General features: G+C 36.9%; 1 protein-coding gene across 2 annotated transcripts; it reads right to left on the bottom strand.

Moving 5' to 3' along the window:
- Positions 1-49570: 49570 nt before the first annotated feature.
- On the bottom strand, positions 49571-106059 carry CWC22 (CWC22 spliceosome associated protein homolog). Of its 2 annotated transcripts, XM_058712510.1 has the most exons (21): positions 105923-105979; positions 93812-93951; positions 90299-90437; positions 85661-85728; positions 83607-83717; positions 80681-80926; positions 77221-77349; positions 75292-75460; positions 74861-74914; positions 72940-73075; positions 72640-72846; positions 72484-72546; positions 68236-68340; positions 66774-66855; positions 62991-63051; positions 59149-59226; positions 58329-58481; positions 56525-56652; positions 54902-55003; positions 54586-54806; positions 49571-50413 (listed from the first exon to the last, which is right to left on the bottom strand). In XM_058712510.1, the coding sequence occupies exons 3-21, from the start codon at positions 90323-90325 to the stop codon at positions 49827-49829; spliced, it is 2727 nt and encodes a 908-aa protein (XP_058568493.1). In that variant the 5' UTR covers positions 90326-90437; positions 93812-93951; positions 105923-105979; the 3' UTR covers positions 49571-49826. The 2 variants fall into 2 exon arrangements, with proteins under 2 accessions (XP_058568493.1, XP_058568484.1); XM_058712501.1 differs by lacking the exon at positions 93812-93951 and having other exon boundaries at positions 105923-106059.
- Between the last annotated feature and the right edge of the window lie 38120 nt (positions 106060-144179).

Raw genomic sequence — 144179 nt, 5'->3', positions numbered from 1 at the left:
AGCTTTATCCTAAAATCTCTTGAGGTTATTCACTCAAATAATATTTACTGAGTATCTATAATTAACCAGGCACTGTTCTATGTGCTGTAATTTTAGTACTGAATGGGACAGAGAACCATTCCTGCCCTCATGGAGCTTACAATCTGTGGGAGCCAAAACTCCACTAGATAACACATGAATAAACAAAATATAAGAATAGGGAAGATAGAAGGGTGTACTAAAGTGAAAAAATAAAGCAGGGAAGAAGGGTATGACATATAGAGGGAGGTCAATATATTAAGGGTGACTAGGGAAGAACCACCTGAGACAGTGACTTCTGCATAGTGATCCAAAGGATGTAATAGAGTGAATTGTGATGCTATCTGGGGAAAAGCATTCTAGAGCAAGGGAATAGCAGATGTAAAAGGCCCTGTGGTAGAAAAGTGCCTACTGTGTCTAAAAACAGTAAGAAGGCCATTGTGGTGTGAGATCAGGGAATGGGTTGGTGAGAAATCACTCTCCTTTTTTTTTCTTTAATTTTCATTTCTTTCTTTATTTTTGAGAGAGAAAGAGAGCGAGCTTGTGAGAGTGGGGAAGGAACAGAGGGAGAGAAAGAATCTTAAGCAGTTCCACACCCAGTGCGGAGCCCAAAGCACTACTAGATCTCACCCAAATCAAGGGATAGAAGCCTAACCAACAGAGTCACCCAGGGACCCTATCACACTACCTAAAAGGAGATGAACTAGCTTCCCAACCCTGTTTCAGGAGTTCATGAGAAGACATGGTGTTGGAGAAGAAGGTAGTGATGTTGTAAGAGCAGCAGTACAGGAGGGTAAAGCCCTGTTTCCCAGGTCTGGAGTCATCATTGTAGACTTCAATCCTCACTCCTTGCCCTTGGAATAAGATTTGACATAAACAGTTCTTCAAGGGAACATGAATGTCAGCAGTATCTTAACAGACAAGAAGGAACTTAATTACCTCAGGCATATTGAATTAAAGGTAAAAAAGTGATTGTGCATCCTCACTACCTAATATTCCCCTCCTTTTTTCCCCTCGATGTCCTTTCTCAATCTGACATTATCGTCACAGAAAGTCACCATTGAACTTCAATGACACAACTTTCTACAAGACCTAAACCAATTGTAGCTAAGAATTTAATCTCCAGAGATCTTACAACCTCAAATTGGCTCACCCTCTAGGAAAATATCTTATGGAGAAACACCAATGAAACTATCTGGTCTCAAAGAATTGAAAACCAGGGTGCTTGGGTGGCTCAATCGGTTAAGCGTCCAGCTCTTGATTTCAGCTCAGATCATGATCTCATGTGTCATGGGTGTGAACCCCCATTGGGCTCCATGCTGACAGCATGGAGCCTGCTTGGGATTCTCTCTCTCCCTCTGACCCTGCTCCTCCCCCACTTGTGTGTGTGCATGCACTCTCTGTGTCTCTCAAATATAAATAAACTTTAAAAAAAAACCACTAAAAACCAAATACACACTCACACATACATACTAAAAAACAAGTAAAAATTGTAGACAAGACAAAAAAAGGGCACTTTTGTAACCGCCTTTGAGACAGTGATTCTTAACCTTTCATCAATTACGGATCTAGAGAGTCTGATGAAAGATATGGAATCCATCTCAGGAAAATGCATAAGCATTCAGTTTCAAGGGATTTCTAAACCCCATGAAGCCCATCCATGGACGGCTCCATTGAGGTGGTATTCCAAATATCTGCTTAGAAAAAAAAGTCCTTTCTTCTTCAAAAAAGCTAAAAATTATTTGTATTTGGATTCATTAGATATAAATATGCTCCTGAAACTTCAGAGTTACAGCTCTACTATCTCCATTTACTATAAATGCCCTACAGTTTACAATTCAGTAATCAAAATCTAACCCTGCTCCCAACACTGGAATGGACACAAGGCTGATGCTGGGGAAAGGAGCTAGCAACAGAATTCAGTATCAGGCAGAGGGTTCATCCAGTTCAGACCAGCTGCCTTTGGAGATGCCATCATCAAACAGCGGCAAAAAGTACCCTCTGGGCCCTGGCTCTGTGTCCCTTCGGTGGCATCTCTGAGAGCCTGCTAGGAGCCCTGGTCCCAGGAGAAGTACTGAGTTATGCAAACAGATTTAGCTGTCTTAGAAAGAACCTTTTTTCCCTCTTAATATTAGTAGGTGTTCCTCTGTCCTACCACTTTTTCACTGCACTCACCTTGAATAGCTTCTAGAAAATCTTTGTTAAGCAAGACCAAGCTCTGTTCCATCACGTAAAGGAGGAAATTAAGGAGAGAGGAAGAGAAAGACTCTGCCTGCTGATATTTTCCTCATGTGTGTACCTGCCAACCTACCAACAGCCCTATGAATCTGAGTATAAACACTGAGGTTAAAAAAAAAGAAACACAAACCCTATAAAATGATACGTCTTACTGCTGGGAGATGGTCCAGAAGAAGGAAGCATTTAAACATGAATATATGCATTGCTTTTTGGGTTTTTTTTCCTTATCAAAAAGGAATGCTGATACTCTAATTTTAATAAAGTGCAAAATGCTTCTCCCACTCTTTTCCTGTTCCCACACACCTTCTCTAGCCTCACGGGTTTGTGAACTGGTTGTTCTTATCAAGGGAGTTAGCTAGGAAGGAAAGGGTAATTTGTTTATGATGGTTGAAATCAACACTTCTTTCACAAACCAATACCCATAATCCTTACCCATTGATATGTGACATATTCGCAATTCATGGTATTGAAGGAGGGGGTCACTTAGTATTTTTATAAACGTGTTGCCCACCACACTCCCCTCCCCTCCCATGCCTTCTAAGAGGGAACTGTATCACCATCAGGGAGGTTGGACATCCCCCTGAGAATCAGAAAGTAGGCGATTAGACAAAAAGAACTCTTCCTCACTTCAGATAGGGACTCTGGGTTCAGCCTGCTTGAGAAGTGCTGTCAATGGCAGAAGTGGGGGATGGGAGGTCCTTTAGGGAAGATGCCAGTGATCCAGTTCCTTCCATGGTGTCCAGCTTATTGAGATTCTTCTTGTCCTTAGTGAGGGCAATTTTTCTATTAGAGCTTCTTAGCATGATACAGGAAAACACAGCAGCCACAAAGACCAGAAAGGGAACTTACCAAGTTCCTTACTAGGCACACCTAGAAAGTCTGGAGTTGCTGCAGACCCCTGCAGCACAGGTACTGTCCCTGGGGACTGGGAAAAGGTGTGCAGACATTATGGATTATACAGTCAACCCCTCCCCATGGATGATCATACTAGAGCAGTAGTTCTCAAGTAGGGACAACGTCTGGAGACATTTTTGACTGTCGTGATTGAGAGAATGGGTGCTACTGGCATCTACTGGGTAGAGAGGCTAAAAATCCTGCCGAGTATCCTACAATGAACAGGACAGCCCCATTCCCCTTCCCCTCAAAGAACAATCTGGTTCCACAAGTCAATAGTGTCAAGGATGAGGTATCCTGTGCTGAAGGGAAGGAGGGCATGGAGATTTGAGGGATGGGAGAAGCAGAATGTGTGGGAGACAAGTACAGCAGAGGTCTGACCTCAACCAAATTCAGAGACTTTGGAGACCTCAAAATAAGGTGGAGCATTTTTTTTACTGAATATGTTACTTCAGAATCAGACAACCTATCACACTGCTGGTAAAAATTGGAGTATTCTATGGCTGCTTGAAGTTAATGACTTTACTCTCTAAGTGACTCTTTCATTTTCTGTGTGTATGCATGCATATGAAGAGAAGGGCAACACAATGCAAACACATGGACCATCTGGAAGGAGGCAGTGGGTAAGTTGTAAACCAAGAAAACCTGGGTTGACAACACTGATAAGAAAGACTACACATTCTTCTTTGCATACAACACATTATCGACAACTGTGGGCTTAAGATAAATGAGCTGTCTTTTGCCCTTGAAGACTGTAGCACTGGACCTGAAAAATTTCCTGTGAAGTATTTCTCATGAGTGACTTTTCAAAGGATCAGTCCAAGTCCATGTAAAGAGCTCCTTCCTTTGTCGACAGACATCTAGGTTGTTTCCATAGCCAAGCTACTGTGAATAGTACTGCAATGAACATAGGAGTGGCAACTATGTCTTCATTTGCATACATGCCAGAAATGGAGTTACTGGATTATATGATAGCTCCATTTTCAATTTTTTGAGGAACCTCCATTTACATTCTCACCCACAGTGTATAAAGGCTCCCTTTTGTCTACATCCTCACCAGCAATGTGATACATGTGTGCATGTGTATGTATATATATACCTACATACATATATACATATATGCACACTATAGAATATATAATATATACAATAGAATATTACTCACCATTAAAAAAAGAAGGAAATCATGCCATTTGTGACAACGTGGATGAACCTGAGGATATCATAGTAAGTGAAATAAGCCGGACACGGACAAATACTGCATGAACTCACTTATAGGTTGAATCTAAAAAAGTTGAACTCATAGAAACCAAGTCGAAGGGTAGTTACTAGGGGACTGGGGAAAATGGGGAGATGTTGGTCAAAGAGTACAAACTTGGTTATAAGATGAAGTTCTGGTGACCTGATGGGTAGCACAGTGACTATAGTTAATAATAGTGTATTGTGTACTTGAAATTCCCAAAGAGAGTACATGGTAAGCAGTGTGGCTGCCCAAAATAGTAACTTTGTGACTTGAGGGGTATGTTAATTAGCTTGATAGTAATAATCCCTGCACAATGTATATGTATATCAAAACACCCCAATGTACACCTGAAATATATACAGTTTCTATTTGTGAATCATACTTCAAGAAAAGTGGAAAAATAAAATGTAATGTTATTGAGAAAGAGCTCCCTCCTTTCCTCATAAGAACATCACCCTAGGAGAATTTACTGAGGACAGAAGGCCAGGGGCGCGTGAGCACGCGCATGTGAAGGAGTGAGAGACAGGGAGAGAGCGAGAGAGAGCGCATGCACGTGTGAGAGAGTATGTGTACATTCTCCTGCTTTTGTCTTAATGTACTTTGTAAATAGAGCATGCTCTGCCAGTAATGAACGCTCCACCTCCCCTTTGGACCTCGGCCTCCTCGTAAAGAGAGGGAGTTGGATCCAATGATCTCCAAGGTCCTTTTCCAGCTCTAACATTTCTGCATTCTGTGTACAGTTATTTTCATGCCTGCAGAAGACCGCCAAATGGCTGCCACCTTTGCTTGCTGTCTCCAGCGGCCTTGCGCCAACCTTGCTAGCGCGGCAGGCTGCTCTGTGGGCAACAGGCACAGAGGAGCACCCCTAGACGTCCATGTTTCACCTCCAGCTCCTGCTTTGAAGAAGTGCTTTATATTCCTCCTCAAGACTGTGTGAGAAGGACTTTAATGGGCTGATTTTTATGTGAGGATCCAATGATAGAAAAACAGATTCCAGTCAGGCCTTTACTCAGAGGATCATTCCACAGAAGCTGAGCTGTTTCTAAAATAGTCCCCAAAGTAGCTTAAAAAATAATGGAGATTCTAAAACCAGATCATTTCCTGATGAAAACTCTAGGCCTGTTCAATTTTTAATCCTTTCTGAAATCAGCATGGTTTTTCTTTTTCCCATAAAGGCATTTAGAATGAAGTCCTTGAATTTGCCCCTTGGACACATTTACAAGTTGTGTCTAATTTCCTAATTCATTTAATCAAGGCTTCCCTAGCTTTCAATTGTAGTTAACTGTCTTAGGGGGAATCAGGGTGCTTATTCCTATTTGTCTGACAAATACACAGCATCAAATATTCATCATTTAAATTCAATTAAAATATAGAATCACAAAAACATCACTGCAATGATTTAAATTGCTCCTGTTTTAATTAAGGGATTAGGACAACTGGGGATTAGGAATATAATATAATGCACAACCAAGAGGCCATATTTCCAGAGGTTTTCAATAATTTACAACTCTTATGACTTCCTTTAAAGAAAGCGTATTTGCCAACAATGAGTAAAGCACTGGAGAAAAAGAGGACATGGGTAAGAAGATACGAAAACTCAGATTTGCTGAGAAATTTAAAAATCTATCTGCCCGATGACATGTGTAACAGTCCTGAATTCTTTCAGGTTCAAAGCAGCAAATCAGAATAAAACCTCACATATGAGTATAATATGGTACTTAGTATAGTTGTTTGGAACCCTGTCTCCATTTTGGAAAAAATTTCCTACATATCATATTCCTATTTCCCTAGGCCCTTCTTCATTTCTTTATGACTCTGAGACTTGTGGGTCCCCCTTAATATGAATGTTTGGAATTGATCTAAAATGTGGCCTGGGGATGATAAAACCTAAACACATAGTCAAAAACTTAAAATTAATTGACACTTTATTATTCATCTGGCCTCCAAAATGACTTCATATAAATTATATTGCCCTATATAAATCGTTAGAACTTGCGCTGCCACATTTTCCATATAAACCAACAGCAGCTATAAACAGTGTTAAGTGAAGCGAAAAGTGGTTTCTCTACGAAGCCTGGAAATGTGAAGTCTCCTAGACTTTCATAATCAACGTCTCTTGTCACATTTTTAATTAAAGTGGTATCAGGGCTTAATGTATTCCCCAAGCCTGTTGCCTACCTGAAGGACACGTGCAGTGCTCACGTCCTGAGGCAGGTACGCACTGATTCTCACCTGGACCGACCTCAAACTGCTGAAGGAGCAATTGTATGCTTCTGGGATCTGGGCATCCATGTACTGGTTTTAAAGGGCACCAGGACCTTCAGAAAAACTTTTGAACAAGACAACAAAAACTTGGGAGATGATCTGGTCTAACATTCTGACTTACAGCAGAAGAATAAATGAGATAGTGATCTTGATGAGCACTATCCTATAAAAATACAATGAAAGTCACCTGTGCAGTTTTAAATGTTCTAGAAAAAAAAAACTGGTGACATTAATTCTAATAATATATTTCATTCAGCCTAAATTAGAATTATTTTAATAAGTAATCAATATAAATTGTTGAATTGAATTGAATCTATTGTTTTATATGATTTTTTTTCATGCCAAGTCTTTGAAATCCAATATGTATTTTATACATGCAGCACATCTTAACTCATGCTAGTCACATTTCAGATGCTCAGTAGTCATATCTGGCTAGGAGCTATCCTGGATTAACAGTGCAGCTCTGAGCTATCAAAGTGGACCAGAATGGCTTTCTGACACTGAAGAAAAGAAAAGTGTGGGAAAGGGTAGCCTCTTCCTCCAGATGGCATTGTTTGACCTCAGAGATTCAGACAAAACGTTCGAAGTTAGGTTTTGCATCTGGTCATAGGGGCAATGTTTCTAGAAGAAGAAATTATAAATAAGTGTAGAAGAAGGTATAAACTGTGATCTATTCATACAGTGGACTCCTATGCAATAAAAAATAAACGATATACAACTACTTGCAACAATAAGGATGACTCTTACCAACATAATAGCAATTGAAAGAAGTCAAAGTACATATAGACCTTCCTTGACTTATGAATTGAAAATACCATAAATCAAATTTGCATTTAATATACCCAATCTACTCATTCAGAACACTTCCATTACAGTAGGAAAAAGTTCTCTAACACAAAGCCTCCTTTAGGATAAAGTGCTGACTATCTCATGTAATCTACCAAATACTGTGCTGAAAGTGAAAACCAGAATAGTTGTGTGTCTGTCATCTACTCTTACGATCGCATGGCTGATTGGGAGCTGTGGCTGTCACTGCCCAGCATCATAGGAGAGTATCGCACTGCATATTGCCAGCCAGGGAAAAGATGGAAATTCATAATTGGGAGTATGGGTTCTACTGAATATGTATCCCTTATATACCATCGTAAAAATGAAAAATCTGAGGTTGAATCATCCTAAGTCAGGGACTGTCTATATTTTCTGTATCCAAGTACATGCAATACAAAAAACAAAAAACAGACAAAACTAAGCAAATAGTAAAAAGTCAAGACAGTGAATACCCTTGGCGGGGTCAGGGACTAGAAGGGAGCACAGGGAGAACTACTTACTGGCTGCTGGTCATGTTCTGTTTCTTGATTTGGATGTGTTTTGTTTATGAAAATTCATCGAGCTACACACCACTAAGATGTCTTTTTTTTTTCATCATATATGTTGTACTTCAGTATAAAGTGTTTTTCTTTTGAAGGTAAGATTCAAAGTACTAAATGTCTATATATTTCTGTTCTGGGACATAAACACATATCATGTATCAGATAACATTATAAAAAAATGTGCCAATAGTTCTGAGCTAATTTTTTTAATGTAGATTACAAAATAAATTATAAAATTAAACAAAGTCAAAGCTCATAGGTATTGATTGCTGATGATCACCTTCAAAGGTTGCCAGGAGCACTGGCACAGGACAGAAATGGCACTGGCTTCAGGACAGCCCAACAGCTTTCTGTGTTGGGCTGGACACAGAAGGGACATGGGCAACCCACCACACCCTAGCCTTTCCTCTGAAGGATGCTTAATCTTCTTGTTTTGGGTTTCCCCAATTAGTCTTTTATCCCTGGATTTAACAACTGAACTCAAGAACAGAGATCTTCAAGAGTAAAGCTTGTCTCTTAGGCCTTGAAAGTACACGTCTAAGGATGACAGGTTGGAGCATCTTGGTAGATTTGGAACATAACTGCCTCTAATTCCTAGATTGCTAACAGCTCATGATCACTACCAGCTATTGGAACTATACCCCGAAGAAAATATTGTGTTTGGAAAACTTGTCCTAAATGCATCATTAAAATACTTGTTTGTATTCTTAAGGCTTGTTCTTGGAAATTTTCTACCCTTAAGAAAAAGTGCTGGCAATTCTCAATAGAAAAAAGAAAGAAAATAGAAAATCCATCCTGTAACTCAGGATGCCGTGATTCACAAGCAACTCAAACAAGAGAGTCTAGTTAGGATGTAGTCCCAGGCTGAGAAGGCCTAACATGAGAGGGACCCCTTCTTGTCATCTCCACAGGTGCTCTTGCCTGGCCAGACTCCTCAGCGATGCCACTTATGTGCCAGTGGTATTGGGCATTAGAACAAAAATCGTAACTTAGAGAATCTAAAAGGCTTCTCACAGACTGTCTTCTGCACATACAATTCTGACAGACAGTTATACCATTAGGGTGTGCTGCCCTTTGTCCTTAGCTCCCACATGCACATAACTGACACGTGTAGATGTTTTGGAAGAATGTGTTAATAGTTAGTTGTTCATATGTCTCTCATAATAAAGGCTGAAACAATAGTTTAATTATTTTTCTATTGTTACAAACATTTTTGTTTAAAGCCCTGAAACCTATAATTCTATTTTTGTGGACTTAAATTCATAGCATTCAAAGAGTGTGGATTAGACATAGTAAAACTATGCCCCAACTTAAAGCACTCCTGAAACATACAGTTCTGCTGGCATCGCCACTGACATCTAAAGATGAGATTGCCTATATTCACAGGAAAAGCTTAAAAATTGTGACCACTGTCACCCAGGCCAAGTGGAATGGCAGTCCAGTCACAAAAATTAACTTCCCAACGATCCAAGCTCTGTGCTTCTTTTGCTTGAATGCCGTGAAAGGGTTGGGTTGAGCATAACGGTATTTCTTAAAATCCCCATTCAATCCCAGTTTCTTTATTTGCCACAGCTTCTCCCGCACCTCTTTGCCAGCACTCTAACCCTTGCCCCCACCACCTTTATCCTTCTGTCAAGACTCTGCCAAGCAGGATGCTACTTGGAGGAGGCCGGAGGCCAAGATAGGGAATAGGCAAAGCCTGACTCCTCTTTAGAGGAGTAGGAGAAAGGAAGGTGGGAACAAGCATGTGTTGATCATGTTTGTTCCACCATGTGGTGTTAGGATCAGATGGGTATGTCTTAGGTTGGTTTCCTGGGGAAAGGGATTGAGATGGAGATTTGCCTGCAAAAGGTTTACTGAGGGGACTGTTCAGGAACAATACTTGTTGGAGTAGGAGGGGAGCAGGATAAAAGGGCAGAGTGAGAGGGAACCTGAGGCAGATATAATAGAGGCCACCCACACACCTACAGGGAACCTATCTACTTGGGATGGCCCCTCAGGGTTTCTTAGAGACAAGGGAGACAGGCCTTTGTATCCCCTGATCAACAGCCCCAGGATGTGGGCTGTCCCAGGAAGGGGCATGATCTTGGGAAAGGCAGCTCTCTTCAGCAGGGGGTTAGGAAATGGGCTGTGAGCAGACAGCAGCCCCAGTACCAGGCAGCTGAGAGAAAGAACACCTCAGCCTTGAAAGGGGCATCTGGGTGGTTCACAACAGCATCCACTGCAAACATTGTATTGAAAGTTGTGTTTTTATACCAGAGAGCAGCAATTATCTGTCCCCATGTTGCTGCCTGTGATCATCACTCTTCACTTTATGATCTTGGGGAGATCTTTGTTCCTCACTGTTGTTTCAGAGGGCCTCATATGAAGTGAGTCTGCTAAGTCTGTTGTTTCAGGCCAGGTAATGGCTATCTTGTACACAGAAATCGTTCTGCTGAATGTCTTTGAGGAGTTCTTTATGCTGGAGGCTTCTCCTATGAATGTTTCCCTTTAGCTTTCCGCATAGCGGATCAGATGTCTTCTTGCCATTTACCCTCTGCACATATTCAGGCCAACAAAAGTTCATTTTCAGCAGTAAAACAGTAGTGTAGTTATGCAAGTTTGATGCTGGTGATGGTAAGTAGCTGGCACAAATGAAATCGCTCTAGAATTTAACAGCTCAGTACAACATGCCAAAGTCTCCCAGGCCTTTAGGAAATTTGGTTTTCAGCACATCTCGAATCTGGCTTGGATTTCCTTAGTTGTGTTGATGCCAATCCAGTTTCCAAGCCATAGATTTGTACGATGCTATTTTCTTCTTCTCAATCTATTTAGCATGTAGTTTGACTGGGATAGCAAAAGTATGTTTTTATTTCAGTCAAAATGCTTAGTTTACTTGTCCATGGTACATACCATGATATATACCCTTAATTTCCTTCAGCCTGATATTTATTTAACTTGATAGTCAAGGCTTGTCTTAATATGTAACTTCCAGCACATAGGTATGAGCATAAAGCTGTCTTAAATTGGTTCCCAGCTAATGACTGAAAGAACCAGTAATTAATTCTAACTTAGATCTTCCCACCCAATGTAACTGGAACATTATGTAACTGGAACAGCCCATGCCATCTTATCATGTTTTAAAGGGCCTGTTGGAACTTTCTGGTGAATCAACCTAAATAGTAGCTGCTAGAATTACCTGAATGTCATTGGGTAACCTCTGTATCAGCCACAACAATAGGCATTGCATGGTATGGGTCAATGGGTGTTGGGGCAAATTCTTTCCTTATTGTAGGGCCACATCCTCGTGGGAAGTATGTCAAAGTGTGAAACACCAGGCACGTTGATTGCAGTGGGATTGCAGTGAGTCAGACTGAGTAGCCAGAACTGAGAGAAGCAACACAGTTAGATCCTGGCCCAAAAATAAGTAGGATCAGGAGTTCAAAGCCAGCTATCAAACTAACCATGAATTTGAGGCTCAGAGAAGTGAGAGGTCAGGGAACAGGGAGCCCCTAGAAGTCAAGACAAGGTGAGGGGCCAGTGGAAGCAACTGGATTTTATTCAGTTGTAACATGGGTTTGTCATAAACTCCCTTTAGCATCGCAAAGTCATTGGATCATTCAGCTTTGGCTTTCCACAAGTATTCATATTCCAAACCCCTCCAGTAGTTTATCTTTCATATAAGGACCTATGAAAAGAGTCAAGTCATTGTATACCATTCAAGGGTACAAAACCAACTTTTTCTTTTTGCCATCACAGAGAGCTTTTAAAAATTGACTAATTAACCTTCACAGTATCTGTCAGTTAAGTAATAGATTGAAAGGAAGTACAGCCCCCTACTGAAATAAAGTCCCATTTGGAACAGCTTTTTTGAGCTGTAACTAGACAGCAGTTTAAGACAGAGTGCTGAGGACAACATATGGGACAAATATCCAAATGGATGGAAGTATGAAAATAGGACAGGAAGCTAAAATAGATGTGCACTCAATTTCTTTAGTATAAATAGCATTGTCTGTAATCTCAGGTATATGATTCAGCAATTGCTAATGGAAATCATTTCCAGTATTACAAATAGACAAGCAGCAGGTCCATGAATTCCTTTATAAAAGTGGGAAAGGTCTCAGAAAGACTTTGAAACACTTGAAGACTCAAGTTGGGTTACATTTTTTCCCATTTGTTTATGTACTTAGAGCCCGAATCTCCTAAACCAAATAGAATGACTGTTTACCCATCTACACAGTAAGTTTTGATCCCTGAAGGAAGCCAATCTCAGTAAGGGTGGGTGCAGAAAACTCATAGAGCTGTTGGCTTCATTACAAATTCATGGCCACAACACTCACCGGGGTTCTTACAGCCACTCTGCCCTTTACTTACTCCTCCTGGATGAACCCCTATTTCATGTATAATTGGACATATTTTTCCTCCTTCTTTAGCTTTCAGCTCCTTTATGCTATCCTCATTCTCAATACAGTGCTTCACTGTCCAGCTTGGTCTACTTTCCTTCCCATTCATCACTAACTTTAATTTTTATCCCTATTTCTCTCAATCCCATCTACCTCAAAAAAGGCAGCATCCTCACTTCCAAGTTTTTCCACTTGATCCTATCTCCCCTCATCTTCTTTGGAGCCTTATTCTATCCATCCAACCTTCCTAACATTGCTTCTTTCTTTTTTAATCACCTGCTCCAGGCACCCATTGCTGCATAACAAGCCTTCAAAAACTTCAGCAGCTTACAACAGCAATCATTTATTCACTCACAAGTCTGCAATTTGGGCAGAGCAGGGCTCTTCAGTGGTCCAAGTAACATCTTCCAGCCCACCCTGGTTTCTTCGTTCATGTCTGGTGCCACAGCTGGGATGCCTAAAACTTCTGGGAGCTAGCTGGCTGGACATCTGTCTCTCACTCCATGGGGCATTTCCATGTGGATAGCTTGGGCTTCCCCCACAGCAGGATGGTGTCAGGTTCAGAGCTCTTGTATGGTGTCTGGCTTCTCCAGAGTACAAAAGCAGACACTGTCGGCTCTTCTTAATGCCTTAACTTGGAAGCCTTTCCAAGAACATCACATTCTATATTGTTCACTGGGCCATCCCAGATTCAAGGAGACACAAGGGCATGAATATTGGGAGACACAGTTCCCTGGGGGTCATCAATGTAACAGACTACCACCTCACATCTTTGTTGTCTCTTTGGAATCAGTTTTCCTTGTCCTAATAAAACCTTCTTCCAACCTTATTATTTGTCAAAGAATTACGGTCCTCTCTCATTTACACTTCACCACCACTTCTCAAAAATAATCCTCTACTCTTGTTTTCTCCAAGGTAACATTTTCCATTTACTCCTCAACCCACTGCAACCTAGCTTCTGATCTCATCACATTATAAAAAATGAATAGCAACCTTCTCTTTGTTAAATCTTTGTATTTCTTCTTTGTCCTCATTTTTCTATATTTCTCTAAATCATTTGTTTTTAGTGACCCCCTTCTTGTAATCCTCTCGTTATTTGGTTTTGGAAGTCCTGGGTAGCCTTTCTCCTAACTTATGCCTTCTTCCTATTTTTCTCTTTCTCTTCCTCTCCATAAACATAGGGGCTCCTGCATCACTCCCACTCCCATGCTACCCAGTCTGTCACTAGATTATCACAACTCTGCCCCAGTAAAACCTAGAAACCACCCCCTCTTTCCATTCCTGTTGCTCCTACACTAATTCCCCATTAGGTAAGTGCCAAGTTTTCTATTTGATCTCCAACAATCCAGCTCCTACCCCTTTCAATCCTGCAAACTCACTTTCACTAAGCAGAATAATCTATGCTCAAAAACTTTCCCCAGCTACCTATTTCCAATTAGAAAAGCAGTCTTCTGGTCTTAGTTTACCAGAACCTGTAATTCTGGTCTTGAACTGTATTTCCAAATACCACAGCAAATGCCCACAGCCTAAGTTTTAGCCCCACAGGATATGTCACAGTTCTCTAAAGATGACTTGTGTTTTCCTGCCTCTGTACTCTTCTTTCAGAAAAGTACCTTCCACCATCTTGACCTATTGAAAACTTCCTTGTCCTTGAAGGCCAGCCTTAAAAGATGCACAAAGACTTTTCAAAACCAATCAGTCTGCTTGCTTTATACCCAAGGAATTTTGTTTAGACATTGCTTTTAGAGCATGTCATATCTTAAGTGAAAATGTGTTATTATTTTAGTGTTCTTCACTAGATCATAAACTCCATGAGACTACACACTCAGTAACCCTAGCATCTAGCTCAGTTGATTGGAACTCACTATTGTTGACTTGAATTGAATTAGCATTATGAGGTGTTTATTGACTTTCAAACTTTAGCTGGAGAGTCAAGTAAAATAAGAGAGGTTTCCTTCAATACGTGTGATTCAATTGCCAGCTTAGAACAAAGGCTTTCTATGGACAGGTTGCTAAAATTCTGCCCCACTCAAGTCACTCAGTGGTATAAATATTAAATTAAATGCCAGAAAAATATTTTTAAAAATCTAGAAGGGCCAACCAACATAACTCTGTGTTTCCCCAAATTACCTAGATAACTGCCTTACTTCACCATCTTGTTTTAAATTACCACTCTAGGATTTATTACTAACGGATGCTCATTAAATTTTAATAATTCTCTGGGATATATGTGGCAGTGACACTGTACTTCCTCTCACAAGTGGCATGTAGATATGTAAACATTTCAGTTAAATGTGTAATATAATATGCAGATAAATCTGTACAATGGAATAAGCAAATGTTGGTAAGTATTTCATGTTGTAAGAAGAAAATATTTGCTCACTCCTGGGAACAAACCCCAACAAAATTACAGTATGTGCCTGGTAAACAGCAATTAAGGCTCTACCTCATGTTCACAAATAGATTTATTTGTAAGATGTATAAATCAATAAATTAATTCTATTTTCCTATCTCCCTATAACACTTAAGATTCATTTTTTTCCATCTATCTTTGCCTAACAATTTCCAACTTTTATATATTAGGCTGCTTAACCCACCCATAGATTCTCTATCAAGTAGTTAATGGTCTGGAAACAAACACTAAAGAAGTTCCTGTTGTAAAAGAATCCTAGGGTGAATACTTCTGCAAGCTGAGTGATTAGATTCTAATTTGTACTTTGAAAATTCAGCTTTGCATAAACAGTTCATGTATGTATTTGCAATTTATGATTACGTTGGGCTCCAAAGATAGTTTGAAAACTGATTACTGAGAAATTGGAAGATTTTTCCATCCAAATAATTTTAGTCAAGTTCCCCAAAATGATACTTTTTAACTAATGCTGGTGACCTGTAGCACATTAGTATCATTAATAAGTAGATCAATTTTGGGGCGCTTGCGTGGCTCAGTTGATTAAGTGTCAGACTTCAGCTCAGGTCATGATCTCATGATCTGTGGTTTCAAGCCCCTCATAGCGCTCTATGCTGACAGCTCAGAGCCTGGAGCCTGCTTCAGATTCTGTGTCTACCTCTCTCTCTCTGTCCCTCCCCCCTCTCATACTCTCTCTTTCTCAAAAATAAATAAACATTAAAAAATTTTAAAAAAATCAGTAGATCAATTTTAGGATCCTGCGACCAGGGAGTCTTGATGTCACAGGAAGAAAGAAGAGAATGGAGAACAGTTTCCTTTCTCAGTCTTTGCTGGGTGATTCTAAGCAATATTTCAAAACTATAACATTTATCAATGTTTATCATTATTCTTCTACTCCTTACATTTCTCTTTTTCTTCCCTATCTAGTTCCATCCTCAGGGTCTTGATCTTAAGTTATCTTTTTGTAGTCTCTTTCTTGAATGGCATTGAAGGTGTATTTCAGGATTCAAGATGTCTTATACCCAACCTGTCTCTTCCAGATTGCGCTTCATCCAACTGGGTCCAAGAATCCGAGGGACAAGGGACTCTGGTGGGGAGAAGAGAAAGTGCCAATCTCATGTAGCACATCTATATTAGGCCTGAAGGCAAGAGAAGTGAGTTCATTTTTTTTTCCATATCTGGACATTCCTTGAAAGCATGAATAATGTAGAAACAAACATGAGAAGGAAATGAGGGGAAGAAATGATGTTACAGCCTCTGCAAAGAGAAGAATGGGATGGATCTATCAGCAGCGATGAGTATGAAGGAAGGGGGTGGGGATACTTCTTTAGCCAAGTCAGACAAGATGGGATAGTCATCGGTATGTCAGAGACATTCATTAGTTGGGAACTTTGTGACATACATTGAGACCCTCCTACTGTCATGATTCAAGCTGGTGAAAAGCAAATAAACCAAAAGATCAATATATTTCACTTTTTCAAATATATCAGGAGTAAATGAATACCCAGCTTGGAAATTAAAAGAAAAATCATTTAAAATGAACAATTTTTAAATCTGGAAAGTATTTTTATTTTGAGTTTGAAAGAATTCTTAACAATCCATGAAAAATCTCAAAAGTTTAGTGTATTGCTAGTCATCTATGTTGAGATTTTTTGATTGGGGAAGTTATTTATAGAAAAACAAAAGTGTTCAACATATCACTGATTGAGGAACTAACTAGGTGAGTTTTATACCCATAAGTGTAGAATTTGTAAGTGGGAAATGCAGCAACTTAACACAGAATCATATAGACAGTTATATTTTTTGGTTACTCATATGCCTCCTGTATTTCTAGAACATTTTGCTTTGCTCGGTGAGTGCACCACTTCAATGAATTAACTGTCTCCATTCCAATCTAAGGCCAACTTTTCCACCTATCCCATCCTCCCTTACCTACTTGAGGATTGTGGTCCTGTAGTTATCTCCTCTCATCTGGATTATCTCTATTAATGTACAAATATGCTTTAATATCTCACACTTAAAATAAAAATTATTTTCTTTGAAGAGATAGCTGGTTCCTATGTAAGATAGAAATTGTACTAGATGAGCCTAGGATACGAGATAGTAATGAATCTATAAACAACTATCAGGGTTTGTCAAAAATATTCTGAGGCCAAATCTAAGAGGCTCCTAGGGTGCACAAATGGGAGCGATTTGAGTATCAATAAGGATACTAACTATAATGTATTGAACACATTGAGTATATTTAAACCCATGAGTTCATATTATTTTTAAAAGCATTCATTTTTTGAAGATACTGTAGAATTTACTTATTATTTTTGAAAACTGTTAAAGAGAAAGAATCAAACATTTATTCTGTCTTTCCTAAAAACCATAACAGTAACTAAAAATTGATGAGGAAGTATTCCAGCTGATAAATAAAGAAGCAAGGATAGAATTAGAATGTCACCATTTTGCAATCCCTAATGAATTAATGTAACTAGAGAAGGAGCATCAATGGCTACTAACAACTTGAAAAGAGAGACAACTAGACATCATGTTCTCCTTGATGGAGAAACATACCATCATGTCTGAATTAATCTCGCCAAAAAATTTAAACCTGATTCTAATCAAGCTTTTAGATCCAAATATCAGTTTGGGGGAAATACAAAAGAAGAAAACTATGTTAAACAAAATCACAGAAGTTCAATCAGGAATACTCAGACTGCGGGAAACTCTACAAGACAAACTGGTTTCTTTGAAAATAAATTGCAAGGGGGACAAAAGATGGAGAATGTTTAGACTAGAAGGGATGTAAAAGACACAGCAAAACCAAACAAAACAAAAAAACAAGACAAAACACACACACACACACACACACACACACACACACATGCAGGAAAAAGACATAGCAATGTCAAACCAAAAGAAATTGCAATGTGTAGATCCTTTTTGGAAACTAATTCAAACTTACAACATTTATGAGATAATTAGAACTTTGAATACTATGGATATTAAGGGATTATTATCAGTTGTTTTTAGGTGTCATATGGGTCTTGTGATTATATTTCTTCACAAGGAGTCCTTGTCTTAGAGATATACTCTCAAATATTACAGATAAAACAGCATCCAGTATTTGCTTCAAAATAATACAGAACTTGGAGTGCCTGGGTGGCTCACTTGGTTGGTGAGTTCAAACTCCTCATTGGGCTCTGTGCTGACAGCTCAGAGCCTGGAGCCTGCTTCAGATTCTGTGTCTCCCTCTCTCTATGCCCTTCTCCCACTTGTTCGGTTTCTCTCTCTTAAAAATGAATAAACATTAAAAAAATAATACAGAACTAGGTAAGCATATAGCAGTACAGATGAACAAGATTGCTTAATTCTTGAAGCTATTGATGTATGCAAAGTCTATTTTACTATGGGATCTACTTTTTTATACATTTAAAATTTTCCATCACAAAAATATTTTTAAAAACCATCTCTTGATCCTGCATATTTTTTTACGTACAGACTCAGTCCTCTGCTTCCCACTGGAGCGCAATTCCACATGTGACTAGTTTCTACTTCACCTCCCATTATCACTGTCTTCAGTTAGGCTTTGGCTTTCCCTACTCTACTGAGACTCTGTCATCCAGATGCCCTACGATCTCTACTTGCCAAACCCAGCTTTCAATCTCTGCTTTCATCCCACTTAACCTTTTAGCAACACTTGACCATTCTTGGTTTCTGGTGCTCTCCCTGTGTTACAAGCTTCTTCTATTTTTACTGGTTTCTCTGTCTTCAATGCTCCTCAAACTGTTGGATGGCCACTAGGCTCCCTGTTGACACATCCTGGTAGGGTGACCCATCCAGTTCCAGAGCTCTAAATCCAATCTAAATGCTGATGACACTCCACTTGGCCCCAACTTACATGTCTGACTCCATGGCAATGTCTAGCAGGTGGAGATCTTAAAATTAATGAGCGTACAATGAAACTCCTGATTTTGTCTCTTCCCCTTCAAGAACTCCCCCACCCACTCCATCTTCCCATCATATTTAATGAATCTCCATTCCTTTGGTCACTCAGGCAAAAAGCCTCAATTTTACCTTTGATCTTGTTTTCCCTCTCTGCACTTTCAATCTGTCAGGAAGTCTTATAAGCTCTAACTTAAATATACCCTAAACCTGATGTCTTAGTCATCTTGGGCTGCAATAGCAAAATGACAGAAATTTATTTTTTGATAGTTCTGGAGGCTGGGAAATCCCAGATCAAGGTGCTGGTCAATTTCACTTCTGGTGAGGGCTCTCTTCCTGGCTTACAGAAGACCACCTTCTCACTGTGTTCTCACATAGCTGGGAGAGAAAGCTTTTATAAGGACACTATTCTTAGTGTATTAGGGCCCTATGACTTAATTTCCTCCTTATGGGCTTGATCTCCAAATACAGTTACTGAAAGTAACTGAAAGTTAGGGGCTTAATATATGAGTTTGGAGGACCACACTGACCACAACATCTGAGCACAACCATTTCAGGACTTTTTTTTTTTTTTTTTCAGTTTTTCTTCTGCCAAGAATATCATTCTCTCCAATCTTCTCAAGGCTACCACCTTTTCAATGTTCAAATCTCAGGGCAAACATCCCTTCCTGGAAAGTCCTCTCTGATCATTCTTTCAAAAGTAGTCACATAAATCCAGTTAACCACAGTCACTCCTGTCATTATCCTTGCTTTATTTTCTTCGTAACTCTTATCGCTACCTGAAGTACCAAGTTTATTCACTCATCAGATACTCCCACCAACTTTCCCAGGAGCAGCAGCCTTACCCATTCTCACCAGCACGCACAAGGTCAAGAGTAGGAGGCGCTCAGAAGGAATGAAAGGAACCTATCTCTTCCACAGCTCTTAGCAGCCAGACTCTTCCAGCTCTGGTCATCACTACGCCCCAGGAGAACAGTTCTAAGAACACTAGATACTGAATTTAAAACTGCTTCCTGACTGAATGAGTGAATGCATCTTTGAATTGTAATGTATTATCAGCCCCTCCATCTCAGCCCTAATTTTCTCCACATTCTTCATAATCTGTACAGCTCCTCCTAAAACATTCAGTTTTCTTCCCTTTCTTAATGACTGCATAACTTCCATACCCTGAATCTCCTCAGTGATTTTATATATGATTTAAAGAATAAGTGACTAAAACCATATTAAAAGTATAAGAAAATATATGATTTACTAATAGTCACTCTATCTAATTAGCTGTGTGCTCTGAGTTATTTCTATTTCCCTAACATTGAAATGGAAAGATGGGAAATACAGTATTTCTAATAAAACAAAGTTTGAAAGGAGTTATACTAGGCCAATCTTCCACTACTTTTCTTTTTTTTTTTTTTTTTTTTTTTTTTTAACATTTTATTTATTTTTGAGACAGGGAGAGACAGAGCATGAACAGGGGAGGGTCAGAGAGAGGGAGACACAGAATGTGAAACAGGCTCCAGGCTCTGAGCTGTCAGCACAGAGCCCGACGCGGGGCTCGAACTCACGGACCGCGAAATCATGACCTGAGCCAAAGTTGGCCGCTTAACCGACTGAGCCACCCAGGTGCCCCAACTACTTTTCTTATTTATACCTATATACACACACTTACACATATATAAGCACTCACTTTTTTCCTAATGAAAAACAGAATTGTTCTCTCTCTCTCTCTCTCTCTCTCTCTCTCTCTCTCTCTCTTCTATATGTCCATAACGCATGTAACAAAATACCCTGGTCATTTTTCTGGGCCATGTATATCAACCTTGTTCTGTATAAAGGTTGTGTTACATTCTATTGTGTGAACCCGTTTCTTTATTCCTGCTTCAAGAGATGGCACTGATCTCGTTTCATATGATTTGTTTTCACAAAGTCCTTTGTATGTGTGTGTTTACAGACTTGTGCAATTCTTTCTGTAGGCTAGATTCCTAATACTGAGATGGCTGTCTTAAGTGAAATGAACATTTTCGTTCTTGAACTCATGCACCTATTCACTTCTCAGCAACAATATGTAGCATTGCTCCCATCAGCTCAAAATGATCAAAATGTTATCAAACTTTTACATTTGTGTCAAACTGATAGATGTTATCTTGCAGTTTTAGTTTGCATGTATTTAATTATTAATCAGATAGAACATATTTACATATATCAGTTGGCTACTTTCACACTACAACTTTTATATATGATGTTGTATACACTAATTTCTGTATATATTAATATTTGAGAAGGCTTGTCATAGAACACGTGTAGAACTATTAAACATGGATAAAATGACATGTTGGGGGAGATTAAGCTTCTGTGTTGTATATAAGGCACGTGCCCACTTCACATATATATGCATTTCAATAAACAGCTATGGGATGCTTACTATGAACCAAGCACTCCTCTAAGCCTTTGGAGACAAAGATTAATATGATCCTGTCCCTAAACTTGCAGTATTTCCACATAATTAATTAAGCATACTAATAGGAGAAATTAAAATATAAAAATAACCAGCTCAATATTTCCATATAAAAAGTTGTAAATTTACAAAAACATTAGGATACAGACCAACAAATTACATCACCAATGGATATGCTAAGGCAAAATTTTTCTTGAGCAAAAAACATAGGACTAAGTTTACACCATAATAGGTAAATTGACTGCAGGTTAGCATTAAACACTTATTATGTTTATATAATAAGAATGTGTTGAAGTTTCAGTAGGTGAAAACAAATTTAATGTCCTTGGCAGTCAGGAGAATATGCATGAAGAGTTGGTGAATTGCCTCTCTCACTTCTTAAAACCTCTGCCTATAGATTTCTCTGAAGGTTTTACAAATGGCTAAATCCACTGGGACACTGCATTTGGTTTTCTCAGATGTATTCACTCCTTAAGGAGTCATAGTTTGTAATAAAATCATTCCAAATATTTTTTAAAAATGAGAGTGAGGACCACGTGCAATTCTCTGTAAAGCTGAGAAAAAAAAAATGCTCTCACTTTAGATAACTTATCAAACATTCTAAAACTGAAAATAATTTAGTTCAGGATTTTACACCCAACATCCCAGATGCCTGCACAGTTGGAAAAGTGAGGCTGGTCTGATTCTGGCACACAGTGGAGTTATTTATGAGACAAAATGCAATTTCCTTTCCCCTAAACTGCCCACAGATTATACAGGGTCTGGAGAGACTGCCCATTAGGGATGGGCCTTTGTCATCCAAACAGGACAGTAAAATTAGCTGAGGAGGGAGATAGCCTGGTCGGAGCCTTCCCATCTCTCCACAGGGCAGGCAGTCCTAGCCTTTCCATGAGAAGGTTTATTTTGTTGTTGTTTCCTTTCCAAGAAGACTTGAAATCATTGGGAGGCCGAGTGGATACCAAAGACTTCACGGGATGAGTTTGAACAAGGAGACGGGGAAAGAGGACACTGTGGAAGTGGAAGCATGTTCAGATCGGGGCTCAACCAGAGAGTCATTAAATGCTATTAGTGGGGTTTCTTCCCATGATTGGAGCTTTTTTGTTGCAGATACTTCCACCTTGGAGCAGCCTCAACATCCAGTACTCTAGCAGATCCGTTTAAGATGGGAGAAAAAGCAGGGTATGTGCTTTAGTCTGGGTATTTCTGTGGCATTTTGAGTTAGGGTCTTGGCACCACCTCACTGGCTCCAAGGGAGTCTCAAACTGTCTTAGGGACAAGACTCTGCTCCAGAGCCCCTTAGAAGAGGGCGAGAAAGTCAGACAGCCTCCCTGTGATGAGGCAAAGATTTATGCATCCTGGTTGGTATTCTGATTCCAGTGCAAGTGCTTTTGAAGGCTTGCTTCTAACAAATCAAGCTTTGGTGAATGCTGAACTCTTGACTCATAATGGAACTGATTACAGGTTGGAAGACCAATGGAAAACTCCCTGCAGTGGGTTGTATGTGTTTCCTGCCAAGAACGTCCAAGTCGTAACCTTAGGTACTTGTGAATGTGATTTTATTTGGAAAAAAAAAAGTTCTTTATAAATTTAAGGATCTCGAGACGACGTCATCTTAGATTCAGGGTAGGCCCTAAATTGAATGACTAATGTCCTTATAAGAAACAGACAATGACAAAACACAAAGACACAGGGGGAAAGGCCATGTGAAGATGGAGGCAGAGATTGGAATGGTGCATCTACAAGCCAAGGAACACCAAGGGTTGCTTGGCATCCGCCATCAGAAGCAAAGAGAGAGGCATGGAAGGGATTCTCAGAGCCTCCAGTTAGGGACCAACCCTGCAAATGCCTTGATTTCCGATATCTCAACTCTGGAAATGTGAAAGACTAAATTTCTATTGTTTGAAGCCATCCAGTGTATGGTGATTTGTTTTATCAGTCCTAGGAAAATAACACACATCACAATACAGATCCAAGGTGTAAGCGTGCTCTGTGTTGGGAGACTGCATTGGAACCCTATGGAAAGAGCCCTTTAGGAGCAAATTTGGGGAACGGCAGAGAGAACACAGGTTGGAGTCAGACAGAACTTGTTAGTTACTGCTGTGTGGACTTGGCAAGTCCTTCTAGGCTTTTGACTCTTTGTGTGAGACCAGGAAGGCAGCCTAGGAATACAGGATAGTCAGATAGCATAAGCCAGGAATATATTAGAGTTTACCAACACTGGCTGCATGTTAATAACACCTGGAAGGTTTTCAAAATATTGTTGACAAGGCCTCACCTACAAATAATTAAATCAGAGTCTCTGGGACTAAGCCATGGGCACTGATAATCTTTTAAACTCCCTAGGCACCACCTCCTACCCACTGGCATAGGTATTATCAAAAACCAGAAAGTAACAAGTGTTGGCAAGGATGTGGAAAAATTGGAACCCTTGTGAATTGCTGGTGCAAAATAGTATGCCACTTCTTAAAGCAACAAAACAACATAGAATTACCATATGATCCAGTGATCCCACTTCTAAGTATATACCCAAAAGAACTGAAAGCAAGAACTCAAACAGGTATCTGTACTCATGCTCATAGAATCATTACTCACAATAGCCGAAAAGTGGAAACAACCTTAATGTCCATCGTTGGATGAGTGGATAAACAAAATATGGTATATACACAGAATAAAATATTATTCAGCTTCAAAGAGGAAGGACATTGTGACACATGCCACAGCATGGATGAACCTTGAAGACACAATGCTAAGTAAAATAATACCAGACATAAAAGGACAAATATTGTATGATTCTACTTACATGAGGCACCTGCAATAATCAAATTTGTAGAAACAGTGGTGGTTTCCAAGGACTAAGGAAGAGAGGGAAGGAAAAAAGGGTATAAAATTTTAGTTTTAGAACATGAAAAAGTTCTGGAGATAGGTAGTGGCGATGGTTAAATACAACCATGTATTTAATGCCATTGAATTGTACACTTGGAAGTGGTTAAATGTTAAATTTTATGTTATGTATATTTTGACACAAATAAAAAAACAAAAAATGGATGTTAACACCTGTTGTGGTAATTATTTCACAACATATATAAATCAACCCATCATGCTGTATACCTTAAACTTACACAGTGATGTATATCAATAATTTCTTAATAAAACTAGGAGAAACACACACACACGCACACACACACATGCACACACACGCACAAACCCTTTTTGGGCAATGCTGATAGGCAGCATAATTGAGAAATAGGGATTAAACAGTGCCCAAGGTCTGAAGCAAAGGCAGGTCAGGCAAATTATGGAAGAGACCACCTTGGCAATGACCAGAGAGGATACTCTGGGAGACCCAGGACAGGGACTCGTGCCTGGGGCTGGGATGCTCAGTGTCAGTGGCAGGAACATAGTCACTGCAAGGGTGGGTCACCAAAGTCAAAGAAGGACGTCGTGCTAAATCAGAGTTCCTTCTCAGCACTCTGTATAGGGTAAAACTGGTCCCAACCAGGGGGCAAAACTGAGCTTGCAGGAGGGTGAAGGGGAAGGCACCAGACAGGTGACTCAGGAAATGGAGAGCCCAAAACCTGTCACAATCTCAAGTCTGCTTTGTTTTGTTACCATCTCAACTCCATAGATGTTCTTTGCATACAGAGAAACCCTGTGACATCTCAACTCTTAACCTCGTGGGTAGACCCTCACTCTGAACATCAGGCTGAGAGAGGTCTGGGAGCCTGTAAGCCTTGCATAAGTCTGACAGCTCGGTCTATCGATCTATTTCCAGCACAGAGTGGGTTGCAGGGAAGAGTTGAGCAAGGGTGCGTGGGTGCCGGGTGGGGGCGTACATGAATAGATGCTGATTCTGTTCACTTCAGTTTCAGAGGAAGCTGGTTCTGACCTTGTCCCCGGGTTTGGGCATGCACTCTCCTTGCAATATGTGTACTCCCGGCACTGTGTTTGGACTTTCTTCTTTTAAAAAGTGATAACAATACTGCCAAAAGCAAATGTCAGCCCTTTTGTGTGAAAAGATTTCATCAATTTTGTTAACAATGAAAGAAAATTTAGAATCTTCATTTTAGCTATTGTGCATATTTACTCTAACCTGGACCCATTTCTTCCCAGCATAACAGCTGCAGTCATGTTCGCTCTGGCCTTGCCTCTGCTCAGTTATGCTGTATCTGAGAGAGGATATAGCTCCTTAGCACACCTCATAAGGGAAACATGAGTGGGAAGCGGGGTGTCACCTGTCACATGCCATCCCTGTCACCTTCCCAGTAGCATTTCATGCATAGAAGGAAAGTATTTCACCTCTCCTGTTTTAATGCAGTTATCAAGAACAACTCTTACCACTTTCTTCAAATAAATGAAAATGGAGGTGGGGGAGGGGAAAGGATGATACATAGCTTTCTTTGTTTCTGGGAACTTTACAGTTCCGTTTGTACATAGATGGGGTTTAATTTAGTTAGTTCTGTCCTCAGGGGTAGAACAAGAACAGACCAAGGCTGGTCCAGGTTTGAGGACTGGGCAAGTGCTGACTCAGGTCCTGTGAGAGCTACCTTCTCCTTGTTTCAGTGTGGAACCAGACACCAGGATGTGCCAGATGAAGGGAACACAATGGTATAAGTAGATTTGGGTCCCAGGCCCCTTTGTTCTTCAGGAAGCATTCCCCAGATTTGGGGAATCTGTCCCCAGGTTTGGGCATGCACTCTCCTTGTAATATGTGCACTCCCAGCATTGCGTTTGGACTTTCTTCTTTTAAAAAGTGATAACAATACTGCCAAAAGCAAATGTCAGCCTTTGGTATGAAAAGATTTCACCAATTTTGTTAGCAATGAAAGACAATTTAGAGTCTTGCGGCCATGCAGAGAGAGGAATCCACCAGGTCAGAAGATCCCATATGTATGCTCACAGCCTTATACTTATACTTATAAAAGGGGATGGGTTGGGCGTGGGCTGCTGGGGTCTAGCAGCCTACATCACTCGGGCCTAATGTCCAGGTTCTAGATTTAGGATTTCTTTTCAACGTTTTTTTTTTTTTTTTTTTTTTTTATTTTTGGGACAGAGAGAGACAGAGCATGAACGGGGGAGGGGCAGAGAGAGAGGGAGACACAGAATCGGAAACAGGCTCCAGGCTCCGAGCCATCAGCCCAGAGCCTGACGCGGGGCTCAAACTCACGGACCGCGAGATCGTGACCTGGCTGAAGTCGGACGCTTAACCGACTGCGCCACCCAGGTGCCCCTAGATTTAGGATTTCTTGATGCATTGCAGCTATATTAAGGCCTGTGCTCCCCTTTGCTTCTTGTTGAGCCACAGGGTTTCCTTAGGACTTCAGTACTACTGGCTTGGCCATTGTCTATTGTGGTTGCAAAGAACAAATAATTCAACAAATAACTGACTCCAAATTCTTTGCCATTTCCACCAAAGGAATTTTTAGGTGAAGAGTAGCAATCTATTACAGTAAACATCTCTGTGCAATGACCCCTGTGACAACATTTAGAGGCAAGGCTTGTTTGATGGTTAATTCAGAGTGATTCACATGTGATTCAGAGATCTGTCTTGATAAACCCTTGCTTCTTATGAGGACTATTTCACCCAGCAAGTCTATACCCCATAACACAGACTTTTTGAGTGACTGAAATAATCATGTCTGCCAGATGAAGCCTTGGCTTATGCTAGATAACACCTACAATTCTTTCTATCCACTTTGTCTTCTTTTCTAGATTCCATGCAGACCTTGGCCCATTTATGTAGCTTCTCACATTCTCCTGAATCAAGACTTCACCCTGTGGTTTTGATATTTTTTACCTCTTGGGTCATACTCATTCATATATTTATTAATTCACTTCTTCAAGAAACATGTATAAAGTATCTATTATTTATCAAGGAATGTTCTGGGCACTGAGGAAACAACAGAGATAAACAACACCATTTTTACTTCAAGGTGTTCACATTCTGGTTGGGAGAGTAGACAGAGGTCTCCAGATATTTTCAAAACCAATTATGTCATATATCATTTTTAAATCACCTTCACTTTGAATGATGTTGTATCCAAGCTCTGAGATGACCTCCAATGTCCTCACCTCCTGATCTTTATCCTCTTATAAAGCCCCTTCCCATATTAAATCAGTGCAGGCTTGTGTGACCAGAATATAGCACAAATGGCTTCTGAGGACTTAAAAGGTATCATAGCTTCTACCTCAGTCTCTTGGATTGCTCATCAGCCAGCCACACACTGTGAGGACACTAACACGGCCCATGAAGAGCTTCCTTGAAGAGGAATTGAGATCCCTGGCCATAGCTAGCATCAGCTTATCACTCGTATTAGATGGCCACTTTGGAAACCAATGCTCTAGCCCTAGTCAGATCTTTAGATGAGTGCAGTCCTGGCCAGCATGTGACTATGACCTCCTAATAGATCTCAAGCCAGAACCAGCCAGCCAAGCCAATCCCAAATTCTCACCCACAGACACCATGAGAGAGAACAAATTATTGTAATTTTAAGTAAGTAAGTTTAGGGACAATTTGTTACACAGCATTAGATGACTAACACAGATAGGCTATGCTTTGTCTTCTGCATTTCCTGTGTGGAATCTTTCTGTATATGTTCTCCCATTACAGCTTCCTCATATTTTAAGGCACAACATAAATACCACCTATTCTAACAATGCTTTTCTTTGTTATAACAATCCCATATTTGTACCAGTTAACTTGGCACATTGCACATATTATAATTACTTGTCTATTTGTCACACCTATTTCTAGATCATGAGTAATTTAAGGGCAGTTTATAACATCATAGCACTAACCTAAGGTATTACACATCATATGTATACAACAAATATTTGCTAAATGAATGCTGTGCATTATCAGTTATAGATTAGTACATACACAAAATGTGCTATGTTAGCTTTTACATGTTTATCTGTTATTTCAAGGGCTCTTCTGTCTTTATTTTTCCCATGTCAAAATTAGAATGGGGTATGAACCTCATCTATTATATTTTTTATGCCTGCCTACAGCATCTAATATAGTGCTGGATACTCAATGTGTGCTCAATAAAGGTTGACTGACTAAGCATTTAATACCTTAAAACAGAAATTCAATAAATGTAGTCCCAGTGACCTGAAAGAGTAATGTTTCTCCTTGTGTGTCTAATGGATTACCAAAGAGTGTCTTAGAGCCAGGATTTTAGAAAAAATTGTCAATGTCAAACTCAAGGACACAGCTTCACTGGATAGGGCCTGCCTCAGAGAAAGAGAATTCCTGAAGGATGATAATGAGCTGAAGAAATTCATTTGTACCTAGTCCATAGGAATCTAGGCTCCTTAGATGAAAAGGACTCCCTCTGACCCCTCCACCTACCCCAAAATCGAAGATTTCCTTTTAGGGGAGTGACTATCCCATCTTAAGTCAGAGAACAGTCAGAGCCTAAAAGTCAATATTAGTGATGAGGCTACCTGAGGAAAAACTGCCACAGTGAACGGTACATTCCGCTGCTAATTCCTGTCAGAGCACTACCTACAATGTCCGGCTGCTTTCTGCTCAGTAGCCAGTGTGGACTCTGCCTGCGTAGAAAGTTGTGCATCCTGCTTGTGATGCTGGCCTCTGCACACGGTCCTGAAGAGTCAACTGTACCCTCAAGGATACAAAGCTCTTAGCTCCAGCCCTGTGCGTGACTGGCTTCTCTTCATTTTCCTTTATCCATGCTGGGTCTCAATCTCAACCCCTTGGTTTATGTCTTTTGGGTGAATTTCCTTTCATCTGCTCAACTACCACTTAGGAACTTGTGATTAATTAATTCCTTCTCAGTTTTCAAACTACGAGATTAATTTGGGGAGTAATTGCTGACATTACCCAAACTTTTAAAACAGGAATCAACTGATTTTTTTAAAAGAAAGCAGCCTGGGTTCTGATGATGAAATTACTCTTAAAAATACTTCTTTATGATATTTGGTATACTTAGTGTTATGGAAATGATGATAATACTTTGTCAAAGGACAGAAATACACAAAAGTGGAAGGAATAGAATGAACATGAAGCTTTATAATATATTAACATTTACCATTTAGATTTTCAATAATTTAATAGAGTACCAAAGCAAGTTTTATTATTCAACATATTTGCCTCTGGATTATCCATCACAGATATAAATGCTTCTAATTCAATCATGTTTATCTTGAAGGTATATTAATAACTTCACTGTTGATTGCTTTTGTGTTTTGTTTTCAGCTGTATGTTTGTTATTATGAGAGCAATAAATATAACTTTATGAAAGAAAGAGACAAAATTATATAAAGTGAAATTATATCTAAAGGGAATGGAATAAAGTAAAAATTATTAATAGAAACAGAGCTTTAGGAAATAAATTAATTTTAAAATTAACACTATGGTATGGAAGGTTTTAAAAAATTTGTATACCCTACAAAGAATTAAAATGATTCATGGATGTGTTTTGACTCTGAAACTTACTTAAATTTAATAATTTAGCCTGAAAAATCCTTGGTATTTTATTAAAAAGTTCAATAAGGAACAGCAAATAAACCCTGATAATCACAACCTTCAAGTGGTATTAAGCCAGTAGGTTTATGTCTAATATGTGTCATACTACTATCAAAAAAATAAAAGATAGCAAGTATGGGTAAGGATGGGGAGAAAAGAGAGTTTTGTTCACTGTTGGTGGGAATGTAAATGGGGACAGCTATTAAGGAAAACAGTATGATGATTCCTCAAAAAGCTAAAAATAGAACTGCCATATGATCCAACAATCCCTCTGAGTATATACCCAAAGAACTGAAACGAATGCCTTAAAGTGATATCTGCACTCCCATGTTGATTGCAGCATAGTCAAGATATGGAAACATTAAGCGTCCATTGATGGATGAATGGATAAAGAAACTATGATATATATACATACACACTTCACATACACGTACACACATATCCATATATACATGACATGTCATATATTTCATATATAGGTATGACTCATTTCATATCTATATGATGGAATATCATTCAGCCTTAAAAAAAGGAAGAGATCTTGCCATTTGAAGTGAACTGGAAGACATCATACTAATTGAAATAAGCCAGACACTCACTAATATGTAGAATCTACAGGGTGCCTGTGTGACTCAGTTGGTTAAGCCTCTGACTCTTGATTTCCATTCAGGTCATGATCTCATGGTTAGACTGAACGCCCTGTTGGTCTGTGCTGGATGGATCCTGCTTGAGATTCCTGCTCATGCTCTCCTTCTGCCCCTTCCCCACCTGAAAAAAATATTTTAAAAAATTTAGAATCTAAAAACGTTGAATACTTAGAAGCAGAGAGTAAGATAATAGTTACCAGGGGCAGGGAGGTGGGGGAAATGGGGAAATGCTGGTCCAAGGGTATAAAGTTGCAGTTACATAGGATAAGTAAATCTAGAGATCTAATGTACAGCATGATGACTATAATTAAAAATATTGTATTAAATAATGGAAATTTTCTAAGTAGATTTCAGGGGCTCTCATCTCACACACACACAAAAGGTAGTTATATGAGGAGATATGTTAATTAGCTTAATTGTAGTAATCATTTCACTATGTTATATACATTAAATCCTCATGTTATATACATTAAATCCTCATGTTGTATACCTTAAATATATACTTTTATTAAAAATAAATACATACAAAAATATGTGCCATGTAATCTTCCAACCTTCTCACATATAAGTACTCAATAAATACTAGATAAATTGAGTGTGACCATGTAAAATAGATGTTGATGGTTAATCAGATATGTGTCACATTTGGGGCACCTGGGTGGCTCAATTGGTTAAGCATCTGACTTCAGCTCAGGTCACGATCTCACTGTTATTGAGTTTGATCCTTACATCAGGCTCTGGCCTGACAGCTCAGAGCCTGGAGCCTGCTTTGGATTCTGTGTCTCCTTCTCTCTCTGCCCCTACGCCACTCGTGCTCTGTCTCTCTCTCTCTCTCTTAAAATAGTAAACATTAAAAAAAAAAAGATATGTAGCTCATTTAGTATAATCCTAATAGTGTACTAAGTAATTCACATGTATTATCCTTATTTAATCCTCATTTATTTCTTGTGAAGTAGGCTTCATCATGCCCATTTTACAATGAAGAAATGGAAGAAATATCAAATAATTTGGCCAAGGTCACAAGGATAACTAGTGGCAGTCTGGGATTCAAATTTAAATCATCTAAAAAAATCTATATTCTTATCATCTACTACACTGTTATATTACGACTTGGCTAGAGCAAGTAATAGTAACAAAATTGTTTTTGCTTCTGGGTAAAGGGTGAATAAGAATTCATCAAATAGAAAATATGTATCACAGTTACATACTATATATCTGAGTACCTGGAACTGACTATCAAGGATATGACTGACTAGTAATTTAATATTTTGGGGTAGGGGAGAAGGAGGAGAGTAGAAGAGAGTCTTCTAGATACTCACCCGAAGAAGAGAAAATTGAATTCAGTCAAAAATGTTATCTATAATCCTTCTAGAAAAAGCCTCATATTTAAAAAGCCTCTGATTTCATTGGAAATTGCCAATCATTTCTTTTAGAGAAGTGAAGTTACTTTCATTTTATTTCTGCAACTGGACTTTTTGATTTGAATTAGCTTTAACATCAGAGATATTCCATAGTCCATTGTTATTGCATTATTAAAAATAACAATCTCAAATGTTCTGTTTTTGATCACAAATCTCTAGGGAAACATCACCTATTCTTCCTACCTCAAGCTTGTATTATATTAAAGATTTTATTCTTTCCCCGGGGTCAACCTGGAATCATTCCGTCACCTTCTCTTGCTTTGTCCTTTCTTGATAGATGATTCACCCCAAAAGAGATTCAATCAAAACAAGTCACAGGGCAGCAGGACAGATGAGAAGTGTTCACTGAGCAAGGACTGACCTCCATTGTAATTTCTCATAAACTGATGACTCACTTCTGTTGCAAATACTGGCTTTACTGAGTGTTTCTGCTCTGCTGTCTCTATAGCTTTGCCAAAGATGGTCACAATGGACTGGCAATATCTTTATTTGCTGGGAAGCAATACTTTTGATTGTTTACAAATTGGTCATATCAGTAGTTAATAGAGTCATCGATATCTAGGAGCAAAATTGATTTCAGTGAATACAGAACTGGAGAAAGGACTTAGCAGATTTTCCTTTGGCCTTTTAAAAAACTGCATTTAACTATATATCCCTTCATGGCACCATTTTTTAAATGGTTAATATGTTTGGCTGACAAAGGAAAAATAGAGATCTATAAAGGATTATTAATGATGAGGAATTTAAGAAACAGTAGGAAAAAGTGAGTTGCTGCAGAATGAGATACAGCTGAGCAAGGCAGAAACAAGAGAAAAATGGTCTAACACCATGGAGGAAGATTGTTTCAATTCCAAACTGAAAGAAAAAAATTCATTGCCCCAGGGAACTGACCAGAAACACACCTTTTATGTTCATTTCAGCAGTATTTGTAATGGTTATGACTTAAAAACAATATAAACAATCAGTCATTATGGTTCACTCATGTGAGATAACATCATGCAGACATAAAAATAGTCCGTAGAGGAATATTTGATGACATGAGAAAAATTCATTCAATATTATAAATAAATTAAAAAGCAGATTACAAAATGGTAGATGCAACATGATGAAAATCAGGTAAAACACAGAGATACTCACATGCACATACCTAATATAAAGATGGGAGAAAAACCCACCAAAATGTTATTGGTAATTAGCTTCGGGTTATGAGCTTATGGATGACCTTTAAGATTCCTCTCTATATGTTTGAATATTTCTCAAATTTTCTATAATCAGCATGTAATATCTTTATAATTACAAAATAAAAACAATCTGCTGCATTTTTTAAAAGGACGAAGAAAACAAAGAGAGCTTCTATTTTTGACCAAAAGGCTGACTAGGGAACCTCAAGAGCCCTTTCACTAAAAAGAAATTCTGGGCTAAAATATAAATAAAACAAACATATAAAACTCTCTCTTTTAAAAAATATTGCCAAGCTGGTAGAGGTAGAGCCTTGAACAAAATCAAAGAGGAAATCCAAGGAGATAAGGAATAACTCAACTGTCTTTCACTCGGACGGATATGGCAAACTCGTGAATCAAGCTTTCATTTTCTGAGCCATGTGGAGTGTGAGCAGAGGAGTGTGGAGTTGCCTACCACCGGTCTGGAGCACTGACCTTGCATATTTCATCCCAACTTCGTGTTCAGTGTCTCAAACTAATAGTTTGAAATTGGCCATGTGAGTATTCACAACACAGAAACTGGCAAGTGGTACAGATCAGGACATTTTTTTCCCCAAGAGAGCCAGTCTTTAAGCATTTACCAACACACTTCTGAACACAAAGTTTAGGAAGCAAACCCTAGCATCTATGAAAGATAGAGGGTCTAATTGTAGACCATATGAAACTGAGACCCTAAAGAGCTCCATTAGTTAGTAGAAGAGAGAAGTAAGAATAAGCCTATTCCATAGAAGGAATCATCAAAGAAACAAACTTGATGTTAGCTGGGGAGGGGGGGCAAAATATCTTTCCTGAAAATTTCAATGTCGTGAAAGTTTTAGGACCTGAAACTCACACTACTTATGTGGCCCACAATATTTAAAGCCAAAATTCAAACATGGTCCCAGTTGGTAGAATCCCCAGGCTTCTAGCTGATTCAAATGCAAATCCTTTCTGTGGAAACATGCTTATAACTCAGCCTCAAAAATTAGCACAAGTGAAAAATATTAGCTCACATTAAAAAATGAAAATAACACCCAAGAAAATAAGATGGTAAGAAACAAGACAGTAAAATCAGACCTCCAAAAGTTTAATACATTTAAGCTGCACACAAATTAGAAACAAGTTTAATATAAACAAATAAAAGAGAGAACTACAAATATGAGACCAGAGAGTTATTAAAATAGAAAAAAAAATAGACTCGAAGGAAACAAATAACACTTCCAGAAATTAAAAAAAAAATCAAGTAATGAAAATTAAAAACAGTGGACAATTTAAACAGAATGTTAGACACAGCCGAAGGCATCATTCATTAGGAGAATCAGAAGGCAGATCTAAAGAAAGTATCCAGGATGCAGCAAAAAGTGTCAAAGAAGCGGCAAATATGTAGAAGGGGTTAGGAGATGTGACAGAATGATTAGGGGGACACCTGTGGGGTAAATCCATAAACAAAAGCATGGGGGGGGGTGATTAGTATTACACTTAAGACAATAGTTGCCTGTGGGATCAAGTGAAGCATTGGATCGTTTGCATATAGGGCTTTAAACACTGGTAATATATTCTATGTTGTAAGATTGGCCACGGGGACAGTGGTGTGGGTACTGGGGAGGCAGTGGCCTGGCCTGCCAGTGTGTGGGTAGCAGTAGCAGAGGCAAACAACAATCAAATAAACAAACAAAAAAACCCCCAAACAACAAAAAAGATGGGCAGTGGGTATATAGGTGTTCTTCTTTATTTTTATTCTTAAAATGTATAATAAATACTCTTTTTTATGTTGTCAGTATTTAACATTTACAAAGTAGCCTGAGAGGAAATACTCCATAGTGTTAATTGTATCTGCATTTGAGTCATGAGACTATGGGTATTTTTATTTTTCCATATTTTCTGGGACTTGCAAATTTTTCTATGAAACTGTATTAAATTTACAATAAAGATATAATGATAAACACACTTTTTAAAAAAGAAACATGTGGTTTCCCAACATGATAAATGTCTTTGCATAAAATAGCAAACTCAGGTGATCCAATTACCTAGGACTTTGTCTTTTATTTACAGATAAATAAAAATTTAAATGCTGCATACAGAAGAGGGAAAGCTCCTTTGGGCTGTTTTTTCTCTGGTGAGTAAAAACATAATATCAAGTTTTCCAGTGAATTAGGAACTCTTTGGAGTAAATTTCTCTTTGGAACTTATGCAGATCCTTAAACTGAATTACTTCAGTTTCTTAATTATATTTAGTGACAAATTAATTAGAGATCTGAGATCGGTAAAATTATAATAAGACTACTGAGATTTAAACTTGTTTCAAACAGAGTCGATGGCAAAGATAACATTGATTTAATTTTTGACATAATGTGTTTACAGAAAGAAAGAGTTAGAATGAGGTGCATTAGTAAGAGACACACTGACTCTGGTAAGTTTTTAGACAAAGAATTTGCTTAAGCTTCAAAGCATTTTTAATAACTAGCTGAATAATCAAATCCTAAAGAGAAAAGAAAAAAAAAGACTGTTTTGAAGCGCTGAATTCAACTTACTATAAAATTACAGTTTGGAAAATCATATAAGGGAAATAATGAGATAAAAACATTTCTTAAAATGTCATTGGAAGTTGCTTCAGTTTTTCTAACGTAAAAAAAAATAAGCTATATTGTTATATGCTCAAGGGTGAATACTGTTCCCCGTTAGAAAAGTATAGCTTAGCTTGCAATTTTTATTTTAAGTGACCTAAATTAAGTTGTCTTAAATATTCTTTTGGTTTCCAGCCACATTTATTGAGGTATAATCATAGACAGTGAAATGTACATATAGTATACACAGAGTTCAATCGAATTTAACAAGTACATATACCTGTGTGTAACCCCAGCACCTATAAAGACCACTGCCATCACCTCAGAACTTGCCCTGGTACCCTGTCAACTCATAATCCCATGCAACCAGTGTCCTGATTTTTATTATCAGTGATTGCATTTGAGTTTTCAAGAACCATGGAGTAATTCACTCTTCTGTGTCTGGCTTCTTTCCTGCAGCATGTTTTAGAAATTGTTTCATGCTTTTTTTCCTACTGTATCCCCTGATTTGTTTATTCATTTTCCTGTTGATGCCCACCTGGGCTGATTCCAATCTTGAGCAATTACAAATAAAACTGCTATGAATGTTTTTGTACAAGGCATTAGTGAACACTATGTTTTAATTTGTTTTAAATACTTAGGTGTGGAATTGCTGAATTATAGAGTAAATAAATATGTTTTTTAAAACAAACTGCCAAAGTGTTCTCCAAAGTGGTTGTACCATTTTACACTCCCACCATGAACGTATGAGAGGTTTGATTGATTCACTCCGTGACAACATTGTTATTGCTAGTTGTTTTCATTTTAGTCATTTTAGTGGGTGTATAGTGTGGTGTAATTATCTCTTCTTGAATATTCTTGTCTGGTCTTGATATCAGGGAAATCTGGCCTCATAAAACAGACTGGGCACTATTTCCTCTTCGTGTATTTTCTGAAACTGTGGGAAGTTTTATATTCGTGTTTCACATGAAGGGTTTTAGATCTTTGACAGATATAAACCTATCAAAGCTGTCTGTATATCCTCCTGTTAGTTTTTGTAATTTGTAATTGTTGTCTACCTTGAATTTGTTCTGTTTCATCCATATTGTTTAACTTACTGGCATAAAATTGTTCATAATATCCCTTTTTGCCCTATAACATCTGCAGAATTTATAATGATGTCCCCTGCCTTCTAAAATTCCTAATATTGGCTATTTGTGTTTTATCTTTTATTTATTTATTTATTTATTTTTGCGAGAGAGAGAGAGAGAGAGAGAGAGAGAGAGAGAACGTACATACAAGAGCACGAGCAGGGAGGGGTAGAGGGAGAGAGAATCTTAAGCAGGCTCCACGCCCAGCAATGAGGAGCCTGGCAGTGAGATCATGACCTAAGCCAAAATCAAGGGTCGGAGGCTTAAGCCACTGAGCCACCCAGGCTCCCTTTATCTCTTTTATTGATCAGTCCTGTTTTATACTTATCAATTTTATTAATCTTTTTTAAAAACCAATTTTTGTTATATTGTTCATTTTTCTGTTTTTGTCAATATTCTATTTCACTGATTTCAACTCCTATCTTATTAGATCGTTTCTTTTACTTATGTTGAGTTTAACTTACTCTAATTTTTCCAGCATCTTAAATTGGAAGCATAGGGTCATTTCATCTGCATCTTTCTAATATATTGAAGCTTATAAAAATAAAAACAAAAATATAGATAGCAAATAAATAATAAAAGCTCATAATATAACCTTCAACAATAATGAGTATATACATCCTAATATAGAAATTTATATTTGAAGTATAAGCCTACTTCTAAGCACAGCTTTTAGCTGCATGCCAAAAATTTTGAAATGTTGTTTTTCAATTGTTATTCCATTCTAAATATTTTTAATTTCTCTTGTGATTTCTTCTTTGGTCCATGAGTTACTTATAACTATGTGTTTAGGGGCACCTGGGTGGCTTAGTCAGTTAAGCGTCCAACTTCTGCTCAGGTCATGATCTCACGGCTTGTGGGTTAGAGCCCTGCATTGAACTCTATGCTGACAGCTCATAGCCTGGAGCCTGCTTCAAATTCTGTGCCTCCTTCTCTCTATGCCACACCTCCCCCCGCCCCCCCCCACCCCCATGCTCTGTCTCTCTCTCCCTCTCAAAAATAAACAAACTTAAAAAAAAATAAAATAAAGACATATGTTGTTTATTTTCCAAATATTTGGAGATTTTTAAAGCTATCTTCATGTTATTCATTTCTAACTTAGTACTGTTGTGGTCAGAAAACATATTCCAAAGATTCCAACCTTATTGAGACTTGTTTTATGGTCCAATGCAAGGACTATCTTGATAAATTTTCTATGTGCAATTGAGAAGAACTTGTATATTCTTCTTTTGGGCTATAGTGTTCTACAAATGACAATTAGATCAAGTTAGTTGATAGAATTTCTCCAGTCTTCTATATCTTTACTAGTTTTTTTTGTCTGCTCGCTCTATCACTTACTGAGGTGCTAAAATCTCTCACTAGCTTTGTCTCACTAGCTTTGTCTATTTCATACTAATTACTTCAAGCATTTAGGAGCTTTGTTATTAGGTGTATACATATTGTCTTCTGTTGTGTTATTATGAGATGTCTCTCTCTTATCTAGGAATACTTTTTGAAGCGTTTATATATCTGTGTTTAATTCTATCATGTTTGTGGTTTTTTTAATTCTTTTTTCTATTTGTCCTGTTTGTTCTTTTTATCTGTTTCTCCCTTATCACCTTTTGGGTGAATCAAATATTTCTTTTTTAATATTATATTTTAGCTTCTCTGTTGACTTTTTAGCTGAGTCTTTGTGGTTTCTTAGTGGTTGCTCTGGGGGTTACAATATGCATCATTAACTTTCATAGTATGTATCCCCCAAATATCTATTATTTCATCAATAATGTAAGCACTTTACAACAGTGGACTTGCTTCTCTTCCCTCCCATTGTGCTATTCTTATATGCCTAACTTTACACATGCTGTAAATCACACAATATATTGTTTTTTTAATTTAAGGAATCAGTAGTTTCTAAAATAAAATTTGAATATATATATTCAAATATATAATTTTATATCTGTTAACTTTTCTATCTGGCATATTTTTCCTTCAGTCTTAAGAAATTGTCTTAGCATGCCTTTTATTGCAGATCTGATGAAGAAGAATCTTTTCCTCACTTTTCTTCATGTACGATGTCTTCACTACACCTTCATTTTGAAGACAGTTTTTGCTAGATATAGCATATTAGATGGCAGTTTTTTCTTTCAGCCCCTGAAATTGTTCTATACTCTTCCAGCCTCCATTTTTCTTTAATGAGGAGTTAGTCGACTTTCTTATTGCTGCTCACCTGTATGCCACGTTTTTTATTCTCTAGATGCTTTCAAGTCTTTTAGCAGTTTGCTTATGATGTGCCTTCCTGTAGTTTACTTTGCATTTATCCTCCTTAGGGTTTGCTGAATTTCTCAGTATGCGGATTAATGATTTTCATCAGTTTAGGATTTTTTGGCCCCGTTTTCTCTCTGCCCTTTTTGTACAACTCCAATTACATGTATTATTGACCATTTTATACTGTCCCACTTATCTCAGATATGTGTTCCACTTTACTTTTTTCTTTCTCAGTTTTCTCTTTGTGTTTAAGTTCAGATAATTTCTATTGACTTACCCTTAAGTTCATTAGTTTGTTCCTATGGTATGTCCTCTGGGCATATAAGCCCATTAATAACTTTTCATCTTGGTCATCATAATTCTCATTTCTAGAACTACCGTGTGGCTCTTATTTATAGTTTGCATATAATATATGCCCCATTTTTTTCTGATATTCCCCATTTTTTCACATGTATTGTTCATTTTTTTCCCATGAGTTCTTTTAACACTTCCTATTGTGGCCACATAGTTGTGTTAATCATTCACCAGAGTCTCCCTCATCCTGCATCTCTGATTGGCAATATACTTCAGAAGGGCAGAGGTCAAGAGATAGGGGTATGGCCTATAATGGTACAGCCAACAGAATTGGTTACATAGCATTCTCCTAAAACTTAAAGTATTCTCCTAAACTCACAATCCCAAGTCTCTTAGCGTTAAGAACATTATAAAAATTACTGGCAGCCCTACTACATTGCAAAGGTGCATGCCAATGCGAATTTATGTTGCATTTGAGGCAGAAGCTTAAATCATTGGATCGGTAGGGATCAAAATATTACCTTTAGATGTGTCCAAAGAGGAGAGAAATCTTTCTTCCAAAGTAGATTCCACAACCTTCCACAGTAAACTTGTTCAATTTCTCTGACAGGAATATGTTTCTTCAAAAAAAAAATCATGAAGTGCTGAAGAACAGTTTTGACTATTGTTTTCCAAATAGACAGTTAACTAATCAGCATGGCTTGTGGGAGTAAAGCTGTAACTAACATATTTGAAGGTTATTCCTGAAGATTTCAAAGAAGCCGGTTTAGGAAAACAAAACAAAACAAACTCAACAGTGATAAAAAGAATGTAACAAACATTGAAAATATTTTAATAATTACGTTTATGTTGTGAAACTATTTAGGGGGAAAGGAAGAATGAGAAGAAATCTCCATAAATTATTAAGAACATCTGTTAAGTGCATATTAGTTTTATGTGGTAGGTATTATATTAATTGCTGTGCAAAAAGTTCAGGGGTCATTACTGTGCATATCAGTTAGCTTTTGTTGTGTAGCAAACTACTCTAAATCCAATGACTTAAGGAGGAAACATTTATTAATTCTTAAAGCTCTGAGGGTTGCCTCCTGGTCTGTGCCAGCCAGGTCAGGGCCCACTCCCATTTGGTGCTTGGCAACCAGTTTGGTCTGGAGGGGTGCGGGTGCTTTTTTTTTATATGTGGCAATTGGCTCGGTGTCAGCTAATGGCATGGCCACAGCCACTCATGATCCAGCAAGCTTAGCATGGGCTCATGCACTTGGTAAAGGAAAGATTTCTAGCATCAGAGAGGACAAGCCCCAATGCATAAGACTATTCAAGCGTCCCTGTGCATTATGTGTGCTAATGATCTGTTGGCCAAAGCAAGTCATATACCCACATGCAAACCTCTCACAGAGGTGTAAAAATAGATTCCTATTGTGAGCAGGCCAAAATTTGAACTAGGATTCAGATTAAAAACTCAGCTTCAGTGTTGGGTATCTCATTGGTTTCAACAGTGCAGTAATAAGAATATACCTCTTAATGATAAGTGGCACCAGGAAAGGGATTAGAGAAATGGCCATGGTGCAGTCTCCCACATCACACACCTTTGGTTACTGTTTACATGAGGCAATAATTCCAACTGCATTTGAATTGGAAAGAAGGTCAAAAGCACAGTTTACTATAGGAGATTTTACACATCTGTATCTTTTTTCTTTTAACTTGCTTTTGCTACTGAAAAGAAAATATGCAAATCCTAAGCATTTATCAGTCAATGCACTGGCACAAAATAAAGACATTGTGTAACTAACACCTATGTTTGGGATTAGAACAATACCAGCATCCCCATAGTCCCATTTATCCTTTCTCTCAACATATTCCACTCTCCTCCCCCAGAGTAACCACTATCCTCACTAGATTGTTTTGCCTGCTTTCCTACTTCATACTGTCCAGAACATACAACATGTGCTCCTTTGAATTGGACTTATTTTGTTCAACGTATGTGCCTTTTTTTTTTTTTTTTAAAGTAGGCTCTATGCTCAGCACAGAGCTTAACATGGGGCTTGAACTCATGACCCTGAGATCAAGACCTGAGCTGAGATCAAGAGTAGGTATTTAACCAACTGAGCCTCCCAGACATCCCAAAGTATATGCTCTCTTGTTTTCTTTATGATATTGGACATACCTATGGTTTTATTTTCATTTCTGTACAGTATCCCATTGCATGAATAAACTACTAATTTATTATCCATTCTACAGTTGTTGGACATTTGAGTTGTTTCCGATTTTTTTGCATTAAGAATAATGCTATTCTGAACATTCTTTTACACATCTTTTGGTGCACATATGTACATATTTCTGTTGGGAAGAAAAAAGATTTAAAAAGTTCACTGTTCTTACTGTTTGTGTAAGTAGGTACCCAACATGCAGTGCTTTTTTTTTCCCCAGCTTAATTGAAGTGTAATTGACAAATAAAATTGTAAGATATTTAAAGTACACAAAATGATGATTTGATGTATATACACATTGTGAGTTTTCTCCCATCTATCACTTCACTTCTCACTTTTTTGTGTGAGAACATTTATGTTCTGCTTTTTACAAATTTCAATGATAGAATACAGTGTTATCAACTATAGTCACCATGTTATATATTAGATCTTCCCCTTATTCATCTTATAATGGAAAGGTTGTACCCTTTTACCAACCTCCCCTCATTTAATGGGTAGTGTTCTACTATGCACTATTGAATGCCTAGTAGTGGAATTGCCGGCTGATAGGAAGCATGTACGTTCAAGTTTAGCGGATGCTGTCAAACAGTTTTCTAAAGTAATTTTTACTCATTTATACTCCCTCTGCCTCTGTGCATTTTTCCTTTAATTTGATGTTATGCATAAATTTTACCTTCATTTTGGTGTCCTAGGTTTTAAGCTAATATGTTCTTGTCTCCTACTTTCTCTTGCTCTACTCTAAAATAGTTATATTTGGACTCCAATTGGGCTAATAGTAGTTGATTCTTCATTTAAAACTTCACAAAATCGCAGGAATCCTAAAGTTTATCAAATTATTCTGCCTAGCAAATAAACCAAAATATTCTGTTTCCCTGTTTGTTAATCATTGAGCATCTGCAAGAGATTTTTAGATTTGAACCTGGGGCTACAAAGGAATGTATAATTGAACTTCTGACCTCTGAGAAGTATGTACAGTAGAGGACTTTTTTATTGGCAACTCCTGGCTCCTCCCCGGTGCCTCTCACCTCTCTTACCACTTTTCCAATACTTGCCACTAGCCTAGGTGAGCAATGCGGGATCTTTCATGAGCCACAAATACAATTTATCCTCTTCTCTTTTCTCTCTTCGGAAAACTACCCATAAGAATTTCGTTTTCTCCCTTTTTAGACAAAAAATACTGTTAAGGACACAAACAAAATTATCCTCAAAACTTGAGGAATGGTGGCAATATTTACTTTCGCATTTTGTATTTGAAGGAAGAGTCTGCAGGTATTTGTATATAATGGGATTTTCAGACTGCCATTATATTGTGTAAGAGGATTGCAAGTGTTTGCAGTGTCCTTACTGTTCAGTATTTCATACTGTAAATGATCAGAATACATTAGTTGTTAAGGTAAAGTATCTTTGTGGCTTAAAGGAGGTATTATAGCTCTCAAAATAGCTGCAGTTAGTCCTTTTCATTGGTAATATGAAACCAATTTTTGTTTGTGAATTGAATTGTTACATCTGTACAATACATTTCAGAGCCCACAAAGAGTGCTATGGGAAAACTGAGGTTCTGTTATCGACAAAAATAGATCATCAGTAATAAAATTAACCTCATTTAAAATTAACCTCATTTAAAATCACTAGTAATAAAATTAACCTAATTTAAATCGCTCACTTAGATGTTTCTATAAAGTACTAAGAGCCACCCAAAGGCACTTTGTTGTATTTTTTCCACAGGACATCTTTATTGGGTATATATTTATTTCCTTCTATCTTTCTTCGAGTAAAAGTAGGTAAGCACAAATATGGTGAGGTGGGAATAGCTGCCTTTACCATCCAAATGATTCCATCCTGTTCATCAACAGGAATCACCCTGAATTAATACAGATGTTTTTAGTGCAAGTGGTATAAATCCAGATCAAGTAGCTTAAATAGAAAAAGGATTCATTCATTGGCTCATAAAACTGAGAGTTTAGCTTCAGCCACATTTCAATTAATTAGGGACTCAAACAGAATTGTCTCCTCCTCCATCTGGGGGCTGCTTGCTTTTGAGATGCACTGCTCCTTTCTACTGCAGATTGGCTGTTTCCCCAGGACCATGGATGCTCCAGCTTCAATCAACAGCCTTCTTGCTCTGTGTGCCTTTAGACATGGCCCTGTGTTTCATGCCCCAAACTGCAGAACTACTGGGGAAGGATTCTGGGTAGATCGGCTCAGGTCACATGCTCATTCCTGAAACCATTACACTGCTCAGGGGATTGGGTCCTCTGTATGGCCAGGCAAAGGAGTGCTTTTATTGGCAGGTTCTCAGAATTATCTGATCAGAGAGAAGGAATAATCCTCAGACAAAAATTGCAAATGCTGAGTACAGCCTTCAAAGGGACTTCACATGTATTCGTCATAAAAACTGTTGGGGAAGGGACAATCTCTGGTTAAACAAAACAAGGTGTTATATAAAGTATGGGACTCATAAGGACTCTTAATTCATACCAGATACTTGTTTCAGGATCTTTTCCCGGAGGGACTCTAACTCGTAGGAGATTAAATCCCATTTTCCCAATCTTTTAGGTCTTATGATGCATGAAATTACTGATTAAATGACTAGTTAATTCACTTTAGCAACCATTTGATGGTCACTGAAGTGTTTGATCGAAGTGTTTGGTTATTGGATAATCTAATTCTCTATTATAGGATTAAAAATAATACAATGGTCACAGCTGGTTATTTTCCATTCCTAAAATGTATTGGTTATAAAAAACAGCTACAGTGAGAAACCAGAACCTATAGGAGACAATCTTATTAACAGGCTAAGAATCATGCATCCATTTGCAAAAAAAAAAATCCCTCTTAAAATGTCAACAAGAATGTCTTCCCTAAAATGATATGGTATTTTGCTCAAACAAAAACAATTGGAACATTGCTGTCCATTACTCTATTAAATGAGTATTAAATACTCATTTAAAACAAATCTTACCCTTACAAAAAGCAGAGGACAGAATAGTAAGACACAGCTTTATATGACTGGGCACAGTGATGTTCCCAGAACAAGCACTACTATTGTGATCCACTGAAGGGTAGTTCCTAAGTGCTAGGTCTATGGCTGTGGTGGTCAGCTAGGGACGACATTACCTTGGAGGGCATTTCGGCAGTGTCTGGAAACATTTTTGATTGTTATTGACTGGGAGATTGGTGTTACTGGCATCTAGCAGCTGAGGCCAGGGATACTGCTAAACATTGTACAATGTGCAGGACAGCCCCCACAATAATTAAGTGACCCCAAATGTCAATACTACTGAGGTTAAGAAGCTCTGGTCTATACAAGGTGCAGACAGAAAGGCAATATTTAACACAAAACTCATGGCTGATTAATGTATTATCTACCTAAGGGGGTAAGATAAAAAATAAAAGTGATCTCGCAGTACAATATACAGGTGCTAATCACACGCTCTTTACTGCATGTGCCTTGAATTGCATCAAACGATATAGAAGGAAAAGCCATTGTTGGGTTCTACATCAGAGCAACTTTCACGTCAATAGCAAGGTGGATGTGTGTTGAATCTTGGGTAGGTGAATAGAAGAAGGATAAATTTCAGGTGGAGGGTAGGAAGGAGACAAAAATTCAGAAATGAGAGAAACAGCAGTGTCTTTTCAGGACAGTAAATAAGCAGCCCAGCTATTGCAGGGTTTGTGTGGTAGGGTAGCCTTAAGAAAAAAATCTTTCACCAGTCATGTGAGATAAAGTGATGGGTGGAGTCCTGGCCTTGCCACACTTTAGCTGGGTAGACACCAGTGTGCAAGCTGTAAAACTGGGATATCTTCTTACCTTACAGTTGTTGATGTGAAACTTAGGAATTCTAAACTGCCTGCCCCAAAGTAGTGCTCAAAGGATGGCAGCTTCTAGAACAAACATTAAGAAAGACAGGTTGAACTTGAACTTTAAGGAAACCAGACAGAGTAACAGGCTGGGAATTTACTTTTATCCTCTAGGCTAGAGGAGTCATTGAAATTCAAAGCACAAAGAAGTGACAGGATGGAAATAATACTTTAGATTATTGAATTCAGAATTGAGGTAGATAGCACATAGGTGGTCACTGCACTATTCTTTTGGCATTTCTGAATAGCTAACATTTTTCAAAGTGTGAGTTTTTACTTTTTAAACTTTATTTTGTTTTCCCCTGCAAGGACTTAGGCTCAATTGAAAACAGGTCCTGTTTGCTATCTCCTTGGAGCAGTACTTGGAGCACAGTAGGATGATGAATAAACTAAGTCAGGCCACAACATACAAAGGGCCAGAACTATGGTGGTGGTGGCATTCTGGGTGGGAAGACAGTGACATATGCCAAAGATTTCCAAAAGCAATACTGATAGAATTTGGTGATCTGGGGAGAGGGGACCAGCTTTGAAAATTCAAAAATGATGGGAAATCTGTGGAATTGACTTCAGCTAAGTGAGAAAAGATGTGGCTCTGAGGAAAAATGAATTGTATTTTGGATCCATGAAACATGAGGAGTAGGCCAATGAAGTGCATAACTAAAACTCGGCTAAAGTTTTAGAGCAAGACGGGACTGCTGAGGTTAGCAAAGTAAATGAGTTTTCTCACGAAAGATGACAGAAGACTTCTGCCACTATTATGAGCAGAAAGTAAAAGAGTGATGAGGTTGGTGTAACAAATAGTGTCATTTCAAGATTAACTAATAGCTTTTGAGCATCTAGAGTTACAAACTAGCTACTCAAAAGCTAATTCACCCAAAGGGATCATAATGTGTGGAGTTTTAATAAAATAACTTTGGGCTGTTTTAAACTTAAAAATAAATCATTTTCAACATTTAAAAATCAGAAGCTATGTAAAAATCTTAATTCTTTAATTCTCTTGAGAATCTGGCAGATTTGTCAGTCTTTGGACTTCTTAAACAAATTTTTTTTAATGTTTATTTTTGAGAGAGAGACAGAGACAGTGCAAGTGGGAGAGGGGCAGAGAGATAAGGAGACACAGAATCCAAAGCTGGCTTCAGGCTGAGCTATCAGCACAGAGCTCGACAGGGGGCTTGAACTCACCAACTGTGAGATCATGACCTGAGTCGAAGTCCAACGCTTAACCAACTGAGCCACCCAGGCGCCCTGGACTTCTTTTTAAAAGATTATTTTTTCTTTCTACATTTATTTATTTTTGAAAGACAGAGAGAGACAGAACACTAGTCAGGGAGGGATAGAGAGAGAGGGAGACATAGAATTCGAAGCAGGCTCCAGGCTCTGAGCTGTTAGCATAGAGCCTGACATGGGGCTCGAACTCACAAACCATGAGATCACGACCTGAGCCGAAGTCAGACGCTTAACTGACTGAGCCACCCAGGTGTCCCTGGACTTCTTTTTTAAAAGCACAACTGGAACAGAGTAACCGTTGTTGCCTTTAAGGGGCTCCACTCCCCAATCTGACTGGTCTTGTTTGTGTTGAGTCGGCAATTCCTGGTCTAGTGGTACTATGTCAGCATTAGTGACAAAAATAATAAAGATAGTAACACCGAGCACTTAGGTCTATGCCCTGTTCATGTCACAGAGATCTTCATTACTTAAGGGAGGCACTATCATACTGTTGTACAAATGAGAAAATGGAGACACAAAGGTCAAAGGACCTGCACAAAAGTCAACAGCCAGCAGGTGGCATAGGTCAGATAAAAGCCTAGTGAGACTGAAATGTGCAGTTAGCCAGTTTTCAAGTGAAATGGTAATAAGTTACTCGATATGAACCTGAATCTTTTCCTACAAGCAAGTGAAAAACTGGAAGGGCAATGACAAATTTTCACAAAGTCAATACATCTGAAGTTTTGATGAAATGAAAAGATTCCTAGAAGAGCACTAGGAAAGCAGGTGAGTGGGATGGGCAGTGGTCAAAGTGTGATGCTTGAAGAAGAGATTGAGAGATGGTATGGATTCTGAAGTAACATAAAGGGGATGACCATGGGCGTAGGTCGTTAGGGACATACTAGCGACAGAGAAACCCTGGATGCAACAAGTTGAGAAACAGAAAAACAGTGAGTAATGCATGCAAAATATATAGGTCATAGCTGATCCTTAAAAAAAAAAAAAAAAAAAGAGCTAATCCTAAGAAGTAAAAAGTCAGAAACGGCAAACATAGTCAACATGTTTCCTGTCCACGTATTAAAAGGACAAGAGTGAATGGCAGAGTTTGCATGTAAGCATACCGTATTTGATGCTGTAGAAAGGCACTGTGCAGACAACAGTACCGTTCTGTCCCCTTGGCTCCCATTCACTGTGCCCTGATGGGACTCAGTTACACTCAAATACATCTGCTTAAAGATAGTTAGGTATTCTGTTCACTGCTTTTGTTAAAAGTAAATAAAATAGGGGTGTCTGGGTAGCTCAGTTAAGTGACCAACTTTGGCTCAGGTTATGATCTTGTGGTTCATGGGTTCAAGCCCTGCATTGGGCCCTGCCCTGAGATCCTATCTCCCTCTCTCTCTGTCCTTCCTTTGCTTGCGCACTCTCCCCCTCAAAAATAAATATTAAAAAAAAAAAAAAGTAAATAAAATAGTGAGAAGGAAAAAAAAAATCCAACTAGTTGAATAGGAAATGTTAACATAAATTTCCAGACAATATTTGTTATAAAGAAACATCTATACCCAAGCAGTTCTTTTTGCTTACGTTCCTCCCCATAGCAATCTACACATACCTTGTTCCTTTAACAATCTGGGCAAAGTCACCCTATCAGAGATCTATGACTTTCCTATGGAAAATTACCAACTACCCGCTAGTATCATGACCTCTTCTCCCTACCAACTATAGTCCGAACCTCAGTGAGAACTGAGACTTTGTTTTCCTCATGGCTTTATTTCTAGTTCCTAGAACAGGGCTGGGCACACAATAGAAGCCCAATAAATATTCATTATGTTTAAAAAATTATCTACTTCAATAACTCTTTAAGGTCCTTACTACTCAATAAAAAGAATGGTTTCCTATTTTTACATTTAGAAATTTTAAACTTAAAGTGAAGAAAAAAAAGCTAAAATTTTTAGTCCATTTTTTTTTTCCTTTTTACCATCCCCCAAGTTTAGCGTTCAGTTACAAAAATAAACCCTCATTTATTTCCTTTAGGGCTCACAGCGCTATGTGTTCCTTAAATCCAATTTGCTGAGCTTCAAAGTTCTGTAAAATGCACGGTGTCCATGACAGTACCTTCTAATGACAACTCAGCATCTTCTAACCACCACAGGAGGAGAAAGTGCTAAAAAGAATTTTTCCAGGCTGCCATAGTCAATTAATACTTTTTTTGTTTTGTTTTGTTTTTGCGGGGCAGGAGGATAGGAGGAGGAGAGGATAATATTTATTTATTTACATGGACTTTATTGTTACTTATACTCCAGTTTTTGAACAAAATAGAAAACATTTTGAATCAGAAAATGCCTGAAAGTCAAACATTAAAGATGGTGGTCCCATTACTCTTGAAACCAAACATCAGCTAAAATGGATTTTATGTACTTTAAAAGTGAACAAGCATAAGTTGTCTATTTGGTAAGTAGGGTTAAATGCAGGTAAATCTAAAATTTCAGAGGCAGTATTTTATTCCAAAAGTAATAAATAATATGGCCACATATTAATTGGTGAGAGTTACAATGATGGAAACCTTTAAAATTCTTATAAAAAAGTGGAATTATTTCAGTTAAGCTGTTCACATTTCTCATGACTATGTTTTCCAACAACCTGTTAATCTAAATTAAAAGTTAAATACACATTAACTCACCAACAACAATATAATGTCAAGGCTCAGAAAATGCACTAATCACAAAGAATTTCAATTAAATGTTAATCTAGCAGTCCAGAGAGAAGAAATGTTATTAAACAGAGAAGTCCTAATTATAAATAATATAACTGTGTATCTGTTTAAAAGACTAACATACCCATAGCTTCATGAAAACACCTGTTTAAAAAAAATTACACATACCTATTTTGTTCAAGATGTAATATGAGACTTGAAATAATTCGTTTTTAAAAAAGGGTGACTCCTAAAAGAGGTTCATAGCATCTCATAACAAAGCAAAAATGTTACATGGAAATGGTTCACCTATTTTGGTCTCTAGTTATATCTATTAAAAAAAGCCACTAATTCATATAATAGTTCTGTAAACAATTGGAAACATCAGGAAAAAAAAATTTTGTCAATGAAAAAAAATCACTGATTCAATGAGCATTTGATCATTTTATTAACAAAATATAAGCAAGATTACATCCCTCTCTGGTGAAACTTTTCAAATAATTTTATGTGGAGGGCCTTGAGATGTATCAATTATAAAACATGTTTAAAATGAAAAAATTTTAAATGTACAAATACAAACCAGTACTTTATACAAGAATTCTCTATAAAGTTCGTTAATGTAAAAAATAATTTGTTTCAACTGAATATAAGGCAAGTTCAGTTTCTGTAATTTTGTAGCATTACTTTTTTTGCTTTGTTGGAGACTTTTCTCTTCGCCGGTCCGGATGTTTCCTGGATTCTCTGGAGGGTTCAGAGCGTCTGCTCGATTTTTCCCATCGCTTCTCAGCACCATTCTGACATCTATCCTCATCACTTCTAGAACCCGAATGTTTTCTGTTCTTTTCTCTTGACTTTGACCTATCTTTTCTTGTAAAATGTTCACTGTCCTTATTTCGGTGCCTGTGCTCATTTTCGGAAAAAGAATTTCTTCTCTCTCCTCTCTTCTTTTTGGGATCACCATGCTTATTTTCCAAATCTGTGTGCATTTCTTGGTCTCTGTCATTCATGATTCTACTGTAACTATTTCGTTCAGCAGGGACACCTCTGTCTGCACTGTATTTTGTTACGGGATTTCTCCAGTTTGGCTCTCTTGAATTTTTATCTTTATGTTTTTCTGACCTCCTTTCTCTTTCAGTCCTTATTTCCTGATGCCTTTGTTCCAGTCTTCTTTCTTCTTGTTTCCTATCATGTGTGTGTTGTTTCCTGATCAATTTATCTACTTCTTTACTTCTGGTGTTCCCTTGTCCCTTTTTTCTTTTATCTTTAGCTGCACATGTAAAATGAAATAGTTAGCTTTTATTTTAATCTTTAATTTCATAATTTAACAATGACATTTATTGGTCCATTGCAGGCTTATTAATTCAGATAAACTGGATGCAAAAGTAAATTGATTGAACGGAAAGTCTAATGACAATATTTCACGAGATGCATAATTTTAAGAATATACGACATATCACCATTAGTTACCAAAGTACTGTTTTGATCCTTAGACTCAAAGCAGTAAACAGAAACTTTAAATGAACTACAGCAAATGTAAATTTTTTTTATAAAGTGACTAGCATGGTATATTTCCATTACAAATTTTATTCAAAAACAGAAATTTCAGCCCATGTGCATTATGTCATATAAAGTAAAGTACTGTGTCAGATCTGGTTATGTTAATAATCAAAATACATGCCAGCAATATCCCCCTTAAAGGGGAGAGGGATGACTAGTTTGCTTAACAGCATGAATATATATTTTTCAAATAAAAACCTCTTCCTACAAAAAACAACAGTTCTGCTATCAGAGAAGCACTACCTGCACCAGAAAGAGAAGTGATGTTATGACATAATCACAGGCTTTATGAGAGCCATGAAGGCTTGATTTCTGAGAAAACTCTTCTGAAAAGGCCTAGAACAATTTAATCTGATAGAATCATAAATATAAATGTTAAATAATCACAGTGAAATTTTAAGGTATAAAACAAATTTAATCACTTTATCTGTGTGATTTCTTTTGGGTACATATATCAAAGGTGCTGAGATGACCAAAATTTCTGTCAAATTCATATACATACAGAAAGAAGAAAATATGGAAGAGAAGTGTCCACCTTCGTCCTATCTCCACCCAAATCTCACCGTACCAACCTGTATTTCTTCTGCCAAATGCCTACCCTTCGCACAGTCCATTGGTTTGCCACTAAGGATTTATTTCTCTGGCTCCTATCAAGCAGCTCAGCTGAGCAGCAGCTCGCCAAGCAGAAACCATCTGGCTGTGTGCTCCATCAATGTCTCTCTGACCCTACTCTATGCTACTCTCAGGACTTTGCTGACATGAGAACCCGAGCCCCACCACAACGTGCAATCTCCCGTCTTTGGCGTTTGCTTTACAATTTTCTAATTTGGGGATAGCTCATACCGCTTTTATGCTGTTTAATATTTTACTAATAAAACTGAAAATTCTCTACTGAAATTGTATGATGAGGCAAATTAATTTTGAATCAGCAAGATCCCTTATTGCAGCAATTCATGCTGTGTTCTCATCTGTTCTCAAAACAGATAACCATGAAATAACAAATTCTTTAGAATTAAAAGAGGTGAATATTAAATGAACAATGTTAATATATTTTAATTCAAGAGTAAGACTTCCTGTGGACAAATGGAATCTTACTCTGATAATTTAAAACACCAAGAGTCCCACAATTCTGGCTGCCACACATTACGTGACACACTTTCAAGTGCAACAAGCCAGAGAACCAGAGTGTAAAGATCAACCTTCCAACCTACTAAGACTACGGGGAAAAGTGCTGCTTCTCTGAAATATGCATTAAGAAGTTAAGAAGAGATGACATGCATTTTGGACAATCAGACTACGTCTTATTCAGACTAAGATGCTACAATGGAAGAAAGCAGAGTTGACCCTGAGGAAAACAACAGAGACCTCCTCAGAAAATGGCACATTTGAAAATCCTTTACTACAGCATTTCCACTTCCAGGGAGAATGGAGAAAGCTGTGGAAGACCAGGGCTCCTGCTGAAAACAACTAGAAGTGCCAGATAAAAATGTAAAATCTTCTGTTTAGAGGCAATAAAGATCTTAAACAACTTGAGATGTTCTAAAGACGGGTGGTGCTCAAAAAAAAGGATGGGGGTATGGTGAAAGAACACAGGGGTTAACTTGAAGGAGCTCTTAACTGCCAAAGCTGAAATGATCTGAACAAAATAAATGATAGTACTGGATTTTAACTCATAGAATAAGATAAATATCCATGAGTCCAGACTGATGAAATATATACAGTTAATAGATAAATGGGGATTGAGGGACAACTCTTACTTACAGAAGAAATTCAATTACTAAGCATAGAAGAAAAAAGACAAACATAAACATCACATTCGGCAAACACCACGGCAGTTAAGCATTGCAGACAAGGTCCAAAGATAGATGCTAAAATTGAACAAATTATCTCTCTACAACACATTAATTTACAGAGAAAAGGAGTTTCCAGAAAGAAATCCAGCAGATATCAACTTAACCAAGTGACCAGTTAATGTCATGCCAGTATTATGAACTCCCAGATAACATGCATAAGAACATAACATTTCTATGACATTCTGTCCAAAAATGCATAACCTCAATCTAATCATGTAAAAACATCAGACAGATCTCCATATTGAAGGGCATTCTAAAAAATAAGTGACCAGAGGACTTCAAAAGTATCAAAGCCTTTAAAAACAAGGAAAGCCTGCGAAGAACTATCACAGGTTATAGAGGACTTAGGAGAAATACAGTTAAATGCATGTAGGATCCTGGAACAAGAAAAAGGACATTAATGGAAAAACTGGTGAAATTCAAATAAGATCTGTTGTTTGTTTAATGTGTTGTTTCAATGTTAATTACCTGGCTTTGATCACTGAACTATGATTATGTAAAATGCTAACACCAGGCGAAGTTGGGTGAAGGCTATATGGGAATTTTCTGTACTGTTTTTCAACTTTCTTTACTTGGTTGAATAAGGACCAAGATTCAAGAGAAGGCAGAACCATAGAGAGGTAAGCTGACATAATATAGCCACTTGCTCCCTGCAGGTTGTCTGCTGATTCAGGGCTGCTGCTGAGGGACAGAGAGACCAGCAGAGCTCTGGCAGCTGCACAGGGCTGGACATACAAGAATGGAACGGAACTATTTGCAATATATATGTGCAACCAAAGATACATGTCCAGAAAACCTAAAGAACTCCTACAAATCTATACAAAAAGATAACAATAAAACAAACAAAAAGAGTGGGTAGCAAAGGACTTGAATAGCCATTTAACAAAAGGAAACTACCCAAATGGCCAATAATAATATAAAATAGTGCTCAATTTCATTAGCGATCAAGAAAATGCAAATTAAAACCACAATGCAATACCATGACATATCTACCAGAATGGTTAAAATGAAAAAAGATAGCCAAGTGAAGTGTTGCAAGGCTGGGGTCAACTAGAGCTCTCATACACAGCTGATGGGGGCATAAACTGAAATAACCACTTGCAAAACTGGCCGTATCTACTGAAGCTAAATGTACACACAACCTACAACCCAGGAATTCGCAGTGAATCTCTAAGTACACACCCAACTGAAATGCATATGTGTATATATACATATACATATATACATATGTATATATACACATACCAAATGTAAATAAGAGTATTCACAGGAATATTTCTAAATCTAAATTGTTACTGAGTAAAAGAGATGTTAAACTAACTGTAGCATACTCATATAGTGGAAAACTATACAGCAAAAAGAATGAACTATAATTAAATGCAATATTACAGATGAAGCTCACAAAAGTGATTGTGAAAGATAAGCCAGACAAAGGAGTTCACAAAACATAGTGATAAAGTTAAAAATAGGCACAACTAATTTATGGAATCACAAATGAGAGTAGTGGCTAACATGAGGCAGTGGACAGGGGAGTGGCAGTAGCTATTAACTGTTGTTATGGGTAGCTAGCACATGGATATGTTCTTCTCATGAAAATTTCTAGAGCTGTACACTTGCGAAGTATGTATGCATTCGATGCATGGCACGTGCCAGTAACTAACACAAACCCTCTAATTAAAGTAAAAAACTATAATTTATTTAAAATATAAACACCAGGAAAGCTGTAAGCTGGACTGCAGGCATTATGAATGTATGGTATTTCAGTCATCATTCAAATAAACATTTACCAATGAAATATCTTCATTTCTATGAAAAAGATTCCAACAGCCAATCTTAGCATTATAAATGATGTAATTCACTACAGACTCCAGCAGTGACAGATGATCATTTATATTATTAATCGTGGCTTTTAAACAACTGAACTCTAAAATAATTAAGCAATCAACTTATTTTCTTCCCTCACTGTAAACATCACCAGCAATATACTTGTTAGAAAAGAGCCCCATCAATTATAAATGAGTTTCAGTACCTGAGGCAGAGCTCTGACTACTGCTGGATGAAGAATCGCTTTCCTCACTGGAAGACTCCGAACTGCTATCACTGCTGTCCGATTCAGAGGCAGAGGAGTCAGACTCTGAAGATGAGGATGCGGAAGAGGAAGAGGAAGGAGAGGATTTATTTGGCTCAACATCTGGTTTCTGTGCCACAATGACCTTTGGTGTATTTTTGAGATGCTCACGCAATTCATCCCTAATTAAAGATACAACCTCTGTTAGTTTTTGCTCCAAAGGCAACTGTGGGATAACTTTATAAGATGAAAAAAAAATCCTGAAAATTATCCTTACGTTAAACCTCCAAGTCCTATAGAAGTAAAGAAGTTGATGGCAAACCGAGTGTTTCTTGGATTATCTCGGGGTAATAACCCTTCAAAAAATGGCTGTAGGGTTCTAAAAGAAGAAAAAAATGAACAAAAGAGAACACACTGCTTGAAGATTAAAAGGCAAAGTTCATATACAGTCATTTTTCAGATTTTCTATGTATTAGGAAGTTAATAAATGAAATACAATCAAGGAGGTGATTTATATCATTTATTAGGTTAGACTACATGCTATCTAAATGAAATGAATAGGGTCAAGTCATAATTTACTATACTTGATTTCTATAAATGTACAACAGAGGATTTAAAAACATTTTCATACACCACACACATATTGTGCAACGTATACAAACACACGTGCACACACACACAGTATGTGAATGTATATAATGCAAAGTAAAAACAAATCTCTGTTGTATACATATATCCACATGGATGCATGCACAGCACTATGCATGGCATTGGGGGTTGGGGAAAAACCGTCAACAAAAGGAAGAAGTGATGGATGAAGACTGCATGTAATTACTATTTCTATGGAGGGGAACAAACAGAAAACATTAATAGTACAAGGTGGTTTAGACGTGTCCTTTGGAGTGCTACACCGAATGACTAACCAGCAGAGTCAGGACAAACTGTTTCATAGAAAAAACTGACAAATAAGAATGAGGAAGAGTCTGATGGATAGACCAAGAGTGTATATTTCTAGCTCTGGAGGTAAGGAAGTATGAACGAGTGGAGCAATGTTGGTGCAGGCTGTGGAGAGGGGGGAGATAAACCTGGTGAAATAGATGGAGAACAATAAGTAAGTCTCTGAAGCCAAGGGGAGTAGACAGAATAGCACGGAGAGGGCATGTTGAGCCCAGAATAGAAACTGTGGCGAAGAGGAGAGGGAGGCTGAAGAGCAGAGACCATGAAGAGTAAGGCAGAATGACAAGAAAGTGAGGAGCCACAGTGAGGAAGTGGTCAACTGTCTAAGGGAGGCTGGGAAGTGAGGGCTGTGAGGGCTGAGAAAAAGTACTTGATTTGGCAGATAGTCACTAAGAAATCTGAAAGGATGATTTCAGTAGTGTGAATGCAGTAGAAGCCGATGTGAGTGGCAGGAGGCAATGTGAATATACAGGAAATAAGAAAACTGGGATAGGGATTACACGATAGTCCTGGAATAAGGCCCTAATTCAGTGTAATAATGTGAACAATTACATGACTGAATCATCTGTATATATTCACAATTGTTCACTGATAACACAAAAATTAATATTCTAAGGTTCAAAATTAGCATTAAAAATGAAAATAAAACTGTAAGCACTCATTATTGGAAAACTCCAGTGGGCATGCAAAATAATCCTGTGTGTTATAACTAAATTCAAAGAGGCATTAATTCTGTGCTGTCTCTACTGGGACTAAAATCCATCACTAAAATTACATGTTGTCCTGTGCCACAGAACATGAGATTCAGAGTAGTAACTAACGGATGAAGAAAATCCTAGGGGCTTACCTCTTGTTTTTACGACTAAGGGTGGACTTATGTCGCTAAAATGGAGGAAAATTCCTGAGTACAGTAAGAATAAAAAGTGCATAACGATAAACTTACTCATCCTTTAATCTTGCATTAAGTTTAGGAAGACCCATATATTCACACAATTCTTGGAAAAATATTTTAACAAAAATTCTACTGGATGATGTAGTGGTTTCCTCACTCAGCTTTATACATTCAAGAACCTGAAAATTAAAATTAAAAAAGACAAGTTTATTTTGTTCAAAAGATAAAATGACCAACACTGATAACTTGAAGTGTCTCTGAAGAATTATCTGTGAATATCTTTCTTTGTCCTAGTAAGTATTACTTCTTGGCAAAGTTTAAGACTACCTCTCTATGCTAATTTTCATAATGCTAAGATGCTACAGAAATAGAGTTCTCTCTTTCTTGAGTAATGTGATTTTTATAGCAGAGATATATTCTGCCATGAGTATATAATGCTGGAGCAAAGATTACTAGCTCCTAAAACTCACTCATCAAAACATGGATGTATAAGGGTTTGGGGCAAACTTCCACTTAGAGCATTAGGCTATAGTTTTGTATAGGACATATACGACAAGGGTAAAGACAGAAAGAGTGATGGCTTGTTCTGAATATTAAGATCGAGGCTTAAAAATGGAAGTTCATGGAGAGAGGTTTTAGGGCAAATAAAAATAAAAGTAACCTCCAGTTTTTATGAGTTCTGTGTTCCAGAAACCCATTTGCTTCAATTGTTTAAAAACTTGATTTCATTTTCATTCCCAGAGGGAAAAGAAAGAAGTAAAAAAATTATTATGATCAGGCTCCTAGGTCTGCTCACAAAATGCCTATTAGTACAGCTAGACATGTTTAGTACCTACAGTATTACAACAGTCCATCCAATGTTTATGAGCTCACTTTGTTGCTTCATTCTATCATCAGGTTGTGGTATTCCACAGTGTGATCCTTTTCTTTCTTTCCTCTTGGATGTAATTTCCTTCTTTCAATTTCACTTTTCTCATAACCTATCACTTTTTATTTTATATTAGCACTATGGGCATACCTTACCTTATATATTTCTTATGAAAGCAGAGACCATAAATAATTCACTCTGGATGCCCACTATCTCTCTCAAGTGACTAGGCTCTTATCTAGTAACTAAATGAATGGTTGTTGGATGAACAGAGGTTGTACAATAAATGCCAGTTTCATGAATGCATTTCAAATTCCAATCCAGTGTACATTTCTGTATCAAGAATATCTTATCTTGTTCTAAATAACTATGGCTACATGATACATGACCACCAAAGTAAGATGTATGTGGTATATGAGTGTGCATGCATTTGTACACACACAGAGAAGACAAAAATCTATTGTTTTCCCTGAAAACACCACTAGCTATCACTTTTAAAAAGCACTGTGATGTTTGGACTGTTAATATCACCCCGGGTTGTATTTCTTAACACTCATGTTATTTACTTAGCTTCTCGATCTCATGTTATCTGAATATAGCCTCAAAGACTGCCATTACAGTAAAAGTTTGGTATATATTTCATTTTAAATCTTTTTTTTTTTAATGTTTATTTACTCTTGAGAGAGAGACAGAGCATGAGCAGGGGGAGGGGCAGAAAGAGAGAGGGAGACACAGAATCCGAAGCAGGCTCCAGGCTCCGAGCTGTCAGCACAGAGCCCGACGCAGGGCTTGAACTCACTAACCGTGAGATCACGATCTGAGCTGAAGTCGGATGCCTATCCGACTAAGCCACCCAGGCACCCCAACTATACATTTCATTTTAAAGTACATTTCCTACATAGGAAAAGTACGGCTATACTATACTTAATACCTACTTGAGAATAACAGGATTAGGAAGGAAGTATAAATATCGATCCATCTACTTACACTCCATGGAAGTGAATCAGTGTATAAAAGGTGAGCAAACATCTTAGCAACATTTCTCAATTTGTTTGTTTCCAAGCGATGGATGGTATCATATTGTTCTTTGAATATACTTTCAAAGGATTCCATGTATTCTTTTTTTAGCATGCAAAATCGCTAATAAATAAAAAAAATTGAATGTCAGTACTACTAAAAGTTGACTGTCAATACCATTATGAGTATATCAGATCCTCCTAAATTTATTGAATCAAAAATCAGTAAATCTTTTATACATCACATTACTCAATCTTTTTGTGCTGTATGACAGAATGCTCAAAAAAAAAAAGATAATATATATCATCCCTATTTACTTGGGATTTATATGCTAAAACAAAATTATACAAGTATCTTATCACAGACACATACATTTGCATAGTACACAAATATATTTCTCTGTGGGTAGAGTTTAGATTTAAAAACTTATTTTAACTCATGATCTATTTGTGCTGCCTGAACATGCACTTGACTTCAAAAACAGCTTTGAGATTTTGAAAAGGCAACATTTAATTGTCCTCTTTGGGAAATTGTTACAAAGCATATAGAATCTCAAAAAGTTCTGGAAAAGACCTATGCAATGTTAAGGCACCACAAAATGAAGTAGGAAAGGAGGAAACTACACAGGGTAGGAAACCTGAGGAAGGGAAGAGCAACGAGCTTTTATCAGAGATATGCTATTGTATTAGACCAGACCACAAAGAAGACACAGTAATTCACAATATTCATGTTAAGGATTCCCTTAGTGATGTTATTAAATTCCAACAAGAAAAATGAGGCTGGAACTCACCCCAGCTAATAAGCCAAAAAATTTTTCATAGGTCCTTTGTTGGGCACAACAATCAAGTATCATGTTGCAGAGTTCTTTCTATTTGGAAAAAAAATTCATTAATGATTCAAAATACAATGAATCCATGCTATAATTTATCAATATGATAGAGACAGCCTGAATTTTTAAATAAGATTTTAAACACACAAAATTTCCTAAGCTTTGTGAACTTAAGTTATTAAGACAAAATAAAAAATTCAATCTATGTCAGGCCTATAGTTTTTCAAAGCCTTCAGTCTGGCTGACAGTTTCCAAGGTCATCTATGCTAATTAGATTATAAAATTCTCAATTCAAATTAAGTATGAACCACCTCAATAAAATCTACTATATGAAAAAGATACACCAAGAAAAGATTGAATAGATTATATTCTAAAAAGATTCTACACAAAATTTTTTAAAATATAGATAATCAATATACCACCTGACAGTTTAGTTATATACCTTTAAACTCAATTCTTAAGAATATATTTAATTAGTATGGAAAAGGTAGAAGATGAGTCTTTATTTAGGCATAAATAAGTACAGCTACAACATTAACTTAAATGACATTCTGGTTAATAAAGAAAAAATGTATTTAATTTTTTTTTATGTTTATTTTTTTGAGAGAGAGGGAGAGACAGAGTGTGAGCAGAGGAGGGGCAACGAGAGAGGGAGACACAGAATCTGAAGCAGGCTCCAGGCTCTGAGCCGTCAGCACAGAGCTCGACGTGGGGCTCGAACTTGCAAGCTGTGAGATCATGACCTGAGCCGAAGTCGGACGCTTAACTGGCTGAGTCACCCAGGCGCCCCAACAAGAAATGTATTTAAAAGAATAAAGAAAAAGACACCTCTGTGGTTGGATTTGCTAGCCTCAAAATAAATGTTATACATATAGATCTATTGATAAATCTATACAAATAGATCAAATCATTCCATAACTGCTGGAATAATATATTGCCAATCAGCTATTTTTGTGCTTTGAAAATTCCTGTATACAAATTCTGTTGAACTATGGGTGCCTGGGTGGCTCAGACAGTTAAGCGTCCAACTTTGGTTCAGGTCATGATCTCTTGGTTCGTGGGTTCGGGATTTGCGTTGGGCTCTGTGCTGACAGCTAAGAGCCTGAAGCCTGCTTCAGATTCTGTGTCTCCCTCTCTCTCTGTCCCTCCCTCACTAGCACTCTTTCTCTCTCTAGCTCTCAAAAAATGAATAAACGTTAAAAAAAATTATTTGGGGGAAAAAAAAATTCTCTTGAACTAATAAATGCAAGAGTAAATCCAGGACAGGAAATACCATCATCACAAATGATTTATAATTTTAAAATACTCAAATGGAATATCTAAATATTCAAACTGTATCAATTTCACTGATGATGAAACTCAGACAACATGGACACATCACTGGAGACAAAATGAAAATAGGCATATATTCATTCTCTGACCACTGCTGTAGTAGTGATTAAGTATCTTTTTCTACAAGACATTTATCAAAAAGTTAAAAATTATTTTTTCCAAATATAGTAACCGTAACATATCTGCTTTCTATAAGTGGAAAGCCAGCCTACAAAATATAACATATACCCATTCAGTTCATTTTTACTTCTATTTAATTTTACCTTTATATTTTCAACTAGCATGGTAGCCCCTAGCTATATGTAGCTAATTAGTTACATTACTTAACATTACATAAAATTTCCATTCTTCGGTCACACTAGTCACATTTTCAAGTACTCAAAATCCGTATGTGACTAGTGGCTACTGTACTAGACAGTGTAGAATATAAATATTTTCATCATTGCAGAAAGTTCTATTGGACCATGCTGCTCTAGAAGTTGATAGTCTATTTATAAAACACTCTACTCAAAGTCCTTAATTCACAATATGAGGGTATTTTTAGATGTCATTACATTGCTAAATTATTATTTTTTATGATTACTCAGAAGTTACCTCAATTAAATAAAATGCTTCTCAATGTGTAAGTTCTGAAAAGATGTACTTTGTCAAAATTTTAATATAGTAGTAAAAAGTTAAAATAAGGCTTTTCTGAGTTCTGCCATATTATGTTAATTTGATATTAAAATGCATTTTCAACTCTTTCTACCAACATTGTATTTTACAATAACATAACAGTTAATCAGGTTTTAAACAATATAACATAGTAATATACTGATAGCATTGCTAATAAAGCCAGTGCTACTTGCAAAACAAATTACTTTCTTCCCTAGACTAAATGCAATTATAAGAGTTATTCCCTGTGGCTTAGAATAATTAAATATTTTAACATTTTAATTAAATATTATAGCAATTTCAGGAGCGTCTTCAGAGTGCATGAAAATAGATGTACTAAGACATTCTTCCAAATGCTATCAAAATATGTTGAGGTTAGTTCTAGAACAACTATCCTCTGAATTAGTATTAATAAAACGTATAAAGACTTAATTATACTCCTCAAATAATGTGACAAGATCATATAGTAATTTCAGTTTCAATTATAATTTTAAAGGTTAATTCCCTAATTTATTTCCTTTCAATGGTGACACATCAGGTACACCCAGGGTACAAATAGGTATACTGTTATTAATATACCAAAAAATAAACTTTAAGAGGGAAAAAAGAACTTTTTAAATTTGAAAAAATTATTTCATCTCAAAATTACGTACCATGGCATTTCAAGAAGAAATCTATAATCTAGAACAAAGGTTGGTAAACTTTTTCTATCATAGGCCAAATAGTAAATATTTTAGGCTTTAGAGGCCGTACGGTCTCTGTTGCAACTAGTGAATTCTGCTGCTATAGGGTGAAAACAACTATACACGATCCACCAACCAATGGGCATGGATGTATTCCACTAAAATTTTATTTACAAAAATGGGCAGTGGGCCTGGGCTACAGTCTGCCAATCCCCATAACAGATCATATTTAAAGCCTTAAGACAAAGCACTCACACCTAATGGTAACAGCTCAGATAGACAAGATCTTTTAGAACTAGAAACGTAACTGCCTACAGTTGATATATTCACTCTGGAATCTCTGCTGGGTCTACCACATGTAAAGCAAGATGTGAAGAACAAAACCCTAAAAGCCTTGGCTCAGGTTCCAAGGATTTAAAATGCAGATGGGCAGGGAGCAACATACACAAGAATGCAACTAGCAAAAAAACCCAAGATAATCTACTCAATCCAGTCTTTACTATCTTTGGCATTAGGGTTCCATGATACTTTGAACAGTGAAGTATAGGGAGTTATAAGACTATGAGTCCCATGGATTAAGAGGGGGCTAATATGTACTTTATGGACCACTGAATCCCTGACACCTTGTAGAGTGTCTGACATGTAGTATATGGTAAACATAGACTGCTGAATTAATGAATGAAAAAAAATGACACAGATTCTTCCATATACAATTAAAGTAATGTAATAACATGTATGGTGACCTTTATAATTTCTACCACAAAAGAATGCTTGAGCACATTAAGTAGATGGGCTAAGCAATTCACTAAGGAACAAATTTCTTATTGTATTTAGGCCACCTATTTGATTTACAGGCAACCACTCAGAAACTCATGTAATGTGTAGTGGTTCTGACAGACTTCTTCCTTTTTCCCCCACATCCCATTTAAGCAGCCCATTTAATTCATTGCAATGAGTAAACACTTATGAAACACCCTAGGACTAAGTTTCAAGTTACTTTAAAATTTTAGAATAACTACATTAAAAACAGAATATCTAATACTGAGTTATTTCAATTCATAAAACCTATGAACTCCTTTAAACATTTTTATAAACTATATTATTTCCTAATAGAAGAAAAAAACATCAACTTACTGTTTGGCTTTCAGGAAACTCCATTTTCAGCAATTTGTGAGCACATTCTTCAAAATCTAAGCTGTAGAGATAAAACAGACACAATAGGTTAAAAACTTGCAGCATAGTTGAACTATGTTTTATAAAAAAGGATCTTACTTTAATAATTGTTTTAAACAAGTTTTTTACAGTAACTTCACAGTACTCTATTGTGTATAAACAAAAGACATAGCTCTTAATTCTACAAAGAATGAAGTATTGAGACATACAACATGGATGAACTCTGAATTATGCTAAGTGGAAAAAGTCAGATATAAAAGACCACATACAGTATGATTCCATTTATATAAAATGCCCAGAACAGGCAAACATATAGATACAAAGTGGACAAATTTTATTACACTGCTAACTACTTGCACTTATCTCTGACCCAAGTCAGGAAGAGATAAAGACGCTCCAGAGCCCATCATGACATCTAGGGCTTAATCACCACATTTACAAGTTATCTTGATTCATACTCAAACACAGTGCTTTTGTGTTACATTTTCAAAAACTAAGTATAAAAATAGTAAATAACCAAAATCACTTACAAGGAAAAAAACTGCTTTTATGCCATATAAGTTGCAGTAAAAATAATTCTAATATGCTTAAGAGAATTATCAAATTCAGTGTGAATTCAATTTTGGAATAATGCTAATATATTTGTACTTTTTGCAGAATGTTCAACCTTTATTCTTTTGATAACATCAGGATAAAATAATCGGAATGATTATGAATTTAGTTTTATAGTTCCTTTGTATTCCTTAGTTTCTGATACTTATTGAGCTTCATAAGCACAACAGAGTAATAACTGTGGATGGTACAATGTAATGGGATTAAGAAAAAAACTATAAAGAAAAAAGAAATATATCAAAAAGAGCTTTTGCAATGGGAAATATTAAATATCTAGCACTAAGATTAAAATATTAAACTACAGTTGATAAACTTCAAGAATATAGCAGTATTACCAAAAAGTATTTTGAAAGACACAGTGTTTTCTTTTCTAGTTTTAATTTTCCTCAAGAAAGAGCATTAGTATGCAGGAATAAACCTATGAAATTTCTGAAAAATAAGTAGTCAAGGAAAATATTTTACAACTGTCCTTTTATCTAGTAAGTACCAGGGAGAAAATTAACTGTATGATAGTCTCTTTTCCTTCTTGCTTTATTTTAAAAGTATTTGGTGACTCCCCATATCAAGATTGTTTTGAAGTTACACTAAACGTGAATATTAAATGAACTAAGTTTGATATTTCAGTTATCTTAGGTTGCTAAGTCAAATGAATTTCAGGTTTAACACAAATAAGTATTGAGGGAAGGGTACAGAAAAAAAGATTTTACATGATACTAGTTTTCAAGCTGTGTTTACAAATGGTTTTGTTGATGTTTCCAACCTAAGAAACTCTGATAGGCAACGACAGTCCCACCTCCTTCTGATGCTACAGCTTCAAAAATGCAAAATCAGAGTGGAACATCATTTGAAAGCAAGAATAAACAGGAATGTCTACTTTTCAATAATAAAACCAACGGTGTTGTTTTATGTTTTGTGTCAATGAGAGAGGGTCATTTAGGAACCAGGATAGTAACAAGATGATAAAAAGAGTGCTGGTGAGATCAGTCAACAAGTCTAAAAGGAAAGAAATAAAAACAATAAAATCACCACACAGTTCAGCTGTCCGACCTTAGTTTTGTTTACAAGATTTCCAAAAGCAAACTGTATGATGCCCTCACTGCCATCTGACTTGATGAGTTATATTCCATTCTTGATTTATATTGTATTTCGTATAGATTGGTTTACTATCAATGTAAGACTAAAAAAAACTGGAAAAAGTAGACACAAAAAGTCTATAATCCAATTTCCTCTCAAGACAACTACTGTTGAGACGTTATATACTACTTCTAGAATCTGCCTACCTATTGAAACAGTGAAGAAAATACTACTGGTATAGTACTATACAGTCTATACAGTTTTTTCCCCACTGAACACTAAGTCAGACCACTTGCCCAAATCAGTAATAATTCCCCCCTAGCCTGATTTTCAATGGTGGCATAAACTGGACATTTTGTTATTTGTATTGGACAAGATGGTCTCTTTTTTTTCCATATTGAACAATTCTCTCTGTAATTCTCTGTCAGTATGTATTTCTTTAAGAAATATAATGAAAAAGGATTGTCTAATGGCATGGACACTAAGCCCTTGATTCATGTTACCAAAAGGCTTTCCGCAGACAGTGTATCCCTTTAAATTCCCACCGATGTTTATATGTATCTCACTAAAATCATTAGTACTGAGTACTGTTGCTTTGGGAAAAAAACCAAAGTAAATCACTTTGCTGTTTTACTGACCAACAATAGCATTTATTGTTCTAGAGTGGTATTTATTCGATAACTTTATGTTTCAGGATCCCATTACATGAATCCCTCAACCATGTCCTTTAAACACCTTTCTGAAGTCTGTGTGGTTCTTTCCTAAAATTTGTATGAGCTTTTAATTAAGTACAGCAAATTTTGTTATAAATAAATTATTTTTACTTGGCATTTGAGGGCTCAAAACTCTTAAAAAATACTAACATATAATAGAATATTGCTGTTACTAGAGTTCTTACCACTCTGTAATTGTGACTGTGACCTAATGCTTTCTTGTTCAAATATTTCATGTGATTCAAGGATTATCAAGGTTTGGTAAGCTAAAAAAACAGTTTTATTTAAATACTTATTCAAAGAGCTCCACTGTAACTCTTTCAAAATTAATGTTAACAGCAATATTAAAGCAGTGAATCTACTGTTTACAAGTGATTACTGTTGAATTTGTAAAAAAGGATAAATGAAAGGTCAAACTCTAAGAATTTTTATCTGTAACAAAAACTCATTTTCCATTTTAAGTTTGTATGAAAAAATATTTAATAGTTTTTCTTTCATTTGAAAGGCAAAGAAATAGGTAAGGATAAACCAAAAATATTTCTAGCCAATGTTTTGCTTTTTAACATTTTTCTTTCTGAAGATGAATCTAAGCCAAAAAGTTTTCAGACAGAATAAAAACAGGATGACTCCTACGTATGAATCATTTTTGCTATTACATCATATGAAATGGAAATATACAAAACCTAGTAAGAAAACAAAACTGAGAAAACATTCATCCTCCAGTGTAAAATGTAAACACTGTGCCCATTAAATCAATAGGTTGATTCGCATAAAAAACAACAGATGTACTAAGCATTTCATATTTCATTTCTCTTCAAAACCAAACTCAGCCTTCAAAGGGAATAGGATATGCGTATGACATCATAGTAGTTCTTACTTAACATTACTTCAAAGGGTCCTCAAAACCTCCTAATTCCTATTTCCATTTATATTCATTTCCATCCGCACGGCAAATCAGTATCCAAAAGTTATCATAACAGTGTTTCTCTGCTTAGAATCAGAATTAGAAACCAAATTAAAAAAATGCTAAATTTCTACTACACAATTATATACTGTGCCAGCTCTATAATATAGAGTTGTTTTCAGGTTTTCATTAGTTATATTTAACTATGAGGAATGACAGTTAAAAGAACTCTGTTTAATTATGTAACATGAATAGACCTTCCAAATAAGAAAAGATAATTTTCTTTTGAATCAAAGAACCAACAGTAGGGATCTATGAAGTTGGGCAGGTAGTTTGAGAATCCCTGAAATGGTCTAGTTTTCTGTTATCAGATACTAAAAATTTCATTTTCTTTTCCATCTCCTGTGAAAAGCAAGGATCAACAGAGCTACAGTATCTTACCTTGACTGAATAGCAAGATAAATTGTACGACGAAATGAGACTAGATTGATTTCTGTTTTGTCATGAATAGTCACTTTTTGTCCTGAAAGAAATTAAACATAACCAATTACAAAACTACAAAAATAAATGTGAAGAAATGTACATGTATCTCTACATAATAATTTTTCATAAGTATTTAGAATCTAGTTTAATAATAATACTACTCTTTTCTGCGCAGTTCAAAGTAACCATTTCTAGTCTCTTGTCATATCTTAGAGTATTTTAATAACTGTGTCAGTTCAAAGAAGTCCAGAATCAAGCCAGAAATATTTTTGTTTCTGCGCCACTTGCTCATTTAGACACTATAAAAGGCAGCGCTCATGGTATTGTTTGCTAAGATATTATTTCTAGAGTTATAAACATGACAATTTGGAAGAACTGTAATTTACAGGTAGAAATTCAGTTTCAGAGAACACTGGATTATCATGACAGACTGGATGGGTCCATTTTAAATATGTGTATTTATCAAAATTTTCTCTTACCTAATTCATGGAAACTTCTCTTAGAAATATTTAATAGTTTTTATTTGAACAGTATTTTCACATGAAACAAAAATTCTGAAGTAAATGTAGTACACAGGTAGTTAGGAAACATTTTAAATAAGAAAGACACTGGAAAAATTGAATTTACTTTTATAAAATATGTTGCAGAAAACTAATTACACTTCAAGACAGAACTAAAATGCATTGTGTCTTAGAAGGAAAAGATATACTTTTAATATTTTCAAGTATGTAATATAAGTAAATAATGACCAGTGTATGTACGTTCTGATGTTTTAACTGAGACTTAACCAAACTAAAGTTCTGAGCTTACTTTTCTGTGAAATAAAGCAATCAAAGCTAAAGAAGATCATGCCTGCTCTGTGCAAACACAGCTTCTGGCCTCCCCACTCTATTTTGCCAAAATGAATAGAAAATACCTCATCACTTTCATGTATCACATTCATGCCAGGGTTGCAGAAATCACATGCACTCAACATGAATGCATCTTTTTCACAGTTTATAGTCACATGCATAAAATGTCAAATTAAAATTATGCTGATATTAAGAAAATGATTTCCTTGTTTAATACTTTTAGAGCAGAGTTTTCAACCTTAGTAATACTGACTTTACTGGCTAGATAATAATCTGTCCTGGGGGGCAGTCTTGTGACGTGTAGTATGTTTAACAGCATCCCTAGCCTCCAGCTACCAGATGCCAGTAGCAATTCCCAGGTCTCCACAGATTTTATTTTAGAGGATTACATTAGAATTAATTTATTAATTAATTTTAGAGGATAATGTTAGTTTAATAAATTAAATAATATAATACATAAATAATAAATAAATTTAATGAACAATCCTAATTTATTTTAGAGGATTACATTAAAATTAATTTAATTTCAGAATATTTTACAGTATTATTTGAACGAGCTACACTTTTACCTTCTTCATCTTCTTCTCCCTCTTCCTCCTCTTCTTCCTCTTCCTCTTCACTACTTCCAGCATCTTGGTCTGTGTTTGAGTCACTATCTCCTTCATCAAGAATTTCTACCAGAACAAAGTATAGGAAAGTATCAGTGAGCAAGTGATAGACATGAATCTCATTCTGAGAAGATAATTCTCAGTTGGCCGAAATCCATAGTGTTGTTCCAGTTTACCACCCAACAAAGATGATCACCCCGGCCTATGTTATTGCCTAGGTGGTCAGAGAGCCGTATGTATCATTCTTCTGCCAGCTAGGAAATGGTCATAAAATAAGGAAGGGATGAAAAGAACAAAGAAATAGTAGATGAAGGTTTTCCAAAAGAGCAAGACCACTGGAAAAATAAATTATGAATGGAAACAGGTACACTGGAGTCAAAATAATAGTTCAGCATCAAAAAAGAGATCGTCTACTATAAAACGCTAATGCTAGATCTAGGAAAAAAAGAATTTAGGGTAAGAATGTTTTGTGAAACATTAAGAACGAAGAAAAAATAATTGCATAATTTAGTGTTTACTTTAAATAAACAGTGATGAGATTTTTATTCTTATGTATACTTAAATAGAACATTACAATTAATCTAAAGACTTTCCATATGTAAACAGAAACAGAAGTTTAAAAGCCTTAAAAAAAACTAGTAAGATAAGCGCTTCACTGCAAAATTGCTTCTTAAAATACAACTCACCTTCAGAAGGAGATGAAAACAGTGATGTAAATCAGACACTACGTGGGTCCAGTCACCATATTAACAGTTAACAAATGACAAAAACTAAAATTGTATTTTGCCCAATGGTGTCCTCTATTAATCAGATAAAAGATTTTACAAACCTGGCTAATACTTCACTTCTGCATTTCTATTACAATCAGAGATTTTAATATAAAGTTTTGGGGTGAACTTATTTTTAGGAAAATTCTACTTTCTTATATTTAACTGAGCACTATAAATCAGGAGCTACATATAACATTTAATGTTAGCAGAAAATTTCCTATCTTAAAAAATAAATCATTTTATTAAAATGAAGAGGTGTCATTCAATCCTTAGCTGATACACAAATCCCAAGAATACTTCTAACAAATGTGACTTCAAGTAATAATCTAATGTGTCTAGTTTCCCATTATATAATGTGGTTTAGACAGACTTTTAAGAGAGGAAACTATTTAGCATTCAATAGTAGAAAGACAGGCACTCCTGCTGTTTTCCCAAATGCTGTAAGACCTAAAACACAAGTGCACCTGGGTCACTCTAAGGTGCTAATTACTAAAGCTGTGCCCACTTCCTGCTGTGACCATTTTTTTTATGCCAGTTCTAGAACATTTTATGAAAGAATGAAGGTCAAATGAATTGTCTAGTCGTTTACATCATCCTCTCCTCATCTCTCCACTTTAGAATCTACTTACTGAAATCACTTAGGCAATGACAATTGGATTTCATTAACTGAATGAAGCAGTGGTTTCAAAGTATGCTCTGTGAGTCCCTCGGGGGTCAGTGAGGCCTGTCAGGTGGTCTGCGAGGTCAAAATTATTTTCATAACAATACAAAGACATTATCTGCCTTTTCACTGTGCTGACATCTACAGTGGCCCAAAAGCAATGGGGGTTGAAACCACTGCAACCTGAGCACAAATCAAGGCACCAGACTGCACCAGTCAGTGTGCTCTTTACTGCCATGCTCTTGCAGGAGGTTTTAAAAAGCCAGTCTGACTTAAGAATGCCCTTGAAGAGGAAGGGCATTTCATTTCATTAAATCTCAGTCCTTATGTGTAGGCATACATAGGCATGAACAACAAAACATGAAGTTCATGTACGGCCCTTCTGTTAAAGACAGATGCACAATGGTGATGGTTATCTTAGAGAAAAGCACATATGTGACTGCTTGACCTGCCACAGGAATTTGCTACATTTTTCATTTTTACTGACAGAATGGCTGACGTTAGTTGTTAGGCATTTTGACAGACATTTTCTCAAATATAAACAAAGTGAGACTGTCACTTCAAGGAAAACAATTAAAAATATTTACCCCCATGATAAAATCAGAACTCTCAAGAGAAAATTAGAGTTTTAGAAAACTCGTATCCATTCTTGTGAGCTTGACAGTTTCCCAATACTCAGACTTCTCTGGTTAGACAGGTGGCAATATTAATAAATGTGATTTCTTGATACTGTGCTAATTTAATTTTGATAATGTTAACATGTTAACACTTGGAAGATATGCATAACTGCGTGAACTGCTATTTCCCAAATGATCAGTGGAGCATGTTACGAAATCATGCATGGGTAAAAGATCCATTCAAAGTGATATGCCAGGGGATTTTAATGTAATAGAGTATGAAAATTCATGAATACTGTTTCAGGTTTCACATTTCAATTAATCTTTAAGAAACTATCAGCTTTTGGGGGCACCTGGGTAACTTAGTCAATTAAGTGTCCGATTCTTGATTTCGGGTCAGGTCATGATCTTATGGTTCATGTGACTGAGCCCCACTTTGGGTTCTGTGCCCACAGCATGGAGCCTGCTTGGAATTCTCTCCTTCTATTTCTCCTTCTCTCTCTGCTCCTCCCCATCTTGCATTCTCTCTCTCAAAATAAATAAACATTAAAAAACAAAACAAAACAAAAAAAAACACCCAAAACTATTAGCTTTTAAATACAGGCATACTCTTAAGGAAGAATATACACATTATCTGAAAAGGCTATTAAAATGCTTCTCTCTTTTCCAACCACATATTATCTGTGAGGCGAAATTTTTTTCCTATACATCCAAACAACCTATTGCAATAGACTGAACACAAACAATATGAAAATCCATTTCCTATTAAGTCAGATATTAAATTGTACAAAATATATGAAACATGCCATTTTTCTTAAATTTCTTTTGTCTCATAAAGTAGTCATTAAGAGTAGAAAGGGATCTTGAGTTCAAAGAGTTTAAGAAAGTGCTACAATTAAAGAAAGTACCACTTTCCTGGCACTGCCCAACTGCTGATATTGTAAGGAAACGGATGGAGAGTTCCCAAGTTAAAAAAAAACAAACAACAACAACAAAAACAACAGGTATGGTAAAAATTCCATAAATCCATTTAGCATCTTTGAGGGATACTGTAGAAAAGGAAGTTCATAAGAAAAGAAGGCAAAATGGGTCCAAGGAATTCTCCATGTTTAGAAATTAAATTATAATAGCAAAAAGAATCTGGCCGTTGCAGTGAAATGCCCCTAGGAACCTGGTACCTAAGAAGAGAAATCTATTTATTGAACCAGATTTGTAGAATAATGTATAGAAATGTGAAGCTGCTTACACTTTACTTGCTATTTCATTCTACTTCCAAATGACTAAAATAGGAGATGCAGGCAGTGACAGAGCTCTAGGCTGCCTGCTTGCTTCCTGAGAGATTTCAGAACAGTAAGTACTTCTCACACAAAATCACAGCTTGAGGGAAATGGAACTCATAAAATTGTAATTATAATATAATTATATAGGTAATTCTGAATATTAGCTTTAGAAGAAAAATGATACAAATGTGAAAAAAAAACACTGCCTAAATACTGGCTCTACACTTTATTTATCCTTAAACAAGTAACATTTACATCAAACAAGTTTTGTAACTTGTTCTAGGTCACTTAGCTTGTAAAGGCAGACAAAATACAAACCAAAGTCTGTCCAAAGTTAGTGTTTACAATACATTGGCAACATACAAATGATAATAATAACCAATTTATTGACCATTGATACACTGTCTGGAATTGATTGATTTTATCAGGATATCAATCTGCTCTCAAGAAATAATAAAGTACAGCACTTTATAATAAAAGAATAGCATTCAGTTGATCATTAAATCAGGGGTAAACTTAAGTACTAATTCTTAGGTGGCAGTGAAGTTAAAATGAAAGCCACCAGTAATTCTTAAGTGGTAGTAAATAAAATAAAGGCCATTAGTAATATATGGATATTTCTTAAGAGGAATAAGACTTAAGGGCTGTATAATTTAAACACAGGGAAAGAGGAGAGGGACAAAGAGGTACATAATTTAGAATGAAGTAATACCACCAACAAGCACTAGGCAGAATACTAATGCATGGGGAAAAAAGTGAAGAAAATGGCTTCATAAGAGCAGAGATTTCATCAGGTCAGTGATCTAAACCTTTCTATTAGTATTATAGAGCTACATGAATTGCTTCTACTAATCCAAAATAGACTATAAAATTCTACCTACCTTTCTTAATAGCTTTGTACTTCTCTTCATTCTCCATGAAATTAGGATCCATCTTGAAAACATCTTTAAAAAAAGAAATTAAAAAATAGTGTTTATTTTCTATATTTACATTTGTTGGTGTCCCATGTCCCAAATCTCCCCCAACCCCTGACTCACTAAGAACATCTTCTGGATTATAGTCATCCTCCAGAGGAAGCATATGAGTGAACTGATCATCTTCTTCTACTAAATCAAGTCCTTCTAGGATAACAGGGTGGTCCTTAAATCCATCCTTCCGTACAGCAAACATCACTTCAATCATATACTGAACTCTTTTATCAATTTCAGACTCATGGAGAATATTTCGGAGGCGCTCAAATATAGCTAAAGTTAAAATCAAAGAAAAAAACAGGAAAATAAGCAAAAAATATAATACTCAAGCCAAAGCTCGATATCAAACTGAGAGCATATACTTGCCATTGATTCCTCTTGGTGACACCTGTGTTAATTTAAGGCCACATTCCTTGAGAAAACCAATAGCTACTTCAACACTATCGTCAGTTGGTCTTTCCAGGAGCAAAGTGAGCATCTCTAGGCATAAAACTTCATGTGCCTTAAACAGAATGAAGACATATGGAATAGAGAAAATATTTTTAAATACATTAACCTACTATTAATAGTAATTTGAAAAATTAGCAAATCTTGTTTTTGCAGTAATAATATTATGCATTTGATGAGCAAAGTTTTATAATGCATATAGAAATACTCCAAATATGGGATACAATTTTTTTTTACTTTCATTATGCATCTGTTAAAAATTTCCAGATGATTGTTCCAAAAATCTAAATTATACTGAATACAACTATTTGATTTATCTCCAGAAGAAATAATTCTTCTTACACACTACATGTATCAAACAATATGTTTATAGGAAATGCCATAATTAACTTCCAAATATAAGTTAAAAATTATGTACTAATTTTTTACAATCACTATGTGAAGAATAGTAATACTATATTTTTTGTAATACCCTTCTTCACAACCACAAGTCTTTACAGCCATTTCCCAGGTCATTCTATTAGCCACTCTGTTATTTAGCAAATAGTTCATAAATTATATGAATGATTTTATCCAAAAATATCTTAACTGTTTCTGGTACTCAAGGACACTTTCGAAATACTTCCCTCTATTTTTTTTTTTTTAACTAAATCAAGTTATTTACACTGGTCACGTTTGAAACTTAGTACTTCTAAATAATGCCAGGAAGGGTGGGAATAAAATTCTCCTGAGAAGCTTTGCTGTGAAAAGAAAATGTACCGGGAGGCACTTTTAAGACACTCTCTATATGCCTTTCTAAGGTTGAATCCTTCTTTGAGATGGGGAGGGAAACAGTCTAACTCTTAGGAAAATATTCTTTCCATTGAGCACAATATCAAAAACACGTCTTAACAGTCTTATATCAGTGATTAGAAAATACTGCCTTGTACCAAAATTGAGAAGATCTAAAATATTTAACATTTTAACTGTTTTGTAGCAATGCCAAAAATATCTTCAAAATGAGTGTAGTTAATATACATTCAAAACTAAAACTTACTATCTGTTCTGTTATAGGCACGTGAAATTAAGTCTCCATGGTCTTAAGAAGCAGGTTAGCATTGTAGTAATTTAACTTATTAGGTTAAAATCTAATAGATTTCTAAGAGTGAACACTGGAAAGAATTTCATGTAGGAAAGAATTAAAATATTAATGGTAGATAAATAAGATTAAGTGTGACTTCAAAATTCTTCATCTTATATATAGAAAGAAACCTTTGAGTGCTAATAAGAGCAACTTTATTATTTTCAAGTTTAAACAGAAATTAAATTAAAAAAAAACCCTCTCAAATAGATCAATGGATGAATACAAAATAATCATAAAACCTGAACAATAAAAAGACAAAACTATTTACATTTAAAACAGATTAAAATTACTTAGAATTACTTAAAATTTGTATTTTATAAACTGATTCTAAGAATATATGACTTTGCAGAGAAAAGAATTTCTTATAGAATAGAATATCAGCACGAGGTTCTCAAAACAACAGGTACAGGAGAAAAGAGTAGAAGAAATATCAACTTTATTGTCTTATAAGTATGATTAAATTACATTCTTTGAAGGAATAATTTATAGTTGAATAACCACATATAGTATTATCAATGTGACAAAATACTGTTCTGTGTTCCTCTTTTTATTTAAGAATGTTAAACACGTTTATTATAGTTTTAAAACTAAAATATCATCCAAGATACTTTTCTGAAAGACTACAAGGAGAAACAAAAATAGAGATGTATCAATGAAGTGGCATCAAGCATGTGGTCTAATGCCACTGAACGGGATCAAGTATTAAAAATTACTTACCACGTTTTGGTTAATAAGATGTGCCACAAATTTTGAAGCAGTAAGACAAAGTTGCTGAAAAGTGAACAGAGACAAAGTTAATCTATAAACTAAAACCAATTTTCAGTTAACTACTGAATCTCCAGCTCACTTACACACTACTTAAAATATGTAGCACACAAACGTAATTTTTATAGTACAGAAAGTTATAAGATAAAAACTATTACATGTGAAATAGTGCCATTTCTGGCTAAATAATTACAATTCTGCAGTTATAGCCATTGTGTCTGTGGCTCATCATTAGTCGCCAGGGATATTTAATAAAACAAAAAAATGTTCTCATGAAAGGAATGCAAGGAATTCCTATGTAGCAATCACTATTGCTTACCACTGTTGATAATAGATTAGTCTGTCCCTATGTGGCAGGCAATTTACAAGCCCATAATATATACCTTATCATTTCTTCGATAGCCTTTTCGAAAATTAAGAATTAACCTCTTGAGGATTAATTCTCCGATTTGTGGAAATTTTGAGTTGATAATTGCCACTAATGCTGCATAAACATGGGTGAAGATCGGAGAAGCACTCTGTGCTTGCAAAACAGATCTGGACAGCAGGCCTCTGTTTAAAAAAGAAAAAAAAGAGTCAATAATCACCAAATTAATTAAAAGAAAAAAAACATTTAAAATCCAGCAATATGACTCATCTGTAAATAAACACAATAGCTAAAACTGGACTAAATCTTCCTCACCTTATCTAGTCTTACTGATAAACAAAAACTTTTGAAAAACAAAACTTCGAATCTGTGTTTTTAAAACAGCTTTGTCGGGGCGCCTGGGTGGCGCAGTCGGTTAAGCGTCCGACTTCAGCCAGGTCACGATCTCGCGCTCCGTGAGTTCGAGCCCCGCGTCAGGCTCTGGGCTGATGGCTCGGAGCCTGGAGCCTGTTTCTGATTCTGTGTCTCCCTCTCTCTCTGCCCCTCCCCCGTTCATGCTCTGTCTCTCTCTGTCCCAAAAATAAATAAAAAATGTTGAAAAAAAAAAAAAAAAAAAAAAACAGCTTTGTCTACAATTATTTTCTTCAAAAATTTTTTTTCTCTAAATTCCTCTTTTCCTTACTTATGTCTCTTCGATCTAATCATGAATTTGAGTTTTTAAAGCATTTTATACTAATATGTTTTACATCTTCAAAAAAGTGAAGGAAAAAAAGATCTGCATCAAAAACTAAAATTAGAAGTTGAATTTCCACTGTGAGCCCATCATTTATATAAAATTAATTCTGTGATTAAAGACAAATTTGGATGGCTTCCATCTTTAAGCCTATGTTAGTAAAATGAAGATTTGGAATACTGCTACGAGACAGACATAGTTAAAGCATTGCAAGAATAATAATGCTAAAAACAATGACAGGAAAATATAACGTTCCACTTCTAATTCATTCTGAAGTAAGCATGGTTGTATATGCATTTGATAAGGGGAGAAATGCAAAGTGAGCTAACTGAAGAGTTATTTTTAGCAATGTAATGACAAATAATTACCGGATTGCCAAAAGGCAGGAAAACAATATCTTAACAGTTATTAGGTTTAACTTTGACAACTGAATCACCAGAGTAGAAAATGAGAAAAGAACACCCAGCTTATAAACTGTGAGATCTTAAGCAACCCATAAAGCTTCTGCTGCTTTCTGACTAAAACGGGAGAGCTCTACCTACCTTTTAAGGACAGTGGGTGCCTCTTGGTCAACTTTTTATATCCCCACAACATGCTACACCTTACTTTATATGACCTCCTCACAATGTTTTTGAGATGATAAATCAAGGTCATGTGAAATGACATAGGAAAGCATCCCTCAGATTTTAAAATAAAAAATAGCATCTGAAATATTTCTATTTCCTGACCCTTTTAAAATCATGACCATTTAAAACCACAGAGAAAATGACTGTCACTCCCTTCTGCTTTTCTAAAATTTACCACTGATTTTTCTCATTTCTTTCCCATTCTCACTTTGCTTTCATTAGAAATGAACGTTATATAATAACATTTTAATAATAAATAAATATAATATAAATATAATAAAAATATAATAAAATATTCATTATTCCTCATGAGTTTAAATTAGAAGTATTCAGTAAACAAATATCTGCCCCAAAATCAGTATGTGACATCAAACCTTCTCAAAAAGCAAAAACTCCATGCAATTTCTAACAGTGAAGCACAAGTTATTTGTTAGTAGTTTACATTTTTACAAGAACTGCATTTTAAATAATTATTCTCAACTACTATTAAAGCAGCACAATGAATCAGTGATTACTGTCCATGTGGATATTATGTTCCTTTGAAAAATTGCTATGAAATACTATAAATAAAATAGTTGATGCTTACCTTCCTCTAACTATATTTTCTTGAAGAAGTTCTTGAATAATAATACCTATATTAGAAATGTTGACTTTGTTGATAAGACCATTGATTGACTTCTTTAGGGCCTCCCAACTCATCCTCTGGTATGCTAAGCTAAAAAGAATTGATTTTAATAAAATGAAAACTTACACAATGATTACAATAACAAGAGGTTATAATAAGAACTTAAAAAATACTTAGTGTTCCTTTGTTTTTAACATTATATTCACAAATGACCTCAAAGTGCAGTAAAATATATGACTACAAATACATAGATTATATCCTAAACCATATTTGATGTTCTATACATATGATGCTCATCTATAGATCACTTCTCTTTAATAATATAATAAAATTATGTAAGGATAATGTTTTATTCTTATATCCATGTACATTACAAATCATAACATCCATTTATTAGATTCAATGCATATTTATTTTACATTATAACATTCACTTACTTTAAATTATCTTTAAAAAATATTTAAAAATGACAGTTTTAAAAAATTTAAATTATAATATGAAGTATCCAAATATAAGCCATAAAAAGGAGATTTTTATTATGACCTTTCTCATAAAAGCATGAAAAAGAAAACAAATATTTTAAACTATAAAGAAATGGTAAAATTTACAGGAAAAGGGAAGGTCACATGAAATCATAGGGCTGAAAGACTGTTGTATTTTAAAGAACATCTCTACATTTAGGCAGTAATCCCACAGCTATATTGGCTGTTTTTTAACTTAGATCTCAGGCAAATAATTTAGCCTAATTGGGTTTATTTTCTTTTAAAGTTCTAAAATTTTATGGTTTTTACATTTATTTCTCTGTGAAATATGATTTCACCTGCAGAAAGTCATATCTTTTTTTTCTTCCTTATACTTCTCTGGCAGTCTGGTGAAGCTGATGGACTTCTTGGAATAATATATATAAATATATAGGACTACAAAGGATAGCAATCATATTTAAATAGTTTTCAAAGCATGAAAAGAAAAAAAGTTTGATACAATATTCTATGTGTGTGTGTTTTTAAAAAATATTTATTCTTGGGAGAGGGAGAGAGACAGAGGGCGAGTAGGGGAGGGGCAGAGAGAAAGAATCTGAAGCAGGCACCAGGCTCTGAGGTGTCAGCACAGGGCCCGATGCCGGGCTCAAACTCATGAACTGCAAGACCATGACCTGAGCTGAAGTCGGAAGCTTAACCGACTGAGACATTCAGGAGCCCCTCTATGGGCTTAACACATTAAATAATACAAGGTGGTGGTGGGCCTAATCACTTCTTTAATTTCCAAATTAGCATGGCCATAAACAATATTTTGAGATATTTGCAACAAATAGTCTGTTAATACTATGATCTATTGCCTACATTCCTAATATAAAGAAATGCCAAATTTTAGTGAGAGATTAGTAATAATAAAGATGCAATTTTTTTCTTTCCACTTACATTCACAGATTGCCTAAATTCTACCCATGGGTAGAAGGTCTGTAGGTTAAGAGTCCCTGTTCTGCAGTGGCTTACCAAGGCAGAGGTGGTGAGAGCAGTCTGCCCTGGTGCAGAAGAGTTATTTTATCACTGGCATTGCCCTCAGAAGATACTGAGGACAAAAAGCGGACTCACCTGCAGTTAATTATATTGTTTTAAATTCCGTATAGATCATGTATCCCCTAAATGCCTGCATCTGAGGTGGGCAGAACACTCCCAATGGCCCCCAACCTCATCCCTTTAGTATGCTATTATTTGAGAAAGAAGATCAATGGCTTAAAAACTAGCCTAATTAATAAGATTGTTGACACACAACCAATCTCTCTATATAAAGCTTGGAAAAAAACTAATCAAGTACAATTGTACTTCCTAATTAAGAAGCCTAATTAAGAATACAATTCACCTGACTTAATATCTACTAAAAGCAAAGTCTGTAGGCTTCTTTTAGAGACTTCTACTTCTCTTTGTTCCTTGTCCCCTGCCTATGAACAGACTTAAAATGTATATAAAATTATCTTCCAGGAATCTGTGTAAAATTACATACACTGTGGACTCTTCTCCACTCACTTTATTTACAAGGAAGTAAGACTTGGCTTAATAACAATGTTTCTGGTCTTTTACAATTAGGATTGCTTTGGACAGAATTGGGGACCATGACTCTTTCTCACCAATGCTGCTACTACTGCCTCGGAGAGCAGAGAGCAAAATGCTTACATGCTCATGAAGCTCCTACTGACCACAGAAGCCCTTTCCAAATCCCTTCCCAACATAACACTGCAGGCATTGCCAGCAAGTACTGGAATATGACACATACAGAGAAACTTACTAATTAGTTTTAAATTTAATGTCATCTAATGTCCCTTTCTAGAGCATAAATTTTACAAATTTTATCTCAAATATTTATACTTGATATAAATGGCATTTCTACTTCCAGCCAATTCATGAAGTAACTTTAGATTTCATTTATAAAAAGGTTCTCAAGTACTTTCAAGTTGCCATTAAAATACCTATGAAAGATGTGGGAACACTACTGGCTCACCTGGAAATCTGTTTTTCTTAAAGTGTAGCTACCCTCTATCCCATCTTTTTATTACCTAACTGGCAACTGAGTGATCATTTCAATCTTGGATTGTATTACCTCATTCTGCTAGAGAATAACATCTTGAAAACTTAGCTGTATTTTCATACATAGTTCTTCTCGTCTCAATTATTTTGAAAAGGGAAGTAAAGATATGTATTTTCAGGGTGTATGTTCATATATGAATTTCGACTGTTTGCCTTAGCAAAAAATTATAGTCTAACATGGTATGGTCTAAGAAAAGTATGGGTAGAGAAAACTGTCAACTTGATGTCATAGATTAGTACAGGAGTTGGCAAACTACATCCATGACCCAAATGCATCCTATAGTCCATTTTTATAAATAAAGCTTAACTAGAACAAAGCCATATTCATTTGTTTACATATCACCTATGGCTGTATTCACAGCATTCAAGAGCAGAGTCGAGCAGCGGCAACAGACAGAACAACGCATAAAACCTAAAATATTTACTACCTGGCCTTTCACAGAAAAAGTTTGCCACTCTTGGTTTGGTATAACTGGAAAGATCCATTTTAGCTCTAAAATATCAATAATGCTCTTGACCATCTATGAAAAATGGATACTACTAATAGGCATGCATACAACTATAAAAGGAATAGTTTGAAAATAGTAAAAATAAAAGATCTTTCCTTAAACTCTTTGATTTACTCATGCAAAAAAATAAAATGTTGAGCTAATGTCAGGGCAAATAGTAAGCAGAGCTCCAAGGGAGCTTACGGAATAAAGAAGAGAAGTCTAATTTGAGGTCTCTACCATTTTGGACTGGTAAAAGTAAACTCTCAATAGCCAAGGTTAATTAGACCACAGTTGATTTTTTTTCAGAAAGGGTATCTTCGCTTTGTACACTTAGTGATATTAACATGCCTGTTTTTATCTGTAATCTGCTCTTGCATCATCCTGAGCTTCGCAGGAGGAATATATGCTCCACCAGTACGAGTAAGAAGAGGATCCAGTTCATCTTTCTTCTTCTTTGCAGTAGGTTCATCCTGAGCAGGGGAATTCTGGGTTACTGATGGTTCTGGGCTTCTTCTCCCAGGAGACGGGGATTTCCGAGACCTTTTACGATCAGCATCTCTTTCTCTTTCTCTGCGTTTTTCTCGGTCCCTACTTCTGTAATATTTAAAAAAAAATTTTTTTTTTTTTTTGGAGAAAAGACCATATAAATTACATTCTTAAATGAGCTACATACCAAATGAGCAATACCGTTTGCAGGTCACAAATTCAGATAAGGAAAAGTGGTTTGGAATGGTGAGGAAGTGCTTCACAGAGAAGATAGAACTTAAAAGAGGTCTTCAAAGCTTGACAGAATTTACACTGGGGCAAGTAGAGGAAAGTGGAGGAGGAAGGAGGGCATTCTGCAACTAGTGGAAGACAGACTAACTACTAGAAAAGTGAGCAGGGATGTTCAAGCTAATTAGCAGAATAGTCAGGAAACAATAAGGAATCATGTACAATGGCAGTTGGAAAGATGAATTTGAGTCAGACTATGAAATCTTTAAAGACAAGGAACAGACTTCAAGTGTTTTATACTGGAGTTGATGGGGAATCATTAGTAGCTTTTGAGTGTGATAATGACGTGAAAATTGTGTTTTAAGAAGACAATTTAGCCTCTGACATACATGATAAACTGTATAAAAAAGAAACCAGAATTTATCTCCAAATGGCAATTTAGAAGTAAAATTATCTTAAAAAACTGTAACATTTGAAATTATTCCTCCATAGAAGTGGCATTTAAAACCTCAGAATATCAGAAACATCTGGTTATTTGAGACAGTGTAAAAAAAATCAACTATTTTCTACCTATAATAAGTGCCCATTCTTAAGCTATCATTTTTGTAGCTGAGTATCCATTCTGAAGCTAACATTTTAAAACAGTCAAGGTATTATTCTCTGAAATGATCAAGAACTAATGGGAAACAGTGAGTGAGTATCCATTCTTAGGCTAACATCTTTAAACCAATCAAGGTATTATTCTCTGAAATTATCAAGAACTAATGGGAAATAGTATATACCTGCTTTTTGTTATTTTTTCTGAGAAGAATTTGTCCACTTAGTTATTTTTTACCTATACTACCTGGGAAACTCAGATCATTCTGCTCACACTTTGGGCACCATGAGTTAAATGAATACAGTAAATAAAAACAAGTTTCATTTATCACTATTACCAGGAAACTGCTGGCTAGATTTTAGCTAGATCTAGGAAGGGTGTATTTGAGATGGTCTGTCTTAACAAACAGTAATACAACTTACACAAAGAGAAAGCAGTCACCTAGCCAGGTAGATGCAGAGAAGCTGCTTTGAAACTTAAGTATATACCACTATCCACGGAGACACAGTGAACAGAAGGGAAGAAAAGTGGTTCCAAATAGACACGTTAATTAGTCACAAAGCCAGGTGCACTGAAATCTAGGCAGTGATTTGCAACTGAGTTGCTTCTTATTGTGAGCGTGATACGTTCCAAGAGAGCAGCTACAGCAGGAATTTACTGGCATCGGCTATGATTCTTCTGAGAAACACTAGGTAAGACTGCTAGCTGGCTGACCAACTTGCATCTTTATAATTTTAATATTTGGACCTTCGGAGTGCAGAGGTAATAGAGTCAGTCTTCTTTGAGACTAAATAGCATCTCTTCCAATGCTTTCATACTGTTAGCTTTTATATCTACATAATACACAGTCTGCTTACTTCATAGTATTGTTGTACGGGTCAAATGAGACTTATGTACATACAATGGACCAAAAACAGTTACAATGAGGCAATAGTCAGAGATTTTGGAAAAAAACACGGGCATTGGAGTCAAAATTGAATTCAAATCCCAGTTTCATTGTCAACCAGATAGGCAACTGCAACCTCAGGTAAATCACTTAATCCCTTCAAACTCACTTTTTAAAATTTGTAAATTGTGAAAAATAGTATCTAGTTTTAAGTGTTTTAACCTTATTTGACAAAGTATGCAGAATGCCCAGCTCACCAATTATGATTGCAGTCATTGTTCTTAATGGGTGTCATTAAGGTGATAGTAGATGAGCCTGGCTTTTGGAGGTTAATTTAATCTGACATTTTGGTTTTAGATATAGTATATTAGAAAGTAAGTAGTGAGAAGGAAATTTTGGCTGCAGATATCACATAACGTGATTAGCTCCAAACTGCAGAGGAATTTAATCAAAATTTTAATGGGGGTATAGTCTTGGTAGTCATGGAGTGGGTAATATGAGGGAGATATTAAAAGGATACAGACCTCAGTGAACAATAAAATATGGTAGACAAGTTTTTGAACATGGATGACCAATAATAAGGTGGGTATTCAAATTCTCCAAAGGCTCAGGAAAGAATATATTTAGATAAAAACTAGACGGGCAGCTTCACTCTCACTGTCCTAGTGCCATCATGCAGCAAAGTAAACTGAGATCACTCTATCCATATGGTATCAATGACTTTCACTCAGTAAGTTTTCACACCTCAAAACTCATCCTCATGCACTACAGTATCATATCATGAATAAGAGCTTAGGCTCAGGGTCAGACAGACCTGGCCTTGCCACAGACTTGCTTCTAAAACAAAAACAAATGACTTAATTCTCTATGCCTCAGTTTCTTCATCTATAAAATACACAATAGTATCTACTTCATATATTTACTGCAATAAGGAGTTAATCCACATGAAGTCTTTATTAGAAACCTGGCACCTAAGAACATCCGTTTAAAATTAGCTATTATTGTTTTCATTATGAAGTGTAAAAAAAAATTTAAACGAGTGTGATTTTTCTATAGTTAAAATTTCCAGTACTAACCGCGACTCCATGCTACCATCATGAGATCGTCCTCTTCTTGAACGCTCATAGTCCGACCTGCTGTAATCAATGCAATCTCTATCCCGAGGGGATCTGTCTTGTTCTGCATATCTAACACATAAAATAAGAAAACCAAAGTTATAAGATGAAAACAACTATGTTATAAATACTTAGCAAAGTCATATACTGGTAATGCTAAAGTAACTGTACGACTGAATAATGTCTTATCAAACTATTTTTAACAAACAGCTTATTTGGTTTGACATTCATTTAGTCTCGACTATAGAAGCTTTCAGCTTGTGTACAAAATAACTACTAGAGTTCACGTAACCAAACCTGTCATCCTGATTCACACTGTCTCAAGTAAAGGATTATATATCTGGATATCATATGTAGTTAGCATGAAAAAGGCCACCCTGCAAATGACTCATTTGCCTAGTTGACTCATTTTATCAAAGCAATAACCACAAATGAGACCAAAGTCATGGGTTGGCCTCCATAAAGAACAGTTTAACTCACTCCAACAGACATCCAAAAAACATCAGCTGTTATTCTTGAATCTGCTTTACCGAATAGCAGTGCAAACAGATTTAAATTATTAGCAAACAAGGATGACAGTATAAGATCTGCCTTAAACCTAAAACAATAAAATCAGAGAACCTTAAGAGAAGTTAAACATGTACACACATAATAAACATACATAGTAACATACACAGTAATTATAGTGATTCATATTTCATGTATAGTTAACCCTTGAACAACTGCAGGTTTGAATTGTGAGGGTTCACCTATACATGATTTTTTTCCAATAAATACAACATAGTACTATAAATATGTTTCTCTTCCTTATGATTTTATTAATAACATTTTTTCTCCAGCTTACTTTATTGTAAAAATACAGTATGTAACACAGATAACACATGCAAAATATTAGTTGACTGTTTATGTTGCTGGTAAGGCTTCTGGTCAACAGTAAAGTATTAGTAGTCACTTTTTGGGGAGTTAAAAGTTATAAGCAGATTTTTGACTGCAGAGGGCACCACTGCCTCTAACTCCCAGGCTGTTTAGGGGTCAACTGTATACATCTACAAGTAATTTATATACATACAGATATAGGTGTGCATCAGTACATGCAGAGAGTTTTTTTTTTTTTTTCTTTTAGACAGAGTAGATGATTGATGAAAAGTACTAAGTAGTTGCAAACCATCACAATTAACTTGATGTCAATGAAACAAAAGTTTTTAGAGACAGCAGAGTGGCATAAGAAGAAAGAAAGTACATACGGGGTAAGGCAGAGATCAGACAACTGAAAGAAGGTTTAGAGGATGCTTTTCCCTTCATAAATTATTTTTAATGGTCATAGTTCACTAAGTAAAATAATCAAAGTACTACCATGAATGCCTGATGAACATTAATAGTAATATTTGTCGGGGTGCCTAGGTGGTTCAGTTAAGCATGTGACTCCTGATTTCAGCTCAGGTCATGCTCTCACGTTTCGTGGATTCCAGCCCCCCATGGGGCTCTTCACTGACAGGGCGGAACCTGCATGGGGTTCTCTGTCTCTCCCTCTCTCTCTGTGTCTCTCCCACTCATGTGCTTTCTCTCAAAATAAATACTTAACTTAAAACAATAGTAATATTTCTAGATCTTTGATCTTAACACAATTATAAGATATGATACACATAAAAGCATTCTGAAATCTATTAAGAGCCATGTATAGGACAGTGGTAACAAAAGCAACACTTCAAAATAATTTCAACTCCGTTTTCCATTTTATAAACTTTCATTTAGTATTCATTTCATTTTATAACTTTAATTTTTTGATATGCTGAAATTATTCTTTCTCACCTCCAAAATTAGATAAAATCTAGAATTATTTACTAGAAACTACCAGAACAGTCATTCAAAAATGATTTGTCCTCAAGCTTATTCAAATAATACTGAAAACCATCAAAAATAAATTGTTCACCCTAAAATTAGGAACCTAACAGCTAAATAATTTCTTAAACTTATTACAAAAAATTTAAATTGCAGAAGCACATAAAATTATTTACCTGTCTTCTGGAGAGGAGGTCCTCTGATATGAATTATAGTTTTCCCTTCTGTCATGACCAGAAGAATGCTTTCAAAGGGAAAAAAAAGAGGGGGGGGGGGACATTTAAAAAATTATGATAAAAACACACAGAAAATGAAATATGTCTTTCAGAAAAACAGAAGTGCCGTACAAATTATTTCAAAACATTTTTTTAAATCATAAGAATAATACATGTTATCTAAATAGTACATAAGATAAAAGAAAATTTTCAGGGCCTCCAAGGTAAGTATCTGTGGCAGATCTCTGGTTTCACTATGGACCAACCACTTTTTTGAAACAAGAAAAATTCAAGGTAGAAGAAAATAATTCTCAAATTTGTGATGCTAAGTTACTTAGTTGATATTTTATTCCTATATAATAAATTATAAATGTATAGAGTATCATTTTTATAAAGACCTTCTCTTGGTGAAAAACAAGACCAAAGTTTTTTCTTGGTGAAAAACATGACTAAGGGCCAGAGGTCTTCTGGCACAAAGAGCTCACTTCTGTGGTTATATCGAAGTCTTATAATATTGCACTTACCTCCTTGGATCTACTTTGGCTTATAAAACCACTTTAATCCAGGTTAGTAAATCTGAATAAACAGCTAGAAGAAACCAACTCTAGTATATTTATGAAAATTCTTTTTTATTTTCAGAAAACATTTGAAAGTCTGATATGTATAGCACTATGTTAAAGATTTGAAAAACACGATTTGTGAGAGATAGCTCCTATGCCAAATCCTTTGGAAAAAAAAAAGACATACAAATAAGTAACTGCACTATAACATGAAACTGAAGAGACAGGTCACAGGAGTGAGAGATATGAACTATCCAGTGAGAACACATCCTAATTTAAAAATCCAAATATAGTTAAAAAGTCAAAATATTTATCTCTGTAAATAGGTAAGTTTTTTACATTACTGGTGAAAATTCATGTTGACCAGTTTTTTGTTTTTTGGTTTTTTTTTAGAATTAAAATAATTTTAACTACCTAATTATAAGAAAAGAAAAACTGTATGTTTTTTTAAAGTACCTTCACCTAGAAATCTAAGAAAATGTAAATCAAATAATGAGCAACTTGTTCTGCATATTTATATGCTTGTCTCCTTAATAAGAAAAAGAAACATTTCAAAATAGAAAGTTATGGGGTGCCTGGGTGGCTCAGTTGGTTGTGCATCTGACTTTGGCTCAGGTCATGATCTCGCGGTTTGTGAGTTCGAGCCCCACGTCGGGACCTGTGCTGATAGCTGGGAGCCTGGAGCCTGATTCAGATTCTGTGTCTCCCTCTCTCTGCCCCTCCCCTGCTTGTGCTCTGTCTCTGTCTGTCTCTCAAAAATGAATAAATGTAAAAAAAAAAATTAAAAAAAAATAGAAAGTTATACTGCACAGAAATACAAACTTCAACTTCTTGTTTTATGAACATCTAATTAACAGCAGTTTGAGTCTAACATTCTCATAAATATATTGCCAAACAATCTCATTAACTATTGAATTTTTCTCCCCCCACAACTATTGAATTTTTCTAATAGTATATACAAACTATTGTATGTAGGTGAATTAGCATGTGATCAAAATTTATAATTTACAGTAGCCATAGTTTGGCTACTATTTTATACTGAATACAACTATCTTAAAATCCTGTTTCTATGTTTCTAATGCATATAAGAAAGTTTTAAAAATTATTTCCCTTAGCAACACAATGAAGTAGGACATTTGTTCAGTATGTAGGACATAGATTTCTACAAAACCTGACACCAAGATCCTAAACCTAAAATGGAGCACAAGATTCATTAGATTCATGGCAACATCAAACATAGTATTCACTGATCATTTACAGCTCTTCCTGTGTAGATACTCTGGAGGATACACAAGATAGGAAAAACCCTCAGTGAACTTAGGATCTTATGGGAGAGAGACGATTGTAAAGATTTCCGTAATTAAACATATCAGATTGTATGTTCCTGAGAGAACAACAGAGATAAAAAGGAGAAGAAAAAGAGGAGGATGAAGAGGAGGAAGAAGAGGAGGAAGAGGAGGACAGGAGGAAGAGAGAGAGAACTCAACAAAACTGCATGGTCTACTTTTTCTTTTATAAGGCATAGCAATTATTTTGATTACATTAGGGAAAAGGCCTCAGTTCTTTGCTAATGATTTTTAACACATCTCCGCAACATCTGTTGTAGGCATGGGGGGAAACCAAAAATATTGAAGTCGTGAATCAGAATTTCGTAAATATGATCAAGTTAATGTGACTGGCACACACAGAAGTGCTAACAGGACATCTTGAGTAGGGAACAGTACTGAATATTGAGGGATGACAGTGGGTAGAGGAGGATTTGAACTCGGACTTGGTAGATAAACAAGATTTCACTCATTTTTGACATTTGATCCAAATAATAACCTGAATTTTCCTATTTCTTTTATCATAAAGTTCAGATTGTAAGTCAGAGTAGCAGTTGAAAATAATATATTGTCAAAATTACCTTAAAAAATTCTCTAAATTGTTCATTAAGCAAAACAAATGTTTATATCATGCAGTTACCTATAGTCTCTAACAATATAAACAGAGCAGTATATGAAGGTGAGTGGAGCAGAAACCCTGAATCCAGACCTCTGAGCATCCATTAGCCGCAGGGAACAAGTCTTTAAGAGCAAGGAGAGGAAGGGCTGGCAATAGGTGGGTAACTTCCTTCTAGATAGCTAAGGAGGCTGCAGTAAGACTCAATGGAAAAACAAGGAATCCTCAGCTAAAGCCTCCTGAACCTAGCAGGTAAGTCCTCAGAACATTAAAGGAAGATGTGAGCTTCACCGGAGGTAAAAACGGGCCCCACCCAGCTTTTGGACCTGCCTGTAGCTAAAAGGATGGAAAAAGGGAGGCAGACTAGATTGAATATTAGCAGAGAGAGCTGAGCCATCAAGCCTGAAGGGCATGTGACTGAAGATAGCCACTCTCAGCCTAGGGGGATGCCACAGAGGACTCAGCAGGACCACAGGAGGCAAAGGTGGAGAAGCACAGTATAAGAGGAGCAGGAAGAGGATCCTGAGAAAGACTAAACACGTCTCCCTCTGTGAAAAAAGTATCTGACTAAACCTGAGTGCTCTTGTCAGTCAAGAGCCAGTTACACACCAGGTCTCCTTTTTCTTTATGTCCCCGGCTCTTAGTACGGTCTGCAACCTACTAGGCTCACAATTAATCAACTGCTTAAGTGCCACTGGACCAACGAGTACAAGTCCCAAGGAAGCAGATTCCAGAACAATATATGAAGGTATCTACTGACAGATGGGTCTGCTTGAGACAGTGAGTTCCCACCAAAATAGATGCAAGGATGGGCTGGGTGTCTACCTAGCCTTCTGCTCGACAGTACAACAGTCAACAGGATTTAGAAAAGATTGCAGCAGAGCCTGCCTCAGTGCCTGGTGTCCACTGTTAAGCTCGGTCTACTGGTTCTCTTTAAAGAAGAAAGTTTAGGGGTGCAGGGGTGGTGGGGGAGAGAGGAAGGGAGCAGTGCCTAGATCTATAATTAAAAATATACCCTCCCCTTTACTGACTCTATGCCCCAAGAAATGACGCGCCTGTTTATCTGTGAAACTGAAAAAAAGTGGAATGGTTTGTTCTCCTCCTGCTAAGTCCAGTAACAGGCAGAGGAGCAGCTCTGAAAGTAGATGGAGTTACTGGTTCTGTTACTGCTCTGACTGTATCTACCACTCTACCTTTCTTACAGCCTGCTTCAGCCACACTAGACTCCGTCTTCATACTTGTTGTTTACTCTGCCTGGCACATGATTCTCCTGGTCATCTGCATGGCTGACTTCCTCATATCCTTCAAGTTTCTGCTCAGATAGCTACTTTTTCAGTGGGTCCCTATTAAAAATTGCAACTTCCAATGCTACCGATCAACCTTATCCTATTTCTTTTGTCTACAGCCCGAATCTAGCACTTAACACTGTACCATACCATAGAAATGACTTATGTATTAATTTTATAATTTATTTTGTCTTCCCCTACTAGAATGCAAACTCCACAAAACCAAGGATTTCTGTTTTGTTTACCATTTTACCTAAAGTACTTAGAACAGTCACTGGGACATAATTAAGAATTCAGTGACTATCTGTTAAATAGATAAATTTATAATGTCTAAGTAAAGGATGACACAGAATAAAGAACTCATTTATGCATATGAAATATTCAATAAAAGGCTCACTTGTAGATAGACATGCAGGAACTATGATCAACTGAGGAAGCAGACACCTGTCCTCCATTTCATGCTCATTCAGGAAAGTATGCTCTTTAAGAATGGTGGATTCTCTTGCCCTGTTATTTACTTTTCTTCTGCATGTGCTCACTCACATGCACTTTCTTGATTTGTGCAGGCATTGATATACACACACATGTACATGGACACATACATGCGCACACGTCCCGCATGTTCTCTTCTCACTTGTCCTCTTGCACACTATTGCTTCTATCTGACCAAGGATCTACATTTGAAATTGTCTAAGTTAGATATGCGTACAATGTCTGTTTCTAATGTCCTATTTATGTAAATGCATGTTTGATTAAAGGACAGATAATGGACTACAAGCTTATGTTCTTCATTATAAATTTCAAACACTTACTTTTATCTGTGCCACACTACTTTTCATTTTTTGTTGACAGTGGTCTGATAAATCAAAGACTCCTTAAGTTGGTCCAAATAACCGGTACCAAACAGTATGAATTCCTTGACAGTTTACTTTTTCTGTCTGCAAACGTTACCTGTGAAATAGACCAAAGAAAGTTTTGTTAACATTGATAAAGTGTATGTGAAATAACAACATATTATTTCCACACAATGAACACTTGACCATCTTATTTTTCTTAATCACTAGGCACAGATATATAATCAATAATTATATAAAAATTAAAAAAGTCCTTAAATGGTTCCACATAACAATGTATAAAGAGCACATATGTAGAACAGACTCTGAATAAGAGAGCAAATAATAACATTATTAAACACCATAAGGTATTTTAGTGACGGAAAGGAACAAAAATTAATTTAATAACTGATGTCAGATAACTTTATTCAAATCGTTTTCATTGAGGGAAACCTATACCTACATCATAAAACAGTGCTGTGGTATTACACTAAACAAGTAAACAAAGGAAATGATATAAGATAAAGCCTATATAAACCGAGTACAAAATATCCCATGTTTCTATATAGACTAAGAATGAAATATCCAATTATCATTATCTTGTAATAATGATCACTCAGAAATAAATATGCTCTGCATAAAAATATAAGTAACTAAGTTTTAATGTAATCTATCAAAGGTACATGACTTCAGATATATTCAGGCATGAGAACTAAGTATTTGGCTCAGAATAAACCTAGTCACCAATGTTAAATGCTAAAATAAAAGTTTTCCAGTATCTATCTGTTAATTACATTTTAGGAATTTTTGAAAAATGCTGAATTGCTAGTTATGTTAACACAGAACTGTCATTTAAGTATTTTATTTTAATTATGTATCTAGGGGCGCCTGGGTGGCTCAGTCGGTTAAGCGTCCGAGTTCAGCTCAGGTCATGATCTCACGGTCCGTGGGTTCGAGCCCCGCGTCGGGCTCTGTGCTGACAGCTCAGAGCCTGGAGCCTGTTTCAGATTCTGTGTCTCCTTCTCTCTGTGACCCTCCCCCATTCATGCTCTGTCTCTCTCTGTCTCAAAAATAAATAAACGTTAAAAAAAAAAATTAAAAAAAAATTATGTATCTAAATGGTTTATGGTTTGGTGTAAGGTAATGAAATCAACAAAAATCAAATGAAAGAGTAGAAAATAAGAGATTTAAAAGAGGTAGAAAATACAGAGAAAGAACTGTGCCAGTACCAAAATAATTGAATACAACTAGGAAAATTTTTAAGCTTGAATGCCAGAAAGGTTTATAGATTATCTAGTCCAATTCCTTCTTTTTATAGATAAAAATAATGAAGGTCAGATAAGTTATTTCAATGTCTTAAGCAATACTACCAGTTAATGGCAGACCTATAACTGGAAACTTAGCCTAAGGACACCCAATTAAATTTTCTTTCCACTAGACCACATACACAAAAATAATACTAACACTATAAAGTGACACAGAGCTGCTATCATTTAATGCAGATAGGGATATACACAGATCACTAAATCAAGAAAAGTTTCTATTACAGTGGTTAGCATGGTATCAAGGTTATTAAGAGCAATATATATGAGATTCTTTACAAACTTAACGTATAAAGTATAATTGCAGCCTAAAGCACACCACCAATTAAGTATTTGTAGCTGCAGTTAGATTAGCATGCTGCTAGGGGACTCTCAGAACGGAGAGAGGCCGAGAAGAGGAGCCGCATGTGCCCAAATCTCTGACCACCTCTGAACCAACACATGAACAAAACAGTACTCAGGATCAAAGAACCGAACTGTGATATGAATAGCTGCCTAAGAGACAGAATTTGCAATTTAAGTCTAATCAAGTTAATTGTCTAAAAAGTCACCACTCCTCAGAGGAAAGTAACAGAATGTACAGTCCTAACATAACAGTTATAATGACCAGAATACAATTAAAAAAGTTATCAGAAAACTGTGGTCCAATCTTTTAAAAAAAAGATAATCAAAGACCAACATTAAGATGGCCCAGATGTTGGAATTGGCATACAAGGTTTTTAAAGCATATTCCAAAGCACAAAGGAAAACACACTTGCAAGGAATAGACAGGAAATTTCAGCAAAAATGAAACAAACAAAAGCAAACAAAAACAACAATGAAAAGAACAGAACCAAAATGAAATTCTAGAACTGAAAAATATATGAAGTGAAAAACTCACTGGTTAGCCAAACCTAAGGCAAAATGGAGATAATAGTAAGTCAATGAAATTATATAATCTAAAAGATAAAAAGTATCCAATCTAGAAACAGACAAAAAAATTAATGAACAGGGACATGTAGGACAATTATCAAAAGGCCTAATCTACATGTAATCAAAGTTCATGAAGGAAAAAAATGGAATAGGAAAAAAATATTTTAAGAAATAGCCAAATTTCCCCCCAAATTTGGCAAAAGGCATAAATTTACAGATTCATGAAGCACAGATAATCCTAGATAGGATAAATATAAAGAAAACCATGCCTATACACACAGTCATACAGGGATATAACTGTTCAAATTATTTCTGACTTCTCATCAGAAACTAAGGAGACTAGAAGACAATCTTTAAAGTGCTGAAAGATTAAAAAACACCTGCTACCCTAAGATTACAACAAAAATAATATTAAGAATGAAGATAAAGACATTTACTAATTAAAACAAACAAAAGAAAACTAAGAGAAACAGAATGCAGCACCAGCAGACCCATTCTCCAAGAAATGCTGCAGTTCTCAGGCTTTAGGGAAATGACACCAATGGAGACTTCAGAAAGTAATGAAGAACACTGGAAATGGTGACTTTTTCAGGAAGTATAAAAGCCTACTTTTTCCTTCACTTAAAATACATAGGTCTGTTTAAAGTAAAAATAACATCTTGAGGGTCACCTGGGTGGCTCAGTCAGTTAAGCATCTGACTGTTGGTTTTGGGTCAGGTCATGATTTCACGGTTCATGAGTTTGAGCCCCACGTCAGGCTCCATGCTGCTGGTGCAGAGCCTGCTTGGGATTCTCTCCCTCTCTCAAAATAAATAAATGCACTTATTAAAAAAAACATCTTGAGGGGTTATAGTGTATGTAGATGAAATAGACACATTAGGTAGCATATATAGGAGGAGGTAAGATAGACCTACGTGATCCAAGATTTCTAAGTTTTTTGTGAAGTGGTATTAATTAATATCAAATCTAAGAAACTTATGGAAAGTTAAGGATACATATTGTTTCCCCTAGAACAATGACTGTAAAAGTAATGTTAAAAAAATATAGCTAAAAAGCCTGTAGATAACTTAAAATAGAATTTAAAAATATTTAAATTTAAAATTTAAAATTAAAATTAATTTAAAAGGGCAAGATAGAGCAAAGGAACAAAAAAACAGAAGGAGGAAAAAAAAACAAGATGGCAGACCTAAATCTAACTCTGTTATTATATTAAATATTAATGAACAAACAACTCAAACAGAAGCTACTTCTCTCTCACCTCTGGTGGATCTGACCCTGAAGGCATGATCTTGTCTCCACTGGGTTTTAGGTCCCATGTGCCTTCTCAGACAAGATGACTGTGCCGTATTACACAAATTTCATGACTTTTTTTGACATGACTCATTCCTGTATTTATGGCTATAAATGTATAGAGCCATGAAACTCAAAATTTCACTCAATTAACTTTTGCTTAAAGGTGATGGTTTTTTTTTTTTTTTTTTTTTTAGTTTTTTTTTTTTTAACGTTTATTTATTTTTTTTGAGACAGAGAGAGACAGAGCATGAACGGGGGAGGGGCAGAGAAAGAGGGAGACACAGAATCGGAAGTAGGCTCCAGGCTCTGAGCCATCAGCCCAGAGCCCGACGTGGGGCTCGAACTCACGGACTGCGAGATTGTGACCTGAGCCGAAGTCGGACACTCAACCGACTGAGCCACCCAGGCGCCCCTAAAGGTGATGGTTTTTACCCCCACTAGCCCAATCATTATATCATTTCTAACAAATACTTATCACCTTTATCACCCAGCATCATTTATCTATACACTCATTCAACAACAAATAATATTTACTACTTCTGTTATTTTGCCAGGCAACTTTCTAGGCACTGGCTAGACAGCAATGAACAACCATATCAAAATCCCCTGCCCACATTGAGCTTATATTCTAGTTCTAAAAAGTAAATCTATAATGATAAGCACAGCACTAAGCTGCTCAAGCAAAGTGGCTGGTTAAGTTTTGTTTTTTGTTTTGTTTTGTTTTTTTTGCAAATGCCAGTTTCATTCAAATCATTACTTAATGTAAAACTGGTTCCCGAGTTCATTATGTTAAAAGTAATTAAATTATGAACACTTGTGTATAGAATTACTAGTACATATATTGGGGCCTACCTGACTTACTACATCAGATGTGTAGGGGAAAAGGGATGCCTAGGCATGCTGGTTTCATGAAAGTATCCCCGATGTATTTCCAATATACAACTCATCACCAGGTTGGCTCAGCTTTCCAATTTTGGATGAGAAATCTTGGTTCTCAATTTGCCATAAATTGAGAGTAAAATTGTACTTTACTTTAGGTAAAATACAGAGACTTCATAGCCTACCTCCTTTATAGTGTTTAGTCAAAAATCATTTGGAAAGGAACACATACATTCCAAATGTATTAATCCTTACTAACTCAATGGTAAGAAGCATATATATGCGTGCAAAAGAATATCAATAGCAGTGATTTTTAAATGAGAAATTTTGGGCACAATTCATAGGGAGAAAATTCTCAGTGGTAATGCACTGATTGCCGTAGCACAGGTTCTGTGGGAGTTTAAGATATATGCCATGATAATTAAAGTAACATTACCTACTGCAACATGGCCACAAACAACATAAGCACTAAAATGGAGTCATCCAGATGATAAAATATGTTTATAAAATGCTTTTATTATTCTTAAAATTAATATAAAACATGAAAAATTGAGATAGGAAGAGAAAAAACCTACATCAACAGAGAAGTTCAGCCGTCCTAGGTAAACTGGACACAAATTTCATATACATTCATATATAAAGACTAAAATAACTTCTGTAAAAATATTTGCCTGTAAGTTTAAATAAGCTTATTAATTAGTGAGATCTGGAATATATTTTATGGAAAAATTAAAAGCCTAGAAAACTATGAATGTCCTTAATTTGTTCTTATTTCCAGGATAACCAGTGACTAAGTCCCTATAAAATTGAGACTATAGTATACTTCAGTGGAGGATTCCATTCTCTTTGGGTTCTATTATTATTATATAAATTAATCGAGTTACTTATTGTACACAGGAGTTTTTGCTTCCCTACATTCATCTAAACACTCCTTCTATAAACTAACATTAGGAAGTGAATTGTCCAGAAGGAACATCAAAAGAATCTGTGAAAGACTCCACCTAGTTCTGTTTACTATTTACAGGAAATAACCTGATGGATGCTGCTGCCATCATCACCACCACACATCACCTGTGACTGATTTCAAGGACTTTTTTGGTCCAGAAGCAGAAAACACTGAAAACTACTTCTGACCAAGGCTACAGAATAAGGCCCTCCTTCCCCTGATGATAGAAACCACTGATGATAATGCACTTCTTTGTGCATTTTTGTTTTTTATCCTCTTGGTTATTTATTTTTTCTCTCCTTGCTGGTTGATGCTTCTAAATCTGTATAATGGAACTTTCTACATTAATGGAAAGGTTCATATTCTGCACTGTCAGTAGCCACTTCATTAACACAATGGCCACTGGCCACATGTGGCTATTGAGCACTTCAAATGTGCCCAATGGATTTGAGAAAATTAATATTATAATTTTATAATTTTATTAATTTTATAATTAAGTTTACTTTTAATTTGAATAGCCATATGTGGCTGGCTAGTGATTACCATATTGGGCAACATAATTCTAAATGATTAGTAGACACTTAGGTCTTTTAATCATGGTACTTCAAAATCCTTGTCCTTGACAATCTCCAGATATGGTATTAATTCTTTAGATACTGACAAAGTAAAATAACTCATATCCAACTTGTGAGAAAAGTCACTTGGTTATTTCCTACGAAAGGTTCAGATTATGGGAAATAAGGGATAATATAATAATCCTGGTCCTAGAGTCTGTCTATGTTTCAATCACCAAGGTGTGATCTCTACAGTCTTAAATGCAGTGCATCCACCATGATGCCAAACAATCGTTTAACATAAACATCAAGAAAACATGGCACTAGACATACTAGGACAATCACAAACTTGATACATGATCATGACCCACTGAAAGACAGTGTAGCTATTGATTGATCTTATCTCCAGAAGATAATGGCCTGTTCTGCAGCTGAGGCTGAGTAAGCAGAGGTACTAATAAAGTTACAAAATAACCCTGATGGCAGCTATGAAGGGAGAATTGACAACTGAAACAGAAACTACTACTTATAAAATGGATTCTGCTAACTTGAAAAACATAAATATTATGCCAGTTTAAGTCACAATATACTTATCATGGATTAGCTAAGGTCATACTCTTATTTCTAGTTACTTTAGACCCATCTGTTCCAAAGTAAGACCACAAAATGATGTCTGCAAGAACCCATAAGTTTTAAAGATATGACCGTTTACTGTCCCAGCAACTCGCTAGTTTACAAATTCAAATTCTGCCCAATCACTGCCAAGATGATCTGATAACTAACCTCTAGTCTCACAAAGATAGTGTGTAAGTACCCGTTCTTAAACCACCTTTTTGAGATGCTCCATGGTCCTCCAAAGTATACTGTCTCCTTTGCTCCATATTAATACTAAACTTTGACAGCTAATGAGGTATGTCATTGGTGATTATTCACTAGTGAGCTTTCACATACAAGCCTAATGATCCAGTTTCTCAAATAATTCAATGCTGTGGGGGACAAAAAAAGAAAAAAGAAAAAAGAAAAAAAGGAGGATAGCTATTATAGAACAAAAGAGACAACAGATTTAGTGTGTGGCCCTTGTTTAGATCCTGAGTTGAACACTTTCCCTTCTCTAAAATGGGATGTATTTATATAGTAGAACCCACTTTACCAACTTGAATTCAGTACTAACTCAACTGACTAATAAACTCTACCCAACTTTCCTTCTAAAATGGAGGTAGGCTGAAGTTCTTATTTCTGAATAAGGGATGAAATAATGGAAGAGAACATTTTCTAATCCAGTTCAATTATCAACTTGCTAAAATTATTAGCATGTTTACATCATGGTTTTTGGACGGGGAGGGGGAGAAGAATGAAAATACGGTGGGACACAGACTCTCAGAATTACTTAAATCCTCAATACATATTTTCCATCCAAGAGAACTTATCTTAGTATGTACCTGAAATAAGACTCATTTCAAAATCACCTGTTACCTAAATACTGTGCCCAAGTTGATAACGGAGATACTTTAAGCTCTAATGCTAGTAATATATGAACTTTAATATTTTCCTCAACTTATAAACATGTATTCCATTGATACAAAAGTCATTTTAGAATAATATAATGATGAATGTCCTGAAGCTGATGTGCAGTGGTGAATGTAGACTAACCATCACCGTTCAAAACCAGCCAATGGGAGAACTGCCAATGTACACAGTAGCTCTTCAACAAACAAATCTACCCTTGACACTAATAGAGTCTATATAGCACATTACAATGATATTCCTGAGATATCCCAGAGATTAACAATTAACTACATATACTTTAGAAGTCTGAAATGTGTAATTTAGATTAAGATAACAATAGCAATAAATAATGATAAATTACTGCAGCCGCGAAAATACAACACTAGGCATTTCATTTATATATTCTTATTCAATCCTCACAATTACCTTGCTTTGTTAATTTTTTAGCCATTTTTTCAATGGAAGAACTGAGGTTCAAAGAGTTGAAACAATGTGTCCAAGTAAATTATAGCTAGTAAATGGCAGAGCTAAAATCTAGATGGTTTATCTGATGCCAAAACCATCTGATATTGCGTCCCAATGAAAATGACAACATTAATATATGGATACAGTATTGGTAAACTATAAAATGTAAACAGATATAGTCTCTACTATACAGAAAATCTTCCTATCCTAAACTGACCCATTTTTCCGAAGTTTCAGATAGCAAAGGTTTTGATATTAATATAAAGCCCTACCCACTTCTTTTTAAAGATGCAAAATAATACTTTAAAGGTTCCCTTTGTTTAGTTAGCATAGCCGGAATTCACTCTGACCAGGTACAGTATAAGCAAATAAGTCACTTGACTCCACTGCGCAAGATTCACCATTTTCCTTGGCTATCCTTGGTTCTGAAACCTGGTTTCTCTTTTCAACTTACCTACACATACATATACACAGCAATTTTCTGTGTATTTTATTTCAAATTACCTTACTTATCTAAATGTAATGAGTTTTCTTTCTCATCGGTGTGTGTCATCTTTTCCTTTCTACCCTTCAACCATCATCACCAAATAATTTTCTGGCAATCAAGCACACTCTGTTAGATTTCCATGTCCCAAAATGTAACTGTGAAATTGACAATATTACAAAGTAGACTGCTACTACAATTCTAACAAAAAATGCATAAAGTCCTATCATCGTCCAGATTGATACAGAATACGCCCATAAGGAAATTCTGGGAGTTCAACATGTGCATGCTTGATACTTAGACTAATTGGAAATTCCTGCAATGAGAGCGATTTATCTAGAGTTTATAGCTCTCGCTGCTCTTCTTAGTATCACTATGTGGATTTTATGATGAATTATTAAATTTCTCTCTCCTTGTCACAAGTAAGCAACTCAGCAAAACCACACCTGCTCTCCTGAACGAGGGCATTTTATGATAAGAAGATGGTAGTTTAAAAATTATTTTCCCATCAGTGTCAGCAAGCATCAGAAGGCAAAATATTTAATAACGTTTGTAGGATGCACTTTAGATTGTTAACTGGAAACTATGAAATTGTAAATTCTGTAATTATCTTAAAAGTTCAGATGATGAAAACGTCAACTAATGGCTGTAATGCACTGCTTTCTCAATGATTTCTGTTGAGCACTCCTACCGTTGTCCCCAAGGCATCCTCAACCAACGTGACTTGCTGTAACTGTCATAAATTAAAAGGAAGTCAACAAAGTCCATTCCCTTTCCTTCAGGTTGCTCTACTGCATTCTACACAGTAACAGCACACTTGACAAATGTCAAACATGATAACAGAGTTAAAAAAAAAAAAAAACAATCTTAGTTGCTCAATAAGGGAAAATGGTAATATTACACAGTATTCAAAAGAAAAACTAGTTTAAATATGTTCTAAATACAAAACTGAAATGGGAAGGAGATAGTAGTAGGATCCTCAAGAAAATCCCCAAAGAGGACCCAAGCCCCTGGCCCTTCCACAAGGCAATTTTCCTTCCCAGGGAAAAGATACGAAAAACAGTTTGGCCACATTTCTTAATATATGATAAGATGTCTATGGCCTTTACATATCTGTATTGAAGGAAAAATCCTTTTAAGAGAATTGCTTTCCTACTATTGTTTCTTGTTATTTTTAAAAATGCATACATATTGGTGAGAAATATGCTGCATTATATACCACACAAGGACAAATGATGTTGTAATCTGATTTCAGCATAGGTCCACAATTTCAAGAAAATAAAAGCATCTGAACACTACTATCACTATAAGGAAAAGTCACCAGGTACAGGTGATGATCCCTTGTCTGCAATTATGGAATCTGAAAAGCTTTGAAAATACAATATTTCTTTTCCTTCCTTCCTTTTTTTTTTTTTTTTTTATAGAAGGATAGTTGACACACAATGTTATATTAGTTTCAGGTATACAACATAGGAATTTGACAACTCTATACGTTATGCTATGCTCAGCACAACTTACAAAGATTTTTTTTCAGTTTATTTATTTTGAGAGAGAGTGAGCACAAACAGGGGAGGGACAGAGAGAGAAGGAGAGAGAATCCCAAGCAGGCTCCACCCTATCAGCGCAGCACCTGACACAGGGCTTGAACTTACGAACCATGAGATCATGACCTGAGGTAAAATCAAGAGTCAGAGGCTCAAACAACGAAGCCACCAAGGTGCCCACAAAGATTTTTCTTAAGCTTGTGGGAAACTCATCTGGCAGCAAAACTTGACCTGCACCAACCTGAGACTTAAATGTGACTCTTCATTTGTTGAACTGTAGAAATATTAATGTGTTTGATTGGAAGATATTGCCTGGGATTCCAAAAGTGCTACTATTACTTCATAAATATATGTGCACTGTGTTTCTTTAAAATCTTAAAAATTCTGAATGTCGAAACAGTTCTGGCTCTAAGATTACAAATAAAGAACTGTAGACCTGTACTCTCTTATTGTTTGTTTCCTAGTCAATACATATACCAGGTATGCTCTTTGACTTCTAACCATTTGAATGACTGAAGATTCCCATGTTCAATTATAGGGCTGGGAGGTGTGCAAATAGTACCTGGATACTATTTGACTTTTTATGAGGAATAAACAAAATATAAAGGCCTTTGATTAGTCTCTGACTCTGTGTAGGGGAGACAGCCCCAATTTGGGGACATCCTAAGACGACGGTAAAAAGACACAGATTAGTAAAAAAAAAAAAAAAAAAAAAAAAAAAAAAAAAAAAAAAAGACAAAATCTAAAAGCTCTTAACATTTTAATAAAAATTACTCATTATAAACTGAGAGGAGGTAGTATCCTTCATTCATTTCCTATATCATGAAGCCAGTCCATACTGGTCTGTATTTAACCAAAGAAATTAAGAAAGTGATATAATTGTTTCAATATGCTACTTAACTTTTTTTAAGTTTATTTATTTATTTTGAGAGAGAGAGCACATGCAAGCTGGGGAGGGCAAATTGAGAAAGAGAGAGAAAGAGGGAGAGAAGGAGGGAGAGAATCCTAAGCAGGCTCTGGACTGCTGGTATGGAGCCCAACATAGGGCTGGAACCCATGAACCATGAGATCATGACCTGACCTAAAATCAAGAGTCAGATAGTTAAATGAATGAGCCACCCAGGTGCCCTCCTTCTAAGCTTTTAGGATGGAAATTTCTGTCTCAATGCTTCATGCATCAACAATCTGTTTCCATATAAAAATCTTTAAGAGAAGAGTTCTTCAGTAGTACTTCCTGTAATTACTGAATAAAAACAAATCTTAAGGGAGGAGTCTGCTGCTACTACTTGTATCACTCAGTCACTTGTATTTACAGCCTAAGCCCACCTCGTCTTGCCTTAGTTTCTCCACACACCCTTTGGTTCACAATTCAACTGCACAGCAACAGGACTGAACTTTCCTCACTAACTCCAGCATCTTCATTCACTGAACAAACATTATGGGTTTTCTTGGTCTAGTGATTAAGCTAAGTTTTATATCCATTTTCACAATAACAAATAGATAAAACCTTAAATTTCAAATCTATACCATAACCCTCACCACTTTACTTGATAGTAAAAGAACAGTCTTGTAGTAAAGAAATAGCTTTAGTGCTTCTTTATCACCCACTGAATGCTTTCTTTTTCATTTAATGTTAAAGTTTGAATTTCTGCAGAAGAGTCTCTTTTGTAAGGTCATAAAAATTAAGACACTTGGTATAGGACTGACACAGGTAAATGGAACTAAAACAAAAATGATGAGGATAAGCCAAAACTGACACTTCTATTAAGAAGTTGTAAAGTAGTATAGAAAAAATAAGAAAGTATAAGGTTAAGAGAAAGAACAGTATGGTTGTGGTCTTTTTCTGTTTTTTTACTCTACCTCCTATTTTTTGGAAACAAATTAAGAATAGGGGGTCAAAGGCAGTGTCTGTTAATAGTGAGGCGATACATTAAGCTGCGCACAAGGAACTGGGATCTGAGAAATGAAAAGTTGCTAATGTCAGGAGAGAAGAAAAGTCTTAAGTGCTGTAGCAATGTTATAGACACAGTATTCCTGGAAGAGAGGAAGTGCAACTAAGTGGGTCTGGGGCATACATAAGAAAGTGGGTCCAGAAGCTGAATGCTGAAGTACAAGTAGGAAAGGGGGAAAAATCACTTCTCGCATGAAAGGGGAAAGAGGTCATTCAGGCAATGAGATCAGCATGTGTAAAGACTGAGATATAAAAAAAGAGTTTAGGGGATTCTCAGTTGTTTGAGTACAGGGTGTGAATGTAAGATTGAGCAGAAATGAGATGGAACATGAGACTCATGAAGCTAAAGCATGAAACACCTTGAATGAGAACAAGATTTTTGAGATTCTTGGCCACTGCTATACATTGAGAACCCAGGACAGTACTTACCACTTCACAGGTTCCAATTCTAAAATTAAACATAAAAGGGGGCATGTGGACTTCTAATGATTATTCCCATTCCTTGTTTTTTTTAATGTGTTTATTTTGAGAGAGTGTGTGTACATGCATGCAAGTGGGGTAGGGACAGAGAATCCCAAGCAGGCTCTGTGCTGTCAGCGCAGAGTCGGAAGCAGGGCTCGATCCCATTAACTGTTAAATCATGACCTGAGCCAAAATCAAGTCACACGCTTAACTGACTGAGCCACCTAGGTGTCCTGATTATTCCTATTTCTTCCCACAAAGAACTCTCTATAATGATTCTTAGACAACTTTTACCAAGGAATACCACAGCAGACTTGTCTTAACTATCAATGCTGACTTCTAGGAAGCCCCGAGCTGTTTGTCATCAACTGCATCAAGACAGTACTATCAGGGGTCATCCCTTGTTTTCACCCCGTGTTAACCTGGAGGGCTGAATAAATTTCCAATTTATGGAAGATGAAAAAAATACCAGTTCCTTTAAAGGCACTGCAAGAGGAAACCTGATCCTGAAGGTGCAGTTACTTCAACTTACAAAACCATGTTTAATCACTGAGTCTGTTTCATGTCTTTGAATACTCATACCACTTTATTCCCCCTCCCCCAAAATGTGTTCCTCAGCTTGCTTAAATAAGTATATGGGCTGAATACATTCTGTCAACACTCAGCACAGCTTTGAAAGTGGCCTTTCTGATTATTAATTAAAGAGCTATTTAGTAAACCACGTTTTAAGATTTTTAAATAAAATTTATTTATTTTGAGAAAGAAAGAGCACATGCACGCAGGAGGGGCAGAAAGACAGAGGGAGAGAGAGAATTCCAAGCAGGCTTTGTGCTGTCAGCACAGAGCCCGACATGGGGCTCCATCCGACAAACCCTATCATGACCTGAGCCGAGATGAGGAGCCAGATGCTTAAAAGACTAAGCCACCTCGGCACTCCAACCATGTTCTAAGTGTTAAAGAAAACTTGGAAGTGGTGGTCTCCACGGAGAAATTTATGAAGTAATCCCTAGACACAAAGCACTTTATTTCATTACGGAGGCACCTGTCACCAAGTCTAGAATTAAACCGTCTTGATAAAATAATTGAGGGAAGAACTCACAGGACCTTTCAGGTGGAAGTGCTGAACTCTGTCTATCCTGATCCATTTCAATTAGGCCTAAAGTCAAGTTAAACATGACTCTCCACTTAGTCTCTTCCTCCGATTAGCTTCTATAATCACAGCAGTCTTAATGTCTCCAGGCCAAGGTAATTTATACCATTTTTGTTGTTGCTGTTGTTGTTATCTATTCTCTGGGAAAACACTTACTAGCTTGGCTACAAATAGCAAAGGCTTGCTTTAGTCCACTGCTTCCTCTCCTGATGTATTATTTTGGAAGAAAATGCTTCGAAAATTCACACTTTATTGTAGGCACTGCAATGAAATGTATACACTGAGATAAAATATTTAGGTGACAGGTTCAGTCCAGAAGTATGATGAAACTAATGTGCCAGAGGCCTTTTTGTTTCATCACCCTCCCATGCTAAAATTTTCAAACATTACAGAAGAGAAATTCAACAAGGAAGCCCACAGAGTCATCAGTATGGTCAGCTATATTACCAATAACCACCTCTTTCTTAGGCCAGCTAGAACTTACGTTATGGAGATACCAGGTAATACAAAATTCAGTCTAGATACAAGTGGGTAGTAAACAGAAAATAATTTTGTTAAGGCACTGGTGCTGTAAAAGTGTGCTCTCTTAGATGGTCTCAGGTACAACTTACTGTCAATCACCTGGCAATGTACAATCATCAGGGAGAACACAAACCAGAACCCCAGTCAAACGGGGTGGGAAATGCTCCACGAAAGTGGAATGGGCACGGAAACATGGAAGAGCAATATTCAAAACCAAAGAACAAGAACTGAGGCATAGAGGATTCATCAACTATATTACAACAGTAACAATAATAGTTAACACTGTAGGCCGGGCACTGTACACAGGCCTTATATATAAGCATTGTTATTTATTTTTATCCTCAAAACAACCCACTAAGTTAGATATTATTATCATCCACATTTTTCAGATGAGGAAGCTGAGACTAGAGATGTTAAGTAACCTGCCTACGTGACAGAGTTTCTAAGGCCTGAATCAAGACTGGAATCTTTGGCTTAGGAGTCCATCACCCAGCACCCACCCTAGCAGGTCTCCTCCTCCTACAGATGCTGTTTGTCACAATGCTTCTAAGAACAAAGTCACACTTTTAATGCCAATTCTAAATCCGCTTTTCTAGAGAAGGATAATTGAAGCTAACTCCCAGATTCACAGGCAATCCTAAAACAAGTTTAAACATGATGAGGAGGCAGGCTAACTAGTTTTCTGAAAGCCAAGTTTGTTTTTCTATCTGCTATTGCTAGTCTGTGGACATATCAAAACGTAAAAGGAACTGTTAGTATGCTTTCAATCACCTCTATCTTGCATCTAGAACATCCTTTCTTCATTTTTTTTTCCCTTATTTATCTCAAAGAGGTGTTGTGAGGGTGAAGTGAAAATAGGTAAAGCGGTTATTGCAGTGAAGACTCAATAAAATTAACTATTACGGTAGCGATATGCACAAGTGTATTGTAGGATCCGGAGTTCTACAGAGAGGTGGACATACTGGAGATCCAAGTTGGAGAGTTAGTACCTTATTGGAGGTAGATCAACTTATGGAAGGATAAAGGACGACAGAGAAGAGCCCCCAGGACTAAACACTAGAAAGTATTTACAGGGCAAATGAATGAAAAAGAAACGATTAATGAAAATGTAAAGAAGCCATCACAGGGATATACGCTGGATGGAGGCGTAACAGTGGAACTTCCACTATTTTCTAACTAACCACAGTTCCTTAATCCCACTCCCACGGCCTGGGGCCCGGCCGGTAAAAAAGGAGCCTCGGGAAACCTAAAGGACTTGAGAAGTTCTAAGTGATCCCCGCCGACAAGACAGAGGCCCAGGCGCTGGTGCTAGGCTTCAGCAACAAAAACACCACGGCCAGACAGCTGCAGCAACCTCACCAGGAAGCGAAGTCCGTCCGCGCAGGCGGGAACGGAGTTCACGGCCCCTTCCCTACCCGCTCAGACTCCTCCGCACTACCGGCACTCACACCTCAGTCTCGGGGGCCGGCGCGCACACCTCCGAGCTGCCCGCGGAGGTACCAGCAAATCCTCACTCACCCCCTAGTCCCCTTTCTATTCCCACCCGGTCCGGCAACCCGCCACCCCCAATCTGGTTCGCTGCCTGAGGCGAGTCTACGGAGTTCGGTAATTACCTGGAGCTCCACCGCGCCGCCATTACACCGGACGCACGTCACTTCCCCTTCTCCGGCCCCGGCAGTACGAGGAAGGCGGAACGTGAAATACAAACCTGACGCTAAATTCACTTTAAAACGTTATCCTGTTAATTTACTTTAAATACCATAACTTAATACCACGTTGAGAGCAGTTGGTCTGGCCACAATTTCCTCTTTCCAAGACGGCGACAAAAGAGAAGTTAACGCAAACTACAAAGTCCAGCATCCGCCGCCAGTAAGGACGGAAATGACGCGTCAATTGTAATTTTTAGAAGGTTGCAATGTACGACGGGAATTGTAGTTCTTCTGAGTAGGCTCCCGAGAGCACATCCAGGCGGCTCATCTGAAAGCTGATAGTGATGAGGAATTCTCAAAATTTACTTTAAAGCTCTTTCTCTGCAGTTGGCAAGAAGTAGACCTCAGTAGTCATTTTTTCTGTGGACATCTTTAAGAGGAGCAGACAGACTTTTGGCAGTAGTTAGATCAAGAGCCTATATAAGGAAAAATGTTAGGAAACGTTAAGTGCCTACTAAGTCCCAAGATTTCAAGCTGCGAGAACGGGAGGATTTTGAACCACAAAGTGAAGTAATGAGGAAAAGCTAATTTTGTAGAGAAGATGATGCTTCTAATTGAGTTTAAGGTACCAGCTGGCAAGACATCGTGAGGATAAGGAGATTGGCCAACTTGGAAATAGCGAACTGTGCAGAGATCAGAGGTAATTCATGAAATTGTTTTCTTATGCTTTACTTTTCAAGAGTAACAAAACCTAAAAAAATTCAACTGCTTGTTACTGTTTTGGAAACTGTCTTTTCCTAAAGCAACTATATCTTTATTCTCCCCACCCTTGTGTACACCAGGCCTGGTTTATCCAAACATTTCTCTATTAGGATTTTAGAGTACTCATGCGAGTAACCCTTTCTTTGAGGCAGAAGAGTACAGTGATTACAGATAAAGATACTGGAGAAGTCCTATTTATGTTTAACTCTTAAATCTATTGATATACTCATGGATAATTTTTCTGGGGCAGTTTACTTAACACTGTGTGCCCATTTTCTGATGTTGGGGTGGGGGGGGGGGAAGTGCCCATCCCATAGAATACTCTTAAGAATTGAATTCGTTGATACACTTGATGTATGTGAGATAATTCTTACTACATAACAGTATTATCCATCCTTTTTTTCCCTAACATGTTTGACCATAAAGGCACATTTTGGTGTCTTTAAATATTTAAGTGAATAGATTTCAGTTGTACCAATACAGGGCATAGGAGATGAATCTGGTAAACATTTGTATCCATACTGAAAAGAAGCACAATACCACCTCTACAATTATCAGTAGCAATAGGAAAGTTAGAGTTGAAGCTAGGGTAGTTAGATGGAGCTGGAAAAGATGAGGTTTGTCGTTTTGGAATCCAGGAAGCAAACTGTGACATAGGGTTAAGAATGTAAAACAGGGGCGCTTTGGTGGCTCAGTCAGTTGAGCCTCTGACTCCTGATTTTGGGTCAGGTCATGATTTCACAGTTTGTGGGTTCACGGTGTGGAGCTTGCTTGGAATTCTCTCCCTCTCTTTCTGCCCTTCCCTTATGTGCACTCACGCTCTCTCTCGCTCTCTCTCTCTCTCTCTCTCTCAAAAATAAATAAATAAATAAACTCTTTAAAAAAGAATGTAAAACAGTAAAAGTAAAAGGGAGGAAACTGGCTTGGGTATGGTAACTCCAGAGCAAAGATGAAGAGTCTCACGCTGGGATGAAGAGTCCCACACTGGGATAAAAATGGCTAGGCCCTTGTAACACAGTTTTGCTCAGTCATTGGCTGGAGCCACCCCAAGAAAAATGTGGCCACCATTCAAAACCTGATATACAGTTGGAAGTATTAACATTTGAATGGTGTTACCTAACTACTCCTAGCAGCTAGGCAAAGAGCCTTTTCTTGAAAGGGTATCTGAACAGAATTTCTCTGTCACAGTCAACCCCTTGCACCATTTAGATCCACTCTGTATACACATTCAGAGAACAATTCCTCTAGGGTTCCAGTGGCTTCTTTTCCTGAAAAGAAACTTAGTAGAGAGAAGTTAGTGGGACAAACTATAGTCCCCATCTTTGCAGTTGGTTTTGAACCACAGCTGAACCATTGCCTTTGTCCTCCACTATTCATTCTAAATTCCCCACACTCTCAGCTACCAATTCTGCTGGTCTTGGTAGTTACACTAGTTGTGTGAAAACCCTAGTTCCTGAGAAATTTGAACCCTTAGTAATAATCACCTTCTCATGCAGGTGCTGCTGCAGTTGGCTATTAACACTCACTATTCGGCAAGGTAGCACTAAGAGTTGCCCAAATAGATCACTTGAGTGTCACGCATTGTCTTTCTTGTTCCTGTTATGTAACATCAAGCCTACATTCTCCTGATGATAAGAGTTAGCTTTTCCTCCCAAGGTGTTAACTCTTCTTTTTGCCTCCTTTTCCCTGAACTCAAGAAGTCCAAAGTGCCTATGCAGCAGATGAAGCTCAGTTCAATGGGACTCTTGCTGTGTCCTCTAGCAAGAATATAACACCCTCGGGGACTAGGACCTCTGATTCCAAAAAGGTCAGAGTTGCAGGTTTGGGGACCACTATGTCTCCCTATGGGTCAGTGGGAATGATTGTAAATGGGGCTAATCCTGTTTTAATCCCTTGTTTTGTGGACCCATATATTGTTCCTACTGGAGATTCTAAGCCATCTCAAAGTCTACTGTACGCTGGGGAACAGCACCTCTTCCTTGTAGAGTATTCTCTTAGCAGGTGCTTGAACTTTACCCTTCACAGATCATTCCAGTGCTCTATTAGGCCACCAGCTTCTGGGAAATGCAACATGTGATACACCCAGTGGGACTCATGGTCACAGGCACTTCTTACACTACTTTTACTGTGAAGTGATTTCTCTGGTTGGATGCTGTGTTGTATTGTGTTCCATGTCTGTGAATTAGGCATTGTATAAGTTCCTATATGGTGGTGCTGGATAAAGATTTGTGGGTATGAAGTGCAAATATATACCCAATATGTATGTATAATCTATTCCCATGGGATTGAACTATTGCCCCTTTCAGGATGAAAGGTCCCAATGTAGTCAACTTGGCATGGAATGGCTGCTTGATCTCCTAAAGGAGTGATGACATATTAGAAGCTCAACATTGCTCTCTTTTGCTGGCAGGTTGAACTTGCAAATAAGGCAGTATCATAGGTAGGTGAACTATGGTAAATGGGCCTCATGCTGATGGACCCCATGCAAAGACTACATTTTTGCCACCATAACCATTTCACTCAAGTGTTCATTGTGCCAGCACTATAGTGACTGCTAACAAAGACAAGCTAACATCAACTAGCTGAGTAATTTTGTTTATTTGATTATTTAATACTTCTTCTGTAATGTATGCTTTCTTGTGGACATTGATGTATGATAAAAAGATCCTCACACTTTTTACTCACAATGCTATGCATATCCACATGCCTCTAACTCTTTAAGTCCTCCTTGTCTGCAATTCTTTTTTTTTTTTTTAACATTTCATTTTTGAGAGACAGAGTGTGAGTGGGGGAGGGGCAGAGAGAGAGACACACACAGAATCTGAAGCAGGATCCAGGCTCTGAGCTGTCAGCACAGAGCCCGATGTGGGGCTCGAACTCACAGACCGTGAGATCATGACCTGAGCTGAAGTCAGACGTTTAACTGACTGAGACACCAAGGGGCCCTTCCTTGTCTGCAATTCTTAAAATCTTTTTCTTTTCAGACTTCTGACCAGTCAGCCAGGCTGACTGGCATTTCCTATTAGTCTGTTTATGCCCTGACATCAGGCCACTTCTCCTTACCATACAAAGCGGAAGACCAGGTGCACCACCTGAAGCTCTGCCCATTAGGAAGCTCTCCTGTCTTCAAACTATTTGCAAGTGAGCCTGTACTGCTGTCCAATTTCAGGTTTCATCCACATACTTAGCCAATTCATCTGTAAACTAAACTCAGCCATTTTTTTCTTTCTTCAGCTGGTGATCAAGACACCACCCTTACCCGAATATGGCCATCAGTACAAGCTGAGAGAGGGTGTTGATGCAACTGAAGGGTGATATCAAGGCCTAGACTTATCTGTTCATGTGGATTTTTTGTGCCTCTGCTATTCTTTGTGTGCCATCCCAAATATAATACTTTCATCTTATGATGAATTATGACTGGGTCCTCCAGAATTTATGACATGATGGGTTCAACAAGACACATTGCATTTTGTGTCACTTAGTGTCCCATGGTCAAGCATTCCCTCTTTTTTTTTTTTCCAGTAGCATGCCAAGACTTAACTTTTAAAAAATGTGCAACCTTGCTCCAGAACCCTGAGGGCTTGAACTGTGTAAGATTTCTATAAACTCCATATGCATCTTTTCCCAAAACTGACAACTCTTAACACCATAGAAAGTGCCAGATCCTATGGCACAAGTACCAAGGCTTTTTGCATCACTACTCAGACCTGCTGCAGAGCTCTTTTGCCAGGTTGTAAAGCTGGCAGCTTTTAATGTCATCTGGCATGTGGGCCAGAAAAATATTTCTAGGTGTGAATTATGTTGCTTACAGAACCCAAAGCAGCCTCCTAGGCGCTGTGCTTTCTCCTTTCTTGTAGAGGATGCAAGAGGTAGCAGTTTGTCTTTTACTTTGAAGGGAATGTTCTAGCACTCCCCAGAACACTGGACATTTAAACCCTTTAATGAAGGGACAGATCCCTAATTATTCACAGGGTTGATCCCCTACTTTCTAGAACACAAACCTCTAGCATACTAGCCAACACTTGCTCAACATGTTTAATCCGCATGGTATCATTGATATAATGGATCAATATGATACTCTACAGGATTTCCAGATGATCTGCATCTCTTTGGACTGTATTATGAGAAAGAAAGGAGAGTTAACATAGCCATGGGGTTAAAGTGTCAATGCATATTGTTGCTTGTTTATTTCCTTTGGATATTAATATTTCTAATTGTGTTCATTGATGGGGTAAAAAAGAATCCATTCTCCAAATCAGTGGCCTGTGCTTGAGGCCATATTATCCTGCTTTAACAATGGCACTTTGCTTGGCATGACAGCTGCACTTGGGGGTGCTAGTTGGTTGAGCTTCCAGTAGTCTACAATCATTCTGCTAATTTGTCTGGTTTCTACATTGGCCAAACTGTCGAATTAAATGGAGGTGTGATGGGAACTACTATTCCTGCATGCTTTATGTCCTAACGGTATTGTTAATCACCACCCTTTGGCATTGTGATATTGTTTTAGATTTACTTTCTTGGCCAGGAGAGGCAGTTTCAAAGATGTCTACTTGGCCTTCCCCACTATGATAACTCTTACTCCACAGGCCAAGGAGAATCAATAGTATTGCCATGGTGTTGCTTCAGTTCTTCAGGTATTAATGTTGACTCTAACCAGGTATCTAATAGTCCTCAAAATATGTGGGTACTCCCCTTACCCCAGGACATGGTAATTCAGTTAAGTGCAAATGGGTCTCCTTGGGGAAGGTCCAGGGGAATCACCATGATATATACTTGACATGGTGTCAAGTCAGGGTGATCAAGACATGGTCAAGTCAGGGTGATTCTTTCTGAGACCCAGAAAAATCTTCAGTCAATGGTTTGAAAACTGATACAGAACCAGGAACTGGGCAAGAGATTGTGACTTTTTATTGGGGTGACCAGTCTCTTATGTATTCTTTCATTTAATTATGTATATGAGGCATTACTCTCATTGGCAACCCATATATTTTGCCCATAGTGACACCCTATTCTGTTAACCATCTGTACAATTCACTCTTGGCCACTATTCTAACAACTGGTACCATGATTCTTGTGACTCTCTAGCTTCTGAGGGTTAAGTATTGCCTTAGCCTCTATTGCTTCAGGGACCCATCATCCTCACTGCTACAAATGAACCAAGTTCCATGGCAGCCTCCTCTTTTTTTTTTTAATTTTTAAATTTTAATTCCAGTATAGTTAACATACAACATTACAGTAGTTTCAAATGTACAATGTAGTGATTCAACAATACTATACATTACTCAGTGCTTATCATGTTAAGTGTATTCTTAATCCCTTTCACCTATTTCACCAATCTCCCCATCCACCTCCCCTCTGGCAACCATGAGTTTGTACTCTGTAGTTAAGAGTCTGTTATTTAGTTTGTCTCTTTTTTTCACTGTTCATTTGTTTTTGTTTCTTAAATTACACATATGAGTGAAATCAAATGGTGTTTGTCTTTCTCTGACTGACTTAATTTCACTTAGCATTCTACTCTATGGTTCCATCCATGTTGTTGCAAATGGCAAGATTTCATTCTTTTTTATGGCTGAATAATATTCCATTATTCATTCTATATGATGGCTGAATAATATTCCATTATACATTTTGGATACTAACCCTTTATCAGATAGGTCATTTGCAAATACCTTTCCCATTCAGTAAGTTTTCTTTTTAGATTTGTTGCTTGTTTCCTTTTGCTGTGCAGAAGCTTTTTATTTTGATGTAATCCCAATAGTCTATTTTTGCTTTGTTTCTGTTGCCTCAGGAGACATAGATAGAAAAATGTTGCTATGGCTAATGTCAGAGACATTACTGCCTGTGCTCTCTTCTAGGAATTTTATGGTTTCAGGTTTCACATTTAGATCCTTAATCCATTTTGAGTTAATTTTTGTGTATGGTATAAGAAAGTGTTCAAGTTTCATTCTTTTGCATGTTACTGTCCTGTTTTCCCAACACCATTTGTTGAAGAGGCTTTTTCCCATTGCATGTTCTTGCCTCCTTTGTCAAAGATTAATTGACCTTATAATTGTGGGTTTATTTATTGGATCTCTATTCTGTTCTATTGCTCTGTGTGTCTATTTTTGTAACAGTACCATACTTTTGTGATTACTACAGCTTTGTAGAACAGTTTGAAATGTAGGATTGTGATACCTTTGGTTTTGCTGTGCTTTTTCAAGTTTGCTTTGGCTATTCAGGGTCTTTCATGATGCCAAACAAATTTAAGATTATTTATTCTAGTTCTGTAAAGACGTTGTTGCTCTTTTTTTTTTTTTTTTAATTTTTTTTAAAATTTTTTTTTAATGTTTTTTATTTATTTTTGGGACAGAGAGAGACAGAGCATGAACGGGGGAGGGGCAGAGAGAGAGGGAGACACAGAATCGGAAACAGGCTCCAGGCTCCGAGCCATCAGCCCAGAGCCTGACGCGGGGCTCGAACTCACGGACCGCGAGATCGTGACCTGGCTGAAGTCGGACGCTTAACCGACTGCGCCACCCAGGCTCCCCGACGTTGTTGCTCTTTTGATAGGTATTGCATTGAATCTGTAGATTTCTTTGAGTAGTATGAACATTTTAACACTATTTGTTCTTCTAGTCCATGAGCATAGAATACCATTCCAATTATGTTTTTTTTTTTTCCAGTTTCTTTCATCAATGTCTTATAGTTTTCAGAGTATAGGTCCTTTACCCCCTTGGTTTAGCTTATTTATTATTTATTTATTTATTTATTTCAAGAAATCAAGTTTCTGTTCTTGGCATTTTATTGACAAGGCTGTTGATCCTTTTTCTGGGCCGCTGTGGTTTTTTTATTTTTATTTTTTTTGGTTGTTTGCTTGTTTTTGTTTTTTAATTTACATCCAGATTAGTTAGCATATAGTGCGACAGTGATTTCAGGAGTAGAATCCAGTGGCTCATCCCTACCTTTAACAGCCAGGGCTCATCCCAACAAGTGTCCTCTTTAATGCCCCTTGCCCATTTAGCCCATTTCCCACCCAAAACTCCTCCAGCAACTCTCATTTGTTCTCTGTATTTCAGAGTCTCTTATGTTTTGTCCTCCTCCTTGTTTTTATATTATTTTTGCTTCCCTTCCCTTATGTTAATTTGTTTTGTATCTTAAATTTCACATAAAGTCATATGATATTTATCTTACTCTAATTTTGCTTAGCATAATACACCTAGTTCCATCCATGCTGTTGAAAATGGCAAGATTTCATTCTTTTTGATTACCAAGCAATATTCTGTTGTACACACACACACACACACACACACACACACACACACACGTATATATACACCATATCTTCTTTATCCATTCATCACTTGATGGACATTTCGGCTCTTTCCATACTTTGGCTCTTGTCTATATTGCTGCTATAAACGTCAGGGTGCATGTGCCCTTCAAAACAGCACACCTGTATCCGTTGGATTAACACCTAGTAGTGCAATTGCTGGGTCATAGGGTAGTTTTATTTTTAATTTTTTGAGGAACTCCATACTCTTTTCCAGGGTGGCTGCATCAGTTTGCATTCCCACTAACAGCACAAAGGGTTCCTCTTTCTCTGCATCCTCACCAACATCTGTTGTTGCTTGAGTTGTTAATTTTAGCCATTCTGACTGGTGTGAGGTGGTATCTCCTTGTGGTTTTGATTTGTATTTCCCTGATGATAAGTGTTGTTGGGCATTTTTTTCATGTGCCTGTTAGCTATCTGATGTCTTCTTGGAAAAGTGTCTATGCATATCTTTTGTCCATTTCTTCACTAGATTCTTTGTTTTTTGGGTGTTGAGTTTGCTAAGTTCTTTATAGATTTTAGATACTAACTCCTTATCTGATACATCATTTGCAAATATCTTCTCCCATTCTGTCAGTTACCTTTTAGTTTTGCTGATTGTTTTCTTTGCTGTGAAGAAGGTTTTTATCCTGATGAGGTCCCAATAGTTCTTTTTGCTTTTGTTTCCCTTGTCTCTGGAGACATGTTTAGTAAGAAGTTGCTGCAGCCAAGGTCAAAGAGGTTTTTGCTTGCTTTCTCCTCTAGGATCTTGATGCTTCCTGTTTTACGTTTAGGTCTTTCATCCATTTTGAGTTTATTTATTTTTTTTTTTTAATTTTTTTTTCAACGTTTTTTATTTATTTTTGGGACAGAGAGAGACAGAGCATGAACGGGGGAGGGTCAGAGAGAGAGGGAGACACAGAATCGGAAACAGGCTCCAGGCTCCGAGCCATCAGCCCAGAGCCTGACGCGGGGCTCGAACTCACGGACCGCAAGATCGTGACCTGGCTGAAGTCAGACGCTTAACCGACTGCGCCACCCAGGCGCCCCAATTTTGAGTTTATTTTTTGTGTGGTGTAAGAAAGTGGTCCAGGGTTTTCTTGAGGGTTTTTATCAAGAAAGGCTGCTGTGTTGTCAAATGCTTTCTATGCATCTATTAAGAGAATCATGGGGTTCTTATTCATTTTTTTGCATGTAGCTGTCCAGTTTTCCCAACCCCATTGACTGAAGAGACTGTCTTTATTCCATTGGGTATTCTTTTCTGCATTGTCAAAGATGAGCTGGCCATACGTGTGTGAGCCCATTTCTGAGTTCTCTATTCTGTTGCATTGATCTAAGTGTCTGTTTTTGTGCCAGTACCGTACTGTCTTGGGGATTATAGCTTTGTAATACAGCTTAAAGTCTGGAATTGTGATGCTCCAGCCTTGGTTTTCTTTATTAGGATTGCTTTGGCTATTTGGGATCTTTTCTGGTTCCATACAAATTGTAGATTGTTTGTTCTAGCTCTGTGGAGAATGCTGATGTGATTTTGATAGGGATTGCATTGAATGTGTACATTCCTTTGGGTAGTAATGACATTTTAACAATATTTGTTCTTCAAATCCATGATCATGGAATGTTTTTCCATTTTTTTTTTTTTTTTGTATTTTCTTCAATTTCTTTCGTAAGCTTTCTATAGTTTTCAGCTCTTTGGTTAGGTTTATTCCTAGGTATTTTATGGGTTTCGGTGCAATTGAAAATGAGTTTCTCTTTTTGGTGCTTCATTATTGGTGTATAGAAATGCAACTGATTTCTGTGCATTGATTTTATATACTGCGACTTTGCTGAATTCTTGGATCAGTTCTACCAGGCTTTTTTGTAGAATCTTTTGGGTTATCCATATAGGGTATCATGTTGTGAGAGTGAGAGTTTGAGTTCCTCCTTGCTGATTTGGATGCCTTTTAGTTCTTTGGGTCACCTGATTGCTGAGGCTAGGACATCCAATACTATGTTGAATAACAGTGGTGAGAATGGACACCCTTGTCATGTTCCCGACCTTAGCGGGAAAGCTCTGTTTTTCCCTGTTGAGGATGATATTAGTGGTGGGTCTTGAGTATATGGCTTTGATGATCTTGAGGTACGATTGTTCCATCCCTACTTTCTTGAGGGTTTTTATCAAGAAAGGTTGCTGTGTTGTCAAATGCTTTCTCTGCATCTATTAAGAGAATCATGGGGTTCTTATTCTTTTTAAAAAATTTTTTAACTTTATTTTGAGAGAGAGAGAGAGAGCGCACGCGTGAGTGGGGGAGGGGCAGAGAGAGAGAGAGAGAGAGAGAGAGAGAGAGAGAGAGAGAATCTCAAGTAGCTTCCCGGCTGCCAGCACAGAGCCCTACCCATGTGGGGCTCGAACTCATGAAACCGTGAGGTCATGACCTGAGCTGAAAGCAAGAGTCGGACGCTTAACCATCTGAGCCACCCATGTGCTCCTTATTCTTTCTTTTTTAATGTGGTGTATCACATTGCCTGATTTGTGGATATTGAATCAGCCTTGCATCCCAGGTATAAATCCCACTTGATCACAGTGAATAATTCTTTTAATGTATTGTTGGATCCAGTTGGCTGGTATCTTGTTGAGAATTTTTTAATCCATGTTCATCAGGGAAATTGGTTTGTGGTGCTCCTTTTTAGTGGGGTCTTTGTTTTTAGAATCGAGGTAGTGCTGGCCTCATAGAATGAGTTTGGAAGTTTAACTTCCATTTCTATTTTTTGGAACACCTTCTACAGGATAAGTGTTAACTCTTCTTTAAATTAAATGTTTAGTAGAATTCCCCTGGAAAGCCATCTGGCCCTGGACTCTTATTTTTTGGGGAGATTTTTGATTACTAATTAAATTTCTTTACTGGTTATGGGTCTGTTCAAATTTTCTATTTTTTCCTGTTTCAGTTTTGGTAGTTTATATGTTTCTAGGGTTTTGCCCATTTCTTCCAGATTGCCCAATTTATTGGCATATAATTGCTCATAATATTCTCTTATTATTGTTTGTATTTCTGCAGTGTTGGTTGTGATCTGTCCTCTTTCATTCATGGTTTTATTTATTTGGGTCCTTTACTTTTCTTTCTGATCAATCTGGCTAGGGGTTTACCAATTTTGTTAATGCTTTCAAAGAACCAGCTCCTGGTTTCATTGATCTGTTCTGTTTTTTTGATTTTGATATATTGACTTCTGCTCTGATCTTTATGATTTCCCGTCTTCTGCTGGTTTGGGGCTTTATTTACTGTTCTTTTTCCAGCTCTTTAAGGTGTAAGGTTAGGCTGTGTATCTGAGACCTTTCTTTGGGGTCAAAGGGACAGCCTTTGGGCTGTCATGTTATCATTTTCATTGGCTTCCATGTCCTTTTTAATTTACTCTTTAATTTCTCCTTAACCCATTCATTATTTAGTAGGATGTTCTTTAATCTTTTCAAGTATTCGTGGTCTTTCCAAATTTGTTCTTATGTTGATTTTGAGTTTCTTAGTGTTGTGGTCTGAAAATATGCATGGTATGATCTCAGTCTTTTTGTACTTGTTGTGGTCTGATTTGTGTCCCAGTATGTGAACTATTCTGGAGAATATTCCATGTGCACTCCAGAATGTGTATTTCTGCTGCTTTAGGATGAAATGTTCTGAATATATCTGTGAAGTCCATTGGTCCAGTGTATCATTCAAAGCCATTGTTTCCTTGTTGATTTTTCTGCTTAGATAATCTATCCATTGTTGTAAATGGGGTGTTGAAGTCCCCTACTATTATGGTATTATGGTATTATTATCAATGAGTTTCTTTATGTTTGTGATTATTTGATTTGTATATTTGGGAGATCACGTTGGGGGCATAAATGTTTACAATCATTAGCTCTGCTTGGTGGCTTGACCCCTTAATTAAGATATAATGTCCTTCATCTCTTGTTACAGTCTTATTTTAAATTCTAGTTTGTCTGGTATAAGTATGGCTACTCCAGCTTTCTTTTGGTGACCATTAGCATGATAGATGGTCCTCCATCCCCCTATTTTCAATCTGAAAGTGTCTTTAGGTCTAAAATCGGTCTCTTGTAGACAACATATAGATGGATCTTATTTTCTTATCCATTCTGATACCCTATGCCTTTTGACTGGAGTGTTTAGTGCATTGACATTTAGAGTGAGTACCGAAAGATATGAATTTTTTGCCATTGTGTTGCCCGTAGAGTTGGAGTTTCTGGTGGTGGTCTCTGGTTCTTTCTAGTCTTTGTTGCTTTTTGTCTTTTTTTGTTTTGTTTTGTCTCTTCTCCCCTCTGAGTGTCTCCTGTATAATTTCTTGCAGGGCTGGTTTTAGTGGTCACAACTTCTTTAGAGTTTGTTTGTTTGTTTGGGCAACTCTTTATCTCTCCTTCTATTTTGAATGACAGCCTGGCTGGATAAAGAATTCTTATCTACATATTTTTCTGATTCAGTACAATGAATACATGCTGCCACTCCTTTCTGGCCTCCAAGTTTCTGTGGATAGGTCTGCTATGAGTCTGATCTGTCTTCCCTTATAGGCTAAGGACTTTTTTTTTTCCCCTTGCTGCTTTCGTAATTCTTTCCTTGTCTGTGTATTTTGTGAATCTGACTATGATATGTTTTTTTGACAGTTTGTGTTTGTTGAATATGATGGGAGTTCTCTGTTCTTCTTGGATTTTGATGTCTGTGTTTTTCCCCAGACTAGGAAAAGTCTCCCCTATAATTTGTTCACCTAAACCTTCTACCCCTTTTTCTGTCTCTTCATCTTCTGGTACCTATGATTTGGATGTTGCTGCTTTTTAATGAGTCACTGAGTTCTCTAATTCTATATTGTGTTCTTGTGCTTTAGTTTCCCTTTTTTTCTTTCTGCATCATTATTCTCCATCATTTTGGAGGAAAAAAAATTAATAAAATAAAATTAAAAAATTAAATTAAAAAATTAAATACAACACAAAAAATCAAGTAAAGGAAGCTAGATTCTTGGTGAGTTGTCGTCTGGTTGTTGAAAGAAGCTTGGTAGAATAGAGAAAAAAGGGAATGAAAAGAAAAGAGGAAAAAAATTAAAATGTTTAAAAATTAAAAATATATACAATAAAATAGAATATAATGCAATGAAGAAAGTGAAATAGAATTTAAAACTTTACAAAAAACTAAAAAAACATAGTAAAAAGAATTTTAAAAAATATTTTTATTTTTTTAAAAAGGAAAATAAAACTAAATTTTTCTCTCTGTGTCCAAGGAAAAGCAAAGAAAGGAGAAAAATAACAAAAATAATTTAAGCAAAAGGAAAACAAATAAAGAAGTAAAAAAACGAATAAATGACCCAGCAAACAGACTAAAACCCAAATGAATTTGCATCCAGTTTCCCCTAGAACTCATACTATGCAGCACTCTATAGTTTTATATTTAGCGGGTTGAGAGACTTGTGGTGGTCCTCTAGGGCATGTGTTTGGAGGGCACAGTTGGGCAGGGCTTGGTGTAAAGCCCCTATTCTCCACTAGGTGGCGCTGCTTAGTTTACTGGAGTCGATCCATGTGGCGCATGCTCAGGATAGGTGAAAATGGAGTCACCCACCTTCCCAGTCTCTGGCATAGGAACTCTGCACTCTCACCTAGTAGCAATTAAGCATCTCTCTTTTGTCTCTGGCTTCTATCCACTTTTTGCTTCTACAGTGTCTGTGTCCAAGCCGTCAGCCTGCCAGGCGGCACCTCTCTCCCAATTTTATCCCAGATGGGGCTGTGTTTCCAAATCTCTCAACCCTGTGGCTTTGATCTGCTCTGACCCTCTGGGGGAGGGTCTTACTGAGCAATGGCCAGTTGCCAGCTTGCCGAGAGAACATTGATGTGATTGCACCATGGAGGTTCAGAGATTGTGGCCCTGTGCCAGACTGCCTGAGAAAAAGTTCATGTGATTATGCAGTGGCTAACGTTCAGAAATTATGGCAAATCACAACACGCAGTCATTGACAGGTTTCACCTCAATCTGGTGTCTTTGTTCTGATACCAGCAAACATGGCTGTTCTCCAGGGTCCTTTTGGACCTTTGCCTGTGGGGAGGCTGTATCACCTCTAACAAATGCCCTCCAAGCAGGGGAACTGCTTCTCCCTGTGTGGCCCTCAGTCCCCTCAGACCTCGCTGCCCTGCTTCTGGGGATTTGCCCTTCTTCTCCACCAGAGCACCACCAGGTAATGAGTGCTTGAATTTCCAACCCTGTGTTCCCCTGTTTATAGAGTCCTAATGGTACTGAAACCTGCTCTTTTCTCCCCATCTGTGGTTCTGGGGAACAGAATTCTTGTTTGGCCCCTTGTGAGTGTTTCCATTCTTTCTCTTTCCCTCTGGCTACTTTTGTGGCGAGTGCTTCTCCTGTACTCTCCCAGTGTGCCGCACTTCTTCCCCCTTTCTCTACCCCCCTCTGCAAAAACAGCTCCCTACCCTTGCAGCTTCTCTCTGTCCCAGTTCACCTCTCTGCAGCACATACCTGCCGGGTTCTGTGGCTCAAGGTATGCAGATTGTTGTGTTAATCCTCAGGTCAACTTCCTAGGTGTGCAAAATGATTTGGTGCTGATCTACCGGCATTTCAGGGACGAAAGAAGCTGAGAACTTCCATGCTGCTCCACCATCTCGGCCCCACCCAGTTCAGTTTATTTTTTAGGTATGTTATTATTTTTAGTGCAATTGTGAATGGGATGGTTTTTCTAAATTTCTATTTTTGCTACATCAGTATTAGTGTATAGAAATGCAATAGATATCTGTATATGGATTTTGTATCCTGTGACCTTACTGAATTTATTTATCAGTTGCAGTAGTTTTTGGTGGAGTCTTTAGGGTTTTCCATATATAATCATCTGCAAACAGTGAAATTCTTACTTCTTTCTTACCAATTTGGAAGCCTTTTATTTCCTTTGTTGTGTGATTGCTGTGTCTAGGACTTCCAGTATTATGTTGAATAAAATTGATGAGAGTGGACATCCTTGTCTTGTTCCTGATATTAGGGGAAAAGCTCTCAGTTTTTCACATTGAGGATGATGTTAGGTGTGGGTTTTTCATATATGGTATGACACCCTTTTCTATAGTCAGCTCTTACCTGTAAAGAAGACCAGCACTGGACATCCTCGTGATGCTAGTGCCCCTCTTACTAGCACATTCCTATTAACCTTGTGGAATATGTTCTCCAAGCCGTCATGGAAAATGCTTTTCTGGTAGGTTTTCTGGCCTTATATATTCACTGTAGCATATCTACTTTCCTGGGCTTTTTGTTTCCTTTCTCCAGGGTTAGCTATGGCAGTTCAGGTATTTCATTTTACTCAGCATGAGTCATTACTTTCTCCAGGTGTCTGGGAGTCACCCTACCTGAGATTTGCTCTACACCGTTGGATCCTTTCCAGTGTGTTCAATCCTATATTCCAAGAGAGTACCCCCAAATCAATAAACTTTTCATATCTAGTATTTTTGAGCAATTATACTACCATATTGTGCCAAAGACTAATTGTACCCCATACACCACCTGGGATGGGCTCTTCTTTGCCAGTCAGGCAGTTAGGGATACAGTCTCAAAATCCCAACTTACCACTTGCTTTTTTTTGGGTCATTCCTGGTACCACTGTGTCAGTTGGGACTTCTGAGAAGTGGACACTGAGGTGGGGACAGGCATATAAAAGGTTTATGGGGGTGTAACACCTGAGAAAGGAAAAAGCAGGAAGTAGGATTGAGTAGGAAGAGTCAACAGACCACGATTCAGGTCTAACAAAGTCTCGGAAAGCTCTACAGAGAGGTCCAGAGTGAAGATTAACTATTAAAAGGGTCTTGCATTGGGTCAAAGTCTAGGCCCTGTGACACATGTTGCTTGGTCATTAGCTGGGACCACTCCAGGAGGACCATGACCTGAGCTCCAAAGCAGAGGCCAACTGGAAGGAGTTAATAGTTAGAGGCCATAAGTCCTTTCTTGAAGAGGGATATGAACATCTGAATGCTGCATTTCTATATGTTGCACAACAAGTAGTAGCACTGGAGAGATTCTATAAATAACTAGGTTGGTTTGGTATGTTCTGTATTACTATTGGCCCTGTGGAAAAGACTGCACTAGGTACTCTGAACTATGGATATTTCAAAGAAGAGGGTACAATATTCCAAGGTAACATTGCTTGAGAAACTGTCAGTCTGTACCAGTAGACCAAGTCAGAATTTGCAAGACACTTTTCTGTCCAAAAGCAGACACAATATCAATTACGGTGGCCTTAATAAACTAATGAGGAAAATTTCATGTAATTTATTCAGAATATTTTTGGTGTTATTTTAATTTTGTAGTTCTCATAGACAGAAGAGAGTACCTTCTTCTTCTTCATCTTCTTTTTGAAGCTATTTCAAATTGTCAATTGAATTGACTCTGCCTTTGGGATCTGATTCTCACTGACTTCTAAGAATTGAGAAACAACTATTTTTCCTGAGCCTCCTTATTTTCACAGCAATGTAATTTTTTACCTAGGATTGGTAAGAATATTTCCTTAATACATTGGACAAAACATTTATGCAACATTTATGTAAAGTGTCACATTTGAGAATAATTCTCCTTTAATCATGTATCAACAGGGGTTGACTATATATGGAGACCAGCTCATGAATGACATTAGCTGTTGACTTTAGCTGTGGAGGCCAGCCAGCTGAGTAATAACCATTGCCTTGGAGACCAGAGGACCTGGGAATACTGCACAGATTTAGGGGTCCTTGCTAATTCCGTTTTGTATAAAACCTAGGGGCATCTTGGAGAGGAGGTGGGGGAAAGATGGATCTAGAGCACTAAAAGTTTAACCTAAATACCTGAGCATTACTTAGATTTCTTTCTTTCTTTCTTTCTTTCTTTCTTTCTTTCTTTCTTTTTTTTTTTAAGAGGGAGGGCAGTACTGACCCACAAGGGGGTGGTTTGGAAATGTGTAAGGATGGTTAAGGTTGTCAGCATGCCAGGAAAGACTGCTACTGGCATTTGTAGAGGAGGTGATGAGAGGGAGGGAGTGCTAAATGTCTGCCAAGCTCTAAGAAGAACTGTCCCACCCAGTGTGCCACTTGAGTTATCATGAGAAATATGAAAGGGGTTGTTTAAATCACAAGGTTCATTTGAGTTTAGAAGAATGGCTTAACAGTTTGGGCATTTTTCTTTGTTTGTTTTTTTGTTTTTTTTTCTGTCCACACAAACTAGTGGGTAAGGCTCTTGAGAAATATAAAATTAGTTTAAATCAAATAAAGAATTACTATTGCTTCCCATATCCAATTTGTAATGTGACAGGTCCTGTTACAGCTATGCTTAAAAGCATACTTAATCCAAATACAGAGTAATTATAGCCATACTTTTAATGTTAGGAATATAGATTCCTGGAAGGAACCAAAGATATTCTTTAATTGATTTTCTTTAAGATGTGTTTTTGTTGAGGGTGCTAAATCACAGATGATGGAGTTAGTTACACCAAAAAGCTAAAGCTTTGACCCACTGTTGTGTGACTTAATTCATATCATATTTTGAATGTTTTAACAAGCTTCCAGTGCTTATGTAACCCACATGTAATAAGTTAAAAGTGCTCTTGGAACTATTTCTGACAGTTTCTTTGAAAACACTTTAATTGGGGTGGCCAACAGCTTTTAACTGCCATAGGGGATGTTTTGATATGGGAGACGGGTGGCAGCAAAACCAAAAACCCACTAAAGAGGGTTCTCTTGCACCACCCCCCAAGCCCACTCTCCACCTGTGTTTTTCTTTCTGTTGATGTTTCCAGAAAACTGTTCTTTTCAGACAAACATTAAATTTTTCCAGGAGGCAAATAGTGCATTTTTCTGTAAGTAAAAATAGCAGCAAGAGAAAGCAGTTTACAGGAGAAAGTGGAGATGAAGAGGAGAATAGGGTCTACGAGTAAAGAAGAGCAAAAAAGGAGCAGAAACACAGTGAAAAAAGAGAAGGTTGGGAAATGGAAAGAAATAAATGAAATGGTAACAAGAATGGACATTTCTGAGTCATAATCCAACAGGCATTACCAGTGACTTTGTAGTGCAAACAAGAGGCCAAGAATCCTTTCTTTAGTACAAGAGAAGGAGTTGATTTTGGTATGTGCTATGTGCTGGAATCTCAGCACGACTCAGGCCTTTCGCAAACAGGAGGGAACATGCTGGGCCTGGCTGCAAAGGGTGGCCTGTGTGAGAGAAGCTGACAGAACCAGTCCTAGGGAGAAGAGTGTGCTGGCTCAACATGATATCCAGAGCCAGATTACGGGAGTTGAAATTTACCAGCTGTATTAGTTACTTATTGTCACAGAATAAATTAACTCTAAGGCTTAGTGCACAAAACAACATTTATTATGTCACATTTTCTGCAAGACTGGATTCAGGTATAGCTTAGCCAGGTCCTCTCACAAGACTGTAGTCAAGGTATTGGCCAGGGCTTCAGGCATCTTAAGGCCCGACTGGGAGAGGATCCCTTCCAGGCTCACCCATGTGGTTGTTGGCCAGCTTCCCACTAACCTTTGGCTGGAATCATCAGTTCCCTACCACTGATGTGGATTTCTCCCTAGGGCAGCTCACAATAAGGTGGCTGGCTTCCATCAGAGCAAACAAGTGAGAAAGGGTGACACAGGGCACACTGTAATCTAAAAGTGACATCTCATTTGGATCTTCTTCCTTTCATGAGAATCAAGTGACTAGGATCATCCCATGCTCAGGGGGAGGAGATGACACAAGGGCTCATCTCAGAGGCTGCTTTATCCCACCAGATAGGAGCCCAAACTGTCAAGTCTCAGTTTCCCTCGCTCTAAAGTGAGGATAAATAAGGCCATTGGTAGCATTAAAGAACACAATAAACAACATTAGAGTTATTTAAGGATGAACTAAGATGATATATGTAAGATGCGGAACATAGTGCCTTATGTAGAATAATAATTTTGAAATATTGACTGCTTTTCCTCCTAGGGATTTCCTTTTTCTTTCTCCTATGCAAGCAGTTGGTTTTCTTGGCTCATTCCTGAGGACTAAGATATGGCAAAATGGGACCAGGCTTGCTGGTTTTCCTGGTTTGGTTTCCAAAAGCCCAGATCCTTATAGAAACAGAAAGTTTGGGATGGAGAACAAATATATAGGAAAAATTGTAGGGATAGAGCAGGTTTTAGGAAAGAAGAGTAGAGTGAAGGCTGAGCTTTCTCCTGCTTAAATCATGTATAGCATATTTAAAAGGTCTTTTTTCCCCTAATTCTTTTGAATAAGTTTGGTAAAAGTTATGGACATTTAAATAAGCAATTCAGTGAAGGAAAATTGCTAGACTATAATTATGAAGAGGGAAGGTCTCTACAATCTCATTGAATCATGCAGCATGTGTTTGATAATCCTCAGATTAAGTAGAATGAAAGTACCCTAAAAAAGCAATAATGGGGATTTCACTACCTGAAGTTGAGGTTTATATTGAGTTAAAATTTAATATTACTTGGTAATATTTTTAAAGTCCTATATCTGTAGTTAGCAAATTAGTTAAGACTATATTAGAATACTTCAGATATTCTATTGACACTCAAAGCTGTGCTAGGAAAAATGCTATTTGGGCAGCTTAAAAGTCAGTGTTAAATGTATCAGGACATTTAGGTATAAAAGGAAAAAAGGCTATTTCTCACATTTGTGTGTTTAATCAATAGGAATTATTATTAAGCACAGATCACAGAGGCACAATGAAGAATGTGAAGTTTAGGAAATTGCTCTCTACTTTCAAATTTTCTGTCTCATTGAGAGTTTTTTTGTGAAGGATGATTTTTTTTTCCCATCTAGTTGAGAACTTCTATGAAAAGCCTTATTTGTCATACAATTCTCTTATCAGATGTCCTTCCTGATTTCTCGAACTCCAGAGGGAGTAGGCTTGTTTTGCAAACCTGTCTCAAGAGACAGACTATTACAAGTGGTCAAGGTGACTGACTCCAAGACAATCATGACTGCCAGCATCTGTACCTTGACCCTGCCTTTGTACCTGATTTGCTAGCTGTTTGATCTTGATCAAGTTAATTAGCATCTTTGTACCTCAGTTTTCCTATCTATAAAGCAGGAATAATAATAATATTACTTAAAGGGTTATTGTGAGAATGAAATGAGATAATCTGTGAATATACTTAGAACCTAGTAGTTCAAATGTGTCTGGCTCAAAAAACATGAGTGTATTATTATTAGCTAGAAAAGTGTTGCTCATTTTTCTCCGCAAAATCACTGTGAGGCTTTTCTGCTCATCCCCATTATATTTATTAATATAACTTATTGTCAATTTGGCTTACATACAAACACCCAGTGCTCATCCCGACATGCCCTCCTCAATGCCCATCACCCATTTTCCCCCCTCTTCTACCTCCCACCAACCCTCAGTTTGTTCTCTGTATTTAAGAGTCTCTTATGTTTCACCTCCCTCCCCGTTTGTAACTATTTTTCTCCCTCCCTTCCCCCATGGCCTTTTGTTAAGTTTCTCAAGATCCACATATGTGTGAAAACGTATGATACCTGTCTTTCTCTGATTAACTTACTTCACTCAGCATAATACCCTCCAGTTCCATCCATGTTGCTGCCAATGGCATGATTTCATTCTTTCTCATTGCCAGGTAGTATTCCATTGTATATATAAACCACATCTTCTTTATCTATTTGTCAGTTGATGGACATTTAGGCTCTTTCCATAATTTGGCTATTGTTGAGAGTGCTGCTATAAACATTGGGGTACAAGTGCCCCTATGCATCAGCACTCCTGTATCCCTTGGGTAAATTCCTAGCAGTGCTATTGCTGGGTCATAGGGTAGGTCTATTTTTAATTTTTTGAGGAACCTCCATACTGTTTTCCAGAGCGGCCGCACCAGTTTGCATTCCCACCAACAGTGCAAGAGGGTTCCCGTTTCTCCACATCCTCTCCAGCGTCTATAGTTTCTTGATTTGTTCATTTTAGCCACTCTGACCAGTGTGAGGTGGTATCTGAGTGTGGCTTTGATTTGTATTTCCCTGATGAGGCGTGATGTTGAGCATCATTTTATGTGTCTGTTGGCCATCTGGATGTCTTCTTTAGAGAAGTGTCTATTCATGTCTTCTGCCCATTTCTTCGCTGGATTATTTGTTTTTCGGGTTCATCATCATCTTGTAAGTACTTTATCTAGTTTTCTTCCCATACTAGTTATGCCCCAATGACAAACAGGACTTCTAACCCTTAATTGCTCAAATCACAGCTTTGACATTTTAAAGAACTTCACTGAAGTCATTTAAGAGATGATAGTGCAATTCAGGAAAAGAAGCCTAAGATGAAGGTGTGTGCCACTTCTCTCAGAGTTCATTATTCATGCCTTCCAAAGAGCCTCTTTGGCAGGCTACCTCCTTCCTCTCTCCTGCTTTGCTGCCATCGTCCAGGGCTTGACTCATTTTCCCCTGATGGATGTCTCTTCACTCCTGCTTTCTCTCTCAGGGCCCAGGTCCACCATTTGCTCTGTGTCCAGCTTTTTCAAGGAAAAGAGAAAACCAGGTGACATCATCATAATCTCTGCAGAGATAACACATGGCCTTAAGTAAAATAGAGCAGATTCCCTTCTCATTGTCTCATGTATTCCATCCCCACTTTCTCCTTTGCTTTGCTTAACTTAAAGGCCCATAAACGTCTATAATGTGTTTTACCAAGGAGCTGTCTTTCCCCAAATGCAAATTTTCTGCTAAGCCTAAACAACAGGCACAGATTTGAGTCTGATTTCATCTAAACCAGACTCCAACCAAACCAAACCAAAAACAAAACAAAAAATAAAAAAAACCCACAAAAAACATGTCTTTATAATTTGTCACAGTTCCTAAATTAATGTTTTTAGTACAGATGAAAGTGGGGAAGATATAAAATCAAAATGGTTAAGCTGTTAGTGTGGGCATTCCAGCTAAGCTTGCTTCTGTAGCCAGAAAGGCCTCAGGCAGAGAGATGCCAGTGCTTGTGCTAAAAAGCCATTAGAAGAACAGTCCACCACGGTGTAGGTGACCTCTGCAGAGGACAAGGGATATTGGTCACAGTATCAACAGTGTTTGCTCTAACCATTTGAAGCAGTAGCTACACTGTTCTTTTCCAGAGCTAGTTAAAAATGGCTAAACCCCATATCAGGAAAATTACTGAACAAATGTTCTTTCTTCTCCTTGACAAAAAAGGGTCTCTGCTCATAGATATGAAATGATAATGTTCTGAGTTTGTTTTCCCTTTATATTTCCCCATTTCAAGCCTGCAAGTGGATAGAGACCACCTTCCTCAAGGAAGGTTAGTGATAGGTCTAGAAATAGAAACCACTTGCCCTAAGATTTTGCTGGCTTTTGTTTTCTGAAGGTAGGCACATCTGCAGGGAAGACTGCTGTTGTGGCAGGGAAGAGAGGCTCACATAGTGAGAGAGGGAGAAGGTCGGAGGCACAGAGGTGGGTAAGTCTGCAAGTATGAGGAAATTAGGCCCCATTCAATGATAGTGCCCTGTTTTGGGAGGATGGCAGGATTGCAAGAAGGACCGGATGGAGCACCGAAGGTGGCAAGACCTCAGGTTTGCCAAGATTTCATCGCCTTTAAGTCTAGCACAGAAGTCAAGTACCCATAGGCATCTCTGCAGTGATGGATCAAAGATTGGATGGGGCCTTTCTGGAGATTGCTCTGGGTGAGGCTTCTGGACATTTGCAGGGCTCTGGACCCTAGTAAATTTGCATTCTTTTTTCTTTTCTTCTGGATTTGATATTTAAAGTTGTCAACGTTATCTCTAAAAAGGTTTCATGAGGTTTACTGGAAGTACAGGCAAGATTTTTTTAAAATCCCAGATTTCATGAAACCAGTACAAACTTTTCACTTTTCACACTCTAAGACTGCTCCTATGTATCTGTTTTTCTGGCTTCCTGTAAAAAGAAGAGCATTTTTATTTCAGATAGTTGATATTCTTCACACATGCACACATGTATATTGAATTATACACTCCAAAAATAAAAATAAGACCTTGAGGCAGTAGCTAAAAAATTACACATGCATTTTAAGCAAGTTGAGTGAATATTTAAATAGAAGCTTCCTTATTATTGCTGTTGTTTATGAATTCTAAAATTTTATTTTCATTTAATTTTAAATAAACATACTTTCAGGCTTACAGAATATTTATAAGAATAGTGCAAAAAATTCATATATACCTTTAAGCAAGATTTCTCACATTTATCATTTTGCCATATCTGCTTTATCATTCTCTTTCTTTTTCTCCACATACACAAACACATGTATACACACCTCCTCTCCTTTCTCTGTCTTTCCACCTCCCTTGCGTGTGCGCGCGCGCGCGCGCGTGTGTGTGTGTGTGTGTATGTGTGTGTGAATCTTTTGAGAGGAAGCTATAAAAATGATGTATTTACCCTTAAATACTTTGGCTTTTATTTTCTAAACACAAAGACATTCTCTTATGTAACCATAACATGGTTAGAATCCGGAAATTAACATCCACAAAATATTACCATCTAATTTATAGATCTTAGGCAAATTTTGCAAATTTACCAGTCCTTCATGGCAAAAGGAAGTCCTAGATCACATGTTGCTTTCAGTTGTCTTGCCTCTTTTGTCTGTTTGGGTCTGGAACAGTTTTTTTGCATTTTGTAACATCGACATTTTTGAAGAGCTTGGGCCAGTTATTTTGAAGAATACCCTTCAATTTGGGTTTGTCTGATGTTTTCTCACGATTAGATTTAGTCTATGTGTTCATTTGATAGGAAAGCCCCAAAAGCAATGATGTATTTTTTTTCTCAGTGTATGATGTCAGGAGGCACATGATGTCAATTTCGCTGAGAAAGTCTTATTATGAAATAAGTATTAACTAAACTGTGTTTTTCCAGTGACATAGTGATTTACATTAAGTTACAACATTTGTTACATTGTCCTTAATTGGTAACAAACAATGCATACACTGATATTTTGAACTCTTAGAGTTCATTTGTTGATTATAGTCCCAGTGTCCATTTCTCAACTTGTCCCTTTCACAGAAGACTTTAATTTTCTCTTTGGGGTTGCTTTTCAACCTGGGGAAACCAACTGTATCCCTTCACTCAACCAGAGGACATGTGATCAAGGTCAGTGAAAGTATTACATTGCCCTGGAGTCAGTATTGTTTCAAGAATGGGATTTTACCAAGGCAGTCTAATTACAGTGAGCCTTGAGATTTTTGATAGGAGTGCTGGAGTAAAGATGCTGTTTCCTTCTGGACAATGTGATAGGAATGTGAAGTCTGAAATTGTTGCAGCCATTGTTATGTTGGGGGCTAACCTGGGATCAATGCTGGCCTGTGAAAAACAGATAACTACTAACTTTACAAATGTCAAGATTAAGCCTGACCTGAAGCCTACTTATGAACTGTTTGGCAGCAATTCTAAACCAAGGTTTATACTATCCCCTATTTTTGATTGTGAGAGGTGCTATTGTCAGAACTCATTACTACAGACATTTAGTTTCTGAAGTCAGGAATGGTAAACATTTTGTGATGTAAAGAATAGTTCTGAATAATAAAGAATTGTCCTAGCTAAAATGCTAATAGTGGTTCCCAACTGAGAAACACAATGTTTTACATTTGGATTGGAATTTGTACTTATTTTCACCTGAAGGTATTCTAGTTTGCTGGAATACTGTTCAGATCAGGGAGTATGTATGGGTACCTATAGACAGTGTGTCACTAGCATCTGTTTTGATGGTCAGGGCTCATGTCGTCCTAGTTTTTAAATGTTTTGCATATTATCTCTGCCTCTAGACCCAGAATTCTCTGCTCTAGGTATGCTATGTCTAGGATGAGCTTAGTTCTCGTCTTCACTATTTTATATTTATTTTTTGAGACAGACAGAGAGAGAGAGAGAGAGAGAGAGAGAGAGAGAGAGAGAGATGGAGAGAGGAGCAGAGGGAGAGAGAGAGAATCCCAAGCAGGCTGCACACTCAGTGTGTAGCCCAGTGTAGGGCTCAGTCCCACAACCCTGGGATCATGACCTGAGCCAAAATCAAGAGTTGGGTGCTCAACTGACTGAGGTATCCAGGCACCCTTGAGCTTCAGTATTTTTAGTTAACCCTTTCCTAAATCCTAATTGTATCTGCAGAGTCCAAATGAGGAACTGCTATCTTGGTTTTCTGATTTTATACTCCAACCTGTCTTCTTATTGGCTTAACCTCCATCCTCTTAGCTTGGACTCCTAGACACTTGGCAATTTCCTTTTCCCAGAAATTAGAGCCACGTCACCAACATCATGATTGGAGGACTCTTTTGATCAGGCATCCTAAGAGTACTATATTTTGCCTGTCTCTCAAAAATACTCATAGAAGATACTGTTGTAGCTACACTAAACCACCTCTGGTTTGCCATTGCCATGGTAATGATGCCATTCTTAATTGACTCTGAGCTTGTTAAACTCTTCTGGGTATTGAGATTTGGTGTGTGGACAGCCTCCCACCAGGAGGCCAAGTCTTGGAGCACATTTAGTACATCCAGTCCTTCTCCAGTCTTATGCTGCTTCTTCAGTTTCTGTTCCACCATGTGTCATGCCTGAACCTCACAGGTTAAAACAGTCTCCTCAGGAAATTACTATGACTCTCCACCCTTCTGAGCCATCTAATTCTTCTTCAGAGATAAAAGCAGAGAGATTGTTGGGTATTAACTGGTAGTGGTAATGTATTAAACTATAGAATGGAGATTTAAGACAATTATCTAGGTAGAGAAATTTACATTAAAAAACAGAGGAAAAAGGTGTGGTTTACTTTATTTATAGTTACTAAGATTAGCTTTTTATATTGATATTGTCATTGAGGATTCCTAAATATTTGGTGAGGAGGGATTGCTTTTAGTCTGAAGCATTTTTCATCTTTATTGAGGTATACTTGATAAATAAAATTATAAGATATTTAAAGTATACAACCTGATGTTTTGATATATGAACACATTGTCAGAGGATTTCCCCTCATTGAGTTTATTAACATATCTATCATCTCACATATTTACTTTTTATTCTTATAGCAAATTTCAATTATACAGTACAGGGTTATTTAATTTTTTAATGTAATCTCTACATCTAATGTGGTTTGAACTCACAACCTTGAGATCAAGAGTCACATGCTCTACTGACTGAGCCAGCCAGGTGCCCCACAATACAGTGTTATTAGCTGCAGTCACCATGTTTTACATTAGATACTGATACCTCATTTTACTTTATAATAGAAGGTTTATACCCTTGGCCATCCTCTCCTTATCTCCAATCCTCAGTTCTTGGCAATCACTTTTCCACTCTGCATCTATGTGAGACTCTTTTTTTTTTTTTAATTCCACATATAAACAATACATGTAGTGTTTATCTTTGTCTGGCTTGTATTACTTAACTAATGCCCTCCCGGTTCATCTGTATTGTTCCAAATGTCAGGATGTCCTTCTTTTTTCAAGGATGAATCATATGTCATTGTATACATATGCCACATTTTCTTTATCCATTCATGAGTCAATGGATACTTAGGTTGTTTCTGTACCTTGCCTATTGTAAATAATGCTCCAGTGAAGCATTGTAAAGAGTGTAAAGATATCTCTTTGAGATAATGATTTTGTTCCTTTGGTATATACCTAGAAGTGCAAGATAATATGGTAATTCTGTTTTTAATTCTTTGAAGAATCTCCATCTGTTTTCTATAGTGGCTGTAGCAGTGTGCATTCCCAACAATAGTGTATCAAGCATTCCCTTTTCACCACATCTTTGTGAGCATTTGTTATGTCTTCTCTTTTTGATAATAGCCACCCTAATAGATATGAGGTTTTAGCTTATTATGGTTTAGTTTGCATTTCTCTGATATTTAGTGATATTCACCCTTTCATGTACCTGCAGGCCATTGCTTTTTGTTTGTTTTTTGTTTTTTGTTTTGATATTGAGTTGTAGGAGTTCCTTGTATATTTTGGATATTAACTGCTTGTTGGCTATATGATTTGCAAATATTTTCTCCTATCCTATTCTTTAGATTGCCTTTTTATTTATTGATAATTTCTTTGCTATGCAGTAGCTTTTTAGTGTGATATAGTCCCACTTGCTTATTTTTGCTTTCTGTACCTTTGCTTTTGGTGTGAAATCCAAGAAACCTTCACCACATCGAAAGTCAAGGGGCTTACATGCCTATATTTTTTTCTAGGAGTTTTATGATTTCAAGTATTATGTTCAAGTCTTTAACCATTTGGATTTGATTTTTGTGTATGGCATAAGTTAGGGATCCAGTTTCTTTCATTTACATGTGGCTATCCAGTTTTCCCAACACTTTCAATTGAAGAGACTGTCCTTTCCCAGTTGTATATTCTTGGTTCCTTTGTCAGAAATTAATTGACCATCTATGTAATTGTTTATTTCTGGACTCTCTATTCTGTTCCATTGATCTGTCTAGTTTTATGCCAGTACCATACTGTTTTGATTACCATGGCTTTGTAATATGGCTTGAAATCAAGTGTGATGTTTCCAACAGTATATTTTGTTCTTATTCCTCAAGGTGCACTGGCTCTTCAGGGTCTTTTGTGGTTTTGTACAAATTGTAATATTGTTTTTTTCCATTTCTGTAGACAATGTCATTGGAATTTTGATATGGATTTCATTGAAAGTGTAGATTGCTTTGAGTAGTACTGACATTTTAACTATCAATTCTTAGAATCAATGAATGTGGAATATCTTTCCATTTATTTATGACTTCAGTTTCTTTTATCAGTGTCCTATGATTTTTGAGGTACAAATCTTTTGCTTCCATGGTTAAATTTATTCCTAAGTATTTTATTCTTTTTGATGCTATTGTAAATGTATTAATTTCTCTTTCTGATAGTTGATGTATAGAAATGAAAGTTATTTTGCATATTGATTTTGTGGCCTACAACTTTACTAAATTTGTTTATTAATTCTAATAGACTTTTGGTGGATTCTTTAGGATTTTTTTTATATATGATATCATGTTTTCTGCAAATAGAAATGATTTTACTTTTTTCTTTCCAATTTGGGTATTTTTTTGTTTCTTTTTCTTGCCTAATTTTCTCTGACTCATTACTTTTAGTACTATATTGAATAAAATTGGTATTCTTGTCTTATTTCTGATCCAGGATAAAAAGTTTTTAGTATTTCACTATTGAATATGATGTTAGCTGTGGGCTTGTTAAATAGGCCTTTATTAAGTGATGTATGTTTCTTTTATACCCAGTTTATTGAGCATTTTTATCATGTAAGGATGTTGAGTTTTGTCAGATGCTTTTTCTGCATTTATTGAGACAGTCATATCTTTCATTTTGTTAATGTGATGTCACATTGATTTGTGGGTGTTGAACCATCCTTGCATCCCTGGAATAAATCCCACTTGGTTATGGTGTATGATCCTTTATATTATTGAACTCTGGTAATATTTTGTTGAAGGTTTTTGCATCTTTGCTCCCTCAGGGATATTAACTGGCAATTTTTTTTCTTGTGTTCTTTTCTGATTTTGGTATTGCAGTAATAATGGCCTTGTAACATGAATTTGGAAATGTTCCATACTTTTCTATTTTTTTGGAAGAGTTTGAGAAGGATGGGTATTAGTTACTCTTTAAATATTTGGTAGAATGCACTAGTGAGACCATCTGGTGCTGGACTTTTCTTTGTTGGAAGGTTTTGGCTTACAAATTCAGTCTCCTGATAATTGGTCTTTTCAAATTTTCTATTTCTTCATTATTCAGTCTTGGTAGGTGGTATGTTTCTATGAATTTATCCATTTCTTCTACATTGTCAAATTAGTTGGTGTATAATTGTTTATAGTAGTGTCTTCTGATACTTTATATTTCTTTGGTATCAGTTATAATGTCATCTCTTTTATTTCCAATTTTATATAGTTCAGACAGCTCTGTTTTTTTACTTGGTAAGTCTAGTAAAAGTTTGTCTATTTTGCTTATCTTTTCAAAAAACATGTCTTAGTATTACTGACCTTTTCTATTGTATTTTTAGTCTCTATTTCATTTATTTCGACTTTAATCTTTATTTGCTTTCGTCTGTAAGCTTTGGCTTCGTCTGTTCTTTTTCAAGTACCATGAGATGTAGAGTTAGGTTGTTTGAGAACTTTCTTTTTTCTTCACGTAGGCATTTATTACTATAAGATTTCCTCTTAGAACTGCTTTTGCTGCATTTCATAAGTTTTGGTATGTTCTCTTTCCATTTTCATTTGTCTCAAGATTATGTTGATTTATTTTTTGGTTTCTTGACTCATTTGTTGTTAGGAACATGTTGTTCAATCATGTATTTGTGAATTTTCCAGTTTTCTTACTGATTTCTAGTTTCATATCATGTGGCTAGAAAAAAAATGTTTGATCTGATTTCAATTTATTAAGACTTGTTTTGTGGCTTACCATATGGTCCATTCTGGAGGTGGTTCCATGTGTGCTTGAGAAAAATGTGTATTCTACTGTTGTTGGTTGGAATATTCTGTATATGTCTGATAGTTTCATCTGATCCAATCAATGCACCTTTAGCTCCAATGTTTGCTTATTGATTTTCTGTCTGGGTGACCTATCCATTGTTGAAAGTGGATTATTGAAGACCCCTGCAATTACTGTATTACTGCCTATTTATTTTTATCTGTTAATATAAGCTTTATATATTAAGTTGCTTCTATATTGGTTGCTTAAATATTTACAAATGTTATAACCTCTTTTTTTAATTTAATTTACCTCCAAATTAGTTAGCATATAGTGCAATAATGATTTCAGAAGTAGAATCCAGTGATTCACCCCTTACATATAACACCCAGGGCTCATCCCAACAAGTGTCCTCCTTAATGCCCCTTGCCCATTTAGCCCATCCCCCCACCCAATCCCCCTCTAGCAACCCTCAGTTTGTTCTCTGTATTTAAAGTCTCTTATGTTTTGTCCCCCTTTTTGTTTTTTTAAAATACGTTTGCTTCCTTTTGCTTATGTTCATCTGTTTTGTATCTTTGAGTCCACATATGAATGAAGTCATATGATATTTGTCTTTCTCTGATGACTTATTTCACTTAGCACAATACACTTTAGTTTCATCCATGCTGTTGCAAATGGCAAGATTTCATTCTTTTTGATTGCCGAGTAATCGTTGTATTTATATATACCACATCTTCTTTATCCATTTATCTGTTGAGGACATTTGGGCTCTTTCCATACATTGGTTATTGTCAATGGTGCTGCTACAGACATTGAGGTGCATGTGCCCTTTCAAAACAGTACTTCTGTATCCTTTGGATAAATACCTAATAGTGCAAGTGCTGGGCCGTAGGGTAGTTTTAGTTTTAATTTTTTGAGGAACCTTCATACTCTTTTCCAGAGTGGCTGCACCAGTTTGCATTCCCACCAGCAGAGCAAAAGAGTTCCTCTTTTTCCACATTCTTGCCAATATCTGTTGTTGCCTGAGGTGTTAATTTTAGCCATTCTGACTGGTGTGTGGTGGTATCTCCTTGTGGTTTTGACTTTTATTTCCCTGATGATGAGTGATGTTGAGCATCTTTTCATGTGTCTGTTAGTCATCTGGATGTCTTCTTTGGAAAAGTGTCTGTGCATGTCTTTTGCCCATTTCTTCACTGGATTATTTGTTTTTGGGTATTGAGTTTGATGAGTTCTTTATAGATTTTAGATACTAACCCTTTATCTGATATGTCATTTGCAAGTATCTTCTCCCATTCTGTCAGTTACTGTTTAGTTTTGCTGATTGTTTCCTTTGCTATGAAGAAGGTTTTTATCTTAATGAGGTCCCAATAGTTCTTTTTGTTTTTGTTTCCCTTGTCTCTGAAGACATGTTTAGTAAGAAGTTGCTGCAGCCAAGGTCAAAGAGGTTTTTGCCTGCTTTCTCCTCTAGGATCTTGATGCTTCCTGTCTTAACGTTTAGGTCTTTCATCCATTTTGAGTTAATTTTTTGTGTGTGGTGTAAGAAAGTGGTCCAGGTTCATTTTTTTGCATGTAGCTGTCCAGTTTTCCCAACCCCATTGACTGAAGAGACTGTCTTTATTCCATTGGGTGTTCTTTTCTGCATTGTTAAAGATGAGCTGGCCATACGTTAGTGAGCCCATTTCTGAGTTCTCTATTCTGTTCCATTGATCTAAGTGTCTGTTTTTGTGCCAGTACTATACTGTCTTGAGGATTATAGCTTTGTAATACAGCTTAAAGTCTGGAATTGTGATGTCTCCAGCCTTGGTTTTCTTTATCAGGATTGCTTTGGCTATTCAGGGTCTTTTCTGGCTCCGTACAAATTTTAGGATTGTTTGTTCTAGCTCTGTGGAGAATGCTGATGTTATTTTGATAGGGATTTCAGTGAATATGTAGGTTGCTTTGGGTGGTATCGACATTTTAACAATATTTGTTTTTCCAATCCATGAGTATGGAATGATTTTCCATTTTTTGTGTGTGTTTTCTTCAATTTCTTTCACAAGCTTTCTATAGTTTCCAGTGTGTAGATTATTCACCTCTTTGGTTAGGTTTATTCCTAGGTGTTTTATGGTTTTGGTGCAATTGAAAATGGGATCAATTCCTTGATTTCTCTTTCTGCTGCTTCATTATTGGTGTACAGCAGTACAGCTGATTTCTGTGCATTGATTTTATATACTGTGACTTTGCTGAATTAATGGATCAGTTCTAGCAGTTTTTTGGTGGAATCTTTTGGATTATCCATATACAGTGTCATGTTGTCTGTGAAGAATGAAAGTTTGACTTCCTCCTTGCCAATTTGGATGCTTTTTATTTCTTTTTAAAAATTTTTTTTAAATGTTTTTAAATTTATTTTTGAGACAGAGACAGCATGAGCAGGGGAGGGGCAGAGAGAGGGAGACACAGAATCCGAGCTGTCAGCACAGAGCCTGACATGGGGCTTGAACTCATGGACTGTGAGATCATGACCTGAGTTGAAGTTGAATGCTTAACTGACTGAGCCACCCAGGCGCCCCAAGGATGCCTTTTATTTCTTTGGGTTATCTGATTGCTGAGGCTAGGACTTCCAACACTTTGTTGAATAACAGTGGTGATAGTGGACATCCTTGCCCTGTTCCTGACCTTAGCAGGAAAGCTCTCAGTTTTTCCCCATTGAGGATGATATTAGCGTCTTTATATGATGATATACTGTCATCATAAGACGGATGATATACTATCTTTAGTATATGGCTTTAATAATTTTGAGGTATGATCCTTCCATACCTAATTTCTTGGGTGTTTTTATCAAGAAAGGATGCTGTGTTTTGTCAAATGCTTTCTCTGCATCTATTGAGAGGATCATGTGTTTCTTATTCTTTTTTTCTTAAGTTTATTTATTTATTTTGAGAGAGGCAGAGACAGCATGAATGGGGGAGGGGCAGAAAGAGAGAGGGAGGGAGAGAACCTCAAGCAGGCTCATTGCTGCCAACACAGAGCCCCATGTGGGGCCTGAACTCATGAAACCGTGAGATCATGACCTGAGCTGAAAGCAAGAGTCAGACGCTTAACCAGCTGAGCCACCCAGGTGCCCCTTATTCTTTTTTTTTATTAATGTGATATATCACAGTGATTGATTTGCTGATATTGAATCAGCCCTGCATCCCAGGTAAATCCCACTTGATCGCACTGAATAATTCTTTTAACATATTGATGGATCTGGTTGGCTAGTATCTTGTTGAGAATTTTTGCATCCGTGTTCATCAGGGAAATTGGTCTGTAGTGCTCCTTTTTACTGGTGTCTTTGTTTTTGGAATCAAGGTAATGCTGGCCTCATAGAATGAGTTTGGAAGTTTTCCTTCCATTTCCATTTTTTGGAACACCTTCAACAGAGTACGTGTTTACTCTTCTTTAAATGTTTTGTAGAATTCCCTTAGGAAGCCATCCAGCCCTGGACTCTGGTTTTTTTGAAAGATTTTTGATTACTAATTCAATTTTTTTTGGATAGCATTGATTTCTGCTCTAAGCTTTATAATTTCGTGTCTTCTTCTGGTATTAGGATTCATTTGCTGTTCTTTTTCTCCAGCTGTTTAAGGTGTAAGATTAGGTTGTGTATCAAGAGACCTTTCTTCCTTCTTTAGGAACGCCTGAATTGCTATATACGTCCCTCTTATGAGTGCCTTTGCTGCATCACAGAGGTTTGGGCTGTCGTGTTATCATTTTCATTGGCTTCCATGTCCTTTTTATTTTCCTCTTTAATTTCTTGGTTAAACCATTCATTATTTAGTAGGATGTTCTTAATCTCCAGGTATTCTTGGTCTTTCCATATTTGCTCTTGTGTTGATTTGGAGTTTCATAACGTTGTGTCTGAAAATATACACGGTATGATGTTGATCTTTTTGTACTTGTTGAGGGCTGACTTGTGTCCCGGTATGTGATCTATTCTGGAGAATGTTTCATGTGCACTAAAGAAGAATGTGTATTCTGCTGCTTTAGGATGAAATGTTCTGAATATATCTGTGAAGTTCATCGGACCAGTGTGTCATTCAAAACCATTGTTTCCTTGTTGATTTTCTGCTTAGATGATCTGTCCATTGGTGTAAGTGGTGGTGTTGAAGTCCCCTACTATTATGGTATTATTATCAATGAGTTCTTTATGTTCATGATTAATTGATTTGTATATTTGGGTGTTTCATGTTGGGGGCATAGATGTTTACAATCGTTAGCTCTTCTTGGTGGCTTGACCTTTATTTAAGATATAATGTCCTTCATCTCTTGTTGCAGTCTTTATTTTAAAAAATTGGGGTCACTTGAGTTGCTCAGTCGGTTAAGTATCTGACTTTGGCTCAGGTCATGATCACGGTTCGTGAGTTTGGACCCCATATTGTTTTCTGTGTTGATAGCTCAGAGCCTGGAGCCTGCTTCACATTCTGTGTCTCCCTCTGTCTCTACCCCTTCCTCTCTCATCCTCTGTCTCTCTCTCTCTCACTCTCGAAAATAAATATAAAAAATTAAAAATAAATAAAATGTAGTGTCTGATATAAGTATGGCTGCTCTAGCTGCCTTTTGGTGATCATTAGCATGATAGATCGTTCTGCATCCTCCTACTTTTAATCTGAAGGTATCTTTAGGTCTAAAATGGGTCTCTTGTAAACAGCATATAGATGGATCTTGTTTTCTTATCCATTTTGATACCCTGTGTCTTTTGGTTGGAGCGTTTAGTCTGTTGACATTTAGAGTGAGTGCTGAAAGTTATGAATTTGCCATTGTGTTGCCTGTAGAGTTGGAATTTCTGGTGCTGTTCTCTGGTCCCTTCCAGACTTTGTTGTTTTTGGTTTTCGTTTTGTTTTGTTTCATCTTTTCTCCCCTTTGAGAGTCCCTCTTATAATTACTTGCTGGATTGGTTTAGTGGTCATTGAACTCCTTTGTTTTTGTTTGTCTGGGAAACTCTTTATCTCTCCTATTTTTAATGATAGCCTTGCTGGATAAAGAATTTTTGGCTGCATATTTTTCCAATTCAGCACGTTGAATATATCCTGCCACTCCTTTTTCACCTGCCAAGTTTCTGTGGATAAATCTGCTATGAACTTGATCTGTCTTCCCTTTTAGGTTTAGTACTTTTTTTCCTTTACTGCGTTTATAATTCTTTCCTTGTCTGTGTATTTTGTGAATTTGACTATGATATGTTTTGTTGATGGTCGGTTTTTGTTGAATATGATGGGAGTTCTCTGTACTTCTTGGATTTTGGTGTCTGTGTCTTTCCCCAGATTAGGAAAGTTTTCTGCTATAATTTGCTCACCTAAACCTTTTACTCCTTTTTCTCTTTTCATCTTCCAGGACCCCTATCATTCAAATGTCATTCCTTTTTAATAAGTTGCTGAGTTCTCTAATTCTTACATCATACTCTTTAATTCTCTCTCTCTTTTTTTTTTTTTTTTTGGATTCATTATTCTCCATAATTTTGTCTTCTGTATTGCTGGTTCACTTCTCTGCTTCATCCATCCTTTCTGCTGTGGCATCCATTTGAGATTGCATCTCAGAGCATTTTAAGTTTTGTCCTGACAAGCTTTTACTCCTTTTATCTCCACAGAATGGGATTCTATGCTTTTTTCCCCCACCCCTGCTAGTATTCTTATTACTGTGATTATAAATTCTAGTTCAGAGATCTTGCTTATATCTGTGTTGATTAGACCCCTGGCTATCATGTCTTCCTGTTCTTTATTTTGGGGTAAATTCTTTCATTTTATCATTTTGGAGGAAGAAAAAAATAATAAAATTTAGAAAATTAAATAAAGGAAGCTAGAGTCTAAGTGTGTTTTGGTCTGGTTGTTGAAAGAAGCATGGTAGCATAGAGAAAAAAGGTAAAGAAAAAGGAGAAAAAGAAAGTAGGAAAAAGTTTAAAAATTAAAAAAAAAGCATAATAAAATAGAATGAAATGAAGAAAGTGAAATAGAATAAAAAATATACAAAAAATGAAAAAATATAGCAGAAAGATAAAAAAATTTAAAAAGGACATAAAAATAATTTTTTATCTTTTAGTATCCATGAAAATGGAAAGAAAGTAAAGAAATAACAATTTAAGCAAAAGCAAAAAAAAAAAAAAAAGAAAAGAAAAATGATTAGGTGGACCAGCAAACAGAATGAAACCCAAATGAAAGTACATCCAGTTTCCCCTAGAAGTCAAACTGTGAAGTACTTTATAGCCTGTACACTAAGCAGGTGGAGAGACTTGTGGTGGTCCTCTAGGGTATGAACTTTCTGTGTGCAGTTGGACGGGGCTTGGTGTACAGGCTCTGTTATCTACTAGCTGTTGCTGATTGGCTTACTGGGGTGGATTGGTGAGGTGTGTGTACACATGTATGTGAAAGCGTGGGTGAAGTGAAAATGCCATCACCTAGCTTCCTAGTCTCTGGCACAGGAACTCTGCACTCTCACCTACTGGCAGTTAAGCACTCCTCTTTTGTCTCTGGCTTTTGTCCACTCCCTGCTTGTACACTGTCTGTGTCCAAGCTGTCAGCCTGCCAGGCGACTCCTCCCTCCCAAATTTTATTTCATTCGGGGCTGTTTCCAAACTTTTCACTTCTGAAAGCCCTGTGGCTTGGAGCTGTGCCAACCCTCTGGGGGAGGGTCTTCCTGAGCAATGGCAGGGTGCTGGCTTATCCCAGAGATGTTCCTGCAATCTCTCTGTGGCAGAGGTTCAGAGATTGTGGCTATGTGCTGGCACCTCAGAAAAAGTGTGTGCAATTGCTCAGAGGCAGTGGTTCATGGGTTATGGAAAATCACAACACACAACTGGCATCAGGTGTCATCACACCCTGGTGTCTTTGTTCCAATACCAGCAAACATGGCTGCTCCCTGGGGTCCCCTGGGACCTTTGTTTGTGGGGTGGCCAAATGGACTCTACCAAATGCCCTCCTAGCGGGGGAACTGCTTCTTCACATGTGACCTACAGACCCCTCAGACCTCACTGCCTGCTCCCGTGGATTCACCCTTCCTCCCCACCAGAGCACTGCCAGGTAATAAGTTCCAGAATTTTAGACTCTGTTTTCTCCTGTTTATAGAGTCCTAATGGTATTGAAACCCTCTCCTTTCTCCTTATCAATGGTTTTGAGGAATAGATTTCTTGTGTAGTCCCTTGTGTTTCTACTCTTTCTCCCCAGCTCCTTTGGGCAGAGTGCTTTTCCTGCACTCTCCGGTGTGCTGCACTCTTCCCCCCCCCCCCGCCCCCCCCCCATCTGTCTTCTCTCCAAAAAACAGCTCCCTACCCTCTGTAGCTTTTCTCTCATCCATTTCACCTCTCTGCACTGAGTACCTCCTGAGTTCTATGGCTCAAGTTATGCAGATTGTTGTGTTAATCCTCAGGTCAATTTTCTAGGTGTGCAAGATGGTTTGGTGTTGTTCTAGCTGCATTTCAGGGATGAGAGAAGTTCAGAACTTCCATGGTGTTCTGCCACCTTGGCCAGAAATGTTATATTCTCTTGATGAATTGACTTCTTTTATCATTATATGATGACTTTGTTTATTTCTTGTTATAGTCTTTGGCTTAAGTCTGTTTTGTTTGCCATAAGTATAGCTCCCTCTTCTTTATTTTGGTGTCCATTTGCATGGAATATTTTTTTGTGTTCTTTAAGTTTCAGTCTGTGTGTGTCCTTAAAGTTGATGTGTCTCTTTGTAGGCAACATAGGTGGGTCTTATTTTTATACATTCAGCAACTGTATATATTTTGATTAGAGAATTTTAGTTTGTTTATATTTAAAGTAATTGATAGGTATGGACTTACTCTTGCAATGTTGTTGTTTTCTGGTTCTTTTGTAAATCCTTTGTTCTTTTTTGTCTCTCTTGCTTTCTTTTTTCTGTCATGGTATGCTTTGATTTCTTTCTATTTATTATTTGTGTATGCACTATAGCTTTTGCTTTGTGGTTATCATAAGGCTTACGTAAATTATAACAGTCTGTTTTTAGCTTGGAGCAATTTAACTTTGAATGCATAAAAAAGCTCTACATTTTTTGCTTCCTCCAACATTAAAAAATTGTTTAATATTTATTTATTTTTGAGAGAGAGACAGAGAGAGAGACAGAGCACAAGCAGAGTAGGGGGCAGAGAGAGAGGGAGACACATAATATGAAGCAGGCTCCAGGTTCTGAGCTGTCAGCCCAGAGCCTGATGGGGGGCTTAAACTTGTGAATGAGGAGATCATGACCTGAGCTGAAGTTGGACACTCACCTGACTGAGCCATCCAGGTGCTTCTTGTGTTTTTGATATCATAATTTACATCTTTTAAATATGGTTTTTAAAAATGTTTATTCATTTTTGAGAGAGAGAGAGAGAGAAAGAGCAAGGGAGGGGTAGAGAGAGAGGGAGAAAGAATCCCAAGCAGGCTTCATGCTGATAGCACAGAGCCCAACATGGGGCTTAATCTCACGAACCATGAAATTATGACCTGAGCCGAAATCAAGAGTCAGATGCTTAACCGTCTGAGCTACCCAGGCATCCTGATGACTTATATCTCTTTATTTATGTTGCGTATCCATTAATAAATTATTGTAGTTATATTTATTTTTAGTACTTTTATCCTTTAACTTTTATACTAGTGGTAATAGTGTTTTACCTACCACCATTACAATATTATTTTTCATTCAACTATATATTTACCTATATGACTGAATTTAACCTTTCATATGTTTTTATGTAACTAATTAGCACCCTTTTGTTTTAGCTTGAGAACAAAACAACTCTCCCAACTTCTGTCTGCCTTCTTCTGTCTTGATAAACTCTCCCAACTTCCGTCTGCC

Source organism: Neofelis nebulosa, chromosome 2, assembly GCF_028018385.1.
Source record: "Neofelis nebulosa isolate mNeoNeb1 chromosome 2, mNeoNeb1.pri, whole genome shotgun sequence".
Taxonomy (NCBI): domain Eukaryota; kingdom Metazoa; phylum Chordata; class Mammalia; order Carnivora; family Felidae; genus Neofelis; species Neofelis nebulosa.
The sequence above is the reverse complement of the archived record's forward strand: the minus strand, read 5'-3'. Positions and strand labels throughout refer to the sequence as shown.

Coding starts and splice junctions, on each gene's coding strand:
- CWC22 (XM_058712501.1), bottom strand. CDS start 90,325: ATGAAAAGTAGTGTGGCACAGATAAAA. Junction 72,847..72,939: donor GTCACCAAGAGGAATCAATG/GCAAGTATATGC, acceptor TTTTAACTTTAG/CTATATTTGAGCGCCTCCGA. Junction 56,653..58,328: donor CTGATTCACTTCCATGGAGT/GTAAGTAGATGG, acceptor TTTAATTTTCAG/GTTCTTGAATGTATAAAGCT.